This window comes from Ostrea edulis, chromosome 10, assembly GCF_947568905.1.
Source record: "Ostrea edulis chromosome 10, xbOstEdul1.1, whole genome shotgun sequence".
NCBI lineage: Eukaryota > Metazoa > Mollusca > Bivalvia > Ostreida > Ostreidae > Ostrea > Ostrea edulis.
Genome location: NC_079173.1, coordinates 37,097,335 through 37,241,513, shown reverse-complemented (window position 1 = coordinate 37,241,513; position 144,179 = coordinate 37,097,335). Strand labels below are relative to the sequence as shown.

At 36.2% G+C, this 144,179-nt stretch overlaps 7 protein-coding genes and 1 long non-coding RNA gene across 12 annotated transcripts; 3 read left to right on the top strand and 5 right to left on the bottom strand.

Moving 5' to 3' along the window:
- Positions 1-1,957: 1,957 nt before the first annotated feature.
- Positions 1,958-11,759, bottom strand: LOC125665974 (3-oxo-5-alpha-steroid 4-dehydrogenase 1-like). Of its 2 annotated transcripts, XM_048899008.2 has the most exons (6): positions 11,712-11,759; positions 6,257-6,530; positions 5,896-6,062; positions 4,056-4,157; positions 2,867-3,017; positions 1,958-2,160 (listed from the first exon to the last, which is right to left on the bottom strand). In XM_048899008.2, exons 2-6 carry the CDS (start codon positions 6,496-6,498, stop codon positions 2,094-2,096), a joined length of 729 nt encoding a protein of 242 aa, XP_048754965.2. In that variant the 5' UTR covers positions 6,499-6,530; positions 11,712-11,759; the 3' UTR covers positions 1,958-2,093. The 2 variants fall into 2 exon arrangements, with proteins under 2 accessions (XP_048754965.2, XP_048754964.2); XM_048899007.2 differs by lacking the exon at positions 11,712-11,759 and having other exon boundaries at positions 6,257-6,970.
- On the top strand, positions 10,579-13,930 carry LOC130050764 (uncharacterized). The gene is made up of 2 exons (XR_008799018.1): positions 10,579-11,639; positions 12,554-13,930. It is a non-coding gene; the product is annotated as an uncharacterized LOC130050764 (long non-coding RNA).
- Positions 13,931-15,579: 1,649 nt separating this feature from the next.
- LOC125665972 (cardioacceleratory peptide receptor-like) lies at positions 15,580-29,456 on the top strand. Of its 2 annotated transcripts, XM_048899005.2 has the most exons (9): positions 15,580-16,019; positions 17,706-17,838; positions 19,110-19,216; positions 20,223-20,319; positions 20,433-20,569; positions 22,857-22,968; positions 26,192-26,335; positions 28,564-28,744; positions 28,917-29,456. In XM_048899005.2, exons 1-9 carry the CDS (start codon positions 15,948-15,950, stop codon positions 28,978-28,980), a joined length of 1,047 nt encoding a protein of 348 aa, XP_048754962.1. In that variant the 5' UTR covers positions 15,580-15,947; the 3' UTR covers positions 28,981-29,456. The 2 variants fall into 2 exon arrangements, with proteins under 2 accessions (XP_048754962.1, XP_048754963.1); XM_048899006.2 differs by lacking the exon at positions 28,917-29,456 and having other exon boundaries at positions 15,726-16,019; positions 26,192-26,426; positions 28,564-28,695.
- Positions 29,457-34,987: 5,531 nt separating this feature from the next.
- Positions 34,988-39,630, bottom strand: LOC130050763 (uncharacterized). Of its 2 annotated transcripts, XM_056151219.1 has the most exons (5): positions 39,169-39,630; positions 37,143-37,235; positions 36,656-36,721; positions 35,737-36,567; positions 34,988-35,544 (listed from the first exon to the last, which is right to left on the bottom strand). In XM_056151219.1, exons 1-4 carry the CDS (start codon positions 39,527-39,529, stop codon positions 35,765-35,767), a joined length of 1,323 nt encoding a protein of 440 aa, XP_056007194.1. In that variant the 5' UTR covers positions 39,530-39,630; the 3' UTR covers positions 34,988-35,544; positions 35,737-35,764. The 2 variants fall into 2 exon arrangements, with proteins under 2 accessions (XP_056007194.1, XP_056007195.1); XM_056151220.1 differs by having other exon boundaries at positions 34,988-36,567; positions 39,169-39,578.
- A 25,074-nt stretch (positions 39,631-64,704) lies between these two features.
- Positions 64,705-103,911, bottom strand: LOC130050762 (orexin receptor type 2-like). Its single transcript, XM_056151216.1, has 3 exons — positions 102,856-103,911; positions 71,449-71,986; positions 64,705-66,821 (listed from the first exon to the last, which is right to left on the bottom strand). Exon 3 carries the CDS (start codon positions 66,807-66,809, stop codon positions 65,772-65,774), a length of 1,038 nt encoding a protein of 345 aa, XP_056007191.1. The 5' UTR covers positions 66,810-66,821; positions 71,449-71,986; positions 102,856-103,911; the 3' UTR covers positions 64,705-65,771.
- LOC125682407 (uncharacterized) lies at positions 82,260-96,400 on the top strand. Of its 2 annotated transcripts, XM_056151218.1 has the most exons (12): positions 82,260-86,450; positions 86,822-86,961; positions 87,497-87,577; positions 88,291-88,353; positions 88,500-88,583; positions 89,273-89,579; positions 90,994-91,276; positions 91,375-91,611; positions 92,037-92,218; positions 92,915-93,132; positions 93,733-93,897; positions 94,092-96,400. In XM_056151218.1, exons 8-12 carry the CDS (start codon positions 91,431-91,433, stop codon positions 94,348-94,350), a joined length of 1,005 nt encoding a protein of 334 aa, XP_056007193.1. In that variant the 5' UTR covers positions 82,260-86,450; positions 86,822-86,961; positions 87,497-87,577; positions 88,291-88,353; positions 88,500-88,583; positions 89,273-89,579; positions 90,994-91,276; positions 91,375-91,430; the 3' UTR covers positions 94,351-96,400. The 2 variants fall into 2 exon arrangements, with proteins under 2 accessions (XP_056007193.1, XP_056007192.1); XM_056151217.1 differs by having other exon boundaries at positions 82,260-86,961.
- LOC125682409 (uncharacterized) lies at positions 96,329-98,590 on the bottom strand. Its single transcript, XM_048922949.2, has 4 exons — positions 97,548-98,590; positions 97,096-97,329; positions 96,764-96,997; positions 96,329-96,661 (listed from the first exon to the last, which is right to left on the bottom strand). The coding sequence occupies exons 1-4, from the start codon at positions 97,557-97,559 to the stop codon at positions 96,398-96,400; spliced, it is 744 nt and encodes a 247-aa protein (XP_048778906.2). The 5' UTR covers positions 97,560-98,590; the 3' UTR covers positions 96,329-96,397.
- A 22,640-nt stretch (positions 103,912-126,551) lies between the features above and the next one.
- LOC125665966 (uncharacterized) lies at positions 126,552-133,583 on the bottom strand. The gene is made up of 4 exons (XM_048899004.2): positions 133,475-133,583; positions 130,685-130,848; positions 129,066-129,155; positions 126,552-127,253 (listed from the first exon to the last, which is right to left on the bottom strand). The coding sequence occupies exons 2-4, from the start codon at positions 130,782-130,784 to the stop codon at positions 126,628-126,630; spliced, it is 816 nt and encodes a 271-aa protein (XP_048754961.2). The 5' UTR covers positions 130,785-130,848; positions 133,475-133,583; the 3' UTR covers positions 126,552-126,627.
- Between the last annotated feature and the right edge of the window lie 10,596 nt (positions 133,584-144,179).

Below are 144,179 nucleotides of genomic sequence, written 5' to 3'. Positions count from 1 at the left end.
AGAACTCCGCATACAATTTACACACTAGCTAAATCTTCTTTTGGAGGATGGTTGATGGTGTCCTGTAGATGTGCTATAAGTTTTTGGATTTTTTCATTTTCAACCTGGGGCCCAAATGGGAGTCGAAAAAACCACACCCTGGCTCCCATAACCCCTCTTACATTCTACGCAGTAGCCAAATAATCTTTTGGAAAATTATTGGGTGTCCTTTAATTAATGTGCATTTGAAACTGGTGTAGAACCTCTATCTTCTAGACGAACAAATGCTAAATTAGTTACCATGTACAAGATTCATAATAACGAGGTTCCACAATATCTGAAAGAAACAACACCTAAGTAAAATAAACAGTATGTCCACATATAATCTCCGTTATGGAGATAGCTATTTAACACCAAAATGCAGACTTGAAGTTTACAAAAAAAAATAATTTGTACCAGACTAAGTGAAATTGTCTTAGTATTGAATCAAGACAGGCTTCTTCAATTAAACAGGTTCGTGAAAGCGTTAGATCTAATATCAGTAATCCCAAACTCCCTGTATACCTTTCATATGGTTCTCGTCTGTTGAATATAATTCATACCAAACTGAGACACAGCTATATTTTGAATTATGATCTTTATTGACGCAATATTGTTGATTCTCCATTATGTTCCTGTGGCAAGCGTGAAGACGCATATCACTTCTTCTTTATTTGTAAGAAACACTCAACTGCTAGATACAAATTAATGGATCCATTGCTATGGTTTTAGAAATGATTTGGTTATAATTGATACACATCTTCTACTTTGGAGTGATAATGTTTTATCTACTGAATTAGATAATTGCACTTTCTCTTATATTCATGAAACTTAAAGATTTAGCAGATGATCATATCATATTCCATTGTTTATCTATAGAACACTTACCATTATGTTTTCTCTGTATATTGTTTCTAAAGGCAATTGTATGTGACATGAATGATACTACAAGGAGAGGAACTCGTTAGTGTTACGAACTGGCTTCTGATCTTTTTGTATATATTATATACAATAAAATACGTCCAAATCAAATCAGAGGATTCAAAGCCTCATTCTGCTGTCAAATAATCGAATTTCACCCACCCACCTTACCGAGATTTTTGGGAAAATATTTTGGCTGCGTTCCTTTACGTTTTCAGAGACTTGCACATGAGTCATTATTATTTACGCGGCAAAAACAGAGATTTGTTTGATAGACAATTGAACTTTTGCTGTGTGCTTGCCCAAAAAGGCGGACGTTATTGTTTTCTGCCTTGTAAAAGCATTGCGTGAGTACTTGTAAACATTGGTGTACTGTTCGTGGTTACATGGTATTGGACGGGATAATTATTGGTGAGATTCCTGTCCTTAATTGGCATGTGTAGCTACCGTATGTATGCGAATTGTGAGCGGTTGGCAGCCATTTCAGTAGACTGCATCATTCACTTACACAATGTATATGTTATTGCTACTTGGGTTTAATTTGGGTGCAAGGCCAAATTAAACCATATAAATGTGGGTAAATGTTAGTGAAATGTTTCTGTTGGGATTGTGGTACATCAATCTGGGACAAGGGTTGGCGGAACTCGGGGGATTACCATAAATGAGGATTTCGCTTATGTCTGTCTCTAAACTCTTGGTATTCCACCCTCATTACTGGGGGGAGGCACCTTTGTTTCTCTTAAGGCTTCAGGTACCAAGGACAAGTTTTGTGACTTACCCCTGTGTATGGCACCAGGGAATGAGGGATAGAATGAGGACCTGAGCCAGTACTTGATTTCCTCTTCATGTGTGGTATTCTCTCTTGTTACGGTACCAAGAAGTCTCATTCATCATGGTTACCCGTGGGTGCGGCTTCTGTCAATTGAAGGCCGGTAGCCCTTCAGACAGTTGGTGAATCTCTGGATTTCGTAGGAGGAACTTACACATTGTATACATAGATCGTAACAAATACTCGTCAGAAAATTCAACTACAACCTGTTTATTCAATAAAAGATTACATACACATATACATAATAATGTACATGATTTGTCATTTTAAGTTAATTAAAAAAGTAATCGTTTATTGCATTAAGCCCACACATTTGAATCTCCTGTCAGAGAAGGAATGGAATAAGCGCTTTCCTGTTCTCTGGATAGTCGTCAAACTTCTCTCGGTAAAACCTGCGATAAAAGGAAAACGAAATAAGAAACTTAATTGATACTTTTAAATTGTTTTCTTTAGAAGAAAATCATACACATCTGCTTGCTGATGGCTAGTTATACATGTAGGTATTTGCAAGTAAAACGATGTGCATAAACTATCATTACAATCGCTCCTACCTTGAGATATATGACTACATAGATATAACACAGATACGTACTTGTAAACAATTCATTATAGCAAGCTGATGAACTTATATCCAGTTTTATAGGAGAAATGATAGACATTATTAGAGTTATATAAATGTTATCCATATATAACACTGATCAAAACTGTTAACAGTTTCTATATTTCAAATGAATTAACTTATATGTGGATTAATGGCGAATTCCTTCAAAATATGGCAAAATGAGTTATGACGTTTTATGATGAGTATACTTCTTGTCTGAACATATTAGAGGCAAGTCGTATTGTCAGATCAGAGCTATATATTTTAACGTTGATTTGCAGGTTTTGTCTTATGTGCGGTTAGTGTTCAAAGTTCACATCTCCGAGCACAGTAGCTCAGGTGAGCATTTTAGCCTACATCTCCGAGCACAGTAGCTCAGGTGAGCATTTTAGCCTGTCGGCCTCTTACACGTGTGTGGAATGCGAAAGTGGAGAGTAGATTTTTTTTTTAAATTCTACCTGTTTACTTTTGCGGAACAACGAAAACTCTTTATATACCTGTGGTGGTGAAACGCCCTCGGTCCGATGTTACAGCATGTGAAAATAGCGAAGGCCGCAGATGGGAGGTTGTTACACGCCACAGCAAATCCACCCCACTCTAGGATCTCTCCAAGGAAGTTGGCGCCAGAGACGTATTCGAATAGAAATCCTGCAAGGATATAAACTAATCACATACATGTAGAAAACACATGAATAGCTCAGGTGATCTTGAATTGTAATCACAATCGGAATATGACCGGTCGCCGTAGCTCAGCGGTAGCGCGTTTGTTTCGTAACCGGGAGGTCGTGAGTTAGAGCCCCGCTCGTGTCATGTCGTGTCAAACCTTCGACTAGATATAGGTAGTGATTGTTCCTTCACCAAACGCTCGGTATATTAAAACGAGAATTACGGGTCTTTCGGACATGGCCTTTAGCGGCATGTATTGGCACGAAAAAGAACCCCCACTGCTACGGTCGTAGGCTTTGCATAGGTCTAAATTTGGGGTACTTTACCAAGTGATGTTTCAATATGACTCTTATATGAGTGAAAAATTATCGATGGGACGTAAATTTTAAATCAACAATTGGAAAATAGAAGTTCCAAAACTAAGCGAACAGTAGCTGTAATACTTGTTTTATGGGAGTTTTTGACACCAACGTTAACAATGACATATTTCAAGTCGTTTTAATGTACCTATGATATACACTTAATACGACGGGGAAAGCGGATTTTGGTAGTAGATTTTACTTATATATTATTCGGGAACAAATAATACATATATGGTACACCTTTTTAAAACGACGAAAAAAGCGGGTTTTGGTAGTGGAATTTATTCATATAATTTATAATTCGGGAATAAATAATACAAACTTTCAATATCTGACAACCGAGCCCCTGTGCTCTACGCGACCGTTCAACCATCAGTATACGTAGATGTACAGCTCAATGATTTTTTTTTTTACCTAAGATGTTTTTGTGAACTAATAAATGCACATTTTAGAAATAAATATACATTGCTACCAAACTATTAAAGGCGCAAACAAACAATAGGATGATTTTTCAAAACTACGCTGTACTACAGTTTTCGCAATGATGATCACTATTTTAAAATTACTTCACAAAACCATGTTACGTTAAATTTTTAAATCTCTCTCTCTCTCTCTTTCTCTCTCTCATGCATCAATTACCTATATTGATTAAACATACCTTTTGGAGTTTGATATGCTCTCTCTTTCTTGCCCCGTAACCTTGTAAGTAAAATGTCTGATCGGACGTTGATGTACATTCCCGTGAAAAATATCCCAATACCTGCAAGGCAATGAGATATAATGATGTTACTCTACTCAAGATCATTGTCTGTAGTGTTCTATTCTCCTATATCAGAAAGAGGGAAAATGGTTGAAAATCTTAAGTTCTTGACCAAGTTAATTGTAAGTCTCTTTTTGTATACAAAAAAAAAAAAAAAAAAAAAAAAAAAAGACAATTAAATTTACACAAAAAAACTCATTCACACAAGCGTAACTACGTGGTAATTACCAAAACTATGTAAAGTGAAAAACTGAAGATAACGAACAGTGATCGATTTTATAAACAATACGAAGTTGAGAGTAAGGCAAACACAGACTCCATGAAATATCGGAGGTGGGATCAGTCCACATAACTATCAACATTATGTAAAGCAACCATTTCAAAACCTTCGGTTTGTTATATCGAAGCTCTTTTTTTTAAATACATAATATTGATGGTCGTTAAGATGTTACAGTCAATCGAAAATGATAATACTCAGTCTGGTGATTGTTAATCTTGACGTCTGTCTTTACAAGTATGCGGGGGGATAATGGACATCGCATTTTTTTCCTTATGACGTATTAAAACATTGCTGGATAAGATAAGGGTCTTTTTTTTTGTGCTAAGAATGGTTAATATTTTCTGATCAAATTACAGACCCTTTCATGATGTACTTTTATGTTCTGTAACAGGAGGGGAGGAATGTAGTGGACTATATCGAGATTCGAGACCGCCGCGGTGGCCGAGAGGTTAGAGCGTTCGCCCGGCATGCGGAAGGCCGGGGTTCGAATCCCGGCCGCGACAGACCTAAGTCGTTAAAACAGGTAGTGAGAATACCATAGTCAAACGCTCGGCATTAGGTGTGAATGTCACGGGTCCTCGGAGATGACCTTAAAAACGGATGACCCGTGTCACAGAAGGTGTGGCACGCCAAAGAACCCTCACTGCTCAATGGCCGTAAGTGCCGAGATAGGCCTAAATTTGAAGCCCTTCACCGGTCTTGGTGACGTCTCCAAATGAGTGAAAAATTCTCGAGCGAGACGTTAAGCAAGATACAATCAATCAATCAATCAGGATTCGAACCTGGGAACACGTGCACTGAATTACCTGTAACTGAGCAGTCTGGTTTGAAATAGAGTATACAGTGGGTTACCTGAAATGGTTCTATAACAACAAGACTCAATGTGTTGATTTAAAGTGAAAGCATTTTCATGTCATAATATACAAATCGATAACATTTAGTTCAACCCAGGTATCTGTGGCACAGAAATAGTGTATTCATAACTGGAAATTGCTCAGTACATTTACATTGTATTTTCATTCAGTTGAAACGGTAGACCTAGAACACGAGAATGTCTATTAACATGGTTAGTAACTGTTCCTTCGCCAGACACCCAGCGTAAGAACAGAGGACTGCGGTACGGTAGGTAATGGCACGAGGAGGGACCCATATTGCTGCGGCTGTAAGCACCATGCACAGGTCAAGGTGACGGCTCTACATGACTGAAAAATTACTAAAAAATCCAAGAATCGGACTTGAAAGGACATATATTACTGATTTTGACTACAGGTTACTCCGTTTACCTGTTCCTAAACACCTGATCCCACCTCTGGTACATGTATATCCAGAGGTCCGTGTAAGCCCTTCTCATAATTTTGTATTCCTTATAGGAGTTATGAGATTGATCACTGTTTGTTATCTTCACCTTTTATTAAGCAAGTAGGGTGTATTGGATGATCGATTATCATATTCATTTACCTGTGTAAAATCTGGCCTGCTGGAGCCAGTGGCGGATCTCGGCCTTTTCTAGCAGAAGTCCACACGTCTGCAGCGCGCCATTGACAGAGCAGAAAAACACGGCGGCAAGGAAGGGAAACATCGGCACAGGCTTACCTCCCCTTATCCTTAGTGGGAAAATGAAAGTCCTGAAATCCCACAAAACACTCTGATGCATATTTAGATTAAAATTCAGCCTTACCATATACAGTGTACACGCAGGAATATCAGATTATGAGTATGTCTGTCGGAGATGTTTATATTGCGTCTATAAATTATCGGTTTACACCAGCGATATCATATAGAGTGAAGAAATATTGATATCAAACAAAGAAAATCTTACCTGTGAAAGTAATGCAACAGAAAACATCCAATTAACACCTTATTATTGTTATTGATGATATTTAAATCTTCATAGCGCCATCTAGAGAGTACTAAAAGAGGGACAACAAAGGACGGTAACTCCTGCACAAACCAGGCGAGTTTGGAAGGCAGTAAATACCCCCATCCTGACCGGGTGTATCGACCGTAGGGGGCTGTGGTGAACTGAAGAGTGACGAGGTTGGACAATCCCCACAAAACCATTAGACCGGAAACAAACTTTATGAAATCTGGACCTGTAAACGTTACACCAATGTGTTCCAAAATTAAATTCATTTTGTTTTCAGAAATAAGTTGTAAAGGAGTGAAATACTTTCGGAACTCAGAAAGTCCTAATTATGCACTGCTGTCGCTGAGAAGTGATGCTTGTCAAACGATCGAATCGCATATTTATTGACCAATTTGAAAACGGGTGACGTCACCGCATTAGCTCTGTCCGTTTGTTTATTTCTTGATAAGAATTCTGATCAATGTTGTGTATGATTCAGGGTAGCATTTCATAATGTCCGCGATAAATCCTCTATCGGGGGTATTTAATTAATCGAGCTCTCTATTTATTCACCCTCTCCTGATTCCTTTACTGCGTTACAGTAACTGCAGGTTACATGTATCATTATGAAATCACGGAAACGTAAAAATGACAATCTTAAAGTGCAGGCAGGTCATGACTAAGCAGCATTATATATCCTTTTTATCTGAATATTATCAATTTCATTCCCTTGGCTGTGTTTCAGGCTCTGCGTGGATCGCGTGCCTTCGTGATTCAGATCTAGAGTGTCTGGGACACCGATCAGCCATCTGACAGTTTAAGATCGATTCCAAATCAGTTGTAACGAGGTAATTTTCAATGCAAAGCATCAAATCAGCGGCTAAAATTTTAACCATTCTAAAGTATTTCCAAGGGAACAAACAAGAATTGTAATATGGCATTTTCTGTAAATACTTAACAAACATGTAAATACACTATTGCAATATGAAAGGTTTAAGTGCATTATGATTTATATATCTATCCATTGAATAAAAGCGATAGTAAATTATTTAAATGCGTAAAAAATCATCTCCGGGGGATTTTGTACAACGTATATTCCTTTCATGGGTTTTTATTCAAGGTTTAGGTCTACATGTATCTGGGTACAATTTGTATTCAAGAAGCTGAATAAATTTATAAAATGTTGAAATGGCATGGCATGAAAATGAAGATGGCACGCATACTATAAGATTTCGAGTTTCGATGGATTGCAGAAACCCAAAATGCTTCAGAATGCATACTAGCTAAATAATCGGCATCATTACATGACATCCGGGATATCAGCACGATACGCGCGCGTGTGTGTTTATTATTATTATTTTTTTTTTTTTTGCCATTCCATTTTATTTATGAAATATATGACACACATCATCTATTTGTGATTTTGTTACATGTGGAAAGTGCGTATGGAGGAAATGATAAATTAATTTTTATTAGTTTGGTAGAATAATTCCTTATCAATTACAAATAGATTGGTCGCTCGTACGGTAAATGATAAATCGATAAATGAGTTTTTGATTCTGAAACCACTGTCAAGATTTCTTAGGTAAATATCATTCTATGTTCAAGGGTGAATGAATTGTCCGATTAATTTTGATTTTAAATGTGTCATACATAATGACGTTTACTCTCAAAGCTAATATACTGGCTACTTAAGAAAGGAACGGGGGGGGGGGGGGATGAATATATAAAACTCATTATATGAAAGCATCAATTTCAAAATTTTATACTATGTTAAATTGATTAACATTCATTACAACTAATTAGATATTTTAAAACATTCATCAATGTTTCTACTGACGCAGCAACAATAATTTTCCTTTTTTTTTTTTTTTTTTTACTTCAGAGAGTTTGGCCGACATGCATGAACTACGGTAAAATCAAAATATCTTTAAAGTTTTGTTTACTTTGCTGTTACGTAGAAATAAGTTTGGATTGTACGGATACACGCTTTCTATACGTAAATATACCCCAATGACATTTTAGACGTTCACAGAACCTGTAAAAACTCCTTTTAAGGATGTATGGGATTAACATCAGATTTATCAAATAATTCTAAAAATGAGGGAAATATATAGCATTTTTTTTATTTTATTTTATTTTATTTTTTTACAGAAAAGGGCATTTGTTTAGATAGGTTCGCGAGTTCGTTTCCATGGTAACGAATGTCAACCATACCCTTGCTGAAGACACAATAATTTACTGAAATTGACCACTTATCGAAAAGAAGCGCGGGACTGACATCAAAGTAATTAAAAAATTCCCAAAATGAATGAAGTATATAGCAATGGTATATTTTACCAAAAAACAGATATTTTTGACACAGGTTCTTGAGTTTGTTACCATGGCAAACCAATCTACCGGGTAATTAAAAGTAGATCCTATGATCTGCTCATCTACTTTCGCTACACATAGATATAGTAGATGAGCAGATCATAGGATCGGATTTTAATTAGATTGCATGGCAAACATACCCTTACTAGAGACATCGATGTTTACGATTATATCTTTTAAATAATAAATTCCTGTTCCTCTATTTTATTCGCAACCCAGTGAGAATTGCACATTTTACTGAAATATAAATGAAAAGTATTTGCAGTTACCATGCATACCGGTATTTGACGTATATTTATGAATACATTCTTGTAACTGAAAATAAACCTGGTTACAAATACACTGTACATCCAATCACTTTGATAAAAATACTTCCTTACGGCAAGTTACAATGAATGGTTTAATATACCCCGCATCTAATACACGTATAGTTGATTTATTATGGGAGAACCTTGATACTAGTGTTAGCTACAATAGTGTTTATAATACGAATGTTTATTAGAAAATAAGACCTATTTTACTTTAAATTCTAATAACTCAAAAATTAATATATTGTTTTCTAAAAAAAGAAGAAGTAGTCATCCAACATTTCTATTTGTGAAGGTTGATTACTATCAACCAAAAGCTTCCCTATCCGCCTGACGATCCACTATTGGGTACTAATACCTAGTAAGAGTACCTATCCGCCTGACGATTCACTATTGGGTACTAATACCTAGTAAGAGTACCTATCCGCCTGACGATCCACTATTGGGTACTAATACCTAGTAAGAGTACCTATCCGCCTGACGATCCACTATTGGGTACTAATACCTAGTAATAGTTCCTAAGGGATGAGATCAAAAGTTCAATGTCTGACAAAAATAACTAAATTCAAATGATTTTCACCAAGATTCTCCCTTAAAACTAAACATGATGAGTGTTGAAGCTAATCGATTAACAAGTAAAAACATACGAGTATAAATAACACTCTGTATACCTTTTCTACTGTTTATTTCACAAATGAAGTGCACATTAAAACTATTAAATGTTCATTAAAATGTAATATTATTATGTGTTTTTTAACAGTCACTTGTCATTTTGTTTCTTTTCCACTAAAGTGTAATCGATATCGGATGACAGAAACTTACACTTACGGGAGTCCCCCCCCCCCCCCCCCCATACCATTTGAATTTAGATTTTAATCCGACATCGATCTTTTGATCTCGCCCCTAATACACTATAATAATAAATTATATAGATATACGATAAACAATACAGTTCCTCACTATTGTCCGTGCGTAATCACCACCAGTTAACCGTTTAACCTGAAAATCATTACGGCTCATCTTGTCCTGACTAACCGGTCTGTTCAGTTTGTACTGGTCTGTACAGTTTGTAGAGCAGCGGCAGGTGCGACCCGTAATCTCGGTTGAGATTCGGCTTGGCTTGAATAGTTGGACTGACGCCTTCACCGAATCTCGGAACAGTCCTTCATAATCCATGTCAGCAGTGTCACCTAAGTGCACATTAATTGCTAGAACCGACCGAAGATGAAAGTAAATTTCCAGACATGAATTATGAAGGAATGCTCCGAGATTCGTTGAAGGTGTCAGTCCAAATATTCAGCCAAGCCGAATCTCTACCGAGATTAGTGCGACCCGGTCACCTGTAGTTATCCAACGCTCAACGTCACATCAAAACCGACCGACTGATGGATATAACATAATTACATTCTAATTTGACAAAGATGCGAATTGAAAGTTACAGACCTACTAAAATGCTTAAACAAGCTGAATTAACCTAACGGATTTTTCAAATACATTCATACATGTAATGGGTCATCGCTCCATTTCATTGTAAAGAAATATTGAAATATCTATAAATTCTTAGACAAGAATGGAACAAAGACCCACTCTGTATCTGTGAGCATTTTGGCATAGTCTTTTTAAAAAATACAAAGTCCGAATACGTTTGCTTTATTATTGTAAATCTAAAGGGTCAATGTTATATGACTTGGTGGTGTAGTGGTCAGCGAGGAGCTGTTGAGTGTGACGTCATAAGTGAATTATTTCGCATCCTTGTATCGCGTAATACAATGGGGTTGTGTTTTTTTATTTTGGAGGTTTCTTTTTGTTGTTGTTGTTTTGTTTTTTGGTGGTTTTTTTTTACCTTAACTAGAAGGCAATGCTGTATGGTGTCCGGATAGGGCCATTTGCAAAAGCGTGACTGCGCGTTAGTCACAACACGCCATCACGCCAACCAGCAACGCACCTTCGTGCTCTCACGCCAACAAGCAACGCACCTTCGCGCTCTCACGCCAACAAGCAACGCGCCTTCGCGCTCTCACGCCTACAAACAACGCACCTTCGCGCTCTCACGACAACAAGCAACGCACCATCGCGCTCTCACGCCAACAAGGCGCGTTGCTTGTCTGCGCGAAAGCACGTTGCTTGTTGGCGTGACGGAGTGTTGTGTCTAACGCGCAGTCACGCATTTGCAAATGGCCCTATCCAGAAACCATAATGCTGAGATTTTTGTTTTAAATTACTGGAAAATAAACTGTATAGTCATAAACTTATTATAGTATTGATATTCAATGGGGTTTTGAATCATTTTTAATATTTTTTTACACTGTTCGAGGCTGTGTTTATAAATAAAACAGTTATCGGTCGACCTGCACGATATGGTTTTTATGTACCAAGTAATCATACTCCTGATATCATCTTTATACGGTGAATGATAAATTGACTCACACGTGCATGTAACATTAAAGTACGGTGTGTCCCAAAAGATATACCAACATCTACAGGGATATCGGTTCTAATGATGTCTGCAGGAAAACCACATAATAAATGCGTATTTTGTAGTGAAAGGAAAGGCTTTTGCAGTTATGTTGTACCAAAAGAGGCCAGAACAGATTTATTTAATTGGATTACATTGTAATACATGCCCGGAGCAAAAACTGAAGGAAGCATTTGGTTGGAAACATCTTGATACTGAAGTAGGTTTAAATGTTGAATTAACAAATTTTAACATGGACATAAATTAAATATTTACTCGAACGAATACGTACATGTATTAGGACTTTGAGTTCCTGTGACAGCCAAAACCTCGTTTTCATAAACTGTGCAAAGATAAAAATTACATATCTTTACTTAGGATTTCTAAATAGTTTCCATGACCTACATGTAGTTTCAACTGAACATTAAAGCGAAATGATAAATAAAAAAGGGGCAATTAAAAATGCAGTGGACATCCTTCTATTCAAAGTAAAACCCCACTTATCAAACGATAACAGCTCGGATTTCCTTGTAGGCGACAAGTGCCTGAAAACATTGAAAGTGCTAAAATAACTATCGTAAAAGAATTTGTGCTCCTTAATCTTGATTATGACCACATAACCATGCAGATCTAGAGAAAATATCATATAAATTCACACTACAGATATATCGAGCTCTTTTCACATTCTATTTCAAACCTCTATGCACATTTTAAAAAAAAGTTCTTCGTACGAATTCCAACAGCTCTCCTATTCTGTACACAAAGGTGAAACCCTTATAGTAAGATTAACAAACTGTTAGCAACAATAACAAACTGTTAGTAACAATAACAAACTGTTAGTAACAATAACAAACTGTTAGTAACAACAACAAACTGTTAGTAACAATAACAAACTGTTAGTAACAATAACAAACTGTTAGTAACAATAAAAAACTGTTAGTAACAACAACAAACTGTTAGTAACAATAACAAACTGTTAGTAACAATAACAAACTGTTAGTAACAATAACAAACTGTTAGTAACAATAACAAACTGTTAGTAACAACAACAAACTGTTAGTAACAATAACAAACTGTTAGTAACAACAACAAACTGTTAGTAACAATAACAAACTGTTACAATGTACGTTGTAGATATCCTCAGACCGTCCTTAGCCAATGGTCGAAACAACGAAATCATTTGAAGCTGTGGGTTTTCGGTTTGAATGGCATATTTGAACACAAGAATAGTGGATTTCTTTAATAGCAAATTTTATGCGACGGCGATGTAAGAATGCAGCGATATCAGGCTTCAACCCTGCACATATTTTCCTGCGCTGTAAATGGAAGGCTTTGATAAGGGGGTGGATATGAAGCTCTTCAATCTGTCCCAGTATATTCCTATAAAGCTACATTAAGTACTTTAATTTGATGATGTTATGGTTTTTCCTGTGGTAAATCAGTAATACGAAAATATGCACTCAATTGATCTGCCTATGCAGGATTTTAAAAAGTGCACTCAGTTGACCCGTCTATCCGGGATCCCTCTACTACTTTCCTGAATGTGTAATTCTGCTTTAAAGAACATAGACATACAAAAAAAAAAACCACCCTAGGTAGCCATTATCTTAAACTAATCACCCGTGAGTCTTAACTCGATTTAATCCGTATAATTAATGGGCTGTACTGGGGTATCAATACGGAACTTTCGGGATGTGCCGGAACGACTGATTATATTTGACGTTTACACACCACGGTCACGTGATAATAACCAATTGCAGGGCAAAGTTGACATTGATACAAATGGTGTTTCGCTAGCAGACGGTCCACTATTGGTGCTTAGTACCTGGGCGTAAATTAGATGTAAGGGAAAAGGCGCATTTAGACGCGTATCATTGGATGCAAGGCGTGAAGTTTTTACCGATATCCTCAAGATATCTCATAGATTTATTTCCCTCGCCAACTCACATAATTTAATCAAATGCATTTTCCTATAAAATGGTTGTAGTGATTCCTTTCTTTCAAAGATAGCATTTAAAAGCAGAAATTTGATATCAGTTGATGTATCCCATGCTTGTTTAATTAGTTGTTATTGTAATCCGGAAGTCACATGCCCTACAAATTACGTTCAACGCGCGATAAAAGTCAGAGTGGATCCAAATCTCGAAAGTCCCGTATTGGACCAGAGGCCGATTATAATAATAATAACAATGTCCTTTATTTAAACAGGATAGCACAATTAGTTTAAAACTAGTTTACATTGTGGTCCTGAAAACATATATACAGACAGCAGTATTATACAGATACAATATAAAATAGTATATGAAGGTATGTTGTATACATACATGTATGCTATTTACATATTTAAAACTGAAAATAAAACAAAATAAGTAAATAAACAAATAAAAATAAAACTGAAAATAATCAAAAACAAATCTATATGGTTTTAATTTCCCGAATGAAAAACTTTTTCTAAGATAAGCTGAATCGGTTTATATCTTAGAAATTTTTAGAAATTTATAGCACCGAAAATTGAATACAGTAAAGTTTATAAATTGATGATCCCACTCATATAATAATGGATTTTGAAATAATTTGTAATGAGAAAAAAAAAAAAACTTAGATAAATTAAAGATTAATAACTGATTAAAACAACAAATTTCTCTGATGGAACCATTTTTACGAAAAATATCACGATTTCCTGCAAAGTTATTTCAATTTGAAAAGTACCGCACATGCTTCATATTTCACCAATGAAACGGGAAGAGAAAAACGACACTCTCAAGCAGAAGTAAATCACCAGTTACGTCAGAGGTAAATCACCAGTTACGTCAGAAGTAAATCACCAGTTACGTCAGAAGTAAATCACCAGTTACGTCAGAAGTAAATCACCAGTTACGTCAGAAGTAAATCACCAGTTACGTCAGAGGTAAATCACCAGTTACGTCAGAAGTAAATCACCAGTTACGTCAGAAGTAAATCACCAGTTACGTCAGAGGTAAATCACCAGTTACGTCAGAAGTAAATCACCAGTTACGTCAGTTACGAGTATCTTGTTCCCATCGCTATCTGCATAAGATATACTGTGGATTAACAAGAGAACTTATTGACACAAGCGCCAAATTCGACCGCAACTACTCGGAAACAATTAAAACTATGTAAAATGAAAAGTTGAAGATAACGAACACTGATCAATTGCATAAATACCATAAAGAATACGACATTTAGAGTAGGCTAAACACGGAGCCCTAGAAATATCACAAGTGGGACCAGGTGTCTAGGATATGTAGTGCCCCTGTTACATGTAACTATCAAATCTATGTAGAGCAACTTTCATGTTTTCATATGAAAGCTTATTTTTCCACGCATCAGCCCTTCACTATAGTTCATTCTGGTAGGCTAATGGCATTGTTCACATGTTAGAAAACATCCCATTGCATTAGATGAAAGGTGAGAATAACGAACAGCGATCAATAGAAAACACCTCATTGCATTAGATGAAAGGTGAGGATAACGAACAGCGATCAATAGAAATAAAAATACTCATTTGAAGAACGTATTTAAGTATGAAAAATACCTACAGTAAACTTCAATTTTTAATGAATATTATTTTGAATACGTAACGTACGAATATAGAAAACATGAATAAAATAATCGATCAATCAACTCTTTATTGGCACTAAAGCACATGTAAGTGTTGTTATCCATGTAGTATAAAATACACACACGCGCGCGCGTGTGTGTATGTATTCCTAAACAGGGATTGAAGTGGTTAATCAATTCAACGTACGACTTATCGGGCTCACGGCGGGTGTGACCAGTCAGGAGGGGATGCTTACTCCTCCTAGGCATATGATCCCACCTCTGGTGTGTCCAGGGGTCCGTGTTCGCCCGGCTCTTCATTTATACTTTGTCCTGAGAAAGGGGCGGGTCGTCCCTAGGACATATCGAATTGTTCGTGTCGACATATGTATGGGTATTCAGTGCCGCCTTTGCTTTGAAATCACTAATATGTTCTTTTAGATTAACTTAAACATATCTAAAAGTGCAGTGAATGATTTTACGGCAAGTATATTGCACAAAGTATTTTTATGCCTTTCATTTTATTACGCAACATCTGAACAATACACTCGTATATTCTGAGGTGCGAGATTTTGGTAAACGGAAGATTACTTCATTCAAAGTAGACCCCTATAGCTAATGAAGGAGTGATTGTTTAGTTGTTCCTGTGTATTGTGCTCTGATAAATGTGTATTGTTTATTATTTAGAGAAGATATCGCCATCTCCTCATGGTGAGCGACATAAAGACTTTGGTATTCTTTGGGGATCTGTAAAACATCTTTCAGTTTTGAGATTTTGGCAAACGGAAGATAAATTTATTCTGTAGGCGTCTTGTGTGTTGTGCAATGATAAATGAGTACTGTGTGCCATTTTTGTTATCTCCATCCCCCCATGTTAAGCAATAGAAAGACTTTGGTATTCTTTCAGTTCTATAAAGCATCCCCCGTTTTTAAAGAAATCAGAAGCATTTAATGTTAACTTTGTGTAATGGATTCTAATTACAATATTAGTAATGGAAGTCAATCCAGTGGAGCCAGTTCCGGAGGAAACCCATATCTGGTAAGGTTCTCAGCTGTTTCCTGTCATATTGTTAACTTGCGTCTGTGAGACACACATACTGTTAATAATTTAAAACAACATATTTATCGACTCAAGTGACATGATAGTAAGGGGACGTAAATTTAAAGTAATGGTTCGATATTTGTCCGGTGTAAAAATTATCAAACTGCAGAAAACGGACAATTTGTAAAACAACAAAAATGCAACACTGAATTATTTTTCACGTTTCGTCTGGCTATGCGGAATCTAGCAGCTAGAATTAAATGTCGGCAGCAGATCAGAAATTGTTTAACTTTAGGATGACTCAGAGCTGATATGGTGGAATTGATCCGTGGGAAAGTTTAGTTTTGCTTAAAAATACATTTTTCTAAAATAAAAATAAAAATGTTTTGAGACCGTGTATCATTTATTGACTTTTTACGTTATTTAGTCGTCTTTATTATAAATTGACGCTGCTCTGACATTTGACAAAATTGTCCGTGCAGGGATGGGACCAATATCATTTCAGATAATCATATGATGACCTCTCATTTCTTTTGTACTGAAAATGTATATCATAATTTCATATTCTCATGGGGATCTGGATTAGAAAGGTCCTCAGTACCCCTTGCTTGTCGTAAGAGGCGACTAAATGGGACGGTCCTTCGGATGAGACCGCAAAAAACGAGGTCCCGTGTCACAGCAGGTGTGGCACGATAAAGATCCCTCCCTGCTCAATGACCATAAGCGCCGAGCATAAGCCTAAATTTTGCAGATCTTCACCAGTAATGGTGACGTCTCCACATGAATGAAAGATTCTCGAGAGGGACGTTAATTAAACAATATACAATCAATCAAATAATTTCATACGTGTATTTCTCTTCCATGCAAGTTTGTTTCATTGGTTTTTTTTTTATCGGATTCTACCTAATGATGTTTTTATTTGCTTAGCTGGAAGTTACGGAACATTTTTTTTTTTATTCCGAAACATGTAGATAGGGGATAGGGTATAGGGGGTATTCTAAAGTCGTATTACGACAGTTTAATTAAAAATCATATTTCATTTTTATCTCAATATATTTGTATTTCATATAGGTGTAGTTAATTACCCTAAATGACATGATATTCATACATGGTGGCGCACAAAATATACTATGCGTAGGTACATGTACCCCCTTTGGCTTTCACTTTTTCTCATTTGGGCTAAATACACACACCCAAACTCCACCACAATACCGTGTGAGGGAATTAAGACAATGTGCACAATCAAGAACTATGTCCTCCTTGAAAATCTTAATTACATTTGGAGTTATCTACCTTCCTTACGTGTCCTACAAGAAGTTTCGTATTTGCCCCCATCTATATGCTACGCAACCTGGCAACGCTTGAAATATATCCTAAAGTTATTGTACAAATTTTACACATGCAAATATATCACTTCAAACGTGGAATGTCTTTATTATAAATTAAATTGGACTGGGCCTTTAGTTCGAAACGATCCCTTTCTACCAAAGAAGCACCCGCGTTCTGCCATCAATTCAGAATACGTTATTGTTTCAAAATAATCCAGACATTATGGAAACTGAATTGTAATATTTATACCACACCACCCATATTGAACCATTCGGTAAACATATTCGAGATACTATTAAAATCAGAAACATGTTTAACAAAAACAATTCTACTTTTTCTGTTTCTTTCATATAGACACAGCAGGTAGTATTCGAGCTGTTTCTATTCTTCCTGATTATAATCGGGAATGGGGCAGTTCTTCTGGTGATTAGTTTTGGCAGTCAGACATCAAGAATGCATTTCGTCATAAAGAACTTGGCGTTTGCAGGTTTGTGTTTTTTTTTAAAACTTAAATCAAATCTAAAACATTAAATTACCATTGTATATAATAAAGGATAGAATCGTGTCAATATTGAGGGTGGGGGTTAATTTGGACCAACTTACGTTGTGTAGCTTCTTCATCGTCGACTTCCCATATTTATGTAGCAATATTCCATTATCATCTGTGGTGAAGATAACGAACAGTGATTAATCTCATAACTCCTATAAGGAATACAAAATAGAGAGTTGGGCAAGTACGGGCCCTAACTGCAGAAATGTAGCTCTCTGAAAAAATATTCGGATATATCAGAAATCTCTAATATGACCTAATATTTTTTTCCAGAGAGCTACAGTTCTGCAGCTACCAAAGACCCCTAGATATACCAGATGTAGGGTCAGGTGCTACATGTAGGAGCAATAAGCATCCCATGTCGACCGGTTACACCCGCCGTGAGCCCTATATCTTAATCAGGTAAACGGGGTAATCCGTAGTCAAGATCAGCCAACAATCGGTATGAAACACGTCAGACAGCATTTGACCTAATGATAGGCTGTAAAGGCAAACTAGATCATTATAACGACCACAGTATTTGCAAAATGCTGATGTTAAACGAGACTGTTGAAACCCTTGTAACATTGCATTTGGTATTATGTCTCTAAACCGATTCGATACGCAAGAGCTTGTTGTATGTATGATCAGTTTCTAACCCGAGACAAGCTACCGACTAACAAGTTGATGTTACAGGGGCTTCAAAAGTCACGTTTAAAGTAAGCATTTCGCAAATTATATGCTCATTATAACGATATAGGCTGCCAACACAGCCTGCCTTGGATTACTCCGTTATTTGAACAAGGCAAATTTTGTGGACGTTATAATGATCTAGTTTGCCTTTACAACCTATCATTAGGTCAAATGCTGTTCGAGTTGTTTCATACCGATTGTTGGCTGATCTTGACACACTGATTTTGACTACGGATTATCCCGTTTACCTGATCAAGATATAGGGCTCACGGCTGGTGTGACCGAACGACAGGGGATGCTTACTCCTCCTAGGCACCTGATTCCACTTCTGGTATGTCCAGGGGTCCGTGTTTGCCCTACTACTATTTTATATTCTTTATGTCAATTATGACATTGATCACTGTTCGTTATTTTCACCTTTCCATGGGGTACTTTACGCTTTATATACAGTGTAGGCCTATATAGTTAAAGTTTCACGAATGTCACGTGTCCAATCAAATTATGCAGAAGTTAAATTATTATACTGTTTATTTCAGATCTGTGTATGGGGCTCGTTTACCTTTTACCACGAATTGTCATGCAGCTGAGCGGCCACGTTTTCTACGGGGGAAATGCTCTTTGCAAGATATACGAATTCTTAACAGTGAGATGAACACTGATTTTATTTCTACTTTTACAGTCGTAAATGACTTTTAAGACTCTTGAAATTTGAAATATATCATGTCACTGTATACAACCTTATCAAAACCAAATTTATGAAATGAAAGGCGGTGGAAATTATCTATGCTTAGCAAATAGTGATAACATTTTTACTGTATATAAGATATAAGAGCCGTGAATTTACAACTGTGTTAAAATGGATTAATATAAGAAAATCATGTTAATAATTTGTCAAAATAATTAAGAAAGATGTAGTTGATGACAAAATGGATATTGTTATGCTCCCCGAAAAGGTTCGGGGGAGTATGTAGTCGCTGTCGTCCGTCCGTCCGAGCTCATATTTCCTATAAACATTTCATCAGAAATTAATAAAATTGACCACAAATGTTCCTCGAGAGAAGAAATTTTGGATCAAGGCATCGAAAGGTCACTTTAGAAAGGTCACTCAAAGTCTTATAAAGGTCCTTATTTCTACAGTTCTTTGATGTAAAAGTTCCTGTATTGATAACATTTACACAAATAAATGATAGTGAAATGATTTTCAGACAAAGCGTAAGGTCACTCTAAGTCATTTTGTAAAGGTCAAGGTTATTCAGAACATATGCTTTATAGATAGATAAAAAAAATCATTTCAATATTACAACAGTTATTCATGATTATGCGAATGACATTCGGTAAAAGGTCATTAACGATCATGTGAAAAAAATACTAATTTCAACCTTATTTCAGCAGTTATTCATTTGCACTTTTCAGACAAATGTCACTCAAGGTCATTTTGTAAACACCGAGGGCACTCAAAACACACAGCTTGTCTAAGAAAAAAGGTCTCTTTTTAACAACTTTTCATATGCAATAATAATTCTGAGCACTAAACATTTCTTTTACAAGTAGAAACATCTCTTTATCAAGTCATTCAACATATGAAGTAATTCAATGGTTACATGCACTTCGGAGGGTATCCATCTGTTTCACTATTTTTTATTATACAGCATTTTGTTTACTTTGGATCCAGTTTCATCATGATAGCACTGAGCATTGATCGACTCATCGTGGTTGCGAACCCCGTCAGAAGCCTGGAAACAATGGGTGAGTGTTGTGACGTTCCTGGTCAGCACTATATGTGAAACCTATGATTATGAAACTTGGTTAATGACAGAGAAGCGGTAACGTGCTGATAATGGTTACTCTTATCTCTTCAGGACGGAAGTTCAAACTAAGCGTTTTGGCTTGCTGGATGGCTGCCTGTGTGTTTGGGATAGCGGGTACGTTTCTTTATGAGTACGATGAAATGGACAGGGAATGTGGATTGATATTTCGCACTCGATACGAATTTAAGGTAATTTTTCTACATACATGTACTGTTCTTCAGAGAGATGAATCATTCATGGAATGGGTAATGTTTATTTTGTAAATTACAAAAATTTTGAGTTCATTTGCTATGGAATGCATGATATGCACACAAGTAACGCATTTTCTCAATTCTACTATTCTACTTAAAATGTTGGCAAACCATTCATTCTTATTCTAGAAAACTTGCAAATGAGCACATTTGGACAACCAATACTTCTGTCGATTTATTTTATATAGAGAGAGATGGATATCACTAAGTTCTAACAGTACACAATACCTAGAATTATTATATACTTTCAATTTCATCTCTTATTTTTTCTTTAAAAGTTTGCGGGCATATATCACACGATATATGCCCGGAAACATTCCGGCCCGCAAACATGACCTCACAATCAAATTTCTACGCCGTTAATTTTCAAATTTTTCGTGTTTTTCATCTTTTACTCAGTTAAACCGATAAAGTTATTGTTAAAAATAAAATTATTGTTAGTTTCTAAATGAAATTGAAAGTATATAATAAAAAGGTTATAGACTTTGTATGGGAAATATGACGACCTCGTTTTTTGTCGCGAACGGACCTCGCAAGCTCGGTCCGTCTACGCGCCAAAAAACTCGGTCGTCATATTTTCCCATACAAAGTCTATAACCTATAGGTGTCGGATTCACAACGTGGATACAATGTAACAAGGTCAAATACAAACAATTATACAGAGCACTAAAACAACCAACGACTGCGTTAAACGTATAATCTGATGTTAAAATATTGAGAATAGAATGATCTTGTGTAGCACAGTTACAGCGCATTCACGCCCTGTTTCTGCGAGTTGAATTTGTTCAGGGATTGCACCGTGATCTCCCATTCACACACAAATATTTTGTCTGTTGCACCGGTACCGTGGTCGCCCATTTACACACAAATATTTTGTCTGTTGCGCCGGTACCGTGGTCGCCCATTCATACACAAATATTTTGTCTATTGCACCGGTACCGTGGTCGCCCATTCACACACAAATATTTTTTCTGTTGCACCGGTACCGTGGTCACCCATTCACACACAAATATTTTGTCTGTTGCACCTGTACCGTGATCGCCCATTCACACACAAATATTTTTTCTGTTGCACCGGTACCGTGGTCGCCCATTCACACACAAATATTTTGTCTGTTGCACCGGTACCGTGATCGCCCATTCACACACAAATATTTTTTCTGTTGCACCGGTACCGTGGTCGCCCATTCACACACAAATATTTTTTCTGTTGCGCCGGTACCGTGGTCGCCCATTCACACACAAATATTTTGTCTATTGCACCGGTACCGTGATCTCCCATCCACACACAAATATTTTGTCTGAGTGCTTTATACATTAAAACACATTGGAAAAAGCCTTTACAATTTTCACGTATCTACATAAATGTGTAATATCTAAAGATTTATTTCGAGAATGACAGGACACTACCATGCTCATAAAGTTATAATTTTGACTAAGGGTCATTTGGTCCAATAGAAAATAACGACTGCTAATATCTTGCAAAAATTACACTAGATTTTAAGGCACAAGAACAACTATATTTTCTTGGAGACCGCAAATAAAACTTCTATCATACCAATATATCATCTTTAAATAGGTTTGCTGAAACATTTTATGAAGCATGATAATTGCAGTTCAATAATTCACATTTTTCATAGAATGCAATTTAAGGAAACACAAGCATCACTGACTTAAACTTGGATTGAATCGTCTAAATTCAAATACGTATACCATGTTTAAGTTACATAAAGTGTACACGTTGTTTCAAAACAGAATCTATAATCAAACATAGTATTAGAACAGGCTGATAGAGCAAGTATTACTAATGATGGGAGTGTTAAAAGTGAAAGTTTTAAAATGGAAATCCTAGATCCACACATCTGCTGATATGGACGGACTGGAAATATTTTTCTGGTTAAAGACCGATTACACATATTGTGACAGTGACTTCAATCGAGTTTGAAGTATACTGATAAAAAAAGAAACACATGTAATAATATAAGCTGAGTTTTTTCAAACATTTTTTTCATACAGTACTTTGGAGGGATGTGTGTCTAGCATGACTCCGTTGATTATTCCTTGTTACATATAACGCTATTGTTTACTGGATAGATATTCTACAGAATGTGTGGACAATAACACGTGTTTTCATTATCAGTATAGATACAATATAGTAGGTGTGCCTATACTATTTTCCTACTGTAGAATTGTTAATTCAGATTTGACATGGTTTATATCCCCAGGTATACTTTGTAGTCGTACTTGTGTCGCAGTTTGTAATCCCCACCCTGATCATTGGCGGATGTTACGTCACCATCGCCATCATCGTTTGGAGGGCTGTCCGCAGAACTAAAAGTATATGTTGTAATTTTTTTTTATAAAATGGTTTTGTTTTATGAAGATCAATTGATTGATATTTTGTTTGTTTCACGTCCTGTCGAGAATTTTTCACTCATACTGAGACGTCACCAGCTTTTAAGGTCATATACGAAAGACCCGAGATTCTTTCTTCCAAATGGGACCGAGTGGTTAAGAGCATCGCACTCAAAATCACACGGCCTCTCACCTCTGTCGGCGCGGGTTTGAATCCCGCTCGCGTCGGTAAGTGAGAAAACTTCCCAGTTTACGTTCGGAAGGTCGGTGGAAACAAGGTACCTGGGAAGAAACCACCGACCTTCCGAACGTAAACTGGGAAGCTTTCTCATTGTATCTGCATGGTTCTCTCTTCCACCAATAAAAACTGGGCGCCACCAAATAACTGAAAAATTGTTGAGTATGGCGGAAAACAGCAAAACAATCACTTCTAAATGCCGAGCTTTTGCCGAAGGAGCAATTCACTACTTATGTTAACGTCTTAGGTTTAAGTGGGACTCAAACTCACAACCTCCTGCTTACGAAGCGAATGCTCAACCGCTGAGCTACCGGTATTGAACCAGGGCCCTTGTAATACTAGTTAAGAAGATCACTGAGCTACCCAGGCCAGGTAATATTACTACATTACTACCGGTAAATTTAAAGCTGTTTCGGAACTCTTCATATCGAGGAGTTGAAAAATACAATTTTAGAGAAAATGTCAGATACATCGCATATGTACTCAAGGTCCTACTGTGAACATTAGAATTCGTGGTGGCTCAATTTTCGTGGATTTCGTGGGTACCCCTCACCCACGAATTTACATCCTCAACGAATAAAGACTAGTATACAAGAATCTTACAAATATATAAATCCACGAAATTACGTCCCCACGAACCCGTAAGAATTCAGCAATCCATGAAAATTGGCCCTCACGAATTTAAATGATTCTACAGTATTCAAAAGACCCATGAATTCCATTTCTAATGTCTGGCGCTCAGCGAAGAAACAGTTCCCACCTACATGTATGTATGTTGATAGACATACTGTTTTACTATGTAGGTTTATAATTCTAACTGAATGAAAATACAATGTATTTAGAAAGTGTAAATGCATTACCGTAAATCTGGATATTTTTGCGTCGATTTATTTTTGCGAAGTTTAGTAAAAAGCCTATATATTTATTTTTGTGTTTCTTATTTTTGCGAATTTATGTAAAAACATATTTAAAAACGTGTGAAGCATTATTTTTGAGAAAATTATTTTTGCTAATCGAATCCAACTGACTCGCAAAAACGTTAAAAATCAATTGACAACAAAAATAACCAGATTTACGGTATTGAGGTACATGTACCACTCTCTATCAAAGATGACTGGTTTGAACTAAATAGTAATGATCTGTGCCTCAAAGATTGATTGATTGATGTTTTCCGCCACACTCAACAATTTTTCAGTTATAATTATGGTGGCGCCCAGGTTTTATTGGTGGAAGAGATAACCCAGATAATGTACCTGGGAAGAGACCACCGACCTTCCGAAAGTAAACTGGGAAACTTTCTCACTTACCGGCGCGAGCGGGATTCGAACCCGCGCCGAGGTGAGAGGCCATGTGATTTTGAGCGCGATGCTCTAACCACTTGGCCACGGAGGCCCTGTGCCTCAAAGAGATGTCTGTGTATCATATTAGCACATTGAAACCCTGTTGTTGCCCGTCTAATATCTTGAAAACCATTCACTTTAATGTATTGATACTTCATGTGTGGGTTAGATATGAGTAGAAGAGGACCTCGTTCAATTTCCAGGTCAAACGTTCAAGAGCCAATCCACTAGGGACATCGGAACATACTGTCCGCGCAATAGTTTGAAAACCCTTTGCTTTACAGGCATCAAACTTGGTACACTGGTACATTGTAAGGAATAGATGACTTGTCCCCTATTGATTTTGAGGTCACATGGTCAAAGGTCACACTGGACATCGGAAAATACTGTCCCTTCCATATCTTGAGAAACATTTGCTTGATAGACATACTCCTTATTACACTGGTAGATGCTGTACATCTTAAGGAGAAGTGGACCCTATTGATTTCTATGTCACATAGTCAAGGGTCAGGCTGGACATAGGAAAATACTGTCCACTCAGTATTTCAAGAACTCTTTTTAACAGACATCAAACTTGGTACATTGTAAGGAACAGATGACCTCTATTGACTTTGAGTTCACGTGGTCAAAGGTCACACTGAACATAGGGAAATACTCTCCCCTTCATATCTTGCGAATCCTTTCTTGACCGACTTAAAACTTGTTACACTGGTACATCTTAAGGACTAGTGGACCCCTATTGATTTTGAGATCACATAGTCAAAGGTTAAGGGTCAGCCTGGGCATGGGAAATACTGTCCGCTCAATATCTTGAGAAAAGTTTTGCTTAACAAACATTAGACTTGGTACACTGGTATAATGTAAGGGGTAAATGACCCCTATAGATTTTTAGATAACATGGTCAAAGGTCAGGAGTCAAACTGGAAATAGGAATACATGTATACTGTTCACTCATATATCTTGAGAACCCTCTGCTTGATAGACGTCAAACTTGGTAAACTGGTGCATCCTATGGAGTAGATGACGCCTTTTAATTTGGAGGTCAAATGGTCAAAGGTGAAGATTCAAACTGGACATAGGAATATACTGTCCATTCGATATCTTGGAACCCTTTGCTTAAAGACACTTGTACATCCTAAGGGGTAGATTTGGGTTTACATGGTCAAAGATCAAGGGTCAAATTGGATTTAATAATATATTGTCTCCTATATTTTAAGAATCATTTGCTTGATTAACATCAAACTTGGTACACTGGTACATCCTAAGGAGTAGATGACTCTTATTGATTTTAGGTCACATGGTCACTCTGAGCATAGGAAGATATTGTCTGCTCAATATCTATAATTGGTTTAGCACTACTATCAATTAAATGACGCATGTGTATTATTGTTTTCAAATTTGCACCACGGGGTATATATGTTTACATACATAATTTGGTTCAGTATATCACGTGGAACCGATATATATATATAAAAATATACCTGTAAAAATTTTCATTTCTAATTTTAGCTCAGAGTAGGTACAATGTAGCTATGTAAATTGACCCAACATAATTTCAGTAGTGTAAAATCATCGCTTGTTTTCGAGAATACATAGACTTTTATTAGTATATTACACATTTCAACAGATGCTACAGGATCGGATTATCTAGAGATACAGGAGAATTTACATGCGTCCTCAAGGTCCCGGATGTCGGCCTCTGGATCAACGGAGCACAACATATCGTCAGCCAAACTGAAGACCATAAAAATGACATTTGTCATAACACTTGGTGAGGATTGCACTGTTTCTAGTGTCCAGTCGTTCAAACAGTGCGCTCACATACTGGTTTTCTATCATGACACGTGAATTATACTCAAAAGGTGATGCTAGCATCCTAATTCTTTAAAGAAGAGATAACAAATAAGAGCAACATGTATTTTTGTGTGAATAGTCAGAGGCAATCTGAATACTGATTTACAGACTGAAATCCACGATGGGTTCTAATTAAGAGGAGATACTACATACATGTATATATACATACTGTAATTAGGACTTAGGTGTGATTTAAATTACCCCCGTACATGTATATATACATACTGTAATTAGGACTTAGGTATGATTTAAGTTATCCCCGTACATGTATATATACATACTGTAATTAGGACTTAGGTATGATTTAAATTATCCCCGTACATGTATATATACACACTGTAATTAGGACTTAGGTGTGATTTAAATTATACCCGTACATGTATATATACATACTGTAATTAGGACTTAAGTATGATTTAAGTTATCCCCGTACATGTATATATACATACTGTAATTAGGACTTGGGTATGATTTAAATTGTCCCCGTACATAACTATTCACATCCGTGTATCAACATTATTTGAGATAAGAGTTGAAAATAAGATAAGAGTTGAACATAAGATAAGAGTTGAAAATTTGGGCCACGCTGGTCTCTGACATACATAATTAACAATTTAAATTTGATGACAATGTATGTGTAAATTGTAAGAACAAATTTGCCTACTCTCAATTGGGTAAAACATTCTTTATACGATTTATGATATTTCACTGTTCGTTATCTTCCCTTCTTTGTTATTTATTTATAATACATTCTCTCTTACACAGCAAATCGTTCTTTGTTATGATCGGATCTTGTTTCCCGATATGGCCCTTACTCATGCACATTAATGAATAATTTCAATCTAATTAAAATTAGATATTCTATCCGCTTCCCAGTTTTCGAATTAGATATTCCATCCGCTCCCCAGTTTTCGATACGTCCACGCGATTTTAATTAGATTGTGAATAATTTTATCCCATCCGACATTCCTCGATAGAGTCATGGCTTCCAGTTGTGTGTCAGTCTTAATTTGATTCACCTTCCAGTTATAAACGATCACGAGGTATGGTGAGTGCAAATGAAAGGTGAAGATAACGAACATTCATCTTCCCAGGTCATGGGTTTTTGATTCGTTACCTCGCATAAGTCACCATTCAAAACATGGGTTCGAGACGGAGCATATGATTGGTGTTGCAGCCTATAGCGTGGCGCCAATCAGAAAAGCGTTTTTATATTCAGCCGAAAACGAAACTTAACACGCATAGCGACGGCAACATGGTGTAGAATTTGTGGCCAGTTACCAGTAGACAGATACTGTTGATTGATTTCGGAAATTCATTTTCACTTAATATCTTTTCGTCAACGGACGCCATTTTTTACTTTCTGTTTATGTTCTTGACCAAACTTGCATCTGAAACAAGGAATATCATTGCCTAATAATGTTAACGTATTGCGTCATCCTCTGTCTTGAACCCATGTTTTGAATGGTGACTGGTGTCAAGGGTTGGTGCAAGGTAACGAATCAATAACCCTTGACTTGTGAAGATGACGAACAGCGATCAATCTCACTCCTATAATGATTACAAACACGAACCCCTGAACATACTAGAGGTATATCGACCGGTCACACCCACCGTGATCCCTATATCTTGATCAGGTAAACGGAGTACTCCGTAGTCAAATCAGTGTGCTAAGAACGACCTACATGTAACAATCAAATATCGTACAGAATTTGGACTTTAAGGTAGTACTCTACATCGTCATAATGGCTGACTTCCTTTAAAAACATGGATGAAAGAATAGATGTCAGCAATTTTTAACTTTTCCTTTTCCATTTAAATACCTAGCCGAGTAGCTCAGTAGGTTAGAATACCGACGAATGAAAGAGGAAAAAAAAAAAGAATACCGACTGCTGAACTGTAGGTCGCATAATCGAGTCCAGCAGGGGTTTTAAATTTTTTCCAGATAATCTTCTACTAAAACTGTATTTTTTGACAAAATATTGTATTCTCCACCTTTCATCTACATCAAATTTCTCTGGTGTAGCATACCTCCTTAACCTCCATAATACACGCTTTCTCAATGATCAACACATACCCAAAAGTGGGAAATGGCAAGTCTTAATCAAGCGTCGCCTAACCTTCATTCATTTTTTTCCTTTTCAGCTTATGTGTGCTGTTGGACTCCGTTTATGATATTTAATGTCTTGGATGTGCACGGTTACTTTTCAAATGACACGGAAATGATGCATATCAGGTTTTTCGTGCAAAGTCTGTTGCCTCTAAATTCCGTGGTCAATCCAATTATCTACGGAGTCTTCAGTTCCAGTATTTGTTCCCAGTTCAAGTAATTAATATCATTATTAATTAATAATCATAAGTAATTAATGTCATTATTACATTAGAAGAATTTGAAGTATTTCATGCAGGACAATTTATATTTTGTTTTACTTTAAATACACACCTGCATATGACTTCCTTTTCAAACGTTGTTGATTGTGCTCTGATGTACATTGCAGGAATGGATTATGGAAAAAACTCTCGACATCGAGGTCCGCATGTACAAAAAACGATACTGTGTAGGCAATGAAGGGGAAAACCACGGACAATGAATCTAAACTTATTGCTGCCTGTAACAGAACAGCTATTGATTGTTTCATTACATGGGTCTCTAAGATTTGCGGCAAACAAATAACTTATGACTTGATATGTAATGGTAAATCATTTTCTTGTTTTGTGTATCGCATCTATGAAAAGCATGGACATAACACATTCTGAGAATTCAAATAATTTAATTCAAATAGCGTACCGATTTTACTTATTTCAAGGCGATCTCTTTGGGTTCGTTTATTCCCCAGGGTCATATATTCACTCACAAACATATTATAATAGCTTGTTAACTATACTTGACTATAGTTAATTATACTATCAAACCTGTTTCTGAATTCACTACGAGTATTCCGAGTCAAATAGTAAATTATTTTATCAACATGAAAGTGTCGACTATGATAATTCAAAATATGAAAGATTTTCATTCATTAAAATTAATCATACTCCTATCTCTGCTTGCAATGTTCATTTGATTGAAATATTTACTCTAGTAAGATCAATACCAACAATATCACCAAATACAAAGGATAATTTACTGAGGTTAGTTAAAGTATTACTATATTTTCAAAAACAAACCAAAGTTACAAACCTGAAGTATGGATATTACTAAACTCCGCCCCCCTTTTTTTGATAATTTGTTTTGGTGGCAATAATTTCTCTGAAATGTGTGAATCCCCGGTCTATCTCATCCCTCTTTCGATTTATGTAATCGTACCGGTATAATAAAATACACAAAGTAGGAAACAAAAATTTGTAAACAAACAGGGGGTCCCCGTTTCGGGGCACATTTTCCAAGTAATTGCAGCGTTACCTATGTAATTTTGGCAAGCGGCAGGTCAGGGAGATGTCATACTGCAAGTCTCAACCCAAAACCCATCTCATCCCTTTTATTTGACACAATCTCGCGTGCATTGATCTTCTCTTCCACAGAGTACGAATTTGTTGTTTGGTTCGCAAACACATTGCTTAGTCTCGGGATCATCCGAATGGTCTCGGGATTATTCGCGGACCAATCACATGACACGTTACAAATTCGTACTCTGTGACCTCCTTGTTGGCTGCCAGTGGAGATGAAGCCCTGTCCGATCAATGCACGCAAGATTGTGTCAAATAAAAGAGATGAGATGGGTTTTGAGTTCAAGAGACTTGTAATATGACATCTCCCTGACCTGCCGCTTGCCAAAATTACATAGGTAACCCTGCAATTACTTGGAAAATGTGCCCCGAAACGGGGACCCCCTGTTTGTTTACAAATTTTTGTTTCCTACCTTGTGTATTTTATTATACCGGTAGAAGGCCAATCTCTAAAGCTTACAAAAAGCGTGAAACGATTACATAAATCGAAAGGAGGGATGAGATAGACCGGGAATTCACACATTTCAGAGAAATTATTGTGTGGCTATAGTTGGATGAAAAGGTCTCACGTTAGTAAATTAAAGTTATAGACAGTGCTACAATTAATGTATATTTAAGAAATAAAGATCGTGTTTTCGTGGATGTTGCAGAATAACCTTCGAAGTCGAGAAATATTATTTTGGAAACTTTTATCTTTCAAACAATTTTTCGAGACCGAGGAGGTTATCCAGCGTCATGCACAAGAAAAAGAATTTTATTTCTATTCTGCTACGACTCAGAAATGTACAGCCGATCGTTTCCCTAGACAAACTATAAATTAGGTCACTTCGTGACGTCATGGCAGCTTCCGAAACGGAGTACATGTTTTTGTTGATTTTTTTTGGCCAATGTAAAAGGTGGGATTGTAGGGTCTTTTATTTGAAAGACATTTCACGTATCTTGTTTAAGTCTCTAGTTTCACTGATTGATTTACCTCCCTCCGAAAATTTTTCACTCATATGGAGACGTCATCAGCTGTAAGTGAAGTACCACAAATTTTAGACCTGTGCTCAGCACTCAGGACCGTAGCAGTGAGTGCCACGGGAACTTCGTTTTAAAGGTCCTATCCGATTGACCCGCGATTCTCACTTCTAAATACCGTCTTAGGTTTTAACGCGGCCTTGGAACGAGTGGGGCTTGAACTCACGAAACGAAAGCTCTACCGCTGAGACACCGTGACCGGTATATTTAGTTCGATGTTGACGGAAAACACAGTTCGCAAAAAAGATCTACACACATGAGAAAGAGGGCGTATTGTTATATGTATATTGAACTGCATTGATTTTATATCCTCAAATTTGTATCTGTATGTCTACTCACCCTCTACTGTCTTATTTGTATATATTTGTAAATATTTTGCATTGCTGCTGTATAGGAAATGAGGTTAGCATGTCCGTAAAACACCATGTTTGAAAACAAGTGTATCGATCTTGGAACGTTGACTTTCAAACATATTTCAGTCATTTATAAATTTCTTTGAAACATTCATTGATTAATGTTATGACAGTGAGATGAGAATACCAGTTCTAGTAGGGAGGATCGCAGAAAACCTATAAAATAGCTCTACATCTTAAGCAAGATACAATCAATCAATACATCTGTTTTAGGGCAATGTACGACGTCTGATTAACCGATATAGTCTCATTTTAAACTCATGAGAGATTGTATTAATTTTCTTGTTTAAAAGTTTATATATATGCAAGGTGAAGATAATAACTCCTACAAGCAATACAAAATAGATAGTTGGGCAAACACGGACCCCTGGACACACCAGAGGTGGGATCAGGTGCCTAGGAGGAGTAAGTATATATATATAATCTACTGATGGATTGGTCGGAATAATTGACGCGGTATTTCTTTTACTGTATGCACGTGCTTACAAATATTTTCGTTAAATTTTTATTACATATTACAAAAAATGTCCTCAGCTTCTGCCCCCCCCCCCCTGACAAATATTTCAAACCTAGCTAGGCCACTGATTGGGGTTCTACTCGTAATAAACTCGACTACACGTGTAGTTATTGACTATAACACACATTTGTACTACTATTTGGACAACAACGTGTTTCTTGTCGAAGTAGACAGGGTGTAGTATGACTTGAGGAGCATTGAATAATGTAATTAGGGACGTTTAGGATTCAATGGATCTGGTAACACAGTATTGCAAAAATATGTACAACACATATCTGAATTACAATGCCATGCCTTGTTTTATTAGATTTTTGGTAATCATACATGTATTGATCTCGCACGTAACTTAAATATAAAATATACATGATCAAGATATAGGGTTCACGGCAGTGTGACCGGACGACAGGGAATGCTTACTCCTCCTAGGCACCTGATCCCACCTCTGGTGTGTCCAGGGGACCGTGTGTGCCCATCTATCTACTTTGTATTCCTTATAGGATTGAACACTGTTCGTTATATTCATGAATGCACACTATCACTACATGATTTAGAGATAATGTAATATGAATAGAGGGTACACGTGATTTGAATTCATGAATGATTTGTCAGAAATATAACCCATGTACATGTATGTTGTGAAAATATATCAAACTTTTGAAATTCACAAATGGTTATCAATCCCATAAATTCTAGGAATAGCACAAAATTAAGCTAGATTAGGGCAAACAGGAACCCCTGGAAATACCCCGAGGTGGAATCTGGTGCCCAGGAGGAATAAACGTCTGTTGTTGACCGGCCACATTTGTCGCAAGTCCTTTACCTTCATCAGGTATTCGGAATTATCCATATCTAAACCCAGTATGTAAATCACAGATGCAGACGATAACCCAGTATGTAAACTACGGTAGCAGACGGTACCACATGATTGACACTTTTGAACATTTTCCACATTTTGATCTGTAAAATGTACACTGTCTACTGTAAAATGTACACTGTCTACTGTAAAATGTACTCTCTCTACTGTAAAATGTACACTCTCTACTGTGAAATGTACTCTTTACTGTAAAATGTACACTCTCTACTGTAAAATGTACACTCTCTACTGTAAAATATACACTCTCTACGGTAAAATGTACTCGCTCTACTGTAAAATGTACACTCTCCACTGTAAAATGTGCTCTCTCTACTGTAAAATGCACATGCTCTACTGTAAAATGTACTCTCTCTACTGTAAAATGTACACTCTCTCTCTACTGTAAAATGTACACACTCTACTGTAAAATGTACTCTCTCTACTGTAAAATGTACTCTCTACTGTAAAATGTACTCTCTCTACTGTAAAATGTACTCTCTACTGTAAAATGTACTCGCTCTACTGTAAAATGTACTCTCCACTGTAAAATGTACTCGCTCTACTGTAAAATGTACTCTCTCTACTGTAAAATGTACTCTCTCTACTGTAAAATGTACACTCTCTACTGTAAAATGTACACTCTCCACTGTAAAATGTACTCTCTTTACTGTAAAATGTACACTCTCTACTGTAAAATGTACTCTCTGCTGTAAAATGTACTCTCTCTACTGTAAAATTTACACTCTCTACTGTAAAATTTACACTCTAATATGTATATTTATACTTTGATATAAAAATTCACTTTTATTTTTAAATTTTACACTTGAATCTGAAAAATGTACACATTAATCTCTACACGTTGATCAATTACTGTATGCAATAAGTACATATTTCAGATTAATACTTTTGGGAAGGCCTTAAGTTTGATATCAGTTTGTTGATTAAATATGTCTTCAAATAATTTATCAAATCTTCTAGACGTTCATTTTGTCTATTGTTGATTTGACACATGCATCTAAATTTAAAAAAACAAAACCATTGTTTTTCGAATCACTGCGTATATCTAACCCTATGTGATGTCGTAAAAGTTTGGCCAATTTTTCATTACTAAAATCAAGAAATGAAAGCTCCGGCCTTCAATATGTAAGAACTTCAGAAAGAGGCAAATATACCCCAAATTAGGTTGACACAAGATTATCCGTCCCCAAACCCCGATATCCTTACAACAAATTCACGTCTCGACAAGAAGAGAGCGAATATGCAATCAGAATTTTGGTAGCACAAACAAATATAAAAAGTTATATACTGAAAACTGCAGAAATTGGACAAAGATGTTGAAAGTTTAAACATCACTGAATCCTTTTAGGGGTTGGATATCTTATCATTACCCAATCTACTGTAATGTTCTTTATATCAATTTCTTTGTCTCTTACAGACGAGAAAGAATATGCAAACAAATTATTTTTAGGATGACAAATAAAGATGTTATGCCCCAAAACATTTACAATTTGTATTTTTTACAACGAATAAATATTTTCTATTCATTGTTCTATCTCATTGTCTCTTATATCATTTTGTTTGACTCAAAACGACAAGGAGGAATGTGTAGCTGGTCAGATGTATTTTAGGATGATCAATAAAAAATTTATAACCATAAAACTTAACAATTTGGACAGCCTTTTCCTGGCAAGTTAGATATAGGAGCTTTGGGGGTCTGGGTTTCTTATACATCGGCATAGCTAAATATTTTTGATATCATTTCCTTCCTCTCATTGAGGAAAAAAATTATATAATATAAAATGAGATAGGATTAAAAATAAAAATTTCACCCCCCCCCCCAAAAAAAACCCCTAACTATGCATGAATGATTTCCTATGCAAATCGTTGAATATAATCTTTATCATGAAAGTCTTTTTTATACAAAGGACAGTGAATATAGAATATTTGCTTTCAATAAAAAAAATATGATAAAAAGGTGCACCTAACAGTATATACTAAATGACACATGAGCTTTTATTTTGAATACACAAATTATGAGAAGCATCAGCTTGTGATACATATTTTCACCTGTGTACCAGGTGTCTAAACATGTATCACAACCCAGGCTGGGGACGTGGACCCTGCTTCTATCAGCCCACCTAAAATCTAGAAAACATAATTAATGTGTTCTTGTTAACATACAAATGAATAACAGTAGCACCAATATATATATATATATATATATATATATATATATATATATATATATACATGTATATATATATATATATATATATATATATATATAGTATAAACAAAAAATAAGTATGTAAATAGGTGAAATTTTTTTTTTTTTTTTTCATGCTTTATTTTTTAGACATTTACAATTACATCTACATAGATGATCTCACAAACAAAATCACACACATGCATACAATATCTTCCATACAAAAACTTTCTACATGAACTAGTATTTGACAGCTAGGCATAATTTAAGGGTATTGAAAATATACATATCAACAAAATGATACTAAAAGTAATGATAACAAATACATGTATAACCTATAAACCTTTGGTTTTTCATCAAATATTAGTTGATTAAATACATGTAACTAAATCTACAGTACTTTATACTTACATGTATGACTGGAGCAACTCGTGTTTCATCCCATCTTCTGATGGGCGGCCTCCATTGTCAAATAAGTAGCTCTGTCAGAGGTTCATTGTCTTTCAGGGTTACCAAGAGAAGATGGAGCCTCCCGTTCAGAACACGGGTCTGTTTCAACAAGTTGGGAGCTTTCGCGGAGAGATTGACTAGCCTACCATAAGTTGTTTTCTTGTCTGGATGGCATGGGCAGGGGGGTCCTTGTAGCATCAACACACAATTTTTTTTTATTGGCCTGGCGATAAAAGAAGACATGCATGTAATTACCAGCGGAGTCCCTTTCTTTATACCTGTATGATTTTAAACGCGTTTCCCACTCTCGATGAGTGATGTGTTCCCCGTGGTAAACACATACAATTTGTCCCTTATAAATTTTGTCAGACCCTGAACGTAAATATTTCCCATTTACATAATCTTCTGTTCTCACCACATTTGGCGCCATTTTTGAGACTGGATCATGCTACAACATCATCATCTGTGCGCGCAGCCTTTCTAGCTTTGTCGTCAGCCAAGATGAGTCCCATATATCGGCGAAGAAGGTTGTCTTTAAGAACTCTTCCTCTTGACACTGAATGTGGCACTTCCGGTTGATCCCATGGAACCTCAGTGATATTTTCTACCCTCTTACCTGTACTTTTTGTAAGCCGGTTCAGGAGATAACTGGCTGCTTCTTTATAGATGGTGACCTCCCTCTCATACCTTAAAGCTCTGGACACCTGAACCCTTTTGTCCTTCTTGATACCATATAAAACCAACTCTGATGGTGCAGGGATTTCGGCATCTGCAATTGAACCATATTTATCGATCAAAGCCTTCGTTACTCTGGACTTACCTGCTGATGGTGGCGCTTTGGGACTTGCTGGGTCGATTTTTCGTTTCTTTGGCGTATGGACTGCCGCTGTGTCGGCCTCCTGTAGCGCTAATTGTGCACTACTCGTAACATCAGTAGCTATTTGGACATTTTGCGAGTAGGCGTTCCACATCAAGCCCACATTTTCAGTTTTGACGGTTACCCGGGGGTCCTTATGTCTACAGACATTGTCCCGGGTCTCTTTCGAATGACAGAGGTACTCCGTCAGAACCTCCTGCCTTCCCAAAGGCACCTTTATGTCCTCATCTTCTGTAACGTCTTCTTGGGTTACACCCGAAACGATACCATACTCACGTCTGCTGGTTGCAGTGCCCTCCTCTTTCTCAATGCCAGCTTCTTCATGGTCCACATCTTCCAAACTCGCTCTTTCCAGTTGCCCTCTACCAGCTGGAAAAAAGAAAAAAGTAAATTAGATTTGGCCAACTATCATTTCTAGAACAATTCCTAATTGTATGGTATACTAAAGCATACATACTTCCTACTGCTCTGTCATTATCCTCGATATCTTCCTGGACAGTCGGAGTATTCAGTTCTGTGTCCTCTGTCAATAACAAAGAGTATATATTATTGATTGTTTTGCTGTTTTCCGCCACACTTAACATTTTTTCAGTTATCTGGTGGTGCCCAGTTTTTATTGGTGGAAGAGAGAACCCAGATATAATGTACCTGGGAAGAGACCACCGTCCTTCCGAAAGTAAACTGGGAAACTTTCTCACTTACCGTCGCGAGCGGGATTAGAAACCTGCGCCGACCAGAGGTGTGAGGCCGTGTGATTTTGAGCGTGATGTTCTAACCACTCGGCCACGGAGGCCCTCAAGAGTAGATATTAAAGGAATATATATAGAACATACGAGTAATACAGTATGAACATAGCTCATTAAGGCATTACTAGTTATCATTTTGGTGTCGAAAATTTTTATTGTTAAATTGTGATTTACTATTATTTATGATACCATACTCACGTCTGCTGGTTGCAGTGTCCTCCTCTTTCTCAATGCCAGCTTCTTCATGGTCCACATCTTCCAAACTCGCTCTTTCCAGTTGCCCTCTACCAGCTGGAAAAAAGAAAAAAGTAACTTAGATTTGGCCAACTATAATTTCTAGAACAATTCATAATTGTATGGTATACTAATACAGTATGAACATAGCTCATTAAGGCATTACTAGTTGTCATTTTGGTGTCGAAAATTTTTATTGTTAAATTGTGATTTACTATTTCTATAACAGAAAAAAGGTTTATAAACTTTTGTTATTAATATTTGCTTTTTGCAACCCATTCAGAGGCCCTAAAAGAAGCAAAATTATCTCGTTGTCTTCCCGTACTAAAATGATTGAATGCTGGACAACTCGCCCCCAAGACAACTCGCCCTCAAGACAAGTCGCCCCCTCTTAGGACAACTCGCCCTCTCTTAGGACAAGTCGCCCCCTTCTCTTGAGACAACTCGCCCCCAATATTATATATAAATATATTATCACATTTTATTTTTATGTTGTGTGTGTGTGTTATTTACACTTTTAACCCTATAAAGATACGTCTTTTTATTACATACTTTAACTCGAATGGTAAATTCTAATAGAATTATACACAGATTTTATCATTGCATTTCAGAAAAAGTTATATTTTTCATAAATCAATTGGCAAGGAAAATTATATTTACTGATCTTCAGGTAATTGATTAAATGTCTCCAATACTGAGAAAATTTTGGGGTTTGGGTGTGTGTGGGGTTTTTTGTTGTTGGTTTTTTTTTATCGATATAGTATACAATGTACATAAGTGTAAAGGTGAAGCATGAATATTCTGATACATGTAATTATCTTTTAATGCGTTTCTCAACTAATTCCCGTTGAAAAATAATAAAATTCCCATTTTAGAAATTGTATAACGGCTTTGCTTTACTGATTGAAGTGATTATTTTTACGCGGGGTGATTCTTTTTACGCGGCGATTTCAAAGTGTAAAGAACTCTGATGATGAGTACCTCATAACGTTTGAAGTAAATTTATAACAGCTTGGGGGAAATCAAACAATTAGATTTAACAACAGACGCAGATTATTGATAATTATACTACGTCAGCTGTAGACCAAGCTAATACTCTCCCTATACCAAACGCTAACTTGTTTCCGCTGAAATTATATATTTTACATGTACATAAAAGTGATGATGAATTTACTGAACCCAAACACTGGATTTTCACTAAAATATTTCGTCTTGCATAAAAAGACACGAAGTTCGGTGTTTATGTGAACGCGTCTTATTGTCTATGATGTATATACTATCTATAAGAAATTCATTAATTTTTACTAAACACCTCTTGGATTTAAACCAAAAATAACAATTGTAAACATGTATTATATGTATGATATGAAGGAGCGAGATATCTCAAGAGAGGGGGCGAGTTGTTCCGAAGAGAGGGCGAGTTGTCTTGAGGGTGAGTTGTCTTGAGGGCGAGTTGTCCTGATACCAAATGATTTCTATATAATGCCACATATTCAATAAAACCGAAATTTTTATTTTCATGAAATCTTAAACTAGGCTCTAATTTTGTAAATGATTATGGTTAACGTTACATACAGAACTATCATAATCGCACATTTTTACAACAAAATAAGGTTTTTCCCCCCAGAATTAGAGTTAATATTGTTTTAAATAAAAATTGTCACCCCCAAAAAGCTATTATCTTGTTAAAAACTTAATAATTAAGTTTTTAACAAGATAATTTCATTTAAGCAGGATAGATAAGAAATTTATATCAAACGAAGTAAAAGATCTTTATACCGTTTTTGTTTTGTTTCGAGGAGACGATAATGAGAGTAAAATCAGATTTGCTGCAGCTTGAATAATAAAAACCCCGATTCAGAATTTTTGCAATTTAAAGCAATTAACAGAAAATGCTATCCTGGGCTTATAGTACTCTCAGAGTCACACCAAAGGATCTGAATACTAAGTTTGAAGTAAATAATTATGTAGTATTTTGTGGCAAACCTACCTTCAATTGGGATCCGCATTTCCTCTGTATCCATTTCCTCGTGTATGTTTGGATCACATGTATCCCCGATGGGTTTGAAAGAAAATTTCTTGAACGTTCTCCCTGTGACGTTCACTGTAGACGGCTTCACTTCCGGGTATCTTTTTTCAGCTTTTCTTGCGACAGCAGAATGGCCAAAATATGATAAAATTCCCAGGACCTCTTCCTTGTTGTACAGCCTGTTCTCAAAGTCACGTGGGTTAAAAAAAAGTCTTATTCCAAGTTCTTCATGGGCTTCTTTAATTTTATCCAATGATTGTTTAATGGCGTTTTTTTTCTGTGAATCGGTTTCATCCTTACGGCCTTCTTTACACCTTAACATGTGTCTGGTTATTGAGTCCCGTCTATTGCTCACATAACTGGAATCAGAGAAAAAATGTTAACAGAGCTGTGTGCATTGATAAAAACAAGCACATTACAAACTTTGTTTTTACTTTAAACCTCTCGCCATTAATGCTTACTTAAAACAACAAGTGCATGTGAACCATATGTGCCCTCTCTTATCCTTGTTCTCCGGGGAAGTCTCCTTATTTGTACTGGCCACGGGGGTGGGGTTCTTTTTCCTCAGAGTGGGGACCGCTCTCAAAGGTCTGTCGACTGTCGTTGTGTCCGTTCGGTTGTCTGTCTTGTGCTTCCTTTTGACTGATGTAGATTTATGGACGCCCATTGCAACCGTTGTGGTTTTCCCGACAGCAGACTCCTCCATAACCGACAAACGACCTGAGATAAAACTACTCACCAGTCCTATCCTAACGGTGGTGTGAGCATCTGACTTCTGAAGGGTCTTGTACTTCTTTACTAAGTAAGACACCAGCTCGTCATTTTCATCACCCGGAATATTATACCCTTGGCACTCTTTCGGAACACGAAGGTCGACGATGGCACCAACCCTTGGTACCGTCCGCTGTATAAAATTACTTACCTCTGCGGAATTCTCCATACAATACCTAATCCACTTATTTGTGGATCTTCCGCTTGTGGCTGCCATTCTAATTGTACTTTCAATACTAACTCAAAAATAACAAAAAGTCTTATATTTCTTTTAAATCAATACCAAATATACTACGTGTAATCAGTTCCCGAATCGGCCCCTGATAATCACCGTAAATCGGAATTATCAGAACAAATAAAATAATTCAAAATACAAAGACTTATGAAAAAAATCAATAAAAACAATAATCAAATAGTATATTATTCCTAAATCAATACCAAATCGTCTAAATGCGGAAGTATATTAAAAATCAAACTATTCAAAATACAACAAATTAAAAGAATCAAATTCTTATATTACTACAAGCTTATTATTTTTTAAAATAAATACCAAAATGAACCCGTTGTCAACTGTCAAATATAGAAAAACTAAAAACAGATTAAATTCTTAAAATACGAGGAATCAAAATATAAACAACACTTATACTATCCTTAGATCAACCTTAAAGTTAATAGCAGATGTATCAACAATAAGCACCCAAATAAAACGGATGATTGAATTACTTCAAAATACCACAAAGTTGTCAATATATCTCTTGCCAAGGATTCGGTTTGTTGGTTATTCTCAGCAAGACTGCAATGCAAGTTCTCCAGTCACAATGCAACTGTCAACTGATGAAAGTCCTGAGTGGTCCCTGTTTTAAACTTTCAAGGTTAATCCTATAATTACTGCCTTCGGGAATAATTGGCAGACACTTGAGTAAAACTTCGTACGGTTCATTAAATGAATTTTCCCTTCAGATACACTGTACAAACAGGTTTGGAGGTGCAATTAAATGGCAACCGTGCACTCTACTCCTTTTCCACGAGACGTATTTTTCATGTCCACATGTATAATTATGTCCTACGGCTAAATTTCAGGGTTACTCTCCCTTAATTATTAAAATAAAACTTCATATATCAAAATTACAGCATTCCTAATTTTATTTTTCTGAATTAACATCCGACTACATACCTATATTTGTCTCATTGAGACGAAAAAAAATGGTACCCGACAAAATGTCACATCTCAAAATTTGACCCCTGAAAATCTGACTTTGTACTTAGACTGCAGACTCATTGAGACGAAAAAATTAACTAGTATAAAAACATTAAAGGGGAATTATCTGTTTTGTCACCAACAACTGAATTAAATGAAAATTACTCTATATTATATATTTTAGTAGTAACACCGGTATATAATCATTTCAAACGCTTTTTAATCTCAAAATGGGCATATAAATATGTGATTTTGGTGATTAGATAATTATTATTTTACTAGACAATAATTTGTCCATATATATTTTATACTAAATGCGGTTATCTAACGTAGTTTTATTAGGTTTCTCTTGTTTTTGTACAAAATAAATGTTTCCATTAGTCATTAATATATTTTCCTATGACATTGAGAGATTTTGAGAGAGAGATATGGTTGTTATCACTTTCACAGCTACATGTAACGCACCTTTAAGATGTGACAAGAAATAAGGAAATCAGCCTGAAAAAGCCTGTTTTATCACTCCTCGTAAAATGTCGGTTTTACGAATAAAATATTCATTTTTCTTCTCTCTTCTAGACGAAAAAGATGGTGCAGTATAATGTAATATTGTCATAGCTCAATTACAGGTAATGAAAATTGTACTCTACAAACTCTATTTATATCCTTATAAAAATTTCACAGTAACAGGGTAGATAAAACCATATTCAGGTCTCATTGCATAGTTCAGATTCGAATTCAGTATGTATTTTCTTTAAAATATTATCAATTCGAATTACGACAGTAATTAGATGACTTTTGTGTTAAATATTTTTTACATGATTTTGCGTTTTGGCATGTGAAATCAGGTCATATTAAGAGCCAGACCCTATAGACAAGTACAAGTTACACAATGGACAATAGGCGTCACGCTGTCCTCAATTAATAACTTTTTTATCCATTTAAAGTAGTTTTCCCAGATTTGTTGGTAGGTACCTAAGTATCGTTTTCTTTTTGTGGGCGTGTCTGCTGACCCTGATAAGGATCTCTTCATGGTGGAAGCCATTTTACATAATGACTTCAATACCCGATTTGTCAAAACAACTCGCAGACAATTGTTAACACCTGCTTCGATATAACTCATCGGTAATGTACATGATTACTCAGGCAAATGTGCCTCACGTGAACACAGTTCTGACAAATGTCTAGGAGCCAGGTTGTGAAGACACCCGTAAACATAATTTTGTATTGAATACGGTACTCGACAGGAAGCCAATGCAATTGGATCAGAACAGACGTAATGTGTTCGTATTTTTCTGTCCGCATTACCACTCTGGCAGCAGTTTTCTGTACATGCTGAAGTTTGTTCGTGTAATGCTTGTTCACTCCATGTAATAGTTCATTTCCATAATTTGATCTCCGTGTTACCAAAGAGTTCACAAGTATCTTACATGCAACCTCAGAGATGAATGGACGAATGCTATACCTATCCGACGGAGAAAAGCAGGCAGCGGATTTTTAAAATGTCCAAAGTACCGTATTTAACAATATGCTGAATTTCTACTCGGAAAAATCCAGTTTTAATAAAAATCACAATTAATTTAGGAAATAATCACAGGAAAAGAAGTCATTTGTTTGTTTGTTTGTTTTACGTCCCGTCGAGAATTTTTCCACACATATTGTGACGTCACCAGTTATAGGTATCAGAAGTACCACAAATCTAGACCTACATGTATGCTTAACGATCACGGCCGTAGCAGTGAGGGTTTTTTTTTTTATCGTGCCAACCCTGCCGCCACACTGGACTTTCGTTTTTAAGGTCATATCCAAAAGACCCGTGATTCTCACTTCTAAATTCCAAGTATTTGGCAAAGGAGCAATCACTACCTATGTTACAGTGACATCTTAGGTTTGACGCGCCCATGGTACGAGCGGGGCTTGAGCTCACGACTTCCCCGTTACGAAGCGAACGCTCTACCACTGAGCTACAGATGTACCGTGACCGCTGATCATAAGTGTTTATTTTCCACATATGTATTACTAACATGTTATCGATATGTAAGAAGTAAATTTCAATTTTGAAAATCCATTAGGGTATGAACTCCGACCCTTTACGTCACCGTACTTCATGAAACGCGTTAACGCTGTATGAAAAGTATGCCGGCGTGAAGTGTCTGCTCATACCCTCATCTATTTTCAAAAATGAATCTTTTCGGTATTAACGATATTCAATCAATCAATCAATCTTTCCTTTCGGAATATTCCAACCGTTAAAATAGACGTACTATATTTGTTGAGATTCATACGCACATTGTTCACATTAATGAGGAAATGGTTATCATTTCAATTTGGAAAGATATCGAAGATAAATACATTGGAAATGTATATACATGTATATTGGGATTGAATTTACGTGTTACAATAACACTGATTATACATTTGCATACACAATCATAATATTATTATAACATTTGATGATATAATCGGAGTTATGAGATACCCGGTGTCTCAGCAGGTGTGACACGATAAAGATCCCTCTCTGCTCAAAGACCGTAAGCGTCGAGCATAGGCCTAAATTTTCAGCCCCTCATCGGCAATGGTGACGTCTCCATACGAGTGAAATATTCTCGAGAGGGAGGTTAAATAATGTACAATCAATTTAAAGCTTAGCCGAATTTACCAGATTTTCAAATACATTTCTGAAAATTTTTCATTTTTTGCAATACCATGCGAATCATTACCTCATAAAACAGATGAATGTCAACGGTATGGATTTTATCAATTCTTTTAAAAAAGATCAAAGAAATCTTTCCTAGCCATTGCAAATTTCGGACCGGAGAAAAAGTAATGGTGTGCATCTTTCACTTTTCCACATGAACTTAATGAGCTTGCAATAATAGAACATTGTTCATAGTGCACAATAATGACGAAAGCTAGTACCGATACCACCATAGTTAAAATAAAATGATGGTTATTTAGCTTGCCGCTTTATTTATGTTTTAGAATTTGAGATAAAGTTGAAGACATATGAGTGAGAAATAAAATAATAAGGAAACCACTTCTTCTATATGATTTCACGACATAGATCTAAGATGAGATCAAAGCCATTGTAAGGCAATTGGTATTGGTGTTGTTTTAAAAAATGCAATGATAAAAAAAAAATTATATTATCATATTGTCTCCTTAAGCCATATCTTGTATTGTAGTCTTCCTAGCCTAAATGCTCACACGTGTTTCCGATAAAACCATCTGCACACTGACATGAGAACGTTGTAGAACCGGATGTACAATTCCCGCCATTTTCACAGGAAGAAGAGGCAGAGTGATCGGTAACTACCAAAAAAAAAAATCAAATCGGTACTTCTTATTCAAGATATCCACCTGCAGTAAAATAAGCTGCATTTTTGTGTCTTGTTCCCTCACCCCCCCCCCCTTGTTACCGGTTACCTCAGCCTTAATCTGCATCTTCATTGTACATGAATCCTTTCAATATCAACTTCAGAGTACTTGTTTATAGAATCAGAGTAATGTTTAACAAAGTAAGTTTTGAATGACCGATCACTAGAAATCAACGTTTTCTTTTTCCATTGTTTTTTATGAAGTACCTGTCAAATTGAATGACTTCAGAAAATCCAGTATTTACTTTCTCGCGAGGAATGGTGTAAAGTGTTGAAAAGTAACATGTTTTGATGTTGATTTGAGAAAAGTTTTGTGACTTCAAATTTACTAAAGGTTCCATATTTGATTTACTCCACATCTGGCACAATACGTTTGCAGTTTCTCCTTCACAGCACTGAATATTTTTGTGAGGAACCAAGATAGGGGTTTACTCGATCCAACCTATGTTTGTTTGGGTTTGTGAAGTTTAAGAATCCAGTAGAGGTACGATAACTCCTGTACATTCTATCCATTGTCTGGACGATTAAATGTGTTTAAAATCATGAACATTCTATCCATTGTCTGCTATCCATTGTCTGGACGATTAAATGTGTTTAAAATCATGAACATTCTATCCATTGTCTGCACGATTAAATGAGTTTAAACTCCTGTACATTTTGTCTATTGCCTGCGCGATTAAATGTGTTTTACACTGAAGCATGGTTTTAGAGAACTTCATATTTAGAAAGGGAAGTTGCAATATAAGGAGGATTTCCAATTTGATTGGTTGTTTGTATATTGTTTAACTTCCCACTCGAGAATTTTTCACCGTCAGGTCACAGCAGGTGTGACCCGATAAAGACCCCTCCCTGCTCAAAGGCCATAAGCGCCGAGTAAAGGCCAAAATTTTGTAGCCCATCACCGGCAATGGTGACGTTAAAAATCTAAATTCCAATAGTTAGGGGGAGGGGGTATAAAATCTCCCTTTAGTTTCTCTCATCCGACATCGATTACACTTTAGTGGGAAAAGAAAAATGACAAGCGGATTTTAAAAACCACATATTAATAATATTACATTTGATTGAACATTTATTAGTTTTAATTTGTGAATAAACAGTAGACAGAGTATACAGAGTGTTATTTATAATTGTATATCTTTACTTGTTAATGGATTAGTTTCAACATTCATCATATTTAGTTTTAAAGGGGGTGGGGGTAGGGGGTGTTGGTGAAAACTATGTGAATTAATTTTTTCTCTCTCAGAGATTGAACTTTCGATCTCACCCCTTAAATATAAAATATTTGAAATTTTTTACAATTATTATTCATACGTGTTAAGGTCCAAAGATGAAAATATACGAGTGATAAAATTTTTGAGGATTCCAGTGAAGGCTTGCTCAGGACTTGGACGCTTGATCCTACCTCTGGTCCATATTTGCAATGCTCTTTATAGGGTTTGTGAGATTGATCACTGTACTGCATGATCTGGGAGGGGTGTGTTTTTACAATGTAACGGTATCTTCTGATGTGATGGTCGTTAGAGATGTCTTACAGTGATTGACAATCTTGCTTGTACACGTACTATGGTATTGGTTAGTTATGATATTATCATGGTCTAACTTCATTTCAATATCAAGTTATAATTGATTTCCAATTTTTCTGATAGAAGATACCGTACTCAGTCGTCCTATTCAGCTGCGCTATCTCAGATTAAACCTTCTATAAGTACATTTCTGTTTATCACCATTATAGTGCAACTGATGAAAGAAAACTGGCTGATATTCGTAACTAAAATTAGCATAACGTATCATCTTTAATATCTAAATGTGTTTTCCTTACACATTTAAGTGATATCGCATTTCACTGTCACCAGTCAATAGCCGGGTCCAGACCGTTATACACAGCCTGTCCGTATGTATGTACATATGCCAAGTAGTCGAGGATTCGTGGCCATATAATTTTTGGTCTGTCTATACTCAAAAACGTTTACTTTGGCCATAACTTTTCAATGAATCAGTGTTTAACAAACATATTTTCTTCATACTTTTGTTCTAAATTCTAATTGTATGCATATATTTGCTTCAGAATCTATGGTTTATTCTGAAACAAGGAAAATGCCTGCAAACACGTGCAAGTGGAGGGTACATGTATTAGCTTATTGAAATTAACACAAAATTTAATGTATGTATAATCGCTTATTCTTGTATGTATGTGTGTGTTCCCGGAATGCATCTTGCAAATATTTTCCCAATTTATATTTATCGTGTCACAGTTTACTAAAATATAATAATCTACCCTACCCTTTAAACAAGTCTTCAGAATCGCGCTATGTAAAACTATCTCTCCAGGACTTTTTATTATGTCATAGATAAACTAATTGCATTGATTTGAAAATCTTTTAAACACTTTTGTAATTTGTTAGTTTTCTTTTCAAAACCATAATCAAACTCACCGCGAAGGGTTATTTTATTTTATTCTCTTCTAAAGAGTTTCTTGAAGAAAATGACTTAAGTATTGATATCATAGCTTTTTCACAATTCGGTGCGTGCATATTAAAAAGTGATTAAATTGTCATCCATTTTATATTAATTAACTAAAAGTGTTCTAGTTTGGTTGGTTATATATTGTTTCAAACGTCCCTCTCGAGATTCTTTCACTCATATGGAGACGTTACCATTGCCGGTGAAGGGCTTCAAAATTTAAGCCTACTCTCTGCGATTATCTTTAATAAATTCTCTTTTTACTGTCCGTACTTTAATTATGTACGTGATATGTTTTCCTTACAGACGACCATGACGTCACATATTGTTCTATTTCTCGCCCCCTTGGTGTTAATTGGTGGTATAGCATTAGAGACGACAATCACAGACGAGTGGTTCGAGGAAAGAACACACAGTTCATGCAATGCATCTGAACCATGTCTTAGCCCCATAAACAGGTATGTGCTTAAATACATTATATCATTGGGTTAAATGCTGTCTGACGTGTTTCATACTGATTGTTAGGCCGTTCTTGGTACACTGATTTTAACTACGAATAACTCCTTTTACCTGATTATTGAAAGTCTTGGCTAATCCAAGCGACCCTTCCAAATTCTGTACAAAATGTAAAAAACAGTTAGGAACATATGGAATGAATACAATATCAAACGCCATATTGTTGCACATTATATCATTGGGTTAAATGCTGTCTGACGTGTTTCATACTGATTGTTAGGCCGTTCTTGGCACACTGATTTTAACTACGAATAACTCCGTTTACCTGATTATTGAAAGTCTTGGCTAATCCAAGCGACCCTTCCAAATTCTGTACAAAATGTAAAAAACAGTTAGGAACATATGGAATGAATACAATATCAAACGCCATATTGTTGCACCATGGATACAAGCGATAGTTGATTAAGAACAAACCCATGACTGTTAATGATAATTATCAAATAATAATTAGTTTTCTTGGTTTTCATAGACTTAAAATTCCTAAGAAATAATCAAATTACCATTTCATATTTACTACTGTACTTTTTAAAAACGTCAAAACAAATTTGTTAATGATATAAGCGATGAATGTAAACAGAGTGTTTATAGGTAAGAGAAGTTCCAATAATAGGATTCTGTGTTTTCTTTAAGTATCCTGTTATAAATTTTCATTTTAAAATTAGATGATTTCAGCGAGAATTTATGATTACTGTAGGTCCAAACGAGCTAATTTGATCTTTACCCATAATGGATCATAGATGACGGGAACAAAGTGAACAGTACCTACTTTGACAATATTAAGACAAAATGTCTTTAAATGCTAAATTCTCGGTAAACCGGCCATCCCTCTAAACCGGCCGTTTTTATCGGTCCGAGAGCCGTCCGTTATAGAGAAGTTTCACTGTATATCTATATATAGTTTTTTCGCTCATTTTGAGACGTCGCCAGCTGTTGGTGAAATGACACAAATTTAGGCTTAGCACTCAGGGCCGTATCAGTGAGAGGTCTTTAACATGTTAACAAACCAATACTTAAAAGCACCACAAATAAAGATAAATATAATGTGTAACATAAATAGCTTTGTGTAGGTTTCCATGTACCGACATGTAATGTTTTCTGGAGAAATAACTATTTTATGCCAAAGCACTGCAGTAACGTAAAACGCCATTTTTTTTATTTTATGAATTCTGAAATAGGCCAATGTGATCAAAGATTTTGAAAATAGTTTTGAGAAACTGTAACATAATATGAGAAAAAACTAAGTGAAATTGTAAATATTTGTCAATAGATTACTTTGATATTGACTGCATTTGTATAAATGTTATTAATTTATAAGCAGCATTAGATGGTTTAATCATACTGCGGTTTGCTGGAGACGTAAAAGTTATTTTGTCATTTTCTAAATTTTAATCAATACAGAAAAAAAATTGGTTGTCATTTGGCACAAATGTTTTATGTGTCAACTGATTTTTATGGACATAAACAGATTCTTAAAGGTTCAACATGCATATGTAACTTGCATAATTATGTTTCTCTTTACTATAGGCTTTTATGTGGAAATTTTATACGATTTCTTAAAGATGAGTGTTTGGATATGCTTAGAAATTGCACCAACCATTGTGAAATACCAGGTAAGTTCATGCAAAATGCCGATACAAGGCAATACAATTTACTAGTATACGTTTTCTAGGGATGAAAATAATTGTTGTAAAGTGGACATTTGTTAACAGTAATTAACTGGTTATCAAATATAATGTTCCCTTTAGAGTTGAAATGTCAATCGAAGTGTAAACCGTCACCGGTTCCGACATTTATGCGTTTTCCAGAATCAAAATAATTATGAAAGTTGGAGAAGGGAAGTGGATGTAGGCTAGGTCTGTCCTATGGTGACATATTTTTTACCCCTGTATGCAAGTTATTTTTCTATTTGTCTGCATGCACGACACATGTAGATATGTCGACATGTATGGTGATTATGTCAACCTGCAACATAACTATGCTGACATAAAAATATAAGCAGATAAGAATTTGTAAAATATTCCAAAATTATCAAATATCGCCCACATGTGACTTCTAACATGCGACAATGTAGATGCAATTTATTTATGTTGACATGCAACTTAATTATGTTGACATGCGAGATTATTATGCAAACATGCAACATATGCATGTCGACATGCAACTTATGTATGTCAGCATGCAACTTATCCATGTCAACATGCAATTAATTTATGTTGACATGCTACTTATTTATGTTAACATGGAACTTATTTATGTTAAAATGCAACTTAGCTACGTTGACATGCAACTTATCTATGTTGACATGCGAAATAAATTTGCATGTCGACATATTTATCTCGCATGTCAACATAGATAAGTTGCATATAATCTGCACCAAGCAAATTTGAAGTCACATAAAGGCCATATTTGATAATTTTTTGTAAATTTTCAAAATTCTTATCTGATTATATTTTTCTTGCATGTTGACATAATTATCTTGCATGTCGACATAATCTATATAAAAATAACTTGCAAATATGAGGCGGAAATATGCCACCACACTGTCCACTTCTCCAAAGGGGAATACAAATATAGCTGTAGACAAGCATATGATGCTTCTTATTATGAATATTGTTTAACGTCCCTCTCGAGAATGTTTTACTTACATGGAGACGTCACCATTGCCAGTGAAGGGCTGGACAATTTAGGCCTATGCTCGGCGCTTACGGCCTTTGAACAGCGAATGCTCTATATCGTGTCACACCTACTGTGACACAAGCAGTTTTTCGGTCTCACCATACATATGACTATTTTTTTTTTATCCCTCATTACATGAATTCCAATCATAACGCTGTTTTCCTACGCCGTGACGTCAGAAATGTACGTACAATTTTTATGACATAGTGTGTATATACCAACATGTCAGAGAGCGAATTCCCAACAATACTGTTGTAAAGAATAGCAGCTGCATCAGGACTATTTAGTTAAACATTAAGTGAAATTAATATACATTGTACCTGCCAACCAAATTATGCAGATAACTGGCCACAAAAATACCCAATCAATTAATAACTATAGCAGTTTAAATGAAATCCACTCAGAAATATTTCGACAATTTTTTCAAGGTCAACAGGTGTGCAACAATACGGATCCGCCACACAGTTTTTATTCACTCGAAATGATGTTGCCTTTCGATACACATTAACTAACAACGGAGCACAACCATCGCGATAAATATGACAGAAAGAGTCCGAAACTTTGCGAATGGTAACATTTCGGATGGGAAAATAGGACTAATTGTAAACATCCAAAACTATTCAATTTCGTTCGTCTTTAACGTCCCACTCGAGAATCTTTCACTCATATGTAGACGTAAGGGCCGGGATAGGGAATTAACATGTGATAAAAAGAATATCCCATGGTTGATGGTTTGAACCAATGCTCGGGGATAGAAAACACACAACTCGTTGGATATGAATCATATCAAACCGAAACCCATGGGAGATCCTTCACAAAAACTTTTAAGTTACCTAGCAGTATTTTGGTCAAGGTTATTATTTAAGCAATGGATTATTTTTTGAAAGATTAGTCTCATAAAATTTGTGCATACAAATTGAATAACGAGCGTTAGTGTTATAAATTTTGTTTGCACATACTGTTGGGACTACATCTATTAAAATGTTATAATTCATTCCTATATCTATATTTTTAAAACCTCTTTTAATGTGGGAATTTTTTATCCATATTTTAATATTCCCGCCTAATTCTTGGGGTAAGTAGCGAATAACAGAACAGCCATGGTCAGCAAACTGCGATGTCATAACGTAATGCTGAAAAAAATAATATTCAAATTCTTGAATTGATTTTTAATTAAATATCATAAACATCGACTTATTAACAAAGTTGTACAATCTAAGCTTTAAACTGTTCATATCTTTTTAACTTCATCTGATTGTAAACAGCGTACGTAGAATCACAATAGGTGAGTGTCGACCATGTTGGACCACTTCCATAAATTAAATGTACAATGACTGAATGAAGAATTGTTGAAAAATCCCGCACTTTGATTAATTTTTTGTCTTTTTATTCGGGTGATATTAACCACAACTGAGGCAAGATCAATTTCTCTAGGCATCGAATGAGGTGTGTTTAAATTGTCTGAGACGGAAATGGACAGCAGGTGGCAGAGTACAGGGGTTTTTTTTGTGTGGGGGGGGGGGGGGGGGGGGGTCTTCAACATGTGGGAAAGGGGTATACATCTAAGTCAGGTTATGACAGGTTAATGAAAAATCATACAACCCTGTTTTCTCAATATTTGTATTTCATATTAGTGTAGTTATTAAATTAGGGCCCTATATTAAATGTCATCCATACATGCAGGTGTTCCTGCACAAAACAATGCCCCTTCTTGCTTTGATTTTCTGCCATTTGGGCTAAATCCGCACCACCCCCACAACATCAAAGTACCAAGCGAGGGGATATGGACGCTGCAGAATCAAGAACCCTGTCTGACCTTCTTAAAAATCTACCTTTTATATGGGGCCATCCACCTTCCCTCTGAGCTACCTACCTTTTTCTGGACCCTCTAGGTTTTAGTCTAAATTTCTTCAGCTGCTGACCACGTCTTAGTTTAGCATCATGGTGACACCTACATGTTGCATATCATTTTTTTCACTAAGCACTCAGTAATACTTGAAATGTATCCGAAAATTATTCTACACATTTATACACATGTAATATCACTTCAAATTTGGGGTATCATCATTTTTAAGAAGCTTGACCGGGCCTATAGTGCGAAACTGTCCCCTGCTAACTTTAGAAATCCAGAGATCCCTTCTTATTTTTGAGAAATTTGACTTGTTCCGAGTGAAACTACACCAACTCACGTCGACCGCCCTAAATGTGTTCGCAATAAACTTTTTAAAAAACCCTACATATCTGTGTCTGATGTCATTTTTGAGTGATGAGAGTGTTCACGATAAGAGCCCTGTGTCTAACAAATTCTATTACATGTAAATTGTATCTATGGTATAAGTGACCTAATATGTAGTGCTACATGTACATGCTGTACATGTGATCATGAGAACCTGTGTAGAGGAAGATGGAATAAAGAAAGATGAAAGGACAGAACTGCTCTAAAATTCTAGAAAATTTTCAACTTCACTGCCTATATGTTTACATACTCTATATATATGGACCTGAAATAGGCTCTGATTAAGTGACAGACTCGCCAACAAAATTTTTAATCCATGTCACCTTCCTAAATTCTTTTTTAAGTCCTATTGATGGTGAAAACAAAAGTGGTATGCACAACAGCTAATGGTCAAAGGGAGGTAATTAACAAACAGACAGAGTGCTCTCACCCAAACTTATTAATATGCTTATCTGACGGCCTGACTCTGGGAAATGTGTTTTGAAACGGACAAGTAATGGACATTCTATCTACATTAAGCACTTCCTTTATCTCTTGAACAATATTTATACAACAAGATACCTCCCTAACTCACAACTCTAATACAAACATCTCCCCATTTAAACAGTATTTTCAAGAAATTTAAGAATTAAACATGAGGACAACAAACACCTATCGAAGAAACCTAGGCAAAACACTAAGCTATTTCAAGCCAGGACATACCTATTTCCCTTAACAAGCTGGTACCCTCCGAGACACTGATGTACCTGCTGGTTCGAGTACAAGTGACCAAAACACAGAGTGGGACCGTCCAAGTCTTGACGATTACTTGGATGCTGTGTGTATGTCCACTGAAGATCTCATCCTCCCAATCAAACCGCGACCTGCCAAGCCTGTACAATCATGTACATGGAATGACGAAGAGGAAATCAACAGCAAGGAAAACACCATTCCTAACGTACATTCCTTAGGCCTAGTTCTGCAAAATTCTACAGCTCACCAGTGTGCCAGACCTTCAATGACTCTTTATTTCTAAGAGGCTAGGACTATGTGTAACTGGCAGAGCCATTTACTTAAACTGCCATTTCCACTCACCAGACATGCAGCTCTGGACTGGTACTGGGCTACTGGCCCTCACCAAGTCTAAGACGGGAGTGTCTGATGCACGATTCCTGATGTGCTGCCTCGACATAAATCCACCTGACAGCCGTGGTCTGCAGCAGAAACTCAATCAGATGTATGACAGAGTGGAGGAAATCAATGTAGCCTCGATGATCGACAATCGGCGGTATGTTCGGAGTGTCAACCAACTTCTCGGTCGAGGTAACGAAGTCCACATAAGGATAAGCCTCCTATGGTTACGCGAGCCATGGTCGTTCGTTTTATGGTTAAATCGATTTTCTTTCGTTACTAGTGTATCTTACGAACCTTGCTTTGTGGGCTTATTAAACAGATACTCATTTCAGGGAATTCTTTCTACTGGTAACCTTCCAATATGAGAGACATTTTCGTTTTGGTATGTGAAAAAGAAGGCGATCATCAAAACACTATATTACTTCGCATACCAATGCTGCAAGGCATCTTCATCTCCGCAAATCGGTCGCCGCTGCTCAGTGATAGAGAGTTCGTGTCATAACCGAGAGGTCATATTTAAACCTAAGACGTAATCATAAGTAGTAATTGTTCCTTCGCCAAACATTTATTTAGAAGAGAGAATATATTTTGTGGGATATGACTTTAATTTAAACCAGAGATCCCGTGTGAAAACCAAAATTTACATTGGTCTAAATTTGTGGCCATTCCCCTACAGCTGGTGACGTCTCAATATGAGGAAAATATTCTCGACATGACGGAAACAAACTTCCAAACAACCAATCATTTTATGAGTATGCTGTCTGATGTGTTTCATACCATTGTTAAGTTGTTCTTCACTGACTTTGACTGCGGATTGCTCTGTTTACCTGATAAAGATAGAGGGATGTTGATCGGGTGTGATCGCTCAACAGGAGATGCTTACCCCTAGGTGCATCTACCCGATACCACCTCTGTCCGGGGGTCCGTGTTATCTCCCCTTAATTTTGTATTTTATGGGTGTTACAGAATTGGACATTGTATGTTATCTTCACTTTTCATTATAATGGTAGAAATATTTGATTTTTAGTTAAGGCAAGAGGAAAACCATTACTAGTCACATTGTTTAGCCCCCCCCCCCCCCCCCCCCTATGATAATTGCAATATTCGTAGTGAAGATTTTGATTATCACTGATGTATTTGTTATTCATAAGATTTTGTTTTCTTTTTCAGAGAGAAATAATATCTATTATTTAGATCGCGAAGAAAAAGAAAATGAAGATCTTTAAATTTTCATTTATTGGGCGTCGTGACGGACGTTGAAAGACGTAGAACCCTATTTTCGTACTCTGCAAAGACATCATGCTTTATGTGTGTTGTTTGTCTATCACAATTCGTTTGGTCCATCAATTGAAGTATTCTTCGCATGGCTGAATATTTGATGTAACTCGTGTATATTTCGAGAGAAAATAAAACCGTAAAATATCGTAATGTGAGCATATTCTGCAAATCCATAAGTTTTCAAAGTTTTGAAGGAAGGATACTTTACAAAATGAGACCGGAAGTTCCGTATGCTGTGAATGGGCGAGATTTATCTGATATTTGCATAATGCGTACATGTACAGTGTATATATAATTTGTATATATTTCTATTTATAATAAGGATAACAATCACATGTTATCTGAATGCATAATGTCACCATTTCGCAAACTTCATGGTCGTTATAGCAATCTAACACACACACACACAATTTGTTTTTTAATTTTGTTGTTGTTGTTGTTGTTCTTTTAAACGGAAGCCCCGTGACTATCCACATTTGCAATTAGATTGGTACTCCAGTTTTGAAAGCGGTCAAGCTCTTAGATGTCATTTTTGATCATGATTGATGAACTTTCTTTTATTCCACACACAACAGTGTTTAGAGAAAAATCTACAAATTAATGTAAAGATGTTGCAAACACAAATGGGGTGGGGGTGATAAAATAGTCTTTCACATCTGTATCCCTTTCTATTTCGGTCTGAAGTAGATTACGATGGTAGAGTATATGGTACGGCTAGAACGTCATATATCTCATACGCGTGGTGTATATCGCTGTTGTGATATACATGTGCCATCAATATGATATAATTGAGGCTATATCAAACTGCCGTTGTATATAACACTTTCAGTCCGATCTACTTTGGAGATCATTCCCGTTTTAGTATTTTTAATTCCTAGTTTGTTTTCATACACATCAGTAGGAGAAATAGATTTAAAACAAAAACGTAAAAATTATTTTTCTCCTCCCAATTTTTACAACTTATCAAATTTAAGATATAAACAATATACAGATTAATTTAAGGAATGAAGCTAATTTTGATCTATGTTATGGATATAATGTAACTTGGTGCAGTTTACGCATCTTATGATATGCGAATCCTTATAATTCAATGTGAAAAGACAAAACTACATTCTACACTATACAAGTCTTCATTTATACCAAAAAGTAAACAAACAATGAGAAATAGAAATCACTTGCACCGCGCATGGATCGACCGAGAAAACCGCTAAATAACATTGCTTATTATATACTTTCAATTTCATCTCTTCTTTTTTCTTTAAAAGTTTGCGGGCATATATCACACGATATATGCCCGGAAACTTTCCGGCCCGCAAACATTAGGTCACAATCAAATTTCTACGCCGTTAATTATAAAAATTTTCGTGTTTTTCATCTTTTACTCAGTTAAACCGATAAAGTTATTGTTAAAAATAAAATTATTGTTAGTTTCTAAATGAAATTGAAAGTATATAATAAAAAGGTTATAGACTTTGTATGGGAAATATGACGACCTCGTTTTTTGTCGCGAACGGACCTCGCAAGCTCGGTCCGTCTACGCGCCAAAAAACTCGGTCGTCATATTTTCCCATACAAAGTCTATAACCTATAAGTATAATGCAGCATTGTCGCCAATACAATCCGACACATGTACTGTATAAAGGATGTCAACTATTCACAGAATGCGATTCACATGTCAATCGATTTGGCGTGACGTTTTCTGGTACATTTTGTACATGTAATACATGATGCATTTTATGCTCTGATGGGCAGATCAAGCAATCCCCCAAGTAATCAAAGTACTGATAGCATTGAAAGACAGAGACGTGGGTTGCGAAATTGAACTTAAAACAATACAGAGATAGTACATTGTAATTGTCTGAATGAGGAAGCATTAATGGGAATTCATTTAAGAAATGAACATCACTTTTGAGCTGTTCATGGTCAATATGAACTGATTTGGATTTGAGGCAAATTCTGTGAATCGCGCTGGTAGAACATGATAAAGAGTTCATATATAAATAGTGTATTCAATCCAAAACAAGAAACGTGCATATAGTTCAAAAATGCATTTTTCCAAAATTGAATTAAGAGCATGCCTTGTAAATGAGCGTTTTCTCAAGAGAATAGAGGAACATGGAACTCATATCCATGCACTGTTTTTTCTCTTGAGCTTATAAAGAATATTTCAGAACTTTGAGAATAATCACCTTGTAAAATGGAGAATGGCATACGAGTCTGTGGCTTTTCCATTTTGAAATATCCATATGATTTTAGCATGCTGTGACACTCAAAACTTAAATATTAAACTTAGAAGAAACATGGATGTTATTTTTCGTGTTACAGATCTTTTGTTTCATGATCTAATTACCTGATAAGTAGGAATTTATTATGTTCCGTTATGTATGGAATGAACAAACGAATATCACATTTTTATACTGTTTTTCAAAAGATATTTCAAATTAGTCATTTATCATGTGTTCAAAATATTCTTACCTGGATTTTTAATCTTCAGATTGTTCTCGCGCTCTGTCATGTTATTCCAGAAAGAATTATAATAAATTCGCCAAGTAATCAAACGATACCTCAAATGTTTGAGATAATTCTCAAATTTTGATTGGTATCATGCAATAAAAATTCCCGTATATTCTAATTGCCGAAACATTAGAATTCTCAATCAGAAAATATTACACCTTGAAAAATCATTATTGGAATTCTCGAGTTTTCAGATGATATCTTGACTCAGCCAGTTGTAGTCGTGCTTGTTCCTGTATGTATATATATTTTTTAAATATCTCAAATATACATACAATATCCACTTCTCAATCACATGACATTTCAGTCATGTAATCTCAATAAAGATTTATCAAACTCTCAAATTCCCATATGTTCAAATAATTTCCATCTATTTTAAGGGAGAATGAGCCATCGTCATAATGGCGGTAATTCCGGTGATGCGGTAAAAACTGATTTACTCGTGTAACAAATAGCTTAGGAACCCGCAAACAGAACTCTTCTTTTTATGAAGTTAAATTTAGTTGAAGTTCTTTTCAACGCTTTATTGAAGGGGATATATCTGACTCAGATACGAGCGCTAAAATAACTTATTCATAAACAAAGCAATACCGTTAGAAGCGCAGGGAAAACGTGAAGTACTATTGGCCTAGTGCTAAGTTTCTTTATCATGCCAACGTTTGCCGTGACTCGGGACCTCCGCGTTTAAGGTCATATCTTAAAGACCCGTGACTTTCGCTTCTAAATCATTTAGAAGTAAACAGGTTGGGAACACTTCCCCCATAGCGAGATATTCTCGCTTAAACGCGATTGTCCCTCTCTAGCGATAGTAAATATATCCCACACAACCCAGAAAAATACCCATGGAGTACATCTCTTCATGTTTCACGTGAAAAGAAGAAAAAGTGCTAAAATGTCTGATACTTCTGCAAATATATTGATCGAAACAAAAACACTCACGATGTGTATTGGATTTCAGACTGCTTCCCTCTTACGCAGCAACTTTGATATGCAATGTCTTGACTGTGTTGTCAATTTCATAGAAACAATTCGCGTCATGTTGAGTATGTGTCGCACTTCTTTAGCGTTGCACGGGATTTGCCATTATTTTCAATAAAGACACTAAAAACACCTGTTTATGGTAATGTTTACTCTCTCGCTAAAAAGGAATAATCGCGTTTTAGCGAGACGATCTCGCTATAGGGATGGTCCGACTTCCGGTTGAATGTAATGGACGTAAACACGTGTTAGATGTAAACACCCAGTGTAATCACCTCCCCCAGCGTACATATGTCTATGTTCTATTGTGATTGTTGGACGTCAATCATTTAGGATTACTTTTCATTGTATATTTTTGGCTGTTGGCGGTTAAATTGGACATAATCTAGCTTACATAAGCTAGACAGTTTCAAAAAGCCAGGACGTGGGGATGGTAAGAAATACAGTAATGGCGGCAAGAAGGATGAAGCTTTTATGGAATTATTTCAAAGGGAAATGTCACGATCAAAAAGAGGAACATTTATCGGTATCTGACATTATTTTGGGACTAAATGACCACACTGTGTAGAAAAAAAGCAACAAGCTTAATGACAATGAAAAAACAGCATTGAATGTGGTGACGCTGCTTCTTCCAGTACTTGAGGTTTTAACATCCTCGCGTCGTGACGAAGTAGTTGATGAGCATGAAACCAAAATAAACGGACTAAAGGTCAGTGTCCGTAATAGTGAATATGCGAATGATGCCTTCCAACGACATACTAATTTTACAGAATATGATGCAGAAACTCTCGTGGAGACTATAATTGATATAGACAAAGATATTGGTGTTACAATCCTGCCTAAAGATATCAGTGCAGTGCATCGCTTAGAAGCCAAACATGGTGCCAAATCCCGTCAAATCATCGTTCGCTTTGTGAGCCGCGAGACTAGGATGCAGTTGTTGTTACGCCGAAAGGAGCTGAAGAATTCCGAGCGCTACAAAAACGTCTTCATTTCAGAGGATCTCACAAAGCTTCGCTTCAAACTCTTTCAAAGGGTATGTAAGCTAGACGATGTGAAAACCGCTTTCACCCATGATGGCAAGATACATGGAATCCTCAGTAATGGCTCCAAAATCGTAATTAACTCACCAGATGTTCAAAATCGATGTTAATGAATAGATCTCGCAGAGTTGCAGGGGAGCGTCTCGCAGATTTGCAGGGGAGCGTCTCGCAGATTTGCAGGGGAGCGTCTCGCAGATTTGCAGGGGAGCGAGGAAGGTAAATGTCAGAGTACGCCACCCTACAGATACAGATTCTACACATAATGCCAAAGAATCCGTGCAACCCAACTTTTATGATGGAAATTTCGATAAAATATCAAAGTTGAAAATATTAAGCCTAAATTGTGTGTGGCTTAGTGTCAAAATTAATAAACCCAGATTTTGTTGAATTTCTTAACTTGTATGGTATTATCTGTTTAACAGAAACAAAACCGAACAAAGTAGATTTTGTTGAATTTCTTAACTTGTATGATATTTATCTGTTTAACAGAAACAAAACTGAACAAAGTAGATGATGGTGCTGTTGATGGTTTGGAGATGTTGGCATCCGTTTGTCGTACTCATTGTAAAGCTAGATGCAAGGTGAAGATAACGAACAGTGATCAATCTCATAACTCCCATAAGCAATATAAATAGGTAGTTGGGTAAACACGGAGTCTAGTCTAGTCTTTAAATCATCGTGATGAATGTCGTGTATAGTGTTGAAAAGTCATAGGTTTTAATGTTATTGATTTGGGAAAAATTCTGCGATTTCGAGTTTACTAAAAGTTTTTTAGAATCTTTTAGAATCCACATTTGATTAACACCACTTCTGGCATATGTAGTCGCACAATACGTTTGAAGTTTCTCCTTCACAGCTGTTAATATTTTTGTGAGGAGCTAGGATAGAGGCTTGGTAGGGCACTTACGGGATCCAGCAATGTATCTTTGTTTGTAAGGGTTTTTTTATGTAATTTAGGAATCCAGTATAGGTACGGTAATTCATATTCATTCGACCCATTGACTGGAATATTAAAACTGATCTGGTAGGATATGTGTGTTTATTCGAAACGCTTTATGTAAATATGTTAGAGTTAAAGAACCTGTGACTTGTTCTAGTCAATGTCAATATATTGCCCTTTGATCCGAGTTTGCGTGATATTCATAACCCATTAAGCTTATCATGTAGTTGTACTGGTACATGCAATAGTTTAGACAATTATATTAATGAGGAAGGACCTTACACTGTAACACTGTAGAGAATGACAAGATTGTTAATGATACCACTGTTAAACCTAGATGAAAAAATGACCGGCTAGCAGATTTTAAATCCAACATAGATGATGAGAACATTCGTGAACTTTTGAATAAGCTTGAGAATGTTGACATCCAGACTTTGACTGATGATCTGTGTAATGGATTTATAGAAGATTGTAATGATAAGTCTGCAGCTGTAGAATCTGGCATGTTTGTTAATGCTAAAACTGCTGGAAATAACAGTCATATGAAGAAACCTAGTAGAAAGAGATATTTTAATAGTGATTGTTATACAAAACGTAAGAAGTATCACAGGTCTAACAATTATTATTATTGTGCTCGTGCAACTGTTGATTATCTAGATATGGTTAGTAATAGTAAAAAAAAAATACAAGAGAACTTTACAAAAGCAGTTCAAAGCGTTCCAGAAATCATTTACTGATAATTAAGAAGTGTGTGTACTTCTGATCCTGAGGCATATTGGAATATGCTAAATAGAGGTTGTGATAAATAAACTAGCTCGGATACTGTTGGTAAGGTTGCTCTTAATGTATTTTATAATCATTTCAAGAATCTCTATTGTTCAGGATGATGTTGATATTGTTCTGCCTGATAATATTAGTGAACATAATATTGGACTTAACCAAATGATTAGTGAAAAGGAAGTTTTTGATGCTGTTAAGTCTCTTAAAAATAATAATTTAAAACATGTGGTGGTGATTACATATTAAACGAATTTTTTGAAGCACTTGGTCGATAAGCTTATGTAAAGATTTTTAATGTTGTATTTTAAAGTGGTATAATACCCAGTACATGGTCTGAAGGTTACATTTGTCCAATATATGAAAAATAAAGGTGATAAAGCTGATGAAGACACCTATAGGTGTATTACAATATTAAGTTGTTTTGGCAAGTTATTTACATGTATACTCAATAATAGATTGTTTAATTATTTAGAAAATTTAGGGTTACTATGTGAGGAACAAGCTGGTTTTAGAAAAGGATACAGTATAACAGACCATATATTTAATCTTAATGTTTGATAGATTTAAACTTATTTAGATGGAAAAAGTTGTATTGTGTATTTATTGATTATCGTAAAGCTTTAAATTTGACTCTGTAAACAGAATCATGTTATGGCAAAAATTACTACTGTACGTCTATCGATGGTAAAATACTAATTGTTATTCAAAATGTGTACAAGAATGCCAAATCTTGTGTTAGAGATGGCTCTATTTGTTCAGATTTGTTCACTTCAAATATTGTAGTTAGACAGGGTGAAAATTTATCACCTCTTTTGTTTTCCATATTTCTCAATGAGTTGGTTGATCTTATGTCACATTCATATAGTGGCCTCACTGATATTTGTAATATTGCACATTTGGTGTTTGATGACTCAGAAAATGAAGTATATTTTAAATTATATCTATTATTATATGTTGATGACACTGTAATATTAGCTGAATCTGCAGAAGAACTACAATCTTCTTTGAATGCAATGTTGTTGAATTGTCAGACTTGGAATCTGAGGGTTAATGCGGAAAAACCAAAGTTGTCATTTTTTGCAAGAATCGTAATGTAGACAATGTTAGATCTAATGTCAATGGGAAGCAATTGACTGTAGTTGATGAATTTCAATATTAGGTATTAAATTCTCTAGAAAGGGTTCTTTTAAATCTAACAAAGACAGACTTGTACAACAAGCAAGAAAAGCCATGTTCTATGCATTACGTAAATCTAAAAAATTATGCTTACCTATAGATATACTATTACAATTGTTTGATTCAATGATTGCTCCTATCTTGATGTATGGAGCAGAGGTATGAATATAATAATATCTTTGAAAGAGTGCATCTTGAATTTTGTAAGTATATATTTAAAGTTTAAAGATATGTACACCAACCTGTATGAGATATGGGGAACATGGTAGAATACCTACATCTATTCCTATTAGTGCAAGAATGATTGGGTTTTTTTTTTGGGAACGCATTATCAAAGGTAAACATGAAAAGATCTCCTATACTTTGTACAACATATTATACAAGTTAGATAGAGGAAAAGTGTATCATTCAAAATGGTTAAACTGTATAACAGATATCTTAATTAAAACTGGAAATATCCTGATTTGGAATGATCAGCATGTTGATGTTAACTTTTATTTATATAAAAAGGGTAAACAGTCTTTTGTTGAAACCTGGATGATGAAATATATAACTCATCCACGTGTTCTAATTATAGGATGTACAAGACAACTTTTGATTTTGAAAATTATTTAACTATACTTCCACAAGATTTACTGTATAATTTTTGTCGTTTTAGATGCAGTAGCCATAAATTGCCAATTGAATCTGGCAGGTCTTTAAGTATTGATAGATCTGAACGATTATGTACTCTTTGTAACAAACTAGAACTAGGCGATGGATTCCATTATCTGTTCAGTTGTACTTAATTTCTTCATGAAAGGTGTAGATTCTTGCCAAAACGCTTAACTGATTGTCAAAATACTATTAGCTATAGTGAGTTAATGAACTGTAAAGGCAAATATACTATGATAGGACTTGCCAAATTTATCAAGTTAGTACTGTCCATATTTGTATGATATTACCTTCCTGTTGTGTTTCGTTCATTGTGTTCATCAGTGTTGTTGTTGATTTTACCTTTTTTGAATTATTGTGCTCCACGTGGATACTTTAGTGAAATAAAAAAAAGTTTCAAAAAAAGGAATTGTTCCCAACTTGATAAATGCCGAGTATTTGGTGAAGGAGGAATAGATCGAACTATCAAAGCTTATGTTTGACGAGGCCATGACATCAGCAGGGCTCGAACTCATGACCTCTAAGTTACGAAGCGAGCGCTCTACCACTGAGAATTGAAGGTAAGTTCACATGATTTTATAATGCCATCTATTTCAAGCAAACCTTTTGTTATATATAAAATAAACGAATGGTTATCGCAAATTCATCATCAATATAATTACTGAATTAATTGAATTTTAAAAATATACATACCTGTATCACGTGTAAGGAAAGGATAACATAGAATGCTACAGGTGTGTCTGTCACCTTATCCTTAGTTTGCATATGAGATGTGTTTTTTTTTTTTTTTTACAACGTAACCACCACCATTTTTATCACTCAGTACAATAGTGTATCACTCTTCTCACCAATGTAGTTTATCGATACTTGTCGTTTTTGTGTGTTATTTGTTTATGTAATATATGTCTCTTGATAAAGACGCGGGTTGCGTCGAAAATTTGAGTTTTAAATAACCAACAGTGTCATGGCCTTTTCAGTGCTTATATATATATATATATATATATATATATATATATATATATATCCAAATTGTGTTTTTAAAAAAAATCACAGTGTCCGGGTATAAAATATTAAAAGAAATAGAATAAACAGTACACAAAGTTAAAAATTTAACGCAAGCGCTTTCATTTTATAATCCTCAGGCGTTACATTTTAAAATAGTTTTGAAATGGTCTGTTTCAAAACTATTTTAAAATGTAACGCCTGAGGATTATAAAATGAAAGCGTTTGCGTTAAATTTTTAACTTTGTGTACTGTTTATTCTATTTCTTTTAATATATATATATATATATATATATATATATATATATATATATATATATATATCCAAATTGTGTTTTTAAAAAAAAATCACAGTGTCCGGTATAAAATATTAAAAGAAATAGAATAAACAGTACACAAAGTTAAAAATTTAACGCAAGCGCTTTCATTTTATAATCCTCAGGCGTTACATTTTAAAATAGTTTTGAAAAAACATATTTAATATATGGTTTGATATAATATATCAGGTGAATACAAATTTTAAATAATGAATACAAAGTTGTTTCCATTTTATAAACTTAGAACAGAATCATATATGAAAATATATATATAATTACTAGGTCTAATTATTTCATTGCCTTCTAAAACAAATATTGCATTCATAGGTATGAGTAAAACTGTGTGTAACTGTTTGGTATTCATCGCACTACTTTTTCTCGTGGAGGCTTATGAACAAGCATGGAGTGTCGGTAATCACGCGTTAGAAATATATGAATGAGTTGTTTCGTTGTATTAAGGATCAATTCAAAATGAAAGTGATTGATAAGAGGAATGAGATATACACATGTAGACCATCTATATCATGTGATTGGATATTTACACTATCCAACTCGTTGAAATGGTAATTCATTCGTTTGACAAGCCACGTGAATAAATAAACCATTTCAAAAGAGTTGGATAGAGGAAATATCAAAGAACGCTATATACATGTAGATATCAATCCTCTATATGCATGGGTTTAAGCTCTCGATGCAATCCATCATCATGTGACTTCAGTCACAACTATTTCGAGGACCTTGACTTACAGAAATATACGGGGATACACTTACATGAATATTACGATTGCCCTTGTAAAACGTTCTTGATAACAAAGTCCGTTTGAATGTAAAACTTATACGGTACCAATTTTGATGCACCAGATGCACATTTCGACAAATAATGTCTCTTCAGTGATGCTCAAGCCGAAATTTTGGAAATTCGAAATGATAATAAACTTGTAAGAACTAGTCCCCAGATATATCCGGGGGGAAATGGGTACAACCACCAGTTCGTAAAATACTTGTCTACCAGAGCATAATATTCACAGTGTATGTATTCCCTGGAATATTCAAGAAGAAAGATAGTTATGTAATCAGTACTACGTCATCTCTCTACTGAAGTGATACACATCGAACGCCAGAATAGTCTAGGTCACGGGTGTCAATCAAGTACAAGAATTACACAGCAATACATATTAACTTAGCCTTTCATGTTTTTACGTGTAACTGTGATTCTGATTTCAAAGAAAAGTTTAAATTTTGATCCAATTAATCAACATAACGCTTACACGAAGTACACAATACCCGTAATAGAATACATAAAACATCATATTCATTCAATGGTTTGATACATATTTACAAAAAATGTACACATAGCATAATAAGATTGGGCATGCTCGCTTGCGTGTGTGTGGCATCCCACTTGAAATTTTCAACATATGCGTGCACAATGTAAGAATACTTTAAATCTTATATTTTTGCGATTGAATTATTCACAGAAGAAAGATAACGACAGGATATATTCAAATAGTTCTTTACAACAAGGATCTTTGGTTAAACTATCCCCGTCCACACATTTTCTTTAGCTCTTGTCTGAATTCGTTATCAGTGAACAGGTAGACGAGCGGATTCAGAATTCCGTTGAGTGCTACGATATCTGGTAGATATTCCTCCACCACATCCTCCAGTTTGGAAATTCTCCGTCTTGGGTAGAAGTATCTATTTGTGACGGTAATGAACTGGAACACTGTCTGCGAAATAAAGCTGACTATCAAAAACATGGATATAATGGCGAATCTAATCGCAATACGTCTGTTCCTCTCAGAATCCTGGTCGTCTGCTAACTTTTTAGCGCGATTACTCCCTCTTTGAGGTGTTCCACTACCCGACGGTTCTTGTCCAGATTCGGAACTGATGGTAATAACTACTTGTTTCATTTTCTGTTTTGATCTTGCTTTCTTCACCAGGGCTGCTCGTATTCTTATTTGTAATACAATAGTTATTATAATAAAAATTGCAGCTGCAGCGACGACAAAACCTAAATGTACAATTGGTAACAAGTCGCTGTCATATTTGTTATCGATAGCACACCTGGTAGCGTTAATATTTTCGACTAACACATACCTTCTACCATGAATCAAATAAATCGGAACATCTACAAGAAAACTTAGTAAGACTGTGCTTACGCAGATAATCTTTGAGTGGGTAACAGTGATCTGTGGCTTAAAAGGTGTGCATATTTTCTTGTATCTCTCAAATGCAATGACGCTAATAATCAAAACAGAGGCGTATCCGACAGAATTCCCTATATAGTGGGATATTTGACATATATACATGAGATTTCCCTGATTGTAGACAAATATCATTCTGCTCATCTCTTTAGCAACATGTGCAATACAGGTAAACAAGTCGACAATTGATAGAAATATCACGAAGACTCTGTAATTAGATGATGCATTAATACGTGTACCGAACACGTGTAGAACTAGAATGTTCCCAATGATTCCTATCAGATTGAAGAGATAGCTTGCAGCGCCCAGTGGAGCCCTCTCCTTCCTCCCTTCTATGTTGTGTTCCAGCAAAAGTACATTTCCCATACCGACGAACGTCTTCAATACAGAGAAAATATGGGGAAAAATTAAAATGCGAGACATCTTTATAGAGTGTGATATAGAGAAAGAGTGTGAGAGAACAATTACATCAATCTTTCCTTACGGAATGCATGATTACATGGATAAATGATGCAATGGACAACACTCGCTATGAGTTTTACATTGGATGATTCTTCAATTTCTTGACCAAACCACTAAAAATATTTAGATGACTTTCATGGAACAGTAAATAAATAATAACAAGAGACCTACAGGCCTTATCGGTCACCTGAGTACTAGTTAAAAGTATCACAAGTCCCACCGGCCTTATCGATCACCTGAGTATTAGTTACAAGTATTACTAGTCCCACGGACCTTATCAGTCACCTGAGCATTAGTTAAAAGTATCACTAGTCCCACGGGCCTTATCGGTCACCTGAGTACTAGTTAAAAGTATCACTAGTCCCACCGGCCTTATCGGTCACCTGAGTATTAGTTAAAAGTATCACTAGTCCCACGGGCCTTATCGATCACCTGAGTATTAGTTACAAGTATTACTAGTCCCACGGGCCTTATCGGTCACCTGAGCATTAGTTAAAAGTATCACTAGAGCCAAAGGCTATCAAATCCTGTTCTTCATATCGAAGCTGAATTCTGATATTTAGCAACAATATAAAACAAGATGTGTTCTTAAAACTTAAAATGCCATCGAAAGTGACTATACTGATGAAAGGCTTTACATACACTGTAATGTAATATGTGCAACATTAACGCGAGATGACTAATTTGGATATGTCCTAGTGTTAAAATCCTAAGGTTGCAAACTTAATAATTTGGGTATATACTTTTTTTGCTTTTCCTGAACATGCAGTCAGTTTTTATATCGTAACAACAAACATAAAGACGTCATTCAAACGATAAAAACAATAATCACTTTAATAAGTTTGGTCCCACCCTAGAACCAAAACTGTTACCCCCTGGAATCATGAAATTTACCATTTTGGTAAAGGTAAACCTACTCCTTCTAATTATCTATTTAGTTTCAATTTAGTATCAATTTTTATAGCATTAAAGAAGATATTATTTAAATATTTTACACATATATACTATATACTAAGTTTTGGCCTCATCCAGGGGTCAGAACGTCTACCCCCACCCCCACCCCATCCAGGGATCATGAAATTTACAGTTTTTGTGGAGACCTTCTTTCAATTGTAATGAAGAGTTTTGAAAATTCGTAAATTTTTGGCAGTTTTTACCCTGCCCCTAAGGCCTCAGGGTTGTAGGAGTCCTGAAAATTACAATTTATGCCACCTTGCCCAAAATATGCTTCATACCAAATTTGAAAGGGATTGCAATGGTATTATCAAGTAGTTAAAATGTTCTATTGTTCACACATTTAATAACTGACCATTTTGGCACTCATCCTGATACCAAAATCCCTTCCCGTGGGATCATCAAAATTACAATTTTGATACTGGACGACCGGTTCTTTCTAAATATCCATTTAGTTTCAATTTAGTATCAATAGCACTAAATAAGCTGTTATCTATATAAACAAAGAAGTTAATAATAATATTATGTTCGAATGTTAACGTACGACGGACGACAACCAATTGCAATAGGTCACCCAAGTAAACTATAAAAAACAAGAGGCCCATGGGCCACATCGCTCACCTGAGTCACCTTGGTTCATATCCGTATATATTTGCATGTAAAACCGTAGTCCCTATTATGGCCCCAAACCTACCCCTGGAGGCCATGGTTTTTGCAAACTTGAATCTACACTATGTCAGAAAGCTTTCATGTAAATGTGAACTTCTTTGGCCCAATGGTTCTTGAGAAGAAGATTTTTAAAGATTTTTCCCTATATATTTGTAGGTAAAACTTTGATCCCCTATTGTGGCCCCATCCTACCCCAGGGGGCCATGATTTTAACAAACCTGAATATGCACTATATCAGAAAGCTTTCATATAAATATCAACTTTTCTAGCTCAGTGGTTCTGGGAAGAAGATTTTTCCTATATATTTGTATGTAAAACTTTGATCCCCTATTGTGGCCCCATCCGATCCCTCGGGGGCCATGATTTTAACAATTTCGAATCTGCACTATATCAGGAAGCTTTCATATAAATCTCAGCTTTTCTGGCTCAGTGGTTCTTGAGAAGAAGATTTTTTAATGACCCTACCCTATTTTTACCTTTTCTTGATTATATCCCCTTGGAAGGTGGCCTGGCCCTTTATTTTTAGGAAATTAGAATTCCCTTTACCTAAGGATGTTTTGTGCCAACTTTGGTTGAAATTGGCCCAGTGGTTTTTGAGAAGTCAAAAATGTTAAAAGTTTACAGACGGACGGACGCCGGAATACGGGTGATCAGAATTGCTCACTTGAGCTTTTAGCTCAGGTGAGCTAAAACACTACACAAAAGTTTTAAAATGTCGATGGAAGTGGAATTTCCATTTTCAAACATTTCAATCATAAAAGAAAATTGTAAAATACAATTATATTCACCCCTTTAGAAAACAGACTTTCATCAATGCCTAGTTTTTTAAATATCAATTCCTCTCACCTCTAAGTACAAAATGAAATAGCTCAATTAACATAGCAATTACCATTCTTACAATGGTAACTGATGAAATCGGCATGGTTGCAAAGTATTTTAACAAGAGAATATCCACATTGTTTTTAAAAGTCTAATTACACTGTAAAATAATGCAATAATAGGGAGAGCAGTGAAATATTGCGATGATTAAATTACAACATAGACCATAACTTTTATATATGTATTATACATTTGGAACTTGTATGACAATTTCATCTGTAATTACTCAAAAAACAACGAAGTCACATGACGATCAAAGCCGTAAAGCAAAGGCGAATATAACGAAGTTACATGATGATCAAAGTCGTAACGCAAAGGCGAATATAACGAAGTCACATGATGATCAAAGTCGTAAAGCAAAGGCGAATATAACGAAGTTACATGATGATCAAAGTCGTAACGCAAAGGCGAATATAACGAAATTACATGATGATCAAAGTCGTAACGCAAAGGCGAATATAACGAAATCACATGATGATCAAAGTCGTAAAGCAGCATTGCACTATTTTACAACAATCAGAAACATTGAATCGACTCATGCACTGATAGTGAAGACATACATATGCAAAAACGCCTAACACTGGTGTGACTTACAACTCCACATCTAACCAATACCGCCGTATAAGTGGAATTTTTAACGAGACACAAATTTAGCGATTTTTCCATGAAAATGGGTATAAATATTTAACAAGATCTAATTCTAAATACTTATGATGCGGCATAAATTGTTGGTGATAATCAATTTTGGCGATCCCGAGACCCTCGCTAATAATGCCAAAACTAAATCCTTGCTAACAATTCTTCTTATGCGGTAGTTATTACAAGTGACCGTGTATCTCGTGTACAGGCATCTAACATGATCTAAACATGACAGATTTTGACATTTATATTGGTATGTCCATTTGAACTTAAAATGGTTGTCCCGGCCCACAAATTTAATCTCTTCTATAACGTGAAGGGTGCGAGGGACGAAGTACATTAGGGCAAAATACTGTTCACAGTAGCCTGGTGGTTAGGGAGATCACTTTGCAACCCGGAAGTTCCGGTTCGATTTTCAATCGTTGCGTCACGTCAGATGTGTATAAATGTGTATTTACTGTTATACGGAAGCCCATTTAGGACCCATCAGAAAAAAAAATTTGATTTCGAAATAAATTCCAGAATTTCTTATTACAATTTACATTTGTCATCTTAAACTTTTAAATTCATTATAACAAATTGAATTTTTATAACGAATTTGTTATGATAAATATAAAAATTTGTCTTAACGAATTAAATTTGAAAACACGAATTGTAGAAATGGTTATACATTTCATCATATTGCAAAATTCTAAATAACGGTTTATAAAATCGTTAATGTGAAATCAATATATAATTCATGATAACGAATTGCAGAATTAGTAGGAATAGATTAAGTTGTTTGAAATTATAGATTTTTGAATCCAGTGACACGGATTTTATTTAATTCGTTAAAGCGAATCAATACAACCTGTTAAAACGAGTAGTTATCAAAAACAATTTTGTAATGAATGAATTTGGACGAAGATGTTGCAAGATCAGGACTTTCAGAATTCGTTATTTCAAATTTCATTCATTATTTAAAATTTTGAAATCCGTTATTACGAAGTTTGCACATTTGTTATAACGAATTTAATCCTTTGTAAGGAATTTTAAAGTTTGAAATAACGAATTAAATTCAAAATAACGTATTCAGAAATTCGTTATTTCAAATTAAAAATATTTTGATAGGTCCTAAATGGGCCCCCTTACTGTTCCTTCACCGGGCGTCCGACATAAGAATATATATTCAGATATGACCTTAGAAATGGAAGTGGGCGTTGAAAAATCATCCCTCTTTACTACGGTCGTAATCGTCATACATGAGCAAAAATATGGCATGTGACTTAAAGCTGCCAATGTTTGTACAATGGGGGGGGGGGGGGGGGTATCAAATGGGACGCAAAACAACGTGTGGAAGCAAAAATTAGGACAATGAGGAAATATTACAATGCTGTTAAAAGGCTCAATACAGTCCACTTACCGATAAGCCCTGTCTCCTGTGTAAGAAACAGAGAACGTACCGTGTGGTCAGCTAGGTTCGCTTTAACTTTCTGTTTTGCTCTCAGTCAGTTTTACATCAGCTAGGTTCGCTTTGACTTTCTGTTTTGCTCTCGGTCAGTTTTACATCAGCTAGGTTCGCTTTGACTTTCTGTTTTGCTCTCGGTCAGGTTTACATCAGCTAGGTTCGCTTTGACTTTCTGTTTTGCTCTCGGTCAGGTTTACATCAGCTAGGTTCGCTTTAACTTTCTGTTTTGCTCTCGGTCAGTTTTACATCAGCTAGGTTCGCTTTGACTTTCTGTTTTGCTCTCAGTCAGTTTTACATCAGCTAGGTTCGCTTTGACTTTCTGTTTTGCTCTCGGTCAGTTTTACATCAGCTAGGTTCGCTTTGACTTTCTGTTTTGCTCTCGGTCAGGTTTACATCAGCTAGGTTCGCTTTGACTTTCTGTTTTGCTCTCGGTCAGTTTTACATCGGCTCTGTGTTCACGTAAGGTCTACGCAGAGTCAGTCAATCATTCAATCTGGAAAACAAGTATGTGAACCATTAACTTGCATGTATGAAAAATTCCCGGATACGATGCATAATCAGACACAAAAATGTTGTTCTTAACATAACTATTTAAGGATGACTCGGCCGCACATACGATACCAAACGTTTTAAAGGTCCCACTATTTGACAGGTGCACAATAGCAATCCTTCTGTCCGTCTGTCAGCAATTTCTGTGGCACGTGATACCTAAAAATTCCTTGTTAAGGTTGTCCTAAATTTCATACATACTACTTGCATTAGACAGAGAAGGAACCCCTTTGAATTCCAGATTTATGGGTCTTACAACTTTTAAAATATTACAATATATCAATTGCTACATGGCATAGGATAACTTAACATTCCTAAGGAAATTTTTCCTAAATTTTACACGTAATACATGGATTAGATAGAGGGAGACTATTTTTGATTTTCAGATTTATTGTGGGGCCTTTTTTCTATCTGCAATCAATTGTGCTTCTTGTCAACATACTCTTCCTAACCCTAAAAAAAGAAAGAAAAGTTAAAACAAAAAGGTAATCTTACCAACGCCTTACTTCCTCCGTTTTAGGATCCTTGTGCTGCTGTAAAGAAAATGCTTCGTTTTTATATGTCCCTCTCGACTGAAATCGAAATTCCCCAGCGGTTCATATGTCACCGTCAACAGATTTGTTTAGAAATTATCACTTCATAGATACGTACAAAACACTGTCATCATAAGAGCTATCACGTTGTATAATTATCATTTTTCTCAAAGAAAACCCCCTTTTTAATATTGTATGATATATAAAGCAATTTCCATCACATATAGACGAACAATAATGGCTATCCATTTACACATGTACAATCAGAACTGTCGAATCATGCTATTACCTGTTTGATTAACACTTGATTAAAACCGCTGTCATATACGAGTGAAAAATATCCTGAATATAATAAAAACAAATTAACGTCTTTGGAAAGCATAAAGGCTAACGCATTGTATGATTATATTTTTCTAAGAAATACTGTTTGATATGCCAAGCAATTTCCGTCCCATGCGTACGAACAATAAAGGCTCTCCATTTACAATCAGAACTGCCGGATCATGTTATCATTTGTCTGATAAACACCTGATTAAATCTATGGTCATATACCTGTGAAAAATGTCCTCAATATAATGAAAACAACCAGTGACGTCAAAAACATGAATTCAAATGCATGCAACACAAGCAGTATTTTAGTTTTCTTATCATTATCCATATTCTATGCTAAGAGATTGGAATGCAAGAAATCATAACATTGTGCAAGAAAATTGCAAGAGTTTCTTCAAGATAATCCACATCAACGCACAACATTGTTCTATCATTCAAGAATTTGCACATGTTTCACGGGATTAAAAATATCGTTAAATTACTTAAACGATACGTTTTAAACTTAAAGTGGCTCATTACAGTGAGATTAAGCACCTCGTATAAAGCATGGTATCACCATCGAAAAAATAATACAAGCTCTCAATCATTTTATGTGATATTTTAGTAACATCCCCACCCGAGATGATAAAAAAATGCAAATAAAAGTCCAGTGTGCGGTTTGATTTGGTGCATGCTATAAATATTTAAAATACCATGCCTAAAAGACTCAAATAGAATTCTAATTTTTTAGAACAAACTATTCATGAAAATTGAAAACGTTACGTGTTAGCATATATTTTTTTTTTTTAAATCTACAGATAAAATTTTCATCAACAATCCATTGGAATTCACATGGGCACAAAATGTGCTCCCTTTATGAGCTGACCTGTTTTTATATCCTTACAAAGTAGAACTGGTTCAAAAGCTTCTATATTAGAAGAAAAAATATTTTGTTGTGCCCTTCAATTCGATCTTTAGAACTCTCGACCTCCCATTTATAAAGCGAATGCTGCCACATTATATATCCAGGTGAACTCGAAATAAAGTACACCACAAGATCTTCCACATCTGCTTCATACTTAGATATTTTTTGAACATAGATGTTAAGGCAAACTAACAACTCAACTTATGAAAAACAGAATGGCTTCAGCTGCTCCATCGTCAATTTTTAAAATGTCTGTAGGAATATTCCTTCAGCTGATTCGATATGCATGTAGCACCCAGTTCTCTGTATGGTCAGGTTTTAAATCGGGCATTCCATAAGTTGATGTTACAGGGTTTAAAGTCAGCATTTTGCAAATTGTAATGTCGTTATAACAATTTTATTTACCAATACAACTTGTTATAGGTAAAATGCTGACTGACATGTTGTATATAAATTGAGGCTGCTCTTTGTCCACTAATTTTGGCTACAAAAACTCCGTTTACCCAACCAAGATATATGGTTCACAGCGGGTGTGCCTGGTCGACAGGGGATGCCTACTCCTCCTACACACCTGACCCCACCTATGACATGTACAGGGATCGGTTTGTGTTCCCTACGCTTAATTCCTTGTAGTAATTATGGGATTGATCACAGTTCGTTGACTTCATCTTGTAAACATAAACGAAGAGCATGTGTATTGTGCATTCACATAGGGATCCAGCTTAGAATAGGTCCTCAGTACCCCCCATGCTTGTTGTAAGAGGCGCCTAAATGCCGGGCGGTCCTTCGATTGAGACAGCAAAAACCGAGCCCCCGTGTCACAGCAGGTGTGGCACGATAAAGGTCCCTTCCTGCTCAATGGCCATAAGCACCGAGCATACATGTAGGCCTAAATTTTGCAGCCCTTCACCGGCAGTGGTGACGTCTCCATATGAGTGAAATATTCACGAGTGGGACGTTAAACATATTCAATCAATAATTTTGATTGTGTTAATATCAGCGGCGGATTTAAGAGGGGGCGGCGCAGCCGGAGCGATCCCCCTAAACTTTTCAAATTTAAGGTATATCGTGGTATTTTGTTCAGGAAAATGTACTAAACGATAAAAGAAGCAATAATTTTTTCCACTCCAGGAGAAATAAAGACAAAATATTTTGATATCTTAAATTACTTTATTGGGATAACTTAATTTTTTTCCAAAACCCCTTAAAATTTGAGTCATTTTATAAATTTCACCTTCTTAAGAATGATAGAAATTAGTACAAATGACTAAATGGGAGACATATTTCAAGCCCTATAAAATTTGTAAAATCCAGGAGCCCCCAGAGTTCCTGCCTCATAAAGTGCCCCCCCCCCCCCCGCCCTAACCGCAATTCCTGGACCCGCCCCTGAATATGGCTATAATTTTTTAACAAAAGAAGAAAAGTATGAACATTTTCGCTGAAGTTCATGAAAAGATAACGAACTATGATCAATTGCAAAACTTCTATTTAAGGAATACAAAATTAAAAGCTGACACTGACAATACTGACACTGACAACACAGACAATACTGATAATACTGACACTGACAATACTGACACTTATAACACTGATACTGACAATAATGACACTGACAACACAGACAATACTGACACTGACAATACTGACACTTATAACACTGATACTGACAATAATGACACTGACAACACAGACAATACTGATACTGATAATACTGACACTGACAATACTGACACTTATAACACTGATACTGACAATAACGATACTGACAATACTGACACTGACAATAATGACACTGACAATACTGATACTGACAATACTGATACTTATAACACTGATACTGACAATACTGATACTGACAATACTGACACTTATAACACTGACACTGCAGACACTGACAATACAGACACTGAAGATACTGACAATACTGACACTGACTGCGTTTTCTATTTTCAGTCTGATTCATCGTTTCTCGGGGGGTACTAACATTCTATTTGGTATAAATGATAGTACTTATAGTATCTTGAAATTTCATTGACCTAAGATATATTTCAAATCTGGGGTTTCATGTTTCATACAAGCATGTAGGTTTACAAGACTTTATTTAAAATATTTGTAAAATCACAAGCCCCCCCCCCCCCCCCCCCTCATAGGCATATAAATGTATTGTATGAAAATAAGATATGTATGTCCTTCTCTTGACCCACACTCCGTAAAGGAGACAGGTCTGATAAATCTAGAGTTGACTTGTTTTGATATTATTAGAATGAACTGGCAGTTTATGAAAACATATCTGTCATCTCATATTGTAATATGATAATTATGATGTTTATTCACTTCATTAAGGACCCGGGGGTGGGAGGGTATGTACAGTTTAAATAGAAGGTAACTATAACAATATGAAATAAATAACAATCATGCAGATGTACTACTACTGCAAGAGTTCACATTGCTGCACTGCACACATTTAACATACATGTAGTGTTACATATGTAATACTGATTTCAGACAAGATTTTAAAAATTAACATAATAAAATACATGTTATGTGTGTGTAATTTTCAATATATCAGCATTTTAAAGTTCACTAAACATGCATTGGGACACACAATTTTAAAATTGACATTGTCTGACACAGTATAATTAATGATTAATACTGACTATGCAAATATTAATTATGATGATTTTTTCTAAGCATCATCCTAAGGACCAGTGTAAGTTGAAATGGGCTTCCAGCCAACAACTTCAACAGCAATTTGCCATGAAAATCAGCAAGAAAGGTACAATATTTTCTATCTTAGTAAGATAGAATTTTTCATTTTAACACCAGACATTTATAAAGACAATTCTTAGTATATTAGATATTCATCTTTTTTTTCAATATTTGAATATACAGAATATATTTTTTATAACAGGTACTTCATTTACATTGATGATGTCATATCCCCTGGACCCCACAACTTTACAGGTTACAGAGAGAATTCAAGAACTTCTGCAAAATGTGGGACTTGGATAGAATCAATAATGTATTTGTGAGCCCAGAGCAATGGATAAATTGTGCAACATACTAAAGTGTGAATTTAATGGAAAACAAGTACATGTACTCATGTATTACATGTCTTTTTTAAAGACAATAATATTGTATAAATATAGAGGAAGTGTCATTGTTGATTATTCTAAGTTTTTGATATATCAAAATCAGTAAACATTTGTAAATGAAAATAAAATAACTTTAATCAATGTGTTTGAATTTCTCATTTTCTACCCCACCCCCACCCCCTTACACACACACAGTGCATATATACTGTGAATGCAATATGCATGCATTCTAAGTTATCCAAGCGAGTTTTTGTTTCAGTGTGAGACTACAAGTAGGACTCATAAACTTATGAAGAGACATATATATTTGTGAGAGCAAGATAGCTGATATGAGCCTTGGGATCAATGGGTCGAGCCGCGGTGGTGGTCTAGAGGTTAGAGCGTTCGCCCCGCATGCGGAAGGCCAGGGTTCGAATCCCGGCCGCGACAGACCTGAGTTGTTGAAACAGGTAGTGACAGTTCCATTGCCAAACGCTCAGCATGAGGTGTGAATGTCAATGGTCCTCGGAGATGACCTTCAAAACGGATGCCCAGTGTCACAGTAGATGTGGCACGCTAAAGAACCCTCACTGCTCAATGGCCGTAAGCGCCGAGCAAAGGCCTAAATTTAAAGCCGTTCACCGGTCTTGGTAACGTCTCCATATGAGTAAAAATTTCTCGAGAGAGACGTTAAACAAGATACAATCAATCAATCCATGGGTCGATTGGGTGGAAATCTTTTTATTTAAACATATTTGGTGCACTATGCTGTATAATCATATCAATTTCTTATAATAGGTATTCGTGTCTGGTTATAATAAAAAAATGTATGAAAAATAACTAAATATTAATGCAATCATTGTGAGTGCAAAAAGGTCAATTGCAAGAGCACATACATAAATGCATTGGCGGATATAAGGGGTGGGGAAGGGGGGGGGGACAATTAACCGGCGCGAGCTCCCCTAAAATTTTCAAGTTTAAAGTAAATCGTTGTCTCTTGTTTAGAGAAATATATACGATAAAAGAAGCCATAATTTCCTCCACTCTCAGAGAAATGAATGTCTGACAAAATCTTTTGATTTATTGAATTACTTTTAGTGGAAGAACTGCTATTTTCTCCAAAAACCCTTAAAATTTGCGTTATTTTATTAATTTCACCTTATTAAAAATGACAGAAAATAATAAAAATGACTACATAGGAGACATAATTTAAGCCCTATAAAATCTGTAAAATCCAGGAGTTTCTGGAGAATCGCCCCCCCCCCCCCCCCTCTTCAAGGCGGCCCCCAGATCCCTGCCTCATACAGTTGCAACACTCCCTATTATTATTAAAGACTATTATGAATCCCAATTTAGTGAGAAATTGAATGTCTTTTCATATTCTTGTGACACATTATCATGGTTCTTTCTCAAATTATTTCAAATCTTGAATTCAGCTCATGAAGCAAACATCCGTGCCAATTTTCTTAGGTACTGACTCGATATTAAACGCGAGTGTTGGAGAAAAGTAACTACTTTTATTCAAAGCATTGGGCATTCTGTTTCTTAATACGTCTGTGCCTTCCGTGCTATATGTTTTAGACAAAGAAAACTCTCATTTATGCTGGGGCCTCCGTGGCCGAGTGGCTAGAGCATCTGTAAAAATTACTATCATAACGTCTTGAGGTGATCATATTACAATGTACATGCTGAAATAATCGAGGGCGAAATTACATTCTTTAGAACACTTGAATTTGAAATAAGAATTTATACTTTAGCACACTAATTTAAAAATAAACAGTGATTTTCATTATCAGTAGCAGGGTGAATATTTTACGCAAGCTAGCAGTCGATCTCTACGATAGAGGTTTACTCTTTGTAACGCTTAGAAAAAGATCTGCACGATGGAGTCTAAGAATCGTCTTTGAAGGTATTCATAACGAAATCTTGTTAGTTATTCAAAAACTTTATTTGCACTGGAAATATTGCTCGTAGAAGAATAACATAAATAAATAAAAGGACCCCTAGCCAATGCACCTGTGGTATCAACTCAAAATTAATTTATATTTCATGGTGATCTTAAAGATCTGCGTGTTTTACGCTGTTGGAAACACAGCGTGCATTATTTCTCTTGCTAGACGTAAGAAATAGATGGGAAACCAAGATATTTCCTTGGTCTTATTTTCGAATTACTTTGTTATTTTTGTATACAATGTTTAAGCGAACGAATGAACGGTTAATTTTGTTGATACACATGTAGATGGGTTTCATGGAATATATTAACATTTTACCGAGGGCACATGCAGCTCTACTATTATTCTCCAAGGACTAATGAAAAACATATCGTTATCAATATCTTCATTAGCTTGATTTTAATTAGTAAATTCTGTATCGATCATATTCCGCGTTATTGTGAATTCAGGGAACAGTACATTATGTATCGATCATATACCACGTTATTGTGAATTCAGGCGACAGGAAATTCATTGTCCTCCTGATTAACGACTACATGTATGTTCCGATATGCTAAAATATCAAGAAATATTCAGATGTTTTCATTGCAAAATATTTGCAAGGTAAAATTACACATTTTAATTTCTATTTTTGCTTAGTAATTACCAACACTTCGCACCATTTCAGATCGATCATTTGTACGCAACCACTGTTTCGGATTCTATAATCCCCTGTATGGAAGTTTAGGAGGGTATGTAGGACCGGCCATGCTTGGGTTATTCTATAAGGACGAGGCATTAGAAAATTAACTTGATTTCACGAGAATTAATCTGTATGTTCATTTTGTTGTTTTCCATCCCATTCGATGAAATTTCGCTCCCAAATTCTCACCTATGCATAGTTCTTATACCAACTTCACATACAGTGACACGGGGCTTCCAATTTGAAAACACGCGCGACATTCAGTTTTTGTTGGAGGCGCTTAGCACCTTAACAATCTCTACTGAAGCATGTTTAGTGTCTTAGGTTCTAAATGGGGAATGTCCGGTTGGAAAGACTGGGGACTACGATTTGATTGATTACTTCGCTCCTCCCTCCAACTGCGGTGCTGGTCTGGTGAATACTGCACATTCCATCTGTGTGAATACTGATTACTAGTAGTATGTGTGTTTAAGAAGTGCTCGGAACTGCTTCGTAAATCATAAAGTTATTATAGTATTATCATAGTGAATATGCAGTTATTCACACTTACTATGATTGTAGATATTGGTTTTAGTAACACTTCTGGTATTTCTGTGGTAGTGTTGTCTTGTAAGGGTAGTTAGACAAAATAAATGTTAATGTATGAAGCTCTCCACACCATTTTCTGCAATTTCTAACAAGATGTATACGATTCTTTAAATATTTCACATTCTGTCATTTTACACCCTTGGATTACTATTTATCAATAATCATTCAACCGCTACTGGTTTTTGAATACGTTGCAAGATTTATTCTGTTGGTAAAAGCAAGTTCACTAATTGTACAGTATGAGGTTAAGTGACAGGGGAGTATTCACATGATAGTCCGATCTATAACTATAACATAAAACATGAATTTCTTATGAAAGTTATAAATCGATAACATTTGTTGACAAAAATACCGAGCATAGAATCACACTGTCCTACTAAAGTGGTGTGGATAATTTGAAATTGGAAATCTGATCCATCGGAGCTATACGAGACACTCCCAACAAAATAACAACATGACACGAAGAGATAAATAATTAACAAGTTGTCTCTTTTTTAACATCAACATATAAGACATGTTGCAAAACTGATTGCAAAGACTATGCAAATTTTGTATCAATTGACATTTGATTAATCGTATGTTATTTTACTCCGTATTGGCGATATTTCATTTCCTCATCCTACTGACAGATAAGTTACAAATACATTAGAATTTCAACATTCTTGTTTAAAGTCAGATTTCGCAAAATGATGTGATCTTTATACCGATCTAATTCACAAATACAATCTGTATAGGTCGCATATATCTGACATGTTTCATACAAATTGGTACGTCGTTCTTTACATACCAATTTTCACTATGGATTTCTCCGTTTATCTGATCAAGATAGAGGGCTCACAGTTGTTATGATCGGTCAATCGGAGATCCTTACCCTTCCCAGACTCGTGATTCAAACTTTGTTGTCTCCAGCGGTCCGTGTTTGCCATACTCTTCACTTTTTATTCTTTACAGGACGCTGTTTCATCAATAAGTGTAAATTTTCAACTAGCTAAGTCTTACGCCGACTACGTAAATCTAGTTACGTACAATCTTAGTTTAGCGCAAACCGAAACGACGTAAATACATGCGTACGTTACTACTCGACTAAGGTTTCAACTAAGCTTACGTGCTTAGTTACCGCGCCCTGAGCATGCGTGCATCATACTTTCGGTTTTTTCACTTGTCGTCTGGACCAAAATAATGAATGAAAAGAACGCAAAGAAAATACACAAGCAGAATTAAATTGGGAGGAGACAGAGATGGCCGTGTTGGCAGAGGCAGTAAAATTTTCCTATACCATACTATTTGGGCACTGCATACTAAATCAAACATATCACTCCATAAACAAAATTTGTTTTTATCTCTATAAGCCTATGTATATATTTTACATCTCTTCTTCTACAAAAAGTAGTTGTTTTATGATTTCAAAGGTTATTATATTTTAAGTGCATGTAGGTCGACACGATACATGTACATCTACATTGTATATATATATATTAACTATATATTTATACTTTAATTGGATAATTAATGTAGACTCGTGGGCCTAAATATGTTTGAACAAATTGAATATGTGTGCATATTTTACAGTTTGGGATTATATACAGGCACGTACCATCGTTTTGCAAAATGACGGGGGGGGGGGGGGGGGGGGGGGGGGGGGGGGGGGGGGGGGGCTGGGACATAGATTAGATGTTGGCTTTTCAAATAATCTTTTTATCTTGCGTTATAACGCCAAAAAAAAAAAAAAAAAAAATAAAATGTTTTGTCCTATCTGCAAAATCCTAATTCGGAGGGGGTGGTAGGGGGGGGGGGGGGGGGTGGAGTGGGTGGTGTTGGAATCTTTTGCAGTGATTTTCACAATTTTTTCTCTCTCAGGTTTCATTTTCTTCAATCGTTGGGGTGCTAGAGTCTTCTATTATGAGTGCATCAAAACATTTTCCTAGTACAAAATTTTAAAAAATCGTATTGTTAAAAAAAGTGGAGTAGAAACGCAAGGTGACCCCCTCCCATTCACCCCGATCTCTTAAGACGGGATATTTTTTCAAGATTTAAGATATACAATGGAAAATAGTAGATCTTAAAGTCACTGTTCATAAAATATACATACACTCCCGTAAATCCACCCACCATACGATTGAGATCGAATTGAATCGGGCTCGCTAATCATTTGTTCCAACTTAGTCATAGCGGAAGTTTTGAAGAGATTTATAAATAGCTTACATATAATACAACAAAGTGAATGTTCCCTTTACGGTGGACTACTTTACAAAGGGATTTGGGAATAATACTGTGCGTTCATCATTCGTGTACAGATAGACACTTGTGAAAGTAATCATACAGTAAAGGCAAGCCATAAATTTAGTAGTTTTCAAAGGGAAGTAACCCTTATGGCCTTACATATTTATCGTTGTAAATGTCTAAAAGCATCCTGTCTTGAAAAAATCGATCACGACCCAAACTCGTCAGTAAAAATTCCATATATATTTACAAACAGCTAACAGTTGGCCATGATTTTTGCTTACGTAGATACTTACGTGAGGGTTAGACCTGACGTAGTGTTTCTACTAGTTAGTAGAAAACTTGCGTAAATTCTAATCTTACGCCATTTGATGAAACGGACTTACGTAAAATATTTAGTCTAGTCAGAAAGTTACGCCAAACTAAGCTTACACAACTAGTTACGATGTTTGATGAAACGGCGTCCTGAGTTTTGAGATTGATCATTGTTCGTTATCTTTACTTTTTCATCATTTCAACAATCATTGAATATGCGACATGCTGACTTTAAAGGTAATTGTTGAAACCCTTGCGATGTCCTATTTCTCAGTAGCCTACCTCGGTTTGAAAATTAATCACACGCATACACACTTTCATGCATCAAATCCGTTAGGAGACATAGCATCATCAGGGGTCGAAATTAACTTTTTCTACCACAGGCTAATTTTAGCCTGTGGGTAAAAAATCCACAGGCTAAAATGAAAACCTACAAGCTAAAATGAAAATAATGAAGCAGTGCTCTTTATATATATATATATATATTTTCAATCAATGAATTTCCCCATCATTACTGAGCCTATAGTGGGTCAACGGGCAGCGTTTGGACAAGACACTAAGTTACGTAAGTCATATGGTGCAATGTCAAGGTCTCTTGATTATCGCACCTCTAACAGTCTAATCCACAACTTGTTTACCGCAGGTCTAGATCCAGTCTTCCAATTTCATGCCACATCAGGGTTGTCATTAGTGATTTTGTAAAGCGAATACAGGACTCGTGGTTTTATAAGCAGCACGATCACGAGTCCTATGACTTTTTTGATAATCGTCTACGCGGTGAGAAATGCACCCGTGTCGTCGCTACAACCCGACCTCAATATGACAATAAATTTAGATAGGACATTCTCATGATTCTGATAAAAATAACCACCGGAAGACTTGGTAAAACATAAACTCCGATGTTTTTGTAGATAAATGAATATTAACAAAAACATCATACTTGGAATTATTCAATTTAATCACCCCTATAGGTGAACAGGACTCGTGGCACATGTCGATATGCGATGTCCGATCTCTAAAGCATTTGTTTGACTCCGAGTTTCTTAAAAAATCATAAAAGAAAAATCCGGATAAAAACGGTTATTGAAATTGGTCGTTCATGTAAGCGTTTGTATGATTCAGAGTGCAAGTTTGAGAAAAGCGAATAGCGCATCACCGTATAAAACGGATACGATACGATCATAGTTTGTAAATCACCACTCGCTAAGATTTTCGAGTGTTCATTATTTTTACTCGCTATTTTTCAAATGTACTCGCATTTTGCGAGTATTTCTCGCTAATTTCGAGCCCTGATCATATGCAAGTGATAAGCACTACATGGAAGTTGACGATAGAGAAGTTGTAGTCAACCCACCTGTCATAACTTTGAGAACCGAAATTGTACCAATTTGGGTCGAGCTTCAAAATCTGCTTCATTCATCGAAGATATGACAAAGATCGAAGGAATGATTTATATTTTTTCAACACATCAAAACTCCCTCTCTTCCGCTTAGAAAGGAATTGATGTTCTCAAGCGATTAGACAGAGGACAAGTGAATGGATTGATTGAATATTGTTTAATGTCCCGCTCGAGAATATTTCACTCATATGGAGCCGTCACCACTGCCGGTGAAGGGCTGCAAAATTTAGGCCTATGCTCGGCGTTTATGGCCAGTGAACAGGGTGGGATCTTTATCGTGCCACACCTGCTGTGACACGGAGCCTCGGTTTTTGCGGTCTCATCCGAAAGACCGCCCCATTTAGTCGCCTCTTACGACAAGCAAGGGGGTACTGAGGACCTATTCTAACCAAGATCTCCACGGGATTGGACCAGTGAGATCGTAATTAATTTGTGCTAATTAATGTATCTATACATATATGTAGAAGAATCTCAATACTTAAGTACTGTGCATGATTTTGAGTACGTATACATATTAGCTGAAAATAATCGTAATCAATATCATTATACATATTATTATTCCTGTATAGCCACTGTCTGTTGTCCTATTGAATTGCAATGTATGTACATGTATGTTTAGTCACAACACGTGAAGAGTTTAGATTAATTTTTCGCTAAGAAATCTCTAATAGTGAATTTTGATCACATTGAGGACTCTCTATTTATAAAGCATGGAAATAAAATTCAGATCAGTCTTGAGAAATTGACATATCATTAAAACATCATAGTTCATGATTTCATCTCCATTGAAGAGTTTCTATACACAATTGAGCTGCATTATTTATATGTGCTTTTCCAACCTTTTAATATTCGATGTGGAATTGGAGTGCAATGAGTGTATTTTTTTTTATTTGTTTAAACTATTCAGAATTCAGAATACGTTCCTAACAATTTGATGTCTTTGGAAAAAGGAAATACATGCTTCATGCAATGGCTATATAGCCAGAGCATGAAATTTTGAATAGTATCAAGTAATATAGATCTATCAATGCACTACTAAATAATGATGAATAGAGAGACACCGCCAATATAGAAATCTCTCTCTCTCTCTCTCTCTCTCTCTCTCTCTCTCTCTCTGTATATCACTGTTCGTTATCTTCACTTTTCATCCGTATTAACCATTCTCAATGCAATATCTTTTTAAACAAAAAGTTTCATCATGGTATTGATTATCCATTGATATCTACAAATTACTTCGTAATGTGATTTGTTCTTTTAAAAAATACTAGTTACGTCCATGTGTTTTAAAAATCTGAACAAATTATTTAACACAAAGCTCATAGCTAGAAATATTCCAGAGGAAATATGCACGTTTAATACGTTGCGCATAATGTTAAAACTTCTTATAGGTTTAATGATTGATTGAATATTATTTAACGCCCCTCTCGAGAATATTTCACTCATACGTCACCAATGCCGATGAAGGGATGCAAAATTTAGGCCTATGATCGGCGGTTACGGCCTCTGAGCAGGGAGGGATCTTTATCGCGCCACACCTGCTGTGACACGGGGCTTAGTTTTTGCGGTCTCATCCGAAGGTCCGCCCCATTTAGTCGCCTTCTACGACAAGCAAGGGGTACTGAAGACCTATTCTAACCCGGATCTCCACGGGAATCTTATAGGTTCAAACATCAACAATTAATTTTGGTGCTAGGTGGTTTAGACCGAGGAATTTTTGTCTTTTTCAACACTAGGTCTTCATGGCCTTTTTATGCACCACTTTAGTTTCCAGTAAAGATTCATATTGTATTTTATCTTATCGCATTTGGTTTTTGTAACAATATTGTTGCTGGGAGAACGCTGTTGTGTATTACTTTTATATATTGCATTTCTAGTCAAGATGCGGATATGTCTCCCAGCCAATTTCGTTCTGTATTTTTAGGACACACATGTTTCGTCATTTGAAATAAATGACAATTTGTTTACACCTTACATGTTTTTTTTAAAGGCCCACTGTGACTCATAAAGGGATAAATAAAATTTTAACAAGGCTCTCGCAATTTTTTTTCCATTATTGAAAATATAAACTTTCGAAAATTTACAAAGTTTAGAAGTAAATAATTCCGGTAATAAATCAAAAAATAGAATTTACGTCTGGTCCAGCACCAAATTACAGTTTGTTCCGCCTCTAGAAAAACACGCATGCGCAGAGGACTTGTAAACAATACAGCATGGCGTCTAGAGCGGGTAAGCGTCCTGTGGGAAGACCGAATTCTTACCGACTCGGCCAAAAAGAGAGCGAAAAGTGAAATAAATAAATCATATTTGTATAAGACTAAGATTTATCTCGGAGATCAATACGAAAGATGGCAAGCAAAGAAGGAAGAACTCGGAGAAACGCACGCAGGACTGGCGAAGATTCTACTTGACAGGTTGGTTTTGAAACTTTCTAAATGTAAAGTTATTATTTGAGGATAAACCTGGATCGATCGGTGGTAAACATTCTTTAAAATATTATTTATAAACCCTCTGCGAGTATTGTGTTAAAAATACTTCATATATCTCCTTAGGTGCTCAAATTATGAGTTTGCAAGCTTTTCGGGGGCCCCCAAGGGGAAATTTTTGAGAAAACAAAGATATATAGATTTCAACAGTATTTTATTATGATAATTCACAATAGGATTAGACAGCAGGCACTGCCTATACAAGTCTTCACCGTTGATATTATATTACTTTGATTCTGTTATGATTTGTAAAGTATAATATTCATTTTACTGTATTGGACACTATTCAATTCAAATAGACTTGTAACGGACAGTGAAACAGAGGATGCAGACTCAGCTGACCAGTCACTTACATTGCAGAAAAAATATCAACGCCTATATTAAAGAAAAAGCTACATCTCCTCCCCCCAGATGTATCAGAAATTTCAACAGCTCTAAGGTAGGTGTATACATTATTACAGGCAACTGAAGAACGGAAAAAAATCTAAATTATGTGACTCCCGACTGACCACCTTCATAGCTTGTTCTGCATAGTCAATTTGTACTTTCTGCAAGCTTTTGAGACAATCATTTGTGAGATATTATAGGTACCTGTTGTGTGGATAGACTTGTACATATACCCCCCCCCCCCCCCCTCCCCTTAGCCAATGAATAAACGAATATAAAACCAAAAACTTATCTTAAAACTGGCTTTACAGAATGACCTAGGGAGGTGATAGGTGGGGAAATCACATATTTGAGGTAAATTTGTGATTCTATATTTACTGTTTCATTAGATGGAGGGGGTATCCACATTTGAGGTGGCTGTGAATACTACATTAGTCCTTAGACAAATTCGCCCAAAAATATTGATCTCACCATAAACCAAGATTTTAAAATTATATTTTCCATAATTTTATGTGTATATTGGTCATCTGTTAATTTTGAACACTTGCATTTGATTGTTAACTTATAAGAGCTTCATTTTTATGTAGCGAGAGTACTGATACAGAGAAGCAACAAGAAGTGGCAAAATCTTCTGCTCCACCAGTAACCAGTCAACAGGAATCTCCTGGGTATGCAAACATTTGTTGACTTATATTGTAGTCTATATTTGATACAATTAGTTCCCTACTAGCTTCACCTTTATGTTTCCCCTCCAGTGGTTGTCAATCACACAGCAGACTTATGGTAATGTGTAATGGTAATGCATTGTAATCATTACATTTTTTTTTTAAAGTAATGGGGTGTAATGTGTAATGCACCCATTTTTGAAACACAAGTAATTATAATGTAATGCATTACTTTCATAAAAATGCCAGTAATATCATTACTTTTCAATACATTTGAATTACATATCAACATCATTACTAACCCCCTAATTTAGACCTCTTTGGAAATAAAATGTGACATTACTACATGTATTTGAATAAACAGCAAAGTATTTGTTTAGAACAGATCTTGATACATAGTCATAGTGTGATTGACAATCACTTTGATTTAAATGTTTACTTCAAATAAATTGTGTTCATAGATTTACTTTGTATTTTTTTTTCATTGTAATGTGTAATGTAATTCATTACTTTAGCAAAGTAATTGTAATTTAATTAATTACTTATATGAATGAAAATAATGGTAATTGTAATGGTGAAAATTCCAATGTAATTGTAATTTAATGCATTACATTCAAAGTAATTGACCCTAGGTCTGTCACACAGTACATTTATATAAAAATGAAAAATATATTGTCAGTATTTGTACTTGACTTGTCTTTTGATTAAAATTGTAGCCCAAGTCACAAGAAAAGAAAACTCTTTGATGATAAAGAAGTTTCATTCATCAATCCATTTGAGTAAGTAATATTTTGCCAAGTATATCCTAGCTATCACAATCATTATACTTACTGGATTATCAAAAATGGCATGTTTCAGATAGTATGATACTTAGCAAGGATACACATTATGATATGAATAACACATGAGCTATAAAACTTTTCAGTGTAACAATAGATGTAACAGAAGAAAGCAGCAGTGACATAAATTCTGACGAAGAGTATGAGCCAAGCTTTAATGTGACTTTAAGGTACCGGTAATTGATAATTATGTTAAACTGATTCAGAAATTTATCATCAGAGTTTAATTAACTCTACAGTTTTGCAATATGTAGAAATGAAATTCAATTGATTCTATATGATCATTTTTGAAAGTTTGACTCAATATTTTCGATACCCTTTAAGTCAAGGGTTGGGTCAAAACCTTTAAAAATGAAGCATCCTCTACAAATCAGCTTCACTCAGGGACATCAAGCAGCAGTTAAACTGAGGGTATAATAATGAATTATGACAAGCAAGGTTGCATTTTCCAGAAATTTGAAATTTATGGCCTCCGAGTCTGGGTTTTTGATGCTTTGGTGTGGCTTTATGGCTTGTAGAGTGAATTTTATGGTTTAGGGCGGTGACCAAATGGGTATTAGTCTGTAATACAAATGCATTTAAAGCATGTGTGATTTAACTTTCCATTTCAGAGTTGTTTTATGTTAGTCAGGTGACCATTTAGGTCCATGGCCCTCTTGTTTGACCAAAGAATTGTTTATTTGCAAATTGGAAATTAATACATGTACCTTCTTTGTTTTACATGACATGTTTAACTTGTTTTTTTCTCAGCTTAATTTGAACAGTAAAATTCTGTATCGGTGAAAAAATGTTCATTATGATAAGCTTCAACTTTTAGAATATATTTTGATTTCAATTTATTTTATTTTTTTTTTTTTAGACCAAACAACATGTTTGGTTTGGAGGAAGTAAGTTTAGAGGTGCAGGAGTTTGGAGTGGAGGAAGTAGAAGGAGATGAAGAAGGGGGTCTTCAGGAGACAATTGAGGAGACAGGGTCTGGTGTCACAAAGATTAAGAATGTCGAAGAGATGCCCATATTAACAAGAGACGAGACATGCCTTGTGTATTAGAGGTGCTTGTTAAAGTTGGCCAATACACACATCGACTACAAATGCAAAGTGAAGGGTTGCAATTCTCCTATCTCACTGCGCACAGGGAATATAGGCTCAGCTCTGTATATTTTCTGGGTAAGCATTCCATGGTCTTTGACACTAAAAAATATTAAGATTTTATTTTGTTTTTAGATCACCTGAGCTGAAAGCTGAAGTGAGCTTTTCTGGTTGTCCGTCTGTCTGTAAACGTTTTACATTTTTAGGTCACCTAAGTAAACTCAGGTGACCTATTGCAATTGGTTGTCGTTGTGCGTTTACCATTGTTAACTTCTTCTTGATAACTACCATTCCAATTCTTTTCAAATTTGGTCTGAAGCATCTTTGGGACAAGGGGGACATAAAGTGTAAATTTCGGAACTCCAGCACCACTGGGGCCCTAGGGGCAGGGCAAAAACTGTACAAAATTGACTAATCTTCAAAAAAAAAAATGTCTCTACAACTGCACATGTGTAAGAAAAACTAAATGCATGGTGATGTAGAGCGGGAAGGTTTCTACCAAAATTGTAACTTTCGTGATCCCCGGGGTAGGGGTTGTGACCCCAGGGTGGGGCCAAACTTGGTATATAGTGTTTATGTGTTAAACAATTAAATAACATCTTCTTTAGTGTTATTGATACTAAATTGAAACTAAGTGGATATTTAGAAAAAACAGGTAGTCCTTTACCAAAAGTGTAAATTTCATGATTCCTGGGGTAGGGGTTCTGACCCCAGTTTGGGGCAAAACTTAGTAAACAGTATCTATCTGTAAGTTTGCTGATACTATATAAAATCTAAATGCATACTTAGGAATAGCAGAAAAGGATGTACAAAAAAAATGGTAATTTTACACATCTTGTTTTATACTGTTGATGAATATCAGAATTTAGCTTAGATATTCAGAACAGGAATTTTTTTTTCTTCTAGATTCCATAACCCTTTGGAGTTTTCTTTGTCTTTTTCACTAGTACTCAGGTGACCGATAAAGCCTGTGGGCCTTTTGATTTTAGATTTCATAGCCCATGGAAGTAGTGATACTTTTTCACTAATATTCAGGTGACCGATAAGGGCTGTGGGCCTCTTGTCAACTTCTCCAGAACCACTGGGTCATTTATAATCAAACTTGGTCAAAAAGCATCCTTGGGTGAAGCGCTTTCAATTTTATTCAAATGAAGGGTCATGCCCCCTTCAAAGGGAAGAAAATTCCAAAAATGCAAAAATAGTGTGGGATCAGTTAAAAATCTTATTCTCAAGAACCACTGGGTCAGAAAAGCTTACATTTACATGAAAGCTTCCTGACATAGTGCAGATTCAAATTTGTAAAAATCATGGCCCCCGGAGTAGGTTAGGGCCACAAAAGGGATCAAATTTTTACTTGGGAATATATAGGGAACATCTTTAAATAATTGAGCCAAGGTGACACAGGTGAACGATGTGGACAATGGGCCTCTTGTTTCTTTCTTCATTTGCTATTTCTGATGAATATTACCCTTCTTTTAAAATTATTTTACAGGAATGCACCCAGAAACACTTGGCACACAAGTGGTGTTCTCAGCCATTGCTGAATAGAAGACTGCATGGAGGGGACTTGCAGATCGCTTCTGCAATTCTGACCTCTGGAAACAATTATGCAAAAGTTAAACTTTTTGCAGATTTCTTGAAGCTTTACTTCCCTAGTATTTCAAAGTTCTCAGCTATCCAGAGAACATACTTGATACCAACCATCAATACATTCTGGAGAGAAGAACAACTGGGCACAGTAGAGAGTTTGCAGGGACAAGAAATTATTGCTCTTGGTATGTATGGTAGTTGTTTCTTTATTAAAAAAAAACATACCTTATACAAGTATATAATATGAAATAGAATATATATATATAGCATACTTATTGTGTAGGTGATGGAAGGAATGATAGTCCAGGGCATAGTGCACAGTACTGCACATATTCCATAATGGATAACAGCTCCAAGAAAGTAATTTCCATCATCACCATGGATAAAAGAGAGACGGGGAAGAAGAGCACTAATATGGAAAAGGGGTGCTTTTTAAAAGCTATGGAAGACCTAAGAGATAATGGTGTTGTTGTAGCTGAGGTTGTTACCGATGCACATTTGCAAATTGGAGCAGTTATGAGTAAGTGCCACTTTATAAAGATTTCACTTTTGTTACTAAATCACTATGTCCTGTCAGTATTGCAGATACTGAGTTAAGGAGGTGTGCTACACCAGAGAAATTTGATGTAGATGAAAAAAGGAGGATATGTACAATAATATTCTGTAGTTGAAAATTTTCAAATTTACTTTATTTTGTCAAAAAAATACAATTTTAGTTGAAGGTAATCTGAAAAAAATTTAAAACCCCTGCTGGACTCGAACCTGCGACCTACAGTTCAGCAGGTGGTATTCTAACCTACTGAGCTACTCGGCTAGGTATTTAAATGGAAAAGGAAAAAAAGTTAAATATTGCTGATAACTATTTTTTCATCCATGTTTTTAAAGGAAGTCAGCCATTATGACGATGTAGAGTACTACCTTAAGGTTTGGGTTTTTTTTCTTCAGAGAACAGATTCCCAGAAAGAAAGCACTTGCATGACATATGGCATGCTGCCAAAAACCTAGGCAAGAAGGTAGTTGCTGCTGGACAGAGTAAGGAATGCCGACCTCTCCTAGAGTGGAGTCGTGACATTATCAACCACTTTTGGCATGCTTGTTCTTTGGCAACTGATGTTGATAGCTTTATGGTATGTTTCTTTTACATTGCAACTAATTGGGGTGGTCCCCCGGATGAGACTGCAAAAACTGAGGCCCCCTCAAAGGCTGTATATGCTGACAGAGGCCTAAATTTTGCAACTCATCGCAGGTGGTGATTTTTTCCTCAAGAACCACACAATAAAAACTAAATGCATAGTGATGTAGAGCAGGAAAGCCTCTACCAAAATTGTAAATTTCATGATCCCCGGGGTAGGAGTTATGATCCCAGGGTGGGGCCAAACTTACTATATACTATTTATGTGTATGTTTGCTGATACTGTATAAAATCTAAAAGCATACTTAGGAATAGCAGAAAAGGATGTACAAAAAATGTGGAATTTCACAACCCAGGGTAATGACTTTGGGATGGGTCCAAATTAGTCATATCTATTGATGTTTTTATGTTAAAACACCTATTAAAGCCTTTCATCAGTGTGTACACTTTAGAGGGCAGTGAAGTTTTAAGAACACATCTTGTTTTATACTGTTGCTGAGCATTTGAGTTTAGGTTAGATATTCAGAACATGAAATTTTGTCTATATTTCATAGTATGTGGTAGTAGTGATACTTTTTCACTATTATTCAGGTGACCGATAAGTCCTGTGGACCTCTTGTTTTAGATATAGAAAGTTTTGAAACATATATCTAGAACAATAATTGACAAAACAATTTTCCTTGTGTTTCAGGAGATATGGTGTGGTATTGTTCACCACATTGTCGGGGAACATGAATGGAGCATGTCCTATAGCAGTAACTTCTATGGGGAAAACAAATGCCAGCATGGTCCACTGGAGGGAGAGCAGAAGGAGTGGCTGGAGAAAGGCAGCCCTGCACACAAGGCTCTCATTGAGATTGTCTTCAACAAAAGACTTCTGAATAAGATACCCTATTATGTAAATTTCAGGTAAATGTTGTAATAGTCATTTCAGATTATTGTTCAGCATTGTAAGTTACCTAAATACAGTAATTCAGTGGTTGGAACATTGGTTTTATAACTGCAAGGTCATGGGTTGGAGTCCCTCACATACCATGGGTGATTAAACCTAAGACAAATCAAGGGTAGTTATGATAGTTATTGTTCCTTTGCCAAGTACTTGGCATTGAAAAGCAAGAAATTCATGGTTTTTGGATCAGATTTTCATAACCCCAGGTCCTGTGTCATGACAAAGTTTTCGATAATGGACATTCTTCATGGTCCTGAGAGTCGTGTAGATGTTTAGATTAATATGTGGCACTTCATGTATGTCTGAAGCTGTCTCAATATGATTTGAAACAACAAACAAAACCAAAATTATTCAAACAATGCATTTGTTGCACAATATATCTGAATCAATCCCTTTCTAATTTTAAACCAAAGAGCAGGGAAAAAATTGCACTTCCTAGTGTTTTACAAAACTTTCCTACTTGTATTCTGCAAAACACAAATCTGATTAAAATACTAAATTCTCAATATATTTTATTGGATACGCTGTAATTTTTAATTCGATACTACTTCATTTTTCAGAAGTACAGCAGAATTGGAGACGTTCAACAATCTTATTTTAATGTATTGTGGCAAAAGGTTTGCTTTTTCCCCACCTGTTTACAGGGCTAGAAGCCAGTTGGCTGCATTAGATTACAACAACAATGTGGACAGGATGGTGAAAAGAAACTTGGATGGGACAGTGCAGTAAGCATTTTAATTTACTTTATATACGTGTATAAAAGTTCCATTTGATTATTTCCAATTCAAATGATGGGGTGGTTCAAGCTATTTCCTAGTCTTAAGTTGTGTAATGGGCTTCACAAAATTATTTGGTAGCGGGTGTAGTAAATTTTATAATTCATATGTAATATCATACCTCTGATTTTTTTCTATAATAGGCAACACAGAACATTCAACAAAAAAAGTGGCCGCTGGAGTGTAACACCAGTAAAAGTTGAAAAGAGCTACAGACACGTGGACATCATAATGGAAAGAGTGGTGGCTGCCCGTCTGAATGACCAGGAAGGCATGAGTCAGCCTGTAGTGTTTGACATTGATGACCCACGCCGCTTGAGCAGGACCATTGCCCCAATTGATCCAAAGCCAACGACGGAGTTGCTCGAGGAGAAAGTGTCACGGTTTCAAGCAACAGACTAATCGTGAACATTTGCAAATGTAGCTTTGTTAATATTTGTATAATTTAGTATAGTGTGTAAACACGGTCACCTATGCATACTTGATTTTGTTAAACAACCCAGAAGACTGATGTACTGGACTACTGGTGCTTAAAATTGAAATTTCTGATATGATATCCATGACAATGTGCTTATAGGAAAACTGATTTGAAATAATGCTAACAAAAGTTTTAGGAAAATTGTTTGTGTAGTTGAATTTTGATATTTCTAACATCGATATCTTAAATACTATGGATATATCCAAGGGAGTTAGAAGGACAAATTACTTCTTTATGTATAACATCAATGTCTTGCATCCTCGGAAATCTTTTTCTCTTGGCCCCATCAAGTTAGAAATTTGACAACATTTATCAAATGTCTTTGTTTTTACAAAGACATCATGCCATACGTCATATCATAGTCTCAATCAGTCCATTAGAATTCAGGTGTTATCTTGGTTATCAAATAGTCTACAATTTTTAGCATTATCGTGTACATATCATTTTAGTGTATGTTTTTCCCCCCAGATATTGTCATGTTTATTAGCTAGTCTATGATTTTCATGTATTCTCTTAGTGTGTAATTTCTGGAATTACCATGTTTGTCAGACAGTCAGTCCATTACTGGATGAATTCAAATATCCTTATGATCTCAAATTCAATACTATTTTCATATGATACGCATATAACTACGGCTGTGGTACTAAGAGGTTGGACTTCAATCATGCACTTTTCAGCAAAATGAACCACAAGTATCAGTATATTGCAGCTTGTCACAATTGATCACCATGAAGAGAGGAAGTTGCCTATTTGTCAAGATCTTAGTCTCAGTTAATAGGAAAACAGGCAGAATACGGACCGAGCTATTGGGGCTAAGACCATTAAACTTGGTACACATACTCTTCATGCCAAGTGAAGGTCAAAGGTCATACCATTAAATAGCAAGAAAACTTTGTAGGCAGGATGCAGACAGATCTATTGGGTGTAGGACAGTCAAACTTGTTACACGTACACCTTACATAGGATGCCTATTGTTTCTCTAGGTCTCCGTCATAGTATAAACCATGTTGTTATTGCCCTGAAATTTAGTCATATGCTTCCTCTTGGGGGGATAAGTTCAGTTGGATTGGTGCACCATAACCTACATTAGGGATAAAAGTGGGTCAAACAGTTTTCCAGACTTTTTATCCATTCAGAGTAAATTATGTAATTGCAGTTCCAACGGCCATGTAGAATTGTGCACAGGTATTAGCAAGATTGTGTATTTACATTTTATAGGATTTTGTATTAAATCATGACTTTGGAACACACACAAACTTTTCGTTATATGAAATGAAAAACTAATGTTGGTATACAACTATATTTTTAGTCAACATAAAACATTGTAGGTCAGCAATGTATATGAAAATGCCTTGGCTGAAGGCAATTCAATTCTTTAATGAATTGAGGCATCCTGATGCTCTTGAAATTTTAGGAGCAATTCTGGTTTGTTAAATGTTGGCTACATTATGTATAACATGGTAGACGCAAATCATTTTTGCCAACTTTACTTAATATTGACCTCAAGTTTTCGAGACTTTAATTGACATCTTGAAAAAGTCTGAAAGATTGTCCATCAAAATGTGTTCAGCAAGCATTGCAGAAGATTTCTGAGTCTGGTTAAAAATTCATGTCTTGAACTTGACATGTTCCAAGTTGTCGTGCAAGATTTCAAATTACGGTATAACGTGACAGTCTGTTCAAATGGAGAATGTAAATATATTTTCTCCATATGTTGCTCAAAAACAAAGATATATACAAGACTAAATTTTGGTTAATTTGGATTACACAGGTTCTGGATAACAATGACATACATTTATTACAATTGTACTGTAATTCGAGATCTTGGCATTTTACAATGTATTGGTCAAGATATGTTTCCCCTCTATTTGATGAAGTTTACAAACAACTTGATGCATATCATTTTGTGTTGATACTCAATATCCAGAAAGTTTAATCAGGTTTTGGTACAAGTAATAAATAATTTATATTTTATTGCAATCTGTTATCTTTGAAACCAATGTAATGTCCATGAGGGTCAGGAAATTTGTCTCTGATACGCCACACACAACAGCTAGGAATTACACGTCTATCTCCAGCTCCCAGTTTCCCATGATGCCAAAGTACAAATTGGCGATATCCCGTGTGGCGATTGGCTCTGTTTCTATCTGCATCTTCTGGCATTGCCAAAATATCTTGGCGGTAGAGTCTTGCCAATGCAAGAACTGCCTCGTCTAAAATGAGCACCCCGAAATCCTAAAATATACACATGCAACGGAATTGTTACAAAAATATAATTACTAAAATATATGGTACACAATAGTAAAATTAATGTCAACCAGAGTGCCTAAAACGTACCGGCAATCTAGAAATACAGTTATCAGGATTTCTTTGGCAGCAGACTTTCTCCCTAGGAGTTGGCATGTCTCTACAATGAGAGCAGATGCACCATGATGGTTGTACTGTTCCACCCCCAGAAGGTTGAAATCTTTGTTCAGGCTCCAAAATACTGAACAAGTACTCTGGGTTTTCCCTCACAACTCTTTTAAGGGTGTCCCTCATCTCATCAGGTGATAGTGCATCTACTTTACTCTACAGAGATGTATAGAAACAAAATTTCAAACACGCTTCAAAACGATTGTAGAAAATTTCAACTTATACAACATTTGCATTAAAAATTATTCTTGTACCTCAATATCTCTCCTCTCTGCTAAGGCTGTTGCTGCCATCTCTACTGGTGGCTGGACCCTCCTTCGTCCCCGCTTGGTTGGTGCTCGGGGATGAGCCCCGAGTGCAACGTCTGGCTCTCTTTGCATTCTGGGCCGTCCTCTACCTCCACGAAGTTTCCGTGGCCTACCACGTCCCCTTGGCGCAACTGGTTGCGGCGGTGAACTACTACCGGTATCCGATTCGCTTTCTGAGACCTGTGAGAATGAGTAAAAATACATTATTTAAATATTTAAGTGTTGTTCGTAAATATACGCAATTTTTTCAGAAACATTTCCCGCGAAAATGTCGAACCCGTCGTGGACCCCACTAGTTCGAAACATCCTAAATCGGAGAAAACATTTGGTGTATTATCAATTTTCATGAAGTAAACATTGATATTATTAACCTGTTCAAAGAATTTCAATAACCTTACCTCGGATTCCATTTTTCTTGACTGCAGTAATTAGCGTTTCTTCTTTATCTGACAATGTTTCCTAGCACAAGTACCTGCCACTCTCTATCACGTGATACAAACAGATATGGTAAAAAGCGAAGCGATTCGTAAAACAATTTTATTTCCGGATGATCTTTAAACGGCCTTTACACTGTGGTAGGGGTCGCATTGAATGTCTAAAATATTCAGTAGAGTTTAGTTTTCCATAGCTCTATCTTTTTCCATTGTAAAACAAATAAAAATAAAACATGATTTTGAGTCATAGTGGGCCTTTAATGATTTACATGGAAACAGAGCTGTAATGTTGGCTTGGATTAAACAACAAAAATTTAACATAAAAATTACTATTATCACTTATACTCATCTTTTTATAATCATTGTAAATTTAAAAAAGTTACAAATACGCCAATGTTATAATTACTGCCAATTACAAATTATCCGATACATTATATATCTATTTCCTCGAAAATGTTCACGAAACGAAAGTATGAGCAAATACAATTCTTAAAGAGGCTGAATGAATTATCAGGAGAACGAAAATAAACTTTTTCAGACGATATACATGTACATATATGTTTTCTTTTATTTTCCCCAAACACATTTCTCTGATAAGTATGGTAAATTAATCATACCATTACATATAGAAATAACGAAAGAAAGAAGACACCGTCTCACTCTTTATTTAAAAGTATAGGCAAATATCAGCTACAATTTTGTTTCTAAATCCTTTTAAGTTTGTAATATTTGTTCACTGAATATTTGATATAGACAGATTTTGAAAACAATAAATATATAATAGGATTCACTGAATACTTAACCAACCAAGCAATCCGTGCTGCAAATATCATACCTATACACTGAATTTCAGTACAGCATACTCCGAAATAGATCATTATAACTATACGGTCAACTTAGGGCTACATTGTTTATATATTATTCCTTGAGCAATTTCTGTTATTCTACTGTTGAATCCAATGGCCCCTGGCACCACATTGGTGATAATTATGCGGTAGTATCCGAGGATATTTTATCCCAAATAATATGTATACTTTCTTATATATATATATATATATATATATATATATATATATATATACAAGATATTTTGTATTGTAATCCATTGTGAATTTTAAATTGATATCCAATTCGTTTAGAATGTTCTTAAATTTATTCAAACGAATTGGATATCATTTTAAAATTCAAAATAGAGAGTTGGGTTAACACGAATCCCTGGATATACCAAAAGGTAGTATCACGTGTCTAGGAGTAAGCATACCCTGTCGACCGGTCACACCAGCTATAAGCTCTATATCTTAATCAAACAAACGGAGTTATCCGTATTGTCAAAATCAATGTGCCATGAACGGCCTAGTAATATGTATGAAACGCGTCAGACAGCATTTGGCCCAATTACATGTATTGGCAAACTAGATCGTTATAACGACCATAGAATTTGTGAAATGCTGACTTTAAATGAGACTGTAGAAACCCCTGCACCAGCAACTTGTTTGTCAGTAGCCTGCCTCGATTTAAAAACTGATGATACGCAGAACAATCTCTTGCGTATCGAATAAGTTGAGAAATATACCTTTCATAAACACCGTATACAGGTGATAATGGAATATTGCTACATAAATATGGAAAATTGGCGATGGAGAGGCTCTAATCATCCCGTTGTTAAATTGCCGTAAATAGTTATTTTTAATAAAATCGTACATGTTAGTATGAAACAGAAGTGGACGACTCTGCGGTGTCTTTTATTTCAAGTTCACAGGGATATATCGAATCGAAATACGAATGAAAATGATTATTATTAATAGATAAAATGTCGATATATTCAAATGTCGTATTGAAGACCACAGCTTGTCAAAACACCATATTTTACTGTTATTCTGATTAATAAAAGAATTGGCTTTATGACCATGACCTGACCTAGGGTATGTTAAATTTACCTAGAGAAGCCATTGTGCTAAAATAAACTTAATATACAGCACAACCAGCCGCAAGACATCTGACCTACTGCCCGAATTGATAAGTGACCTTAACCTAATATCTGAATAGACTAGTAGGTGTGTCGAAGCTTAACTGGCTGCCCTGTAATCCCTCATAGGCTGCTTAGCAGCTGCAATGACAAGAGTGATACAAGTTTAATATTTATTAATTGGATCAGAAACAGGATGCAAATTTACATATATGGTGGAAAGGGTCGCATGCAACCTTTTTGTGGGGAACTGGGGAGACGGCCAGTGTGCCAGTTTGACTACCAAAGTAGGGGCAACACAGGGGGCCCTATGTGGACATAAGTGCCCGAACCTGAACGAGTCCCCACGTTCTAAGGGAGGTAGAGATCTCTGCGCATATCACCGGTCTCCTACGTGCTACCTGGTTTAATTAGCAAGTGCGGAGCAAGCTTGTAGACCTTCCTACAGTTGTCGCAACATGCACCAGCCTGTAGCATCCCCTCCCTTAGTAGGAGGTGGATGTGGCCCCAGCTATGAACTAGCTGAGAGCCCCACGAATTAAACTTTAGCAACTTATGCAAGAAATTAGTATTTTCTATGAATATCCACTGACCCTTGACCTAGTTAATGGTCGTCTGGAGGGTACACGTGAAATACCTGCCCCCTGCTTTAATAGTAGGTGGGAGGAGAGCCGGTTTTGGCGCAGAATTAGTGATCAACTACCCCAATGCACTCCCCAGTCCGCCACAGACATTGGAACAATGTCCCCCACAAAAATTGATATTAGTATGTTTGTTTTTCCTTTTTTCTTCATGCATACTTGAAATTGGAGGCACTTAAACAGTGGGGTGGGCGACGTGCACCCTCGTCGTCGCCCAGGGCCCGCAGGCGCGAGCATTTATCTCTACGCTCCCCTCTCCGAACCCCCTGTGCACTCTCAAGCAATGGTTACTAAGACCAAGTTATCACCAAATTGACACATTTCGGTAATCGCTCTCAAATTGAAGATTACCTGCATTCCCTGTAATTTTCGTAGGAATATTTAAAACTTTCAGGATTTCCGACCAGTAATTAGATTGAATTCTGAAGTTGATCATTGCAAAAAGTGTAACCTCGAAGGTAATAAATTAACAACAAGGTCATCTCAATTCTGCGGGGTGGACGACGTGCACTCTCGTCCGTCACCCAGGCCCCCTGGAGGCACAATGGGAGAGCGTTTATCTCTATGCTACCCCCTTCCGTACTCTCAAGCAATGGTGACTTAACCAAGAGGTCACTGGTATCACCAAATTGACACATTTTGATAGTGATTATGAAAGTTGTAAATTATTTGAATTTCCTGGATTTTTCAAGGGAATAGCTAAAACTTCAGGATTCCTGACCAAAATTAGACTGAATTCTGAAATGACCATTTCAAAATGTGTAATCTCAAAGGTGACGTAAGATTAGCAACAAAGTGGTCGCAGTTCAGGCGGACTATAAGACTTGTCAGCTCTGAATAACTCCTATGATGGAAAGCAAAAATTGGACAAAATTTCCTAACACCAATTTAGCAAACCATCTTCCAGTCCTACTGGAGGAAAATTACGTCCCATAACTGAAACTGGTATACTTCTAAAGGATCCCGATTGATTTTGAAGAGTTTCAGCAGAAAATTCTAGAATAATTTTGAAGTCTGAATTCCGCCAAAAAAGATCTAACTACAAATCCCAAATACTTCCGTAAAAACTAAGGTAATGATAGCAGAATGGCACATTGCTAAATACCATTTTCGACGATTCCTAAGATAAAACAATAAACTGTAATGGATCAAACTTTTTCGACCGGAAATTCCTCATAAATTCGTCAAACTAATCCAAACGTTCCAGAGCCAGTGAGAATTAACCCAAACTCAGCTAAGAATTAAAATTAAGACCGATTACTCGAGCCAAAATACGAAAATTACCCAGCCCATTAACATCCCTAAGCCTCTACCCTCAAAGCCACGCCTCCTCTGAAAAAGTTGGATAACAAAACATGACACTTCCTGACGTGGTTTCTCAACTGCTGGAACCATACAAACTCCAATAAATGCCTATTGAATGAATTATGGAAAGAAAAATCCAACGCCGAATACATCCGAGACAAAACCAGTCAATATTTACATGAAAATGGAATGGAGTGGGATTGACTTAAAGTTAACCAAACAATAACTTTTGGTTAGGCTTGGCATTGAGAATAAACAACAACGAACCGATCAACAATCTGTAAGTCCGAACGTAAATTGAGATTGTGTACAATTATCGGAAACAAAAACTGCAATTAAATGCAACTAATGATATGGAACTAGGGTCTCTGTGCTATGGAAAGTGCTAAATATCCAGAGAACGACAAGGTGAGAATATACTGCGACTCGTACGCTGTGATGCTGGTTCTAGCACAAACCTGGAAAGTGTGTACGAAATAGCATATAGCGCTCCACGTCACGTACGTTATCGGAATCATCTGTAAATTACATAAAATAAAAAGAGGTAAATTGCTGAAATAGCAAGTATACCACGTAACTGCATAGGAATGTTAATGATAGATAAGTACTATGAAGTTAATAACTCTGCATAAATTGACCGGTGAGGTCCTTGGTACCTAAAATTGTGATCGTGCGTAGTAAAAACCCGTGAACCCCTGTGGCCGTGAATAGCAATGACTACCCTGAAACTTGGGCCCAATGATGCCTAGCAAGTAAACCTAACGAGATAATGTAGTGGTTGACCACATTGCAAATTGAACCTCGTGGTAGGTTGAGGTCCGAGCCCCTGGTCTATGCAGTGCCAACATGGCACAATCAGGTATACCTGAACGTTATCCAGGTTCATTTGGGTATGTCATGTAAATGAATAAATACAAGTAACACGACATAATGAACTGATTGCAGAATGGGACGAATTAAGAGTAAGCAAGCCTTGGAATTTGTAGCGTGATCTGACTATCTGGTGCCCTTTGCTTGACCGACTCGCTAGCCATGCCTATGAAAGGTAATGAAACCTACGTTAACCAAGTACCTTGAATCATGAATGGCATTTTGGCCAAATAGATACAATCAAAATTGTGCCATAGGTTTGCCATTGGGATACATAATAATAGAGCACCGGCAATGCTAGGTATATCAGGTGGTGTAGGACATGACCAGGATATGAATTTACATATGGTGGCTGCCAGAAGATACATACAGAAACTAAGTCTGAATATGGTATCGCCCTATGGGCTATGTTGTGCGAGTGCTTTACGACAGCCGGTAGAATTTGAACTAAGTGAATATGAAGGAATATCAAAAAAATGCAGCGACTCACCATGTTGACCTTTAGAAGGGATGGTAGCCTTCGTCAGGGATTAGACGACTATCGCCGGCTGAATAGGTACCTCCTGCCTTCAGGGGAGGGGGAGGACCAGCGTTGTCGTGCTTCACTGCCTGACTGGTATGCCGTCCTTGTCTCGAGCTCCAGTCCCGTGGAGATCCCGGTTAGAAAGGTCTGTGTGTGGTGGCAGGATAAAAATCGCTCCCCGCAAAGCGTCCGAACACAAGCCAAAATTTGAAAACCCATCGCCGACAGTGGTGATGATTCTATTCAGGTTGACCTTGAGAAAGGCGAGTAGTGTTCCCCCGGGATTAAACCTCCATCACAGGCTGAATGGATACCTCCTGCATTTAAAGGGGGGGAGGTGTGTGACTATAACGTTGCCGTGCTTCACTGCCTTGTCCTCCTAGTCTCGGACGCAAGTCCCGTGGGGATCCAGGATAGAAAGGTCCACAGCATCCATCGCAGTTGTAACAGGTCGTCAAATTAAACCGCGGGTCCGAGTCACAGGTGGCACGATAAAAATCGCTGAGGCTCCCCGCTAAGTGGCCGAGAAAACGCCTAACTCAGGCCAAAGTTGATCAACCCATCACCGACAGTGGTGACGATTCCATTGTTGGAAGCGATGTTTTATTGTATTGCTTATAGGAATTAGATAGGTCACAGTTCGTTATCTTCACCATGGACAAAACAAATAATAAAAAAAAAAACAATCGATCGGTATTGCTTCTATCTGTCCCTTTTTTTCTTTTTTCTTTGGCTTCATCCTGTTGCTGTACTGGTAAAGGATTGTTTGGCTGCGTATACGATTGCACGATGTTAATAAATTAGCTCGATGGCAATGGATTGTCATTAAGAAAATCATTTTTCACAATGTGTTGAATCTAAGGTTTGAGCAGAATGAAAAGTTAACTCGTTCCCCGTTAGGCGGAATTGTAAGAGGCAAGATAGTTCGAACCAGGTTTATTTCGTAAACGGTACGAACTGTATTAGCCAATCTTAATTAATTGTGGACTATTTGATATGTATCAAATAATCTTGATTAAGTGAAATTAGTGTCGCCAATTTCAGCCATTTTTAAATTGATGTTCTTGTGTTCTCTAAATTTTGAAGCAAAATAATGAAGAAAAAAAAGAATACAGCAAAAACTCACTGAATTTCTCGAAACAATAACTTTAATATTAAACAAGAAATGATAAAACAAAGAATTCCATATTTTATAATTCGTTATATAAGATTACACTGAAAAAAATATGTTAAAATTCCTTATTTCTTTAAGGAAAACGACTGATGTTTACACAGATCTCTGAAAAACAATGAATAAATTTTATATTAAACAAAAAATGACAAAACAAACAATACCATATCTTTGAATTCATTATGCAAGATTGGAATGAAAAGAAGAAGATTATGACCGATAAGTATATTAAAATTCCATATGGGGCGGGGGGGGGGGGGCTGATTTGTACACAAAAAATCACAGTTATCTGGAAACAACGAATAACTTTTATTTTAGACAAGAAGCGACAAAACAAAGACATCATTAGATATATCTAACACTGGAAACTACACATATAAATATTTAACAAAACCAAATCAAATTTGAACCAAACCAGATATGAATTATATTTTTAAAAAAGTAGTCTTGCAAAACGTTGTAATCAGAAAACTGCATTATCTAGACGTAAATCCATTTTTTTAAATAAAAAATATCAAATCGTCATGGTGACGATATTTAGGTCACATTTCAAGATCAAACAGCATTAAGTGTGCATTCTCTCGAATTACATCCACGAATTAATGGAGGCGCTGGTAGGGAACATGTATTACATTATGTCATACTCTCAGAATGTTTGCTACATTGTACATTAAATGTTTATACCCTCACTTTCTTAAGAATACTGTTGTCCAAGTCCATCCGTCAACCAGACCGTCTGTATGTCGTTTTTATACGACAGTCTTGTTCCCAGACCCCCCCCCCCCCCCCCCCCATATGTTTTATGAAGTAGCCAAAACATCTTTTGTGATGTTTGGTAGGGTCTTGTAGATTTGCAATAAGGTGTCGGAATTTTCATTCATCCCGGAAGCAAAGGTTTTCTGTACAAAATTGTGGTACCCAAGACTCCTCTTACATATCGCACAGTAACTAAATCAAAATTTGGTACTTAATGCAAGGTGAAGATAACGAACAGTGATCAATCTCATAACTCCTACAAGCAATACAAAATAGATAGTTGGGCAAACACGGACCCCTGGACACACCAGAGGTGGGATCAGGTGCCTAGGAGGAGTAAGCATCCCCTGTTGACCGGTCACACCCGCCGTGAGCCCCATATCCTGATCAGGTAAACGGAGTTATCCGCAGTCAAAATCAGTATGCCAAGAACGGCTTAACAATCGGTATGAAACACGTCAGACAGCATTTGACCCAATGCGAGGTTGTATTGACGAACTAGATCGTTATAACGACCATAGAATTTGCGAAATGCTGACTTCAATCGAGACTGTTGAAATCCCTGTACCATCAACTTGTTTGTCAGTAGCTTACCTCGATTTCAAAACTGACTATACCCAGAACAAGCTCTTGCATATCGAATCAGTTGAGATATATAAACACCATATGCAGGTGATAATGGAATATTGCTACATAAATGTGGGAAGTTGACGATGGAGAAGCTGAAATCATCCCGTTTGTCATACAGTTGAGTTGTTAGTTTGCCGTTAATGTCTACTTTCAATAAAATATCTAAGTATGAAGCAGAAGTGCACGACTCTGTGGTGTCCTTTATTTCGAGCTCACAGGGATATATCAAATCGACATATGAATGAAAGCTATCATTGTTAATAGACAAAACGTCATCGATATATCTAAAAGTCGAATTGAAGGTCACAGCGAGAGATTTTTTCTTCTCACGTAGAAGTTTTTGAATAAATTCTGCTTCATATGAATATAAAAACAGGTCAGCTAACAAAGGAGCACAATTCGTGCCCATGGGAATTCCAACAGACTGTTGGAAGACCTGATCACCAAAGACCACGAAGATATTGTCAATGAGGAACTCTAGCATATTTTTTATTTCAACTTCACTTGAGTACTTGTGCGTGGAATCAGAGTGGTATTTAACAAAGTAAGTTTTTGAATGACTGATCACTAGATATGAATATTTCCGTTTTTGTTGAAGAAGCAACTGTCTATGATGTCAAAAAGTCTAGTCTTTAATTTATCGTGAGGAATGGTCGTGTATAGTATTGAAAAGTCATAGGATTTAATGCTATTGACTTGGGAAAAATTCTGTGATTTCAAGTTTACTAAAAGTTCTTTAGAATTTTTTAGAATCCACATTTGATTAACACCACTTCTGGCATATGTAGTCGCACAGTAAGTTTGAAGTTTCTCCTTCACAGCTGTTAACATTTTCGTGAGGAGCAACGATAGGGGGTACATGCACACCAGGCACGTACTAATAATCAGGTTTTTCCGTTTCCAAACTAAAATGGTTAATGCATCTATCACTGGTACAGCAATATATCAGGATAATGAAATAATCATAATGATAATGATAAAATTGGATTTATATAGCGCCTTATATGAAACAAATTAATCTAAGATGCTATACAAGGGTAAGAAGAGGAATGCAACGATAAAACATAATTAAGGTAGGTCCCTAGTCCTGGACCTACTTGTGATTTCTCAAAAATTTGAGTTTAGATACTTAGATTGTTCATTTCAGGGTATGATAAAAACAAAAAAATGGGGGGTTGTCAGTATAATGAGTAAATTATGGTATTTTTATTACGTGTACCCCCATTTGTCAAACGGCAATATCAGAATTCATTGAAGAAGTCCTAGAATATGTCCATAAAATTTTGTTTGAGGTATGATGCTGCAATTTTTTTCCTCAAATATGAAATAAATATATTTAACTAAATAATTAAAAGTGAAATTTTAACATAGTTTCATGTTTTTTAATAATGGTGGTACAAAATTGAACTCAATACAGGCCCTCGGCAGTCAAAAATACGGCACTGCAACACCACTAATATGAATATTTTAAAAATTTGACTTGTGATTTTTCATTCAAACTCACATATTATGTTCATATATGAATGCTTGTTAAAATACATTTAAAAAATCTGCCCTTTCTCAGCATAATATTTTCACAGCATCTCAATTTATATTTACATTTTTGGGCCAAAATAACCATTTTGAAGATGATTTTCACATAACAGAAGATAACAAATATATAACAAGATAACAAATATATAACAAATGCAGAATTGTTTTATTTAATTCCACAAGTGCATGATTGCATATCATGAATTTTTTTTAATTTACAGATAATTTTAACATGTAATACCCCGGCCTGTATATCAATTAAACAAATATGTACCTCTGGTTTTATGTGTGAATTAGATGACAAAAAATGGAAAGAAGATTGGATCCATAGTCTACTTAAATATAAGTGATGGAGTGTTATTGTATTCATTTTACTAAATTAAAAAACATCCAGGTAAATGTAAAAACAGTATAAATCCACCCAATAATAATAGTACGTGAACCAATACTGGAGTTCGATCCGGACATGACGTCACGCTACTAGACCCCTACTTTAAATGAAATTAAATGACAGTATGACATAAGATCTTAGATATATCTGTAAAAGCATCAAAATAAAGCACTATAATATTAGATCGATAGCTAAAAGGTGTTTTGTTTTTGGTATTTAATAATTAAAACAGTCACAGTTTATGCATGTTTGAAACTAAAAAGGTAATTGATAAAAAACGAGTTTTAAGACGTTTTTTTTAATATTGCAAGAGATGTTGACTTCTTGGTGTCATCTGGAAGGTCATTGAAGGTCATTCCAGAGCTGTTCTGCAACCCAGCTGAGTTGGCGTGGTCCGTACTTTTTTGTTTGTTTATTCTGATCTTACTCACCACAAGTTGCGACTTCGATGCTGACCGTAATGATCTACTTGGCTTTCATTCATTTAAAAGACTTGCAATGTATGACGGCACAGATCCGTGGAAGGAGGAATATGTTTAGGTCAAATTATGTGATGACAACAGTGATAATAACGTATGAAACGTAAATTATCTAACTCCATGACTAGTCCAACTGTCGCACATCTTCGGTTGCCCCTATTCCTATAATGTACGTTTATGTATTGCGCGCGTCTTCAACCGTGATCGAAAAAAAAAATAGTTTTGAAATCGAGTTCTATGAATAAAGGTCCATGAGGCTAAATTGATTATACTAGAATATTTGGAAAACAGTGAAGGGTAGTTACATGTAGATATCCCAAGATGCAAGAATTACTGGAAAAATAGCACATGGTATATGTTCAGCACTTACCTCGTTTTGGAAAGATAATGTCTTTAAAACGTATTTTCAAACTTTTCATTTATATATAAACAAATGTAGTTTTTGTATGCATATTTAATAGAGATTAGTGTTTTATGTTGATTGTTTGATTTATTCATAGAATACCATAATTTTGCCATTAAAGACTTCTAAGGTGATGATTCTACATAAGTGATAAAATCTTGCATGATATGCAAAACAACAAATAAACACGGTAACATTAGACATTAGACCGTTCGTGGTCCACTGAATTTGACTACCGATAACTCCGTTTACCTGATCAGGATATACATGTAGGGCTCATAGCGGATGTGACCGGTCGACAGAGGATGCTTACTCCTTATAGACACCTGATTCCACCTCTGGTGTGTCCAGGGGTCCGTCTTTGCCCAACTATCTATTTTGTATTGCTTGAGATTGATCACTGTTCGTTATCTTCACCTTTCATATTTACTTGCATCAATAAATCATTCTCGGCACGATACTAACTTTAAATATCAATACCCAAATAACATGCTTAGATACAGTGTAATTTACAATATATGATTCGTTACCAGTGACTGCGTTATCCTCAAAGGCGGCACAGTTACATCATGTAAGGGGCGATATTTAAAGATTGATTGATTGATATTTTCCGCCACTTTCAACAATTGTTCAGTTATTTAATGGCACTCAGTTTTTATTGGTGGAAGAGAGAACCCAGATACATTGTACCTGGGAAGAGACCACCAACCTTCTGCAAGTAGACTCGGAAACTTCCCCACTTAACGCCGCGAGCGGGATTAGAACCCGCGCCCACCAGAGGTGAGAGGCCGTGTGTGATTTTGAGCGCGATGATATAATCACTCCGCCACGGTGGCCCCTAGCTCAAAAGATCGATGTCGGATGTCGATTAAAAATCTAAATTCAAATAGTTAGGGGGGATAAAAACTCCCGTAAGTTTCTGTCATCAGATATCAATTACACCACAGTGGAAAACAAACAATTGACCGTTAAAACCACATAATAATATAACATTTTAAAGAACATTTGATAGTTTGTAGTTAGTTTATAGGAGTCCGTGTTTGCCCAACTCTCTATTTTGTATTGCTTATAGGAGTTATGAGGTTGGCCACTGTTCGTTATCTTCACCTTTCATAGTTCTAATGTATACTTTCATTTGTGAATAAACAGTAGAAACGTTATGCAGTGTTATTTATACCCATTTGTGTTATTTGTTACATGATTACATGTTGTTTAAACATTCATTATATTTATTTTTAAGGGGTGGGGGTCTTGGTGAAAACTATGTGAATTTAGTTGGGTTTTTTCCGGACATTGAACTTTTGATCTCGCCCATAAGGTGGCCAATGAAAATTTCGCCGAAAATCTGCACTTGAAAAACATTTATTAGGACAGATGGAACATTTTGGAACTTTACTGCTATTGGATCAAAATATGATGGACTAAAATACATAATAAGGACAAATACATTTTATATTGAGATTGATCATGTGATTCGGAGTCACATGGATTTAGTAAATATACCTGCGATATTGTTCTGTGTATGGTCAGTTTTTAAATCGAGGAAAGCTACTGACAAACATGTTGATGGTACAGGGGTTTCAACAGTCTCGATTAAAGTCAGCATGTCAAAACTTATATGGTCGTTATAACGATCTAGTTCATCAATACAACCTACGATTGGATCAAATGCTGCCTGGCGTGTTTCATACCGATTGTTAGACCGTTCTTGGGGCAGCGATTTTGACTACGGATAACTCCGTTTACCTGATCAAGATATAGGGCTCATGGTTGGTGTGACCGGTCGACAGGGTATGCTTACTCCTCCTATGCACCTGATCCCACTTCTGGTGTTTTCAGAGGTCCGAGTTTGCCCAACTATTTATTTTGTATTGCTAAAAGTAGTTATGACATTGATCATTATTCGTTATTTTCACCTTATAATAATAAGATATTAGAACTTTTGAAACGTAAACCATTTAATTTATGATACGAAAAATAATAATGCTTGTGAATCGTAAACTATTTAACTTTACACGACATGAAAGGAATATGTCATTATTTTCAGTTCACTCTTGGCTAATTCAACTCTTGGACATCTGTGGTTGGCCTTATTTATGTTAAGTACGTGTATGTATTGCGCGCGCCTTCTTCACACGATGTGGGAAAGAAAAAAATTGCGTCCGTAATTTCGGGATCGAATTCATCGACTCTAGGAAGAGCTGTCACGGTTAACGGAAAAGTCGGTTTGTATTTTCCGCACACTAAGAGGAATTTAAACCCGGATCTAAGAATTGCTTGGAAAACAACATGTGATTATTATGGCCAGCACTCGGCGTGTTTCGAAAAGATAATTTAATACGACATGCTGCATTTTAAAACTATTTTGATAAATATATTATCTACATGTACAACCGTAGTTTATGTCTGTATATTTGATAAAGTTTATTGTTTCATTCATTCATACAACACCGTAGTATTAATCTCTCTTCTAAATTAGAGCAGATAATTCTAGTGATGAAATCTTGCATGGTATGCAAAACAAATAAACAATGTCGCATTAGCAAATAACATACCACAAACCAGTCAATTCTGTAATCCTTTGACATTCGGGAAGAAACCATTTAATATCATAATAAATTTATTTGTAGCCGTTTTCATCAATAAATCATTCTCGGCATGATACTAATTTTAAATATCGATACCCAAACATCATGCTTACATAATCTAAGATATATGATTCGTTACCAGTGACTGCGTTATTAAACAATTCTAGGAAGCAGGCTGTAGATATGATGCATTTCTACGCCAAACATGACTGTGTGCTGAGTATAAGAGACGAGAAACATCGCTTCATTTCATACTTGAAATTTGGAAGTTAAACATTGAAGTGTAATATGGAACGAAATTGTTCTTCAAAGGAAGACCGTATGTCTTCTCTATTGATACCCGTAGATATTGAAACGGAGTCACCTTATATGAAATTCGTTGCGCCTGTTCTGACAATCTTTGGTATCATTGTTAATGTAGTGGCACTTGTCAAAATTATGTTGGACAAACGCCTTCATACCCCGACTTACCTGGTTGTGGGCGCTCTTATTGTAGGTGATCTTACGAGTGTGGGACTTCATCTTATTCACCAAATGCTCCATTTGTCAAGTGAAATGGATACCAACAAGACTGAAAGGATTTTTATGATATTTTCATATGGAACAACACACGTGTCTGCTTCGCATGTTGTATTTCTCTTAGGATTACGATACTACAGTGTTGTCAGGCCAATAAGATACGACCTTTTATCTCATAAGGACTTGATAAAAATCTCCTGTGGTTTATGGATTGCCAGCATCTGCTTTGCCTGTATTTACTACATTTTCAGATTTGAAACTTCAGCTAGCCTACCGGTGGTTGTATTTATGTTTCGAGGCTACCTACTTTGTCTACCCATAGCTTTCATTATCTACTTTCATTTTAAAAAAATCAAGGAACTCAAGAAATCAACTCGAACTTTGATATCGGAATCATTCAAAGAACAAAGGACTAGCCGTGTAAAGGATCAAATTCAAGTGATGTCTAAAATGATTGTTGTTATTGTCGTGGTGTTTACCATATCGGCGACACTCTATCCGATGGCGTTTTCTTTGATATATTTCGGAGTATGCTGTACTGAAATTCAGTGTATAGGTATAATATTTGCAGCACGGATTGCTTGGTTGGTTAAGTATTCAGTGAATCCTATTATATATTTATTGTTTTCAAAATCTGTCTATAAACGTATTAAAAAGTCAGTAAATAAATATTACAAATTATATTTTGATGACTCTGAAACACAAGTGTAGCTGCTATTTATAAAAAAGACACTGAGCCATTATCTTCATTATTTCTATGTGCCATGGTATAGTTGATTTGTCATACTGCTCAGAGAAATTTGTTTGGAAAATAAAAATGTATGTGTAAAATGTTTCTTTATTTTTGTTCTCTTAATAATTCGTTCAGCCGCTTTAACAATTATGTAAAACTTATACGGTACCAATTTTGATGCACCAGATGCGCATTTCGACAAATAATGTCTCTTCAGTGATGCTCAACCGAAATGTTTGAAATCCGAAATAACTATGAAGTTTTAGATCTAAATATAGCCAAAAACAGCGTGCCAAACAAGTGGAGCCAAATTCGTCCAAGGATAAGAGCTATGCATGAGGGAGATAATCCTTAATTTTGAAATGAATTTCTAAATTTTATTACAGCAATTAAATATACATCCGTATTTTCAAGCTAGTAACGAAGTACTTAGCTACTGGGCTGTAGAGCTATATTTGCCCATATACTAGTATTTGTTTCGTGAACATGTTCGATGGAATAAAGATATAAGATATATTATATTTGTAATTTACCATGATTATAAGATAGATGAATAGAAGTGATACTAATATTTTTTTTATTAATTTTCCCATATTTGACAACGCGTTTTTCCAATGTGTTTCCATGACACCACTTTGTAATTACATAATGTAGTTGTTGATGTTTAAACCTTTATGAAGTTTTAACATAATGAACAACATATCAAACGTGCATATTTCTTCTGGGATATTTCTAGTACTACGTCTTTGTGTAGAATAATTTCTTCAGATTTTTAAAACACATGGCAATAATGAGTATTCTTTAAAAGAATAAATCGCATTACAAAGTAAAGTATTTTGTATGATTCAATTAATAATCAATACCATTATGAGAATTGCAATTTTAAAATTATTTTTGAAAAAAGAGATATCATTGAGAATGGATAAAAGGGATGAAAAGGTGAGGATAACGAACAGTAATTAATGTCATAAATGCTATGAAGAACTATGGATCATAGGAAAGACCAGAGATGAACTCAGGTTGTTTGGAGGATAATAATCTCCTCTTCACCGGTCACACCCGCCGTGTATAAAAATGTAGATTTCCAGTTTGTCAACTTTGTTTGGGGGATATCTTAAATAGTTCTGCATAAACGGTATGTGTTTATCTATCTCCTGTTTATCATTATTCAGTAGTCTATTGATACGCTCGTATTATTTAATCTTTTTGACTATACATGTATAGACATTCTTTGACGCATGTTTTCCTTTTTGCAAGTTGTATTTTAAATCCTCAATGTATTCATTGCACTCTAATTTCACATTGAATATTAAAAGGTTGGCAAAACACATATCAATAATTCAGTTCACTTCTATGATGAAACTCTTCAACTAAGGCTTATGCCATTTGTTTTTATTTGGACTAGTTGTTTTACAGAATTCTTATCAAAATGTCCTTAGGGCGTCTTTCGGTTCTACTTTCACTTTGATAATGACCATTTGTTAATCCGGGAACTTTTCAAACACTTTTCTATGTGAACGATCAAATATACCGCATCCCTGCTTCAAATTACCACATTATCTACCAACAAGATAGTGCAAGGAGCTACGAACTCCCACGTTGAGGCCTGATCGTATTTATGTACAAAAGTTTGAAAGCCATGTTATTTAAATAAAAAATCACGTGGGATAGCGCACCAAAATTATGGCGGACCACGAGTCGGTGTTTAAGTTGATGGTCTATATTTCTGAAAAGGCACGTATATTATTTTGATATGGGATTATTTAAATGTTATGACGATTAACAGGGGAACGGCACTTTTTCTTTTCTCTTAAGGTATCACACCGGTAATTGTCCAATCAAAATTAACTTAGTCAATTGTAGTTCCATATATTTAAAGAAATTTTTTTTTCCTTGCGCGATTTTTCTCATTTCCTCTTCTTCTTTTCTCTTAATTTTTGTACCCCTGATTAGGAAATTTTGTGTAATTTGTAGAAATAATCAAGTGTATACAAAGGAACTATTTGCTGTTGGTAGCTGAGGCTACTTCCTGAGGTGCACTCCGGCTGTTTACACACATGTGAAAAACACGTGGATTTGAGGGTAGTCTTGTTTGCGGGTAATTTTTTTTCGAAAATGCCGCGTAGGGTGTTGTTTTTCTGGTGTCGGCAGACGAGATAGGTAACATAGAACGTGTCTGACTGCGTTATTCGGCATCAATTTTGTAAACTGAATTTTAATGATTTTTTCCCCTCTATAGTAATATATAGTGAAAATAATAACCGGTGTGACACCTTAAACCGAGAAACACGAATGGAACACGATCGTCACAACAATTTGAACGATGCGGGGATGTCGGCATTAAAATTATATTGGGTAATATTAAAACTATCATCATGCAATTCACTTGGATATTCATGGATCACATTAAAGTGTTTAAGTGATTGCTATTATGAATGTCGGAATCGACCGGTGGGAATAAAAAGGGGTGTTGATTTATTTATTATCAACTGTAGAGGTCCTCATCCGTGACGAATGCAAAACGTCCTGAGTAAATTTCAGGAGACATTGGAAGATTTACGTGTATTATGTACAAAATGAATGTTCTAAACTCTATTCTGCCTTAATGAAAACATAAGAAAATTTGTAAATCTGATTTTAAAAAAAAAATACCGACCTACCCATCCGACTTGAAAAATGTGGGTCGGAGTACATCAAACAAAAAAATTTTAATGCTGGCCTAATGGAGATAAAATCCTGAGTGTTAGTCAATGCTTTATAGATAGTCCCCACAATGACCAAAATTCACGACTAGGGAAATCTTAGCAACTAATAAATATAAACCATTAAAGTGATCCAAAGAAAGACACATGTATTTCAATAGGACGATAGAGAGTGGCTATACAAGTTCTCTAAGGAACAATAATAGTAATATGATATTGATTATAATTAATGTCAGTTAATCGTGGTTGGCTCACTAATTTTGACTACGGATAACTCCGTTTACCTGATCAAGATATAGGGCTGACGGAGGGTGTGACCGGTCGACAGCGGATGCCCATTCCTCCTAGGCACCTGATCTCACCTCTGGTATATCCAGGGGTCCGTGTTTGCCCAACACTCTATTTTTATGCCCCCCTTTGAAAAAGAGGTGGCATATTGTTTTGCAACAGTCGGTCGGTCGGTCGGTCTGTAGACCATGTGTTGTCCGCTCAATATCTTGAGAACCATTCTTTTGATGATAATGATATTTCATATGTAAGTTGGATATGAATGGAAGATGACCCCTATTGTTTTTCAGGTCAAAAGGGCAAAGGTCAAGGGTCAATCTACTCTGGACATAGGAATATAATGTCCGCTCAATATCTCGAGAATCCTTTGCTTGAAAGACATCAAACTTGGCACACTGGTACATCCTAAAGAGTAGATGACCCCTATTGATTTTGATGTCATATGGTCAAAGGTCGAGGGTCAAACTGGGCATAGGAATATACTGACCATTCAATGTCTAGAGAACCCTTTGCTTGACAGACATCAAACTTAATACACCAGTACATCTTCAGAAGAAAATGACCCCAATTGATTTTGAGGTCACATGGTCAAAGGTCAAGGGTCAAAGTGGACAAAGGAATTCACTGTCCGTTCAATATCTTGAGAAGGCTTTGCTTGACAGACATCAAACTTGGTACACTAGTACGTCTTCAGGAGAAGATTACCCCTATTGATTTTGAGGTCACATGGTCAAAGGTCAAGGGTCACACTGGACATAGGAATATATTGTCCGTTCCATATCTTGAGAACCCTTTGCCTGACAGACATCAAACTTGTCACACTGATACGTCTTCAGGAGAAGATGACCCCTAATGATTTTGAAGTCACATTAGCAAAGGTCAAGAGTCAAACTGGACATCAGAATATACTGTCCGTTCAATATCTTGAGAACCCTTTGCTTAACAGACATCAAACTTGGTACACTGGTGCATCTTCAGGAGAAGATTATCCCTATAGATTTTGAGGTCACATGTTTAAAGGTGAAGGGTCAACCTGGACATTGGAATATACTGTCTGCTCAATATCTTCAGAACCCTTTGCTTGACAGACATCAAACTTTAAATAATACACTGGTGTATATTCAGAGGAAGATGACTTCTATTGATTTTGAGGTCACATGGTCAAAGGTCAAGGGTCAAACTGGACATAGTAATATACTGTCCACTCAATATCTTGATAACCCTTTTACTTGACAAACATCAAACTTAGTACACTGGTACATCTTCAGGAGAGGATGACCCATATTGATTTTGAGGTCAAAAGTCAATAGTTGAACTGGACATAGTAATATATTGTCTCCTATATTTTAAGAATTATTTGCTTGATTGACACGTACCAAACTTGGTACACTGGTACAGCATAAGGAGTAGATGACCCCTATTGAATTTTAGGTCACATGATCAATTGACTCTTGACATAGGAAGATATTGTCTGCTCAATATTTTGAAATGATGATAATACTATCAATTAAATGAGGTGTGTGTATAAACCTTTTCAATTTTGCACTATGGGGGGCATATGTGTTTTACAAACATCTCTTGTTTATAGGAGTTAGGAGATTGATGACTGTTCATTATCTTCAACTTTCATATATATGTAGTCAAAACCATGTACTTAAGTATTGAAATTGTTCTTTAACATTAAGAGAAATACATGTACATGTGTATATAAATATATTAATCAACACAAATTAATTACGATCTCACTTGTCCTCTGTCTAACATTTTCAATCCTATTCTACTCGGAAGTGATGGAGTTATGATGTGTTAAAAAACATCAATTATTCTTTGCCATTTTCGTCATTTATTCGATGAATGAAGGAGATTTTGATGGTCGACCCAAATATGGTACAATGTCGTCTTATGCATGCATAACTTGATTTGATATATCTAAGGGAACTAGAAATAAAGGACACCACAGAGTGTGTCCACATCTTTTTGAATATTTTATTGAATATGGACGTTAATGCAAGCTAAAAACTCAACTTTATGACAAGCGGGATGACTGCAGCTTCGCTTTCTTCAACTTTCATATAGTAATTCTGCATATGATGTAATGTCCACTAACAAATTTAATACATGAAAGTGTTTTGCATCTGATTAATTTTCACACCGAAGTAGGCTACTGAGAAATAAGTTTTACAAAGGTTTCATCAAGTACCTTTAAAGTTAGAATTTCGCAAATTCAATGGTCGTGAATATACCGAACAGTGATCAATCTCATAACTCATAAAGAATACAAAATAAAGCAACCACGGACTCCTGGTCACAGAGGAGGTGGGATCACGTGCCCTGGAAGAGTAAGCATCCCCTGTTGACCAACCACACAAGCTGTGAGCCTTATTTCTTGACCTTGTGCCATGGCGAGGTACTTTTTCCTTTGATCTTAGCCATACTTTAAATCAAACAGAAAATCTTTGAGAGAAATTCAGCGTACAAGAACTTCCTTGGGCGGAGGTTAGCTGTACAATAACTTCCGGTCGACAGGGGATGCTTACTCCTCCTAGGCACCTGCTCCCACATCTGGTGTGTCCAGGGGTCCGTGTTTGCCCAACTCTCTGTTTTATATTGCTTATAGGAGTTATGCGATTGATCACTGTTCGTTATCTCCATCTTTCATGGCACCGTGCTATAACTTCCAAACTATGAACATGCCTAGATAACAACAATTTTGTAACATTAATCAAAGATAAAAACATAAGAAATGCAACATGAAAGGTGCTATAAATTAAGAATAATTGATGTGTTCAATTAACACACACAATAGCGGATCCAAGGTTTTTTAAAAAAAAGAAAAAAAAGAAAGAGGACGTATTAGCCAAAATACTTGGCCATTTGGGTGCCAAATCTGAAGTTTTACACGCATTATTTCTGATTTCTGTGCGGGGTGTTGATTGTTTTCGGCCGTATCATCTATATATGCTATACAGTGTACTATACTAGGTGGTATTCTCAATCCACCATTCACACAGCATTACATTCCGTACTTCAATGGTAATGATTCTCATCTGCAAAAAGCATGTTATATGTAGCTAAAGTTTACGACATACATGTACTTATTGTGCCCAATCCCTCTTCCGGGCTTTTTTCATTATCCACTGCCATGTCCCTCTGTACAAAACATTCCACATAGAGATAGAAAGTACTGTAAATATTACATTTAAATAGAGAAATTCATAGTGAAAATTAGTGTGTAAAGAAAGGCTTACCATTTGGTATGAAACATGTCAGATAGATTCGACCTAATGGCAGATTGTATTTGTAAATTAGATCGGTATAAAGATCATATCATTTGCTAATTGCTGATTTTAAATGAGACTGTTGAAATCCCAACGTAGTTGTAGCTTATCTGCCAGTAGAATGCCTTGATGTAAAAACTTGAAATCATTCGCAGAACATATTCTTGGGGCGGTGCAGATTGGAAGTGTAATCATTTTGTCTCCAAAATATAACTGAAATATCGCCAATACGAAGTAAAAAAAAAAATACGATCAATCAATCTTCAATGGATACAAAACTTTGATAGTGTTTGCAACCAGTTTTGCAACATCTTATAATTTAATGTTCGACAAGTTTTCTACGCGTAGCTATACGTCCACAGCCACCACAAAAAATTGAATCAAAATATGATCAACTGCATAAGGTGACTAACAATCCTAACAAATTTGAACAAAATTCTTTGAGCAGTTTCCAGAAGATGCGTCCGCAAAGTGTTCCTATAATTACTTGTAACATGTAAAAATTCAGCAACGTCCCATAACTCCTATAAAATTTGTCAAATCAAAATGGCGGTGAATTATGATCAACTACATAAAGTGACTAACAATCCAACAAACTTTGAACAAAATCCGTTGAGAGCTTTCCGAAGAGTTGTATCCACAAAGTCAAATATGGCGGACAGACGGACGCACGGATGGACGGACATATGGACATCAGTATTTCTATGTCCCCTTACACATTACGGCGGAGGACAAAAAGATACAATTATTTAATTGTCTCTTTATCTTTTATTATCGTCAGGTTTAAAAGTTCCAATTTCAGATTTCAATTATTGAGCCCATTGGAGTAGCGAGGGTGTGATCCTACGCTCGGTATTTTTGTCAACAAATGTTATCGATTTATAACTTTCATAAGAAATTCATGTTTTATGTTATAGTTATAGATCGGACTATCATGTGAATACTCCCCTGTCACTTAACCTCATACTGTACAATTAGTGAACTTTCCTTTACCAACAAAATAAATCTTGCAGCGTATCTAAAGATCAGTTAGATGTTGAATGGTTATTGATAGATAGTAATAAACATTTGAATACATCACAAGGGTGTAAAATGACCACAGAATATGAAATATTGAAAAAATCGTATACATCTTGTTAGAGAAGGCAAAACATGGTGTGGAGAGCGTGATACTTTTGTGAACAACATTTATTTTGTCTAACTACCCTTACAAGACAACACTACCACAGAAATACCAGAAGTGTTACTAAAACCAATATCTACAATCATAGTAAATGTGAATAACTGCATATTCACTATGATAATACTATAATAACTTCATGATTTACGAAGCAGTTCCGAGCACTTCTTAAACGCAATAGTGCTAGTAATCAATATTCACATAGATGGAATGTGCAGTATTCACCAGACCAGTACCGCAGTTGGTGGGAGGAGCGAGGTAATCAATCCAATCGTAGTGCTTAATCTTTGCAACAAGGTATTCCCCGATTGGAAACTAAGACAGGTTACATGATCAGGATATAGGGCTCACGGCGGGTGTGACTGGTTGACAGGGATGATTATTCCTCCTAGGCACATGATCCCACCTCTGGTGTGTCCAGGGATCCGTGTTTGTCCAACTCTCTATTTAGTGTTGCTTATTGGAGTTATGAGATTGATCACTATTCGCTATATTCACCTTTCATTCTGAAGCTGTGACTGCTAAGGCGCTAAGCGCCTGAATTAAAATTTGAATATGAAAGGTAAAGATTAGGAACGGTGATCAATCTCAAAACACCTAAAAGGATTACAAGATTACACATGAATGGAAAACAACAAAAAATGAATATAAAAATTAATTCACGTGAAACTAAGTGTAATCTTCTAATCTCTCGTCCTTATAAAATAACCTGGGTATGGTCAATCCCGCACACCCTCCTAAACTCCCCTGCATGGTATTATAGAATCCGAAATATTTGTTACGTACAGATGATCTAAAATGATGCGAAGTGTTGGTAATTACTAAGTAAAGATATGAATTCAAATGTGGCCTTTTTATCTTGCAAAATAGTTTGCACTAAAAACTTTTTCTGGATATTTCAGCATATCAGGACATACATGTCGTTATTAATCAGGATGACAATGAATTTACTGTTGTCTGAATTCACAATAGTGCCGTATATGATCGATACAGAATTTATTAATGAAGTAAGATATTGAAAACATTTTTCCATTAGTATCCAGAGAATACCAGTACAGTTGTATGTGCCATCGCTAGAAACGGCTTGAAAATATAGTCCATCAAATCCATGTACCAACGAAATTAACCGTTCTTTCTTTCGCTAAAACATTGTATATAAAACTAATAAAGTAATACGAAAAAAAGACCAAGGAAATATATTGGTTTCCTATCTATTTATTACGTCTAGCAAGAGAAATAATGCACGCCGTGTTTCCAGCAACGTAAAACACGTATATCTTTAAGATTACCATGAAATACAAATTAATGAACATAGTGATCCTACAGCGTAATAAATATACATCTTAGATTTTAATTTAATCTAATTTAATTTTGGCTGTGAAGGAGTTGATACCCCATGTGCCCGCCTGATGTGGGTTCCTGATTTAAATATATCCTTTCTTACGAAACATCCATTTCCCAGCGTCATCTAATAAATGGCTACGCAATCCTTTGTATAAATTAATAAACGTGTAATCATCGATCCCGTGGGGATCCGGGATAGAATAGATCCTCAGTATCCCTGGCTTGTCATACATGGCGACTAATTGGCGCAGTCCTTCGGATGAGATCGGATGAGATCGCAAAAACTAAGGCCCTGTGTTATGGCAGATGTGATGCCATATAGATCCCTCTCTGCTCAAAGGCCGTAAGCGTCAGACATGGGTCTAAATTTTGCATCCTCTTCACCAGCAATGGTGACGTCTCCATATGAGTGATTTTTTTTTCAAGAGGATGGTTAAACAATATACAATCAATGCAATCATGCAAATATCTTAATCTATCATTCTTCTACAAGCAATAATTCCAATGCAAATAAAGTTATTGAATAACTAGCATATGTTATGAATAACATCAAAGATGGTTCTCAAACTCTGTCGTGCAGATCATTTTATAGGGGTTACAAAGAGCAACGTTTATCGTAGATATCAATGCATTAGCTGTTAAGTAGCGCAAATTATTACTCCTGTTACTGATACTGAAAACCACTGCTGATTTCTAAATAGTTAAAGTATATATTTTTATTTCAAACCCGTGTGTGCTAAGGGACATAAGTTTCGCCCTCGCGTGCAACATCAGCATGTAAAACTAATGGTATGATTGCAATGCGATCACCTCAAACAGCTATAATTGTAAATTTGACATATAAATTATTTTCGATGAGCTGAGAACGTTTATTAATGTACTTTGTATCTGCAATTTTTATCCAATATGAAAAGGAGAAGATAACGAACAGTGATCAATCTCATAATACAAAATTAAGAGTAGGGAAAACATCGACCCCTGGACATACCAGCGGTGGGATCAGCGTTCCCTGTAGATCAGTCGCGCCCGTCACAAGCCCTACATCTCGCACAGAACAAACGGAGTAAACCGATTTCAAAATGAGTGTGTAAGGAACGGTCTCATATCAGACAGCATTGTACTTAATAACAGGTTGTATTAATGAAGAATTTGATGAACATCCGATGAAGCGTTTCAAACAATAATGCAGACAATAAAACAATAAACATTGGCAAATTTCGGGACAACCCAGAGGCTAATTATATTTCTTTATTAAACGCCACTTGGATTCTACACACAAGTACTTTGAAGTTGATATCAGAAAGATGCTAAAGTTCCTCATTGACAATTAGTGATCAGGTCTGTTGAAATTCCCATGGGTAAGAGTTGTGCTCCTTTATTAGCTGATCTGTTTTCATACTCTTATGAGGGACTTTGAACTCGAGAGTTCGATGTATTGACGACGTTTTATCTATTAAAGATAATCATTTTAGTTCATATGTCGATTGTTCCTTGGGGGTCCGGGTTAGAATTCCATTATCACCTAGATAAAAGGTGAAGATAACGACCATTGATCAATCTCATAACTCCTATAAGCAATACAAAATAGAGAGTTGGGCAATCACGGACCCTTGGATATACCAGTGGTGGAATCAGGTGCCTAGGAGGAGTAAGCATCCCCTGTCGACCGGTCACACCCGCCGTGAGCCCTATAACTTGATCAGGTAAACGGAGTAATCCGTAGTCAAAATCATTGTCCCAAGAACGTCCTAACAATCGGTATGAAACAAGTCAGACAGTATTTGACTCAATGATAGGTTGTATTGAAAAACTAGATTGTTATAACGAAAAACAATCGTGGATTTTTGAAATACTACATTTAAAGGCGATTGTCGAAACTCCTGCACCATCAACATGATTGTCAGTAGCCTGCTTCGATTCAAAAACTGATCATACACAGAACAAGCTCTTGTGCATTGAATCAATTGAGATATATAAACACCATATCCAGGTGATAGTGGAATATTGCTACATAATTACAGGAAGTTGACGATGAGAAGCTGAAATCATCTTGTTTATTTGCCGTTAATATCTATTTTCAATAAAATACGCAAGAGCTTGTTCTGCGTATGGTCTGTTTTTAAATCGATGAAGGCTACTGACAGGCGGGTTGTTGGTACAGGGGTTCCAACAGTCTCGTTTAAGATCAGCATTTCGCAAATTCTATGGTCGTCGTAACAATATGGTTTTCGGTGCAGCCTATCATTGGGTCGGGTGCTGTCTGGCGTGTTTCATGTCGATTGTTGGGCCGTTCTTGGCACATTGATTTTGACTACGGATGGATCCGTTTACCTGATCAAGATATAGAGCTCACGGCGGGTGTAATCGGTCGACAGGGAAGGTTTTCTCCTCCTAGGCACCTGATCCCACCTCTGGTATATCCAGGGTCCGTGTTTGCCGAACTCTCTATTTTGTATTGCTTATATGAGTTTTGAGATTGATGAGATTGGTCACTGTTTGTTATCTTCGCCTTTCATAGAGTAGATTCAAGCTTGTTCAGATCATGGCCCACAAGGATAGGATATTAGGGGATGGGATATTATGGGATCAAATATTTTCATGCAAATATGTCGAAAAAATCTTCTTCTCCATAACGACTGGACCAATTTCAATCAAACTTAATACAACTCATTCTTAGATGACGTAAATGTATATTCAGATTTGTTCAAATGAGGAGCCACGCCCCCTTTATAGGGGTGATAATCACAAAAAGGTAAAAATAGGATGAGGTCACTTACAAATCTTTTTCTAAAGAACCACTGGACCAGAAAAGATGCAGTTTACATGAAAGCTCCCTGGCATAGTGGAAATTCAAGTTTATTTAAATCATGAACCCGGGGGTTTGTTATAAAGTTATGAAGTTATACATGCAAATATATAAATAACATCTTTAAAAGTCTTCTTCTCAAGAACCACTGGGCCAGAAGAGTAGAGATTTAGATGAAAGCTTCCTGATATAGAGTCGATTTCAATTTCTTCAGATCATGGTCCCGAGGGTAGTGTGGTGCCATATTAAGGGATCAAAGTTTTATAAAGATATAAAGAATGTATAGTAAAATCTTCTCCAGAACCACTGGGCCATTTTCAATCAAATATGATATAAATCATCCTTCGGTGATGGGGATTCAATTTTTTTTTTTCATATGAAGGGTCATGTCCCTTCTCATAGTCACAAAATTCAAAAATAGGATGGGGTCATCAAAACAATTTCTTCTCAAGAACCACTGGGCCAGAACAGTTGGTAAATATTATGACCCCTTGGGGTTAGTGTGTGGCCACAATATCGGATCAAAGTTTTACATGTGAATGTATAGGGAACCAAACTAAATGACACAAAGCATCCTTAGATGAAATCTGTTAATATGAAAGACCATACCCGTCTACATGGGCATATGAGAATTATTGAATTTGTAGTCAGGTTTAATAATTAGGTTTGATAATTAATGAGGTTATAGTTATTTCCTTTGAAAGGTATTTTTAAAACCAGACTGCTTGTATAATGATAATTTTGCTCCAGTTTGTTCATTGCTAGGAACGTCTTCTCAGGTGAGCGATATGGCCAATGGGCCTCTATTACTTCGTCGGTTTGCTGGTACTGTCTATACTTGAACATCCCTTTTTAATTTAAATGAAACAACATTCTTTTCGTTAACATAGTTACGTAATTTTCCGCGAAAATTGTAGATTTCTTTTGATATGATGAATCCTGATTAAATTTACAGGAAGTAGCATGCAGATGTGCAATTAACATATTATCTACAAGACCTCAGCATCGTGTCTTTGAGGTACTTCTAGGAATTACAAAATGCATACATATAGACGTTTTATATTAAACACAGGGAGTTCGAAATATCCAGTAATTTTGTTATCTGCAACAATTTAGCTGAGATTCATTTTATATTTCTGTGCGGTAAAGCTCACAACGATATGTAGAAAAAATCGAATGGTATGCGACATTGTAATCTGTGGAAACATATTTGTTATCTTTATTAGTATTTCTTTATATGCCAAGGAGAAATGGTTTCCAAGAATTATTACGTGGTAAGCCTATACGTCTATTATTCAGGTCATTCAGAGATTTTGCTTCCATTCCATTAACTTTTTGTAACTAATGTCGAAAAATGCGTCTTATTCATTGAACGTCTTTACTGACCAAGATACAGTAAAAGTCTGATTTATTGAGTGTCAATAGGAATTTCACACATGAACGGGAAAATTGTCTTTGAATGTAAAAATAACATACCTTTTCACGTTATTAGGAAATACAGTCATGTAAATCGAACTATTACATAAAGCCTTATCTATGATATAGTTATAAATATAATATGTTTTAGAAACATTGCTCCATCTCGTGGGGATCCAGGTTAGAATAGGTCCTCAGTATCCCTTGCTTGCCGTAAGAGACGACTAAATGGGGCGGCCCTTTGGATTAGACCGCGAAATCCGAGGTCTCGGGTCCGCAATAAAGATCCCTCCCTCCTCAAGGGCAAGCAGCACAGAGCTAAATTTGCAGCCCTTAACTGGCAATGGTGACGTCTCCATATGAGTTAAATATTCGTGAGTGGGACGTTTAAAAATATACAATCAATCAATACTATTATGAAGTGTGAAGATAACGAGCAGTGACCGGTGCCACTAATTACCCAAAAAGGATGAAAGGACCCATAACTATTTAGATAATCAAATACTAATTTTTATCAATATTATTAATATTTCGTGTTCTATACCTCTACTTTGTAATAGTAAATTTGAACTTAAGCGATATAATTGCCTGTGTCTAAAGTTAGACAGTTGCGTCTTATTTACGAGTACATGTACATGTATATACAGCATGTGGGATTCCCCTGATGCGCGTGGGGCTATTCATAGACGCATAACAGGTAATTTATAATTTAGACATACCCGTGATGCTTACTTTTTGAATAATCTTTTCAATGTTTTGTTTGACATGCAAATGTTTTCAAGCATGTAATTAATAGAAAGTTAATAACTTTAAAAACAAATTGCTCTGCTTTTAAGCAATAATACATGAGCATCGGAACATACAGCTTCTAACAAGTGAAAATTGAAATTTTTAAATCCGTGCATGAATGTACTTAAGGTTGCATAGCTCTTGCTAGGGATATTCTAAGAAACAAAATCTCTCACACCCCTATCGGCATCACCGGATTCCATTTTTTGTTCTATAATTGCGTACTAACAACTTCCTATTGGTTGTATAGTGTTTAACGTCCCGCTCGAAAATTTGTCACTCATCTGGAGACGTTACCATTGCCGGTGAAGGGCTGCAAAATTTAGGCCTATGCTCGGCGCTTACGACCTTTGAGCAGGGAGAGATCTTTATCGTGCCACACTTCCTGTGACACGGGGCCTCGGTTTTTGCGGTCTCATCCGAAGGACCGCTCCATTTAGTCGCCTCTTACGATAATCAAGGGGTACAGAGGACCTAATCTAACCCGGATCCCCATGGGACTAGGGAAACGAAAGTTTTAAGTTAATGTGATCTCTGATCAACCCCCTAACGGGAAGTGACTCATTTACAGTAAAACACAATGTGTTAGTAATCTCAGATAAGACGCCTCAGAACGTTTTGTAAACATGTTATATATCCAGGACATGAAAGTAAATGAACAATATAAATCACTATATTATAGTATATTTTTACATTATTTTAGATAATACAATGGTTTTCTAGTATCTATCATTCATTGAAAGATACATTTTCCAATGAGAAATCCACTCAAAACGAGAATACTTCCATACTTCCTCTCGGTCATGGTGAGGATATTTGTCCAGCTTGTCTGTCGTTCCTCCGCCAGTAACTGAACAGCAAGTAGCACGTGCAATATGTCAGGGAAAAGAAAACCCAAGTTCCTAAATCTCTGAAAAGCGTTGCCACGCCACAGTATTAATTGTGTGAAAAATTGATCAACGCCTCCTAGTAGAATATGAATTAAACTTATAGAAATTATGGCTAATAGTCGCCATGAATTTGACTCCGAATTCTTGGAACACAACCGGAAGACATTCCACGTAGAATATAGTTCCGATACCGTGAAGAACAATTGGTGGAAAAACTGATGATAATATCCATCATTGATGTAATTCACATACACCCAATAAGAATAATAGTTTGGGTAAATATCTAATATGAATAGAAATAACATTTTCCACCTGATGAGTTTCTTGCAATATATATTATGGATATGTTTGAATGATTCGTACGACACAATAATCACACCAAGCGTCATCAACCAAACGACCAGCATTTCAAAAGTTGCATTGAAATAAACATGTTTGTATGTGGATTTCCCTTGTCTTTCATAAGAACCTGCAAATAAAGGCATTCATATGAAAAGAATGCAATTTTCATGGCATAAATTCTACATTTTTAATTGATATTTGAAAGCAAATTAACAAAACGTTAAAACAAAAGTACAATTACTCCTTAGCAATTTGAATTTATTTATTGCACTTATACATTGTAAAGAATTATCATTATTCAGTGTAAAAGATAAAAAAAAAAAAACAAAAACAAAAAAAAAAAAAAACTTTTCATATGATGGTTTTACTATTGACCTTGTTATGCCAAAACCAAATGAGGGTCATCTGTAGTAAGGATGTATGCTACACCAGAGAAATTTTATATGGATGAAAAGTGGAGGATGTATCCAACAATGTTTTGAAATTGAAAACATTCAGATTTACCTCATCTGGACCAAACATGCAGTTTTAGTAAAAAGCATTCCGAAAAAAAATTAAAACCTCAGCTTGTCTCGATCCCGCGATATACAGTTCAGCAGTCGCCGTGTCAACCCACTGAGCTGCTCAGCTAGGCAATGATACTTTAAATGACAAGACAATTATTGCTGATATTTATATTTTCATTCATGTTATAAAAGGAAGTCAGGCATTATGACGATGTAGAGTACCTCCTTAAGCTTCATGTCTTGTATCAAAGATTTCATAGGATATTGAGTGGACAGTATTTTCTATTTCTAAAGAAGTTTTACCGTTGACCTTAACAAAGATAGGGGTTATCTACTCCTAAAGATGTACCGGTGTACCAAGTTTGATATTTTGTCAATCAATTAAGGGTTCTCAAAATATCAAACAGACATTATTTTAGTATGTACAATTTGACCCTTGACCTTTGATCCTGTGACCTCAGAATCTATAGGGGTCATTTACTTGTTATGTAAAACCTTTGTATCAATGTCCGTCAAGCAAAGGGTTCTCAATGTTTTCAGCAGACGATATCTTACTATGTCAAGATTGACCCTGTAACCTTAAAATCAATACGTTTCATCAACTTTGCTGCGAAACCAGTATAAAATGCTTGCTGTATGTCAAGCTAGGCATTATTATATTATTGAGCCGAAATTACTTGGTCTACCGACATATGCAAACTAATATCCCCCCCTTTTTTTGCAAGGAGGCATAACCAAAAATGCGCCTTCTGGGACTCTACCCCGACTTTAGAATCATAGTTTGCCAAAGCAAATATGTACATTTTGTGAAGATGTAGCCATGTTTTTTCTGGGATATTAATATGTATTTAACCCTATCATAGACTGTCCTGTTGTCGGGTTAAGGTTTTGAACAATTTTGGATCTCCATTGTATTGGTTTATCTTGTTGTTTTCTTACACTTTTACAAGACATGGAGAGAGAGAGAGAGAGAGAGAGAGAGAGAGAGAGAGAGAGAGAGAGAGAGAGAATCTCTTCCATGGTTTCCAGCTGTTGTCAATAGCCGCCGGTTTATCATTGCTTTTATATGCGGGCTTTGGTCTTCTTGACCAGTCTTTCAAAAGATTTTTAATTCTGTCGTTCTCTTGTCACGGAGTTGAAGCTCTTTTCTGATGCTGCTGGTGAGGGAACAAAATGTAATTTATGTTTGACAATGTCATTTATCAAGTAAATGGTTGAGTTGTCTCCAAATTATTTCCCTCGAACCGGGGAAAGTATAACCTTTTAAGCGAAAAGTTGTTGAAAATGGTTCAAAGTTTCTTGAAGATTTTAAAAAAGTGAAAGGTTTAATTAGATCGATATACATACATGCTAGTGGATGGTGAAGAGTTGATAAGAAATATCATTGATTAGCATGGAAGAATGAAAATGAAATATATGTAGTAACAACTCGCCCTTGAAAACTGTATCAAAGCAGTCACAGCGACAGTGTGTCTTGTTGACTGGGGGCTTGTTAGGGACCCAAATCAGCTTATGGATGACACCTATAGTACAAAATAGAAAACACTTTTAGAATAACAAAAATAAGACTATAATGAGAGTTAAGCAAATTGAATTAAATGTGATCCCCCGTTTCAGAATTTGTGCGTGTTGTTAGAGTGGCGGAGTCAGTTCAGTATGCTTGAATAATTATCTAATGCATAAACAAAGGTGGCTCCGTGGCCGAGTGGTTAAAGCATCACGCTCAAAATCACACGGCCTCTCACCTCTGTCGGCGCCAATAAGTGAGAAAATCTCTCAGTTTACTTTCGGAAGGTCGGTGGTCTCTTCCCAGGTACATTGTATCTCTCTTCCACCAATAAAAACTGGGCGCCACCAGATAACTGAAAAATTGTTGAGTGTGGTGGAAAACACCAATCAATCAATCATAAAACAAAATACTCACCTGCGGTATCAAATACATATACTTGTTTTTAGATGTTGGAAACCTAACCAAAATTGTGTCGGTATGATCAAATATGTAAAACGGCAATTTCTTATATTCGAGAAATCAGTATTTGGTATCAATTCACAAAGTAGGCCAATTACTCTGTTCAACTGTGATTTCTTTAATACATATTGATGAAGAAATTGATTTCTAGGTTGGATGTGCGCTTGCGCAAGAAAGTATTATTAACAACATCAAATTAGGATTTACTTACAATATTAAATTTTTTTTTATGATATTCATTAAACTTTAACCCCCCCCCCCCTTATCTATGGCTCGAAGAGATTCTCACTACCTCGTTCCCCGTTTAACTGCCTTTTTCTTCTTTAATTGCTGGATGTGCTCCCCACCGATTGCCGACAGATCATTCATAGATACTTTCGCGTTGTTCTGTTTTTATCGTATTTCCTTCGTGTATATTCAACTTGCAGCATCAAAACCTATGACTATTTAACACTTTACACGGCCATTCCTCACGATATTCAAAGACTACACTTTTTGACATCATAGACTGCTGCTTCTTGAAAGAAAGAAAGTAACACGGAAATCTTCATATCTTAATATGATGATTAATCCCAAAATAACATCATCAAACACCACTCCGATTTTACTCACAAGTACTGTGAAATTGATAATGAAAAGATGCTGGAGTTCCTCATTGACAATGTCTACTCAGTATTTGGTGATCATGTCTTGCAACAGTCTGTTGGATTAAACTTGGGCACAAATTGTGCTCGTTTTGTTAACCTTGCATGCCAGAATTGTATCTTTTAATCAAAAGCTTCTAAATCAACTCGATATTGGTGACGATTTATCTATTAACAATACTCATTTTCATTCATATGTCGAGGCGCTATATCCCAGTGAACTCAAAATAAAAGACACCGCAGTCTTCCACATCTGCAGCATACTTAATGGTATCCAATAAGTTGAGACACATAAACACCATATACAAGTGATAATAGAATATTAATTGCTACATAGATATGGGAAGCTGAGGATGGAGAAGCTGAAATCATCCCTTTGTCGAAAATTTGAGTTGTTATTTTGCCGTTACATGTTCAATAAAATAGATGGAATAATTACCTATATGTACATAAGGAATGATGGCCACAAGAACCGCCGCAATTAGTTTGCCAAAGATGGAGCGAGCACGCGTTCTCCCGATTGATGTTGTTTCCTCCATTTCCCAACCACATCCACACAGCCCAGCCTTCGTTCTGTCGTTGTACTGTAGTTCTTTTTCACAGCTGAACAGAGAGAAGAAAAACAGAATTTATCCTTAATATGATAATCAAACTTTCGTACACGCTGCTTTGTTATCGATATCGTTGATATTTTAACACAAAAGCGCCACATGTGATCTTCATATGAAGTGAGTTTCATATGAGGATCATATGCAAGTAATGTGCTATCATATCAAACTCACTTCATATGAGATTCGTATGTGGGAAACATATGCTTCTCATATGTAGAAAAAAATCATATGAATTTCATATGAAATGATTTCCATATGATTATCACACGATATACATATCAACTTCCTATAAAAATCACATAATTTTCTCATATGAAATTAATGTATACCATATATGATTTTTTTTAAAAAGTATTTCTTTTCTGACAGAGCAAAGTATACCGTAAAACCGTAAAATCTCGCATATTTGAGGATTTTAGAAAAAAATACTGGTTGATTGCTCATTAGATGGAGAAATGTTGTACAATATTGGTTTAAAATATGAATGTTGGGGATGACACAAATTCTTGAATATCTGCTTTCTAAATAATGCATTTTAAAACAAAAATGTTAACAAGCAAAATTTTGTCATCATTCAATATATTTTAATTAATATGTACAATTTTAACCTTATTTAATCCAGAAAAGTGATTGATCGAAAATGAAAACTGCAACAAATGACAATTGTTCTTTGAAAGGTTTTTTTTTTTCAGAAGAAAGACAACAGAAATCATTTATACTTTTAAAATTTAATTTTAGTGATAAATCCATGATATATTAAAACATGTACCGCATACGTTTTACATGAAAGGTGACGATAACGAACATTGATCAATCTCATAACTCTTTTAAGCAATACAAAATAGATAGTTGGGCAAACAAGGACCCCTGGACATACCAGAGATGGGATCAGATGACTAGGAGGAGTAAGCATCCCCTGTCGCCCGATCACACCCACCGTGAGCTCTATATCCTGATCAGGTAAAAGTAGTTATCCGTAGTCAAAATCATTGTGCCAAGAACGGCCCAACAATCGGTATGAAACATAATTTCACATACTGTAAAACTTACAAGAGTCAACTTCACTTAATATCAACCACAAGTACAAGTATTTGGGTATTAAAGTTTTAACTATAAGAAAACTTCGGAATTTAAATATAACAGCCACACCATACAGCACATTTTTATGTTGGCATAAAGTACATGTAGATCCCCCACTGCTCAAGGGTAACAAGTGTGGAGTATAAATCTAGATAATATTTGCAGTCTTTCAACAGAGGTGGCCACATCCCAACATGAGTGAAATATTCTCAAAGGGATGTAAAACAAAAGTAAACAAACATGTATACATATATCAGAGATAAATCCCTTCGCTTGGTAACCGAAGAGGCCCCGGGTAGGTATTTTTACACCTCGTCGAAAATATTTCACTCATATTAAGACGTCACCAGTTGTAGGTGAAGTACCACAAATGTCGACCCATGCTTTAGCGCTCAGGGCCGTAGCTATAAGGGTTCGTTAAGGTGCCAAACGCCTGCCGCGACACGGGACCTCTGGTTTTAAGGTCATATACGAAAAACCCGCGATTCTCACTTCTAAATTATGTCGAGAGTTTGGCCAAAGGTCAATTACAACCTATGTTAACGTTTAGCCCCATTACTACACATTCATGGATCAGGAGCCGGTGGACGCTGGATGCAAAATTCTAGTCAGCCGGAGTGATCTGGCGTCCTTGGGTTCTGTGATTTTTATCAGAACTTGTTTCTTCTGTGAGATCAAAATCAAACATCGATAAACAACGAATTTAGTGTATGTTGTAATATTGTAAGTTGTTGTTTAAAGTGTTATTCCAGAGTAGTTTATTGAAAAGGAAAGCTGGGGATTTTAATCGATTTCACGATAATTATTAATCAAGTAAAATTCAAATATCTTACAGACCAATGAAGGATAAGGGGCCATCCATAATTGTCAACCATTTTCCAAAGCGTACAAAAGGCACGCTCGGGGGGAGGGGGTAAAAAATCGACAATTTTACCGTACGCTCTTTTTTCTCTTCCGGATTTATTTCATAAAAGTATTGGTCATGTTACAAAAGTGTAATGCCTATAAAAAAGACGACAAGATAAGACAGAGACATCTTTATTTTTTTTCTATAAAAATCTATTATGTACACTAGATTTGCACATTTATAAAACATTATATCATTGATATATAACAAGAAATAGGGGTACCAATATTAAAGAACTCATTGTTTGAACTAAATTGCTCATAAACTCGATTGTCGATCCTTCTTGTTGGGAATTTAAAAATGGTTGATGTACACGTTTTGAGGGGGGTGGGTGGGGGGTCTCAAAAAGTGTGCTTTTTGCACACTTTGGAAAATGGTTGACAATTGTGGATGACCCCTAACGTTTGATAAGTGTCGATTCTGAGAGACAATAACCTAAATGTGGTAGGGACGGGATCACTTCTCTCACAGAACGGACGCTTTACAGACTTAATCTTCTACATAAACACAGTTTACAGCAGATATCCCTAGAAATAACTACATGCACATCACAGTTTTGGTAGGCCTGATGTTAAATGTCTAGATACGTGCCTTGTAATTTTCCATAAAAATACAATAAAAAATCACGTACCTTTTATGATTGTAAATTGCAAAATGGACACTAGCCTGTTCTATTCAGTCGTCCGTGACGAATATTTATACAGGAAGAGTTTAAATACATGTTCTTGCACTGTGTTTCTTAATCCATTTATACCTTCCGTAATAATTTAAAGGTACTACTCATTGTGTACATTAGTTGTGTAAAGAAGGCGTAGTGTTGCAACTACACTTGCACTAGAATTACTCGTAGTGGTATTCAGGGTCATGAACTACTAAGTCCATTCCTAAATTTACGCTGATCAAAGTGACAAAGGGCAACAATGTACCGGGTATTACATGGAAATATACGTGTATCTATTTTGTCTTGTTAGATTTTCCCTCATGGTTATTTAAATAAAATGGTCACATGAAATATTTCAATGCAATATTAGTGAAACTCAGAATATGAAGCTGTACACTAAGTAGATTTTATTATAGTGCTAGTTACCGTCACGTGTATTTAGTGAAGAACTACACTGTAGTCTTTTGTTTATTTGATGTTAAATTTGTCATGCACTGCAGGGACGGATCCAGGAATTGCAGTTAAGGGGGCGCAACTTTTTATGAGGCAGGGGGTCTGATTGCCGCCTTGAGGCCCCAGTAGGTCCAGGAGGTAAGCCCCGAGGAGGTCCTGGATTTTATAGATTTTATAAAGCCTAGAATATGTCTCTTATAGAGTAAGTTTTACCATTTTCTGTCATTTATAATAAGGTGAAATGAATAAAATGACGAATATTTTAAGCGGTTTTGAAAAAAAACTGTAAGTTCTCCCAATAAAAGTATTTCAGTAAATCAAAAGATTTTGTCATTTATTCCTCCAAGAGTGGAAGAATACTATAGTATATTGCTTCTTTTATCGTTTACATTTTTCTAAACAATATACCACGATTTACTTTAAATTTGAAATTTTAGGGGGGGGGACTCCGGCTACCCCCCCCCCTCCCTTAAATCCGCCACTGCACTGTGTCATCGTGTTGCGCTTAATCATAAGATTCAGAGTTTAGCTACGTTTCTATCTATCTACACGTACTTAAATATTGTACATTGTGAAGCATATACCTGCGCTAGATAATGTTTAGGTTCTTATTCGTTTCACTCAAACGAATATAAAACGTTTATAAAATAAACACAAACACGTTAGATAAGATGTGGAGCGCTCTTATGTGCAGATTAATTATTTCGATGATAAAGAAGAACAGTATGTATACTAAATACCCAAATTTTTATAACTGATAGTTTTTCGAATAAATTTTCTTTGACATAGCCGTCTTTAGCTTTGTCCGACCGCCACCACCGCCGTTGGTCTCCGAAGCAGGAAGAGAATGTATTGCAGGACTGAAGTCGTTGCACCATTTGCAAAAGGTGTTAAACGCATACCTGTATTGTATTGTATTCTTCGTCTTGGATGCCAGACAGTATTAAAGCGGTATGACCCGATGTTCATGTATTATTTTGTACATAATTACTTTAAAGCAGATTAATTACTTTACAAAGTTATCAACTTTCCCTTATTTACATGCTTGAAAGCATCTGCATGTAGAAGAAAACAGTGAGAATATTATATAGTGTGGTACATATATAAATCATCTGGAAAATCCCGGGTCTTTTACTCAAAAGACGGTGTATTCGGTGAAAGGCCCGAGGTGTTGCGGATAACTCATAAATTATACAGTGTTAGACGTCTATAAATAGCCCCATGCGCGTCAGGGGATTCCCAACATAATAAATATTAACTCAGACGCAACTGTCTAGTTTTAAGGCTGAAAGAGCGTAAAACAACGAATTACTAATAGGTATTTAATATTTTTATTTCTATTAAACTTATGGCACGGTACTGTTGTAACAAAATACACAGCTTTACACAGATAAGACCACCGATGATCTGAAAGTTTGAACTGGTCACGTGACTGTCACCTGAAATGGCAGAGTGACGCGGTTGTTTGTAAATACTGAAGTTTGATTAAAACAGGTGAAATAATGTATGACATGTCATAAAGCCTTATAACTACATACGTGCGATGATTTAATAGCGTTCAGTGGTAGTTCAGAAGCAAGTTCCGATAGACGATATCTTGTAACTTTCGGCTTTCTTCCATCTTCCCACCTTGAATATATATAAAAAATGTGTTTTTTAAAACAAAACATTAACGTATAATCTATAAATACATACATTTAAGGTGTACTAGGACCTTCATCGTCTGCAATACACACTTATGGATGTACCAGGACCACTTGTCTTCTGCAATACATCCCTCACTTATGTCACTGCTAAATAACTCTATAGCTAGGGTGTACCAGGACCTAGTCATCTGCAATACACCAACCACCCATACGATATTGTCGCATCCAAGTGCACAACAAGTATTCCAGAATCAACATTTATGGAACCAAATATACAGTTTTTGTTCTCACCATGAATGAGTATATCTTCAGTATCTCTAAACAAAAGCACGTCTTTCACATAAGCCTTATAATAAAGATCTGGATCGAACAGCATGGGCCAAAAAGCGGCGGAAGGCCAGTTGGGTATGATCAATGTACCATGTGCTTAGCATTCTAGTAAATGTTTTATTGCAGAAACTATCAAATGAATGGGAGGAACCAACCAGTTATTTTCACCTACCCAATCTTGTGTAAAACAATCCACTGCTTCCGATTCAGGGTTCCAAAATTTTGAATTGTATCTTAACAACTTTACGATTGTTAAAGTTAGCAAATCTATCAACGGAGAAAGGGCCAAACATAGAACTTACAAATTCGAAAAATTCTATATCGTCATGATCAATAAATTTGCTAATATAGTCTGCCTTATCGTTTTCCTTTCGCGGAACCCATTGAACATCCAATTTTTTTTTTTTACACGCATTTTAAAAACATTGTATGCCAAAACTTGTAAGGCATGTTTCATGCTACCGTAATGCACTATCTATGTGCAATTTTGGTTGTCTGTAAACAACGTCACTGTCATATATTGTAATTCTTTCTGAAAAGAAACTAATGTCAACTCTGTGGCCTTCAATTCTTTCCTAGTCGAACTCTTTGTTTTCTCGTGTTCTTTCCACATCAAGTGGAACACCTTTGAATTGACTTCAACTGTGTAAGCACTTCATGCCAAATCACTGGCATCTGAATAAATGATAACATTCTTTCTTTTAACAAACTGTAGAAATCTTATATTTTCACTATGAATACATTTCATCCAAAAATGAAGTTCATCAAGAACTTGGTCTTGATAATCAAATAATCCGGAATCCCACGATTCCCTTTTGGAAATTCCAATAGAAGCAAATCTTGTCATTATGTTGCATATATTACCTATCAAGGTTGTCATGGAAATACTATTCCCCACTACTTTTGTCAGTTCCCTTCCAGTTACATTGTATGTTGGGAAATCGACCGATTATTCTATGTAAACAACTAAAGATATCGTCTATTCGTCTATCTAGAACTGAAATGGAAAATAGCCTTGAATTCCATGTAATACCTAACCATATAATGACTTCAGTTAGCTTAAATTATGATTTTTCGAAATTGACCAAGAGTTCAGTATCTGACAACGTTTCTTGGATGAAAGTAGAATATAAAATGCATTAAATCTCCGTAAAAGTAAACGCCAAACCGTCATCTAAATATGATACGATCCTGATGCCACTCTTCCTCAAGAACTTTTCAGCTGGTCTTAAGCATTTAGTAAAATAAACGGAGAAGATAAAAGGCCAAAAGGAAGGACAGTGTAGCAATAATATTTGTTATTCCACTGAAATTCCAAGTAAGTCTGATAATATTTAGTTATGTCTTTGTGATGATATCCTGATTTGATGCAAAAACAATCTTTTTCGAAGTAATCTAGTGCTAGTGTCTTCCAGTCGCCAAACTTGAATCTTATCATACTTTACATATTCATTTAACATAAGATCAAGAATCAACCTCTTTTTGGTCCTGTTTTCGGCAACACTTAAAGGACTGCAAATAAATGGCTGAAATGGAACTTCTATTATACACCCTTTATTCAATAAGTCCGAAATTTCGGATGTAACAAATTCAGTATTATGAATAGCAGACCTATTATTTTAAAATAACATTTGAGGTGGATTTGAAACAAATGGAATTTCATAGCCAGATTCAATAACTCAAAATTATTGGATTTGTACCAATTTCTCTCCATTTGCCAATATTTTGTTGTAAATTGTATTTTATCCTTGATATTTTTCAATAATTTTTCTGAAAGAATTTAACCTGGCCAGCAATGGTAGAATAACCAGTACAACCTGTATACTTATCATTGACATTGTCGTTTGTTTTTGGACAGTTTGTTTTCCAGTGTCCAGTAGCGAAACAGCTGAAGAAAGCGTCACTGGGTTGTGGTTGACGCCTTGTGGGTTTGACACGAAAGAGCTGTTGCTGGTATGGAAATGATTGAAATGCTGCAGTAGAATAAGGCCCAGAAGAAGCAAGTTGGGCTGCCGAGCATGCTGTCGCCGCTGGTGGGGCTTTGTAGTTTTCATATGGATGAAAGCGCCTGTTCTGTCCTTGGTTTACAGCACTTCGGATTTTCTTTTCGTCTTTCTTTTGATTGATACTCGTTAGTAGTATAGTCCGGCTTGATATGGAGTTCAACTGAGTGCAGTTTTAATGCAGGTTTTATAGGGAGGTCAACGGAGTGCAGTTTGGAGTGGCGGTATTCACATGAGTGTAGGGGTCAGCGGGGGTCAAGCTGGCCAGGTGGCGAGGTCAAGCTGGGCAGGTGGGGAAATCTGAGGAGGTGGCGTGTGAACGTTTTGATATTCCTTTTGTATTCCGTTTGTTAAATTTCAAATAAAGAAATATTTTAATTAAAGAAGAACAATGGTTGAAAGTTTACACATTTATTAAATGAACAATTAAAAGTTTACACAAACACAATTCAACAATTAAACACAATTTATAAAGTCCACACAATTTTACAAGTCCACACATTTAAACACAGTCTTTCACGCGGACTCGGATTTCTTGGCGGCAGGCTTCCTCTTCATTTTGGGTGGTTCTTCTTTTGGTGGTTGAGGGTTTGCGCTGGGAAGGGTAGGGATCACCTCCTGCTGTTTCGGACAGTCCGCAATATAATGGCCCACTTGCCCACACTTGTAGCACGGGTCGCGCTCTTTACTTTTCTTGCTGGTTTTCTGCGGGAAATCTGGCGACCAATGCCCCGTTTCTCCACAGGTGAAGCAGGCGTTGTTGGTGGGGTCCTTACGGGATTTAGTCACTGCTACTTCCTCCAGTGTTTTCATCAAGACCCCCATGTGATTGGTGATTTCGTCGGCCAACACGTTGATACGGTTGACAATACCGTCCAGTGTTGTCGTAATGATCGCAAAATCGGCCCTGGTCATGGGTGAATCTTCATTACTAATGGGAGGGTTATCGTATAAACCCAACTCCAGACCCGTAGCATCCTGCGAATCGGGGAAGAAAAACCCCAGGCCTTGGTCCGTAGGATTCTGAGGCGGGAGATAAAAGTTCGAGGCCTGTCCTATTTCAGGCTTCTGATCGTCAGCCTTAGCTTTCTTTAAATCGTCTTGTTTCTGTGCCATGTTAGCAAGCGAATATCAGAAGATAGAATGAGGTGTGACAACTAGGCTCCGCTTTTATAACTACCAAGCTCAATGACATGCGCAGAACATCTGGCGTTGTAATTCAATAATCTCTCACACCAAATTCGTACGGTTCACTGACATCGTAAAAGTTAAAGTAGTTGTTTACACAGGTGATGGCATCTTCTAATTTCCGAGCTCTTGTACACGGAAATCTCACTTCCCTGACGCTTTCCCACATTTGATGGTATCCAGCCCATAACATACACCACACACTTCGTCTGATACGCGGTTTTTTCAGCCTAATAAAACCCGATACTTTGCGAGTTCCATCAAGCTGCGTATAGAAATGGAAAGTCATAAATTGTATATTAGTAAATTTTTGGTACGATTTCTCTAAATCTGAAGCAATGTTTTCTTCTGACCACCGATCTAAAACATATTCGAAACACGAATTTCGAGATCTACGTTTTCTACGCTTCTGATGTCTTCTCTCCACCAAATTTTCCCAAATATTTTCATCGTATTCTTCCATGTTAATCTCTTATAATGATATGACTTCCATGTTAATGTACTAAACAACAATTGAACATAATTTATTGACCACGTGCTGCAACACCTGGTGTTTTAGCATGAGAGAAACTTATTTTCTGAAAACAACTTTCGCGCGCTCCATCTAGCGCGGGACCACGTGCTGCAGCACCTAGCGTTTTAGCGTGAGAGACAAAGAGAGAAACTGATTTTCTGAAAATATCTGTCGCGCGCGCAGAAAAGCTGGTAGAAAAATATTGCATCATGAGAAAAAATGCTGATGACCTTAGTACACTATCAAATAAACAAGATTTGATAGCTCTGAAAAATAAAATAAAAAAACTCGGAAAAAATGAAATAAAAAGCTCTGGGTTTTTTCTGTCTTATTTTATTCACCATTGGTGGAACTTCCAACACTCGGTTAGACGGGCATGCTTATATCTTAAATTTTTTCAAGATTGTTGAAAATTCATCATGGTATAAATCTGCTAGAGGCTATGTGCAATCAGCGATACCCGAGAAGAATTAACACCAGAAGCACTTTATGCTCCCCAAACACACAATTATGTTTTAATGACAATATATACTTGTTGATCATACCTACAAGCAAAATCATGAATAAACTGTCTGTAATGTGTCCAATTTCCTCCCGCTAAGCCACATCCAATCTTATAAGCGAAGGGTAAAGTCTTGTACGACAAACTTCCCAATTCAATTGCCCTGCACATAAGTCACACTCATGTTTATGAACTGTTGCTTGAATAAGACACTATACATATTATTTTGGAATGACAATATACACTTGTTTATCGTATCTACGAGTAAAGTCTTGAATGAATTGTCTGTAACGAGTGGAATTTCCCACTAAACCACAGGCAATCTTAGAAGGAAAAGCTAAAGTCTTGTACGACAATCTGGCCAAATTTCGTAAGCACTGTTGAAACCATAATTCTCGTTGTTTACGGGGGTCTTGACGATTTTAGTATTATCGCCATTAAAGGCGGCATTTTCCACGAAGCCCAAGAGAATCAGTTTGGGCATCTGTCCTTGAAACAGGTGATCGGTGATTTTCGATTGGGTGCCAGTGGGGTTGGTGAACGTTTTCACTTCCACTCTTCTCAACGGATATTTAGCCGATTGAGTACTCAGCTGTTGATTAATCAGATTGACAATGTTAGGAATCGGTTTGACTTTTCTCACCCACAAGACCATACTTTGAATGACCACTTTGCCACTACTCCCCGCAGCGGTCATCATGTAGAATTGAGACATGGCTCGGTTGAATCTCAGACATACGTTTACTCCGTTCGGCAGACATTTCTCTTGCTGAAACAAATCCAGATGTAAACGATCCATCAACACGATGACTTTACTGTTATCTATCTTCTCGTGACGTTTTCTCAACCCCACGTTCTTGGAATTATCGGGATATGTCGGGGCGGGGATGACGGCATTGATGGTGACTCTACCATCCGCTACGGCGAATTGCTTGTCAGGTTGGGTCAGAACGGCTAACCCAAACTTCGTCCATGTGCCCGGCCGTATCTTTTTCCCACAAGGTACAAGCCTTCATCTGGGTTTTCAGAGTCTTATGACTATAAGACAGTACTTTCTCCAAATAGGTTTTGTACGGATAAGTATCCGTTCCCGGGGTGAGACTCACAATGATTTCACTGAATAAGAAATGTAAGATGTTATTGACGGGGTGGAAGTAGAACCCCTCCCGTGAGAGCTGTACCATCTCCTTTGGTAAATTTACAGGTCATCTGGAGATACGATTGAGATAAATCCAGATATTCATCTCCCTGTCCTTTGATTTCAAATTCGATGAGGGCTGTATCTGAATTCAGAGTACTGGAAATCGGATAATATTCCATCCATTTAGAGTCTTCTATAGTGGCATTCGTCGGGGGAACTTTAAACAGTTCCAGATTATCTGTCTCGCAAGCGCAAGATTCTCTGTGCATTATGTTTTGATGTGTTACCGATCGTTGATGGGGAATCAAATGGGTGCTCACACATCCTACACCCTCTTTTTATAGGCTCAGCCGAAACTGTCGGGAGATCGTTTCTTCTTCTTACCTCGGGACTTCCTCGGGGGTTCACCGTTGGCGCTCTCTTCCTCTAACGAGGTCCCCCGCGCGCTAAGATGGGAAGAAACGTTGTTTGGCCATACCCCCGTATTCTTAGCGGCCCGTCTACAGTGAGTCTTGAGGGCGTCTTTGAGAGATATCTAATTTTCTAGGACATCTAACCCCGTCTTAGCAGCGGCCGTCAAAGCTTGTTTCGCCCCCGTTTTGAGTAAATCGGTGAAAAATTCATTGCCTCTTTGTCTTTTTCTTCTTCTTTTTTGACTAGCTGCTGTTTTAAGTATTTCGTATAAAAGTCCTCGGCCTTTCTGTTTTCTTTTTCTTTTCTTACCCCTTATAGTCGAGGATAACGCTTGACCTTCATGCGTCTTGAGTACTTGTTTGAGAGATCGTTTATTTTCTAAGACATCTAAACCCGTCGGGTACCCGGCTTTCATCGATTGTCGTGCTCCTCGTTTCACCATACCCGCCAAAACACTGTCTCCTTTATGGTATCTTAATTTTTGTTGAATTTTAGGCATGGTCATACCGGCCGTATTTTTTATGGCTTGTACTCCGTGTGTCTTGATGGCATCTTTGAGAGACCGTTTATTTTCTAAGACATCTTACCCCGTTTTAGCGACTGCTATTAAAGCACTTTTAGCCCTCCGATTTGAGCAAATCGGTGAAAAAAACTCCCCCCCCCCACTCAATTGAATTAAGGCGTCCCATACAAAAATAAAGTAAAATAGGTGCATAAAATGGCCTTTAGTGTTTTATATGGAAAATATTTAATGGAAAATATCCGAGAACGAAAGGACGTTTAAACCGATACCCAGTAGCCTTCCATACATTTTCATTGAGGCATGTGTTGAACATCACGAGACTATCACGTGACATTATATATTTAGAACCAACAAAAATTATTGTGATAATTGCAAAAGTGCAACGATATCGGTTACATGCAGGCTGACCCTTTTAATATTGAAAAACAGAGCCTACTTTACATTACCTGAAAAGTTTTGGGAGCAAGTTCTCCGATAGAAGGAAGGGAGTTTAAAATGCCTCTAATGCAGCATATTTCTTAATTTTCATGAGTATGCAAGATATTATCAGATGCGGAAAGGGGTTTCTGTTTGTGTCAGAAGTTGCTCTCAACACTTTTCTGATATATCAATGTAATAAGAATAAAAATATATAAACATCAAGCACCACCATACACTGTACATCGTTGCATTTTTACATTTACTGCAGCTGGTCGCAATAATTATGTAAATTAAACGCAGTGCTAATCCGATCAGGAGAATATGTAGGGGCGATTTCAAGGTAACAATATAAAATGAACATCACCTTCGTGCAAACTAGATATGATAAATGCAGAGTGATTTGATATGAAAAAGAAATAATATATGATTATATGATAAGCATTTGACAAGAAAATTTTTCATGAATACTGCTTATCACTTGATAACGGTAGTAAATAATGACATACTATTATGACACTTTCCCCGCGATACAACTGTAAGAACTTGTGCGTCGTGACGTATGTTTTTACTGTGACGTCATATGGTGCGAAGTGCACTGAGCTACATTTATATACAGCACTGTAATTGTTCCTGGCAAGCCTTAACTGAACTGAGCATTGCGTCGGGTTAACCCCTTTGAGGAAATCGGTGAATGAAGCTTTTCCCCATTCCGGCGGACGGCGAAGTTTCCTACCGGATAATCCCTGAACAAGGTTAAAAGTAAAATTCCTTATGCTATCCTGTAGTCCTCCTGTTTGTGGTGTGGGGCGTCCTCCCAGTAACCCGCCTACGACCTGACCGATCACGGGAGCCGCTACTTTACAGACTCTTTTTAAGAGACTACCCCACCCGTGACCCCGCTGATGTAATAAACCTCGATGATACTGCATCTTTGTAGAGACTGACCCCCTTCAGGGTCTAACCCGCTTTTTATACTTTTTGCGACCCCTCTTTTTTCTTTTCATGCCTTTGCCCCCTTGGACGGCTCCGATTACGGCACTAGCAATCATAAGAATGAGAATGGAAAATATTCCGTATCCTTTCTGACGCCTGACTCCGCGATGATACTTCATCGTCACACGACTTTTCTCTTCAATACACCTTTTGAAAATGAAGTTTCACTAATGTTCTACCATTTGAAAAAGGCATGGGGGTACCCAGAGAGGTCATGATGTGAATGTCGATGGTATCGAAATGGTTTTTACTCAGTTTCAGATATTCGGCCCTGATGGATTCCCATTTAGCATGTTGGCCGTCCACCAGGCGAAACATACTAGGAACCACCCTTAATAATTTCAATTCGTTGGACCCCACCCCAGGGTTCACGACATCGCAATACACGTACATGGATTTCAGATTTTCGTAGACATCCATGGTATTGTTCCCCAAGTAAGTCACGTTGATCCATTTGGTCTCTGGTTCGTTTGGCAGGACGAGTTTCTGACTATCCATACCGAGCTTATAAGCTAAGGATAGGGGGAAACGAACGCACAAGGGTTTTT

What these genes read in the sequence shown, in the direction of transcription:
- LOC125665974 (XM_048899007.2), bottom strand. Translation starts at nt 6,570, where the DNA reads ATGAATTTAATTTTGGAACACATTGGTGTAACGTTTACAGGTCCAGAT. An exon ending in CTGTTGCATTACTTTCACAG is followed by an intron (nt 6,063 to 6,256) that starts GTAAGATTTTCT and finishes GTGGGATTTCAG; the next exon opens with GACTTTCATTTTCCCACTAA. An exon ending in AGCATATCAAACTCCAAAAG is followed by an intron (nt 3,018 to 4,055) that starts GTATGTTTAATC and finishes ATATCCTTGCAG; the next exon opens with GATTTCTATTCGAATACGTC.
- LOC125665972 (XM_048899005.2), top strand. Translation starts at nt 15,948, where the DNA reads ATGGATTCTAATTACAATATTAGTAATGGAAGTCAATCCAGTGGAGCC. An exon ending in GACATTTGTCATAACACTTG is followed by an intron (nt 26,336 to 28,563) that starts GTGAGGATTGCA and finishes TTTCCTTTTCAG; the next exon opens with CTTATGTGTGCTGTTGGACT. An exon ending in AGTATTTGTTCCCAGTTCAA is followed by an intron (nt 28,745 to 28,916) that starts GTAATTAATATC and finishes TGTACATTGCAG; the next exon opens with GAATGGATTATGGAAAAAAC.
- LOC130050763 (XM_056151219.1), bottom strand. Translation starts at nt 39,529, where the DNA reads ATGTTAAGGTGTAAAGAAGGCCGTAAGGATGAAACCGATTCACAGAAA. An exon ending in GGACACTGCAACCAGCAGAC is followed by an intron (nt 36,722 to 37,142) that starts GTGAGTATGGTA and finishes TGTTATTGACAG; the next exon opens with AGGACACAGAACTGAATACT. An exon ending in TAATGACAGAGCAGTAGGAA is followed by an intron (nt 36,568 to 36,655) that starts GTATGTATGCTT and finishes TCTTTTTTCCAG; the next exon opens with CTGGTAGAGGGCAACTGGAA.
- LOC130050762 (XM_056151216.1), bottom strand. Translation starts at nt 66,809, where the DNA reads ATGGGAAATGTACTTTTGCTGGAACACAACATAGAAGGGAGGAAGGAG.
- LOC125682407 (XM_056151218.1), top strand. Translation starts at nt 91,431, where the DNA reads ATGGATAACAGCTCCAAGAAAGTAATTTCCATCATCACCATGGATAAA. An exon ending in CCCTATTATGTAAATTTCAG is followed by an intron (nt 93,133 to 93,732) that starts GTAAATGTTGTA and finishes TTCATTTTTCAG; the next exon opens with AAGTACAGCAGAATTGGAGA. An exon ending in AACTTGGATGGGACAGTGCA is followed by an intron (nt 93,898 to 94,091) that starts GTAAGCATTTTA and finishes TTTCTATAATAG; the next exon opens with GCAACACAGAACATTCAACA.
- LOC125682409 (XM_048922949.2), bottom strand. An exon ending in CAGAGAGGAGAGATATTGAG is followed by an intron (nt 96,998 to 97,095) that starts GTACAAGAATAA and finishes ACATCTCTGTAG; the next exon opens with AGTAAAGTAGATGCACTATC. An exon ending in ACTGTATTTCTAGATTGCCG is followed by an intron (nt 96,662 to 96,763) that starts GTACGTTTTAGG and finishes TGTATATTTTAG; the next exon opens with GATTTCGGGGTGCTCATTTT.
- LOC125665966 (XM_048899004.2), bottom strand. Translation starts at nt 130,784, where the DNA reads ATGGAGGAAACAACATCAATCGGGAGAACGCGTGCTCGCTCCATCTTT. An exon ending in CATTCCTTATGTACATATAG is followed by an intron (nt 129,156 to 130,684) that starts GTAATTATTCCA and finishes TTTGTACTATAG; the next exon opens with GTGTCATCCATAAGCTGATT. An exon ending in CTTTGATACAGTTTTCAAGG is followed by an intron (nt 127,254 to 129,065) that starts GCGAGTTGTTAC and finishes CTTTATTTGCAG; the next exon opens with GTTCTTATGAAAGACAAGGG.